Below are 144,179 nucleotides of genomic sequence, written 5' to 3'. Positions count from 1 at the left end.
GCTAAATAGACAGTCATATTCTGTAATTGCTTCGGCCTGCTCGCTGTCCATAACTGAATTAATTGTTTCAGAACTCTCTCTTTTTTCTCTTGTAACCCCCTCTTCCATATTCTTCTTATGTCTCTCTAAGTCTCTCTTTCTGTCTGAGAGTAAGATGATGCAATGATATCGATGACTCCCTGACTACAGAGCATTCATAGGCTGATGATGCACTTTTCCCTCCGATCTAATCCAACTAATGATCCAGGGATTTCATATTTATTAGGCATCACACAATCATCTATCATTTCCCAGCGTCCTACATAAATAGTCATATTGGCTTTGAGTAAATGAGGAGCAAGCAAAGGCAGAAACTAACTGTCTGGAACTCAGTGGAATAATGCCCTCATATACTTTAACTGGCACAAAGCAGGTATTTGTCTCGCTGAATGATTATTGGAGTCTCTACACTAAAAGAAATGTGAGTTCACCCAAACCTGCATGTTCACCAAGACCCAGATGAATATACCATGAATGGCTGTTTTCTCATATTCTCGCTCATGACTGAGTGCAGGGTGTTGTTGCATCACTGCATGTGGTCCCATTAGAAAGGTTAAGTGCAGGCACGTTCATTTGAAAAGGCACTAGACTTATTTTAAGAAGTATGATTTTCTTGTCAAAGTGAACCTATTATATTCCCAGAGTCTTGAGGACTTGAGACTTTTGTTCTTGATGAAGCCATGGTAGTGGTGTATTCAGAGTTTGCTTTACTTTTCTGTATTTATTAGGTAGGCAAAATACTAAAAATGCTGTATATTGAATACTGTAGATCTCAGATTGATTTTGGAAGTAATTCACGTCTCTTAATTACAAATAGAGGGTTTGTGTTAAATTGTCAGTTGTATCGGGGCCTTGGTCTGTTGATTTTGCCTGTTTTCCAGGTCCCTGAGCACTTTCAGCTCCTTATGTGCTAATGCTAATGCTAATCCAAATGCCCATGTCAGGTGTTGTTTGCATAAATAAAATTTAAAGACCAAATTAGCCTATGTTGATAATGAAGTGAGTTAACCTTTACCCTTTAACTTGATCAGCATTTGTCAGTAGTCCCTGGGTCACCGTAAAGGGGGGGTAAACATGACAAATTCACGGGGCCCAGCATTTCTAGGGGGCCCAGTGGATATAGGTTATAAATTGTGACAATTTTGCGTAAGCTCCCCACAATGTTTACCTTTCATTGGGTCCACAATTGGTAGGGGCATCCAAGAGTCCTATTATCTAAAAAAAAATATCTATTGATAAATGATAAATGCAAATAAGTGAAATGAAAGCATGATTGTTATGAATGGTAACATGTGGAGCATTAAGGAAACTGCAAAGTTCAGTGAATTAATACAAGAATCAAACAAAATGTCTGTTAAAGAGAAACAGCAAAGACACACCACCACACTTGAAGCACACATGTTACATCAAGGCTTGAGCAAACCATGGAAGAGTTTTAAAGCATTCCAAACTCAGCCTCTGCACATGGACTGGAAGATATCAGCCTTTACCATACAGGGCCTGATCCATTCTTATTGGAATCCAGTCAATTGAAGCTTGTGCTCTAATGGAGTTTTAAAGGGGTGATATTGCAGCTCTGTAAGTGTCCTAATTTTGTGGAAGTATAGCACTGCAATGGTAAACCCCTTTAACACTTTGGGCTTGTTTTTCCTCTGTCAGCTGGATTTTGTTTAATAACCAAAAGGATAGAGCTCTCAAAATGATTAAAGATATGCACACGTCTCTCTGGCTGTTTAATTTAATAATCTCAGTTTAATACTTTTGAGAAGCTGCCATTCATTCATTTTTTAAATATTTTTCATGTTCACATGCTCAGACTGGTCATGTCTCAGTGAAGTGAAACAACACTCTCCAGCTCCTTTTGCAGTACATACTGTATGCTGAACCTTAAAGTATTCACACACGCCTCTACAAACACATCGCACTAGGGAAATAGTGGATTACAGATGGATTTGATATAGTGTTTGCTTTCAGTCCGCCCCTATGTTAATTGATCCCATTGATTCTGTCAGGCTGATCCAAAGCCTGCAGCCTTGGTCATGCCCTGCCCCCTCAACTCACCTCACCCACCAAACTCACTCATATTCTTTAGCCAACACACATACTTTCCCCAATGCAGCATATAAATACGTATTACACAGTTCATGGAGCTCATATTTACTCCTGTCCAGTAATGGCCCAACTGTTCTGAAATGAATATAATGGGAATTCCTGTTGTCTCAGCAATAATGCATTGCTCCATGCATTCATACATTCATATGGCCGAACCACTGTAATGCAATGCTGGCCAGGAAATATGTCATACAGAGACCTAATGCCACAACTACTGGGATTAGTCTGACAGAGGCAGCAGAAAAGAGTAATGACAGTGCTTACTGTCATAGCCAACAATGTAAGGATTAATACTTGTATGCCCTAATAAGGATTGGTCATTTATAAGGTCAATCCCTGGTTTAGAAATTTGCATCTGAATGACACTGAAGGACAGTGTCATGACTGATTATTACCTCCACCTAAGAGGTTATGCGATCACTTCATCCGTCTTCCTGTCTGTCCATACTGCACTGATTTTCAAGAAACTTCTTGCAAGGGTAAGGACACAAAAATAGTCAGTGAGCAGATGTGGCATTCACCTGGATTATAAGACTGGGCTGTAAACACATTCAAATAAATGGGATATCAAGCATCATACCATTTGCATTTAGTTATTTTTTATATTGAAGAGTTAATAATTTATGTTGGATAAAAAGTAGAGCTAGAGACGTTTTTATTTCAGTAAGCTGAATATAGAGAAATCTAAACTTTAGAGCTTTTTATCAAGAAACATGTCCTTCCTCATTTACTGTATATGTTTATAACAGACTGAAGTAACTATGTATGTACGTATATACACACCTTGACAAGGACTTGTCTAAGGCTACGTTCAGACTGCAGGCAAATGTGGCCCAAATCTGATTTTTTTGCCCATATGTGACCTGTATCTGATCAGTTAAAGGCAGTTTGAACAGCACAAATCAGATTTTTTCAAATCTGACCCAGGACACTTTCATTTGTGGTCCTAAATCCCATACATATCTGATATTTTGCAATGAGACTTCAGTCTGAACAGCCAGGTCGCATTTATTCGACCTTTACATCATTGAAATGTGACAAATGTCACAATGCACAGGAAGAGCGGCAAGAAAAATATATTTACTTCCGTAAACACAGTGCATGCCTGCGTGGTCACGTATTATGTCAGGACCTCTTTTGCACATATGGGTCACTGAAGGGTCGCACTCAGTTCAAACTCAAAACTGATAGAAGTCGCATTTAATGTGTAATATGTACCACCACACAAAAAAAACAAAAAAAACAAAACAGATTTCACCAAAAAATCCAAAATGTGCATTAAGACCTGCTGTCTGAACGTAGCCTAGGACTTTCATTTCCCAATGATTTGAAATATTAGCATGATATAAATATTCATGTCAGTAATTGTCAATACTTATCATGATAATTTTTTTTTTTTTTTTTTTTTGAACTGAGTTCTCTTCTGGAGTTTTTGGTTTAAAATGATTATAAATGTTCATAAAGTGACAAATATTTCAGAATTTTTAGAGGCAGAACATTTAAAGCCATTATAATGATCTGAAAAATGTCAAATAGAAAATTTAGTAAAATTGAAAAAAAATTTACTTTCGTCCATATACTGACAAATCTCTTAAATTCTGATCCAAAAAATAAGAAAATAAAAAAAAAATGGACAGAGTTTGGTTCTGTTTTTCACATTTTTAACAGTGGACTCATGGCTGACATAGAACTTTGCAGTCAAATAAAAAAATAATAATAAATTAATAAACATCTATAACCAAAGAATATAGAAGCAAAGGGGTGAAACTGATGCATTTTGATGCTAGCTTCATTTCTCAATTTCGTTTGATGTACTCTGTGCTGTCAAATGACAATAAAGGCTATTCTGATTCTGGTTTAACATGGATACAGACTGATGTTGCCATGAAACAAACAATTAGATTTCACTTCTTAATATAATTTCTTAATAAAAGTTCTTCAACAAAAGCAAAGAGTTTGAACTCAGAGATTAGAAGGAAGAGAGGAAACTGTGACTGTGGTGCTTTTCTAAAGCAGCTTTTGGTCCAAAAGAGCAGAAAATTTGTTTTGTTGCATTTCCATTCTGTTGTAATGGAACAATATATTAGCTTTCAGTTCTTGTCAATGTAAGTACTTTACTATAAATACTGACTAATTAAAACTAAGCCTATTGTTGAGTTGATAACAGTCTCTTACTCTATCCAGTGGGACAATAAGCAGGAAATGAGAGGTTTGTGGTTTAATAATGTTGTGGAATGAGAAAAGGAGTGCAGTGATAGCATAATGCATTCACGTACAAATCTGTAATGTGTGACGATGGCGGGATGCAAAATATTCTCCGTATATGCTAAGTGATTCCTTTTTGCAGCTGTGACAGGGGATTGTAGTAGTAAGTGAGTGCAGGGGGTAAACTGTACCATGGGAGCTGAAATTTGATGTTGCCAAGAGTCTATTTTTGTTTCCCTTTTTCCTCTGACATCTTTCAGGTACTGTGATGGTTTGCAGGTTCCCCCCAACCTTTTCCTCTCTGCCTCAATTTGGCTCTCAGCTCTAAGCTGGTGCACATATTAAAGTGCAAGGAAATGAGGAAATGAAATCTTTCAGATGCAGCCTGCTGTGATATTGCAAAACTACTGCTGTCCTCGCTCCTACTCACACCCAGCCTTTTACCTTTACAATATTTATTACACACCTGCACACATTCGACACTTATGTGCACTGATGGATGCCGGTGTGGTCGGGGGCTCTTCTCCTTTCCCTTTGCCAGTCATTGTGATGGGCAGAGCTACCCCTGCTCGGCACCATTTTTAATTAAATAAAAAAAAACATCCAGGCAGCATTTCACTGTAGATTTCCCATTGCAGTTGTGATGAGATTCACAGTGTAAGCAGGAGAGGAACACCGTGCTTCTCCATCTTTTTGTCACCTGTTATCATTTTTACTGCTGATAAATAGGGGTCATAACTACCCAAAGCAGAACTAAGCCAGATATGCAAGATGTTTGGCTCACACCCTAGAGGACAGATGGAAGAAGACAGAAAGGACAGAGGGAGGAAAGACAAGAGGCAAAGAAAGACTAAAGAAAAGAAGCAGAAAGTGACAGACAGACATGTGGCTATGGGATTTAGATGCACTGGAAATGGACCTGACCGTGCTTCACATTTAAATCAGACAGATCAGATTTACTCCCCAACAATTTAATCTAGACAGTGAACCCTGGATTTGATGTATTGTGTCATGGCCGGGCAGAGAAGAACCATGTTCTAAGATTGTCTCTAATGAGCTCACCAATGTTGAAGTGCAAAGTAGGGTGACATAAATTCTTAATGGGAGCATTAAAAGCTTAGTTAATGGAGAATAGTGAGCTTTTGTGATTAACTGGGCAAATTAATAGCAAGTGTCACATTAAGACTGCTGTACTCAGTCTGCCTTTCTTTCTGCAACATATGACTTTCCAGCAGTGGTTAAATGAAATAAGCACATTTACTCATATACAGTGAAATTCTGACATATTTTATTCATCTTTATATTTCTACTCCATTATATTGTAAGTATCTCCACAGTGTTTATTTGACACTAAAAAGTTTGAACAGTTAAAAAACACATATTATATTTGTGTGATTTAATACTATACAACTATCCAGTAGTTTACAGAGTATCTCACGCAAGTAGTAGAATTTAACACAATAACATGCTTTTACGTCAGTGATAAAGTGGACTAATATTCTATAATATGCAATATTTTGAAAGAAGCCATTCTGCACAATATCTGCTTTACTTTTGATAGTTTAACTCATAAAGACCCAGTGCTACTTTTGTGGCACTTCACAAATTAATTTTTCTCCATATGCAACCTTTCTTGAGTGATTTATCACCATTCATTGTACTATTATCCTCTGTATTTTGTGTTTTTTTTATGTGAAAATCATGTATTTTCCTATATTTAATTTACTGATCATGTAGATGTTCATAAAAAGCTCAGTTTAAAGTTGAAGTTTATTATATCAAAAACACAGAAGATTGATGAAAAAGTTACTTTTTCAGCAAAAATATTAATAACTGAATGTAAATACAAGTGTCTCCATCCACTGTCATTGATCCATCTCCATGGGTTTTACTAGTGAATATATGCTGTAGAAGATGACGGTGTTTCCACGTTCACTACGGAGCCTTTGAACGCCCAAATGGGTTGTATCTGATGATCATGAAAAGATGATAAACTGCATTTTGCACCAATTATTTACATGTATTGATAGGATTAATAGATCAGAAGTTATTAAACATTTTTGATCAGTAAATGATTTTGGTTGCCGGTGGATATTTGGGTCTTTATGGGTTAAAAAGAACCTTTTGCAGAGCATTTACTTGGTTAACAGACTGCATTCATGCCTTTCACTGGTAGAGTAAAAGAGTAGATTTGAGTATTTTGCAGTATACATGCTATTATTTCAGCTGTCACTCAGGATATTCCTCCACTTCTGTTTTTTTTTTTTTTTTTTGTAGATGTAATCAAATGTGACTTTTGGTATAAATTGAGACACAACCACAAATATCAGGTCAGAGATTTTTTGTGGAAAATGTAGTAGAGCAATATAGTTTATGTTTTTTTGTCAGATAGGTCCAACGCTGAGATTTAACAAGCATCAGACTTCAGCTACACAGCCAACATTTGTCAAAAGGATCCGTCTAAACTAGTTTGTTCCTCTTGTCATGAGATGTGCAAAATAAAATATCCAAATCCATCCAATAAAAGCTTTTATACCCGTGTAATCAGAATGAAAATCCGTTTACTGAATGTCCTCAGAGCAAAGATTGAATCATGTATATGCCTCTTTATCAAATGCAAATGTTTTTTCTTGAGCAGATTCATTTTTTTTATGTCTTTAAAAGGTTAAAACTGGTCTTTTCTTGAGGTTTTGTAATGCACTACACTGAAGTGCTGCATCATTACATGTGCATCAGTGCCACTTAGAATGCGCTGTTTGCTTTAATTGTACAACTACCTTATATGTTGTTCAATGACACAGTCCATTTAAGAGATTGTTTCCTTTCTGTGCTCAACATTTTTCATCCAATGTTGCACCAGAAGAGACGTGCTGACCTTAACTTCAGAGAATTTCGAAGCTGTAGATCGCGCGAAGATGCCACATCATTTGAGACAATGCAGGCTTTACTTTTCATGCTAATATCACCATCAGGGGAAGGCCAAGCATGCCATCAGACGGTTAATTAAAGAGCCTTTTGTATAATTCACAGTTTCTGCATTAAAATGACCTTCAGTTGCTTAGGTCTGTATGTTAACATATTCCTCTTCTTTGGAGGACAGAAATGATTTATGCCCCTTCCTCTCTCTCTCTCCTCTTTCTCTCTCTTTTTTGTCCCAGTGCTTCTTGCATACTAATTAGTATAGCACAAAATCTTCTATTTCGTTTTAGACATTCAATAGCATAATTGATGTGACACGCTGACATGCATATAGAAATTATGTAGTTGTGTAGAAATGCTCTTTATGGATCTATATTGTTGTTCTGTCAGAGCAGTTTAATATAAGCAGTCGAATGGTCCCATAAGAACGCTATCACACATGAATTACTAATGCCGTGCAGGGTGTGTGCTTGTGCGCGCATTTGTAGTGCGTCTTTCCGTTGTGTGTTTTACGTGTCTTCCCTGGTAAAATGGTGCGTTAATGCATTTGACAGAAACTCTCCAGAGTCCACATGTCCGATAGCAGACTCACTTATTTTTTAAAGGATAATGTGTGAACCATTCACAGATACACATAGTTGGTTGAACCCTGTCAGCTCTGTAACTGACTCCGGTTGCACCAGTCGGTCAGACTACTACAGCCCAGGACAGAGGTCAAGGTCAAATACTGTACCACAGTTTTCAAGTATCTGAACTCTCCTTGCGTACTTATTTTTCTGGCAGCTTCTTTCCTTTTATTTCCTACATTTTACACAAATATCTGGACTCTATATGCATTACATTTTCATAACAGTCTCCTTATATTTAAATAACTAAAATTATATATTATTAGAATTATTAGAATTAAAATAAAACTGAGTAGAAAAATTGATTACTTCTATTATGCACTTTACCAACCTCAAAACCAATGGATGAGACTAAACGGATGAGACGATTGAAAAAAAAATGGTCCATTTAAGCTGTATTTTTTATTGTCATTGGGAAAAAAATTCTATATTTAGTTTTCAAAGTATTGTAATTTAATTCAGTTGAGATCATTTAGGACTGCATCTACTCTTTACCTATATTTAGCTGTAGGAAATGCCTCAGTTTTGTGAGATGTGGCATTGAGGTGACTTTACTGTTTTAGTTCCTGTGACAGAAACTTAGACGTGTCTTAATTTGGAATATTTTTGATTTGGACATAGAAGAGAGAACTGCAGAAGGAGGCTGATTTTAGCTTCTGCTTCTTCAAATATTATCTATTTGTGAATACCAAGCACAGCTAATTTCAACAGCCACAAAAAAGATGCAGGATGACATGATGAAAAGCTTCATAATGTTTTGGATATAGGAGTAATGATAATGCCTTAGTTAGCTTTATACTGAAAATACTGCCAGAAATGTTCTTCAAAGGACTACACATTTATGATGCACTTTAGTACCTTTAAGAGCCTTTATTTCAGTGTAACAATCTTTTTTTTACACAGGTATCTGTCCTTGAGTGAAAAGTGGACTAAATTGGTAAAGTAACATTCATTGGATACTGTTTAAACTAAATTCCTGGCTCTGTCTTTTAAAATAGTGATGAAGAATTCAGTTTAGACACATAGGGCTACTGGAGAGCAAGTGCTCAGTCAGACAATCCACCTTTTAGCCGCCTTCACTCCATGGGACACTCTCTATTCCTCTCCCCGATCTCCTGTTAGACTAAAAATCAATCCCCCTGTGGAGCAGCAGCCCATTTGTCCTTGGCTCTGACAGAGGCTTGGGTCAATAAAGGCACTGCATCGCTACTCCCTCGTCGGGCCTCCCAGCAAAGCCTCTGCTTGGCACAGCAATACTGGACTCAATGATAGATGGCTCAGGCATGTAAAGGGAATCACTGGAGCAAGGCAGGGCTACTGGGCGGTACTTCTGTTTTATCTCAGAGTGGAGCAGAAGATGACAAAATGACATCAACTTTAACCCTGTCTTGGGCAAAAAAATGTGCCTGTTCACTGAAAGTGTGTTCAAACTGACAATACACAGATCAAATATGTGGAGGCCTTGTTCTATTACAAGTAATAATTAGTGAAATAAGTTAAAACAAAATATTGGCTAAAGAGAGAGATTATACTTCACATTACAAATGACTGGAGGCTCTCTGAGGTCCCCCCCATGGTTCCTTTAATGGTTTAGTTCAGTGTTTTTCAGCCTTGGGGTCGGAACCCCACGTGGGGTCTCCTGGAATTCAAGTGGGGTCACCTGAAATTTCTAGTAATTGATAAAAATAAAAACTTATTAATAAATAATATATGGTGAGTTGACAGAGACAGTCACAATACATAAAACACATGACAAACTCTGAAGCAGAAACTGAAGCACTGTGGTACTGTTTATCTGTCAAATGTTCATTGTGGTCGGTTTCAGATGCTGCAGCTCTTTCAATGATTTGTAGTTTGAGTTATTGTTTTTTCAGTATTAATTGTCAGCCTTGTAAACACAAGCTGGCCTGACTGTACATATCCTGACCAGGGAAAATAAAATTCTCACTTTGTGCAGTAATCTACACCTGGCTTTTCTGCCTCCGTCCATAATAATATGCATTTTATAAACTAAATGTCATCTAAAATTAACATTATAGACAACTATTACATGATCAAAAACAAATTAATTTTCGCAAAAAAAAGTGTCTCCGTTTTAAATGTCTGGAGTTGCCAGAAATATGTGATGTTAAAATGGGGTCACAAACCGAAAAAGGTTGAGAATCACTGGTTTAGTTTCTCCTGTACTTTACTGGTAAGTCAACATGACATGTTCAGTATCAGCAGATTTGTAGAAAACTCAAGATTCATACGACACCACTGATTTCTCTAGCTTAAAGTTTGAGCCCATAAAGTCTCCAAAACACGGTAATGTTAGAGCCCCATAACTAACCACCATATTCTGAGCCTTAAACTAAGCTCGGTAAACCAAAAACCGAGAAGGAGAGCAATTTATATTTTGAGACTGCTGTTATTCATGTGTACAGTTGTTGGCTCAATTTGTAAAACATTTTCTAAAGATGCATGAAAGAAATGGATGAACTGAGGAAGAGTGCCCACAGAAACTGATTATGTATGGGGGAGTTTTGTTGAATAGCCCAGAGAGTGAAAAGGAATGCAAGAAGCTTTTTCCTCAATATAAATGTTTTACACTTGAATAGCCAGCTCAGTCTTTGTTCATCCACTACCTTAAAAACATAGAAAGGAAGAAAAAAAACATATGTTCATCTTAGTGTACTAAAAAAGTGTTGAGTGGTTGCCAGTAAAGGGCATCCTTATTCCGACCAGTTTCACTGATAATGCGGCTGCAGATTTAATCTCTCAACTCAAAGTAGAAAAGATCCTTATCCACTGTAAAGCAGTACATTTTCCTCAGCGCCTCTATACACTGAAGCTCTTATCTTTGTCACGCACTACCTACTTCTCAAATTCAATAAGTACATAAATACCTTCAGATATGTTGGACTGAATTGGTCAAGGCAAATGTTTAGCAAACAAGTGTGAAAAATGAATGTTGTAGTGTTAAAAACGGGGGGACGCTTCCAAAGGACAAAAGACGAGTTAATCAGACTAGAAAGAACATGATTAACAAACATTCTTTAATTTGCTTTATTGGATGAACATGTGATTTACTAATTAACCTGTTTACAGCCCCCTTCACTCTAGTAATGAGAAGACTGGTGGGTGCAGCTAGCCTGACCCTGTTGTCATGAATAAATATATGCATCTGCATAAAAATCAATTACATGTCCTTCAATATAAGTAGAAATTATGCAAAGTGCCTACTGTCTTCCCAGAAGCTCATTCACCAGTTGTTCTTCTTTTAACCCTCAAAATCCTAAACAGCCTAAAAAGACAAAAGCATTTTCTGATCTGAAATGTTTAATGACTTTTGAACCATTAAATCTATCAGTACTGTTAAATAATTGAGGAAAAATGCAGTTTCTCAGCTTTTCACACTGCAAAAATCTAAATCTTACCAAGTGTATTTTTCTCATTTCTAGTCGAAATATCTCATCACACTTAAAACAGGACATAATCACCTAAAGAGTATCTTTTCAGTGAAATATAAAGAACTTATTTTTAGACAATAGATCTTGAAAATCTTATTTCAAGAAATCTTACCAAGATCATTTTCACTTGTTCCATTGGCAGATTTTTTTTTTTTTTTTTTTTTTTGCTTAATTCAATTTTTTTTTTTTGCTTAAATCAAGCAAAAAAATCTCCCAATGGAACAAGTAAAAATGATCTTGGTAAGATTTCTTGAAATAAGATTTTCAAGATCTATTGTCTAAAAATAAGTTCTTATGTCTCACTGAAAAGTTACTCTTGAGGTGATTATGTCTTATTTTAAGTGTGATGAGATATTTTGACTAGAAATGAGAAAAATACACTTGGTAAAATTTTGAATTTTTCCAGTGCAGCACCATCAGAAGTGTTTTGACCTCTGACCCATTTGGACATACAGATGCTCTGTAGTAAACATAGAAATACCATCATGATCTGCAACATTGAACCACCAATAAATCCTATGTATGCTGTTGCCCATAAATCTGATTACTGTTGTGTATAATTTAAAGAGGAATGTGTCTGAAAACAAATGTATTCCAACAGTGGAGTCTGACAAATGAAAGTGGTAGAAGGCATATTTTTACGTCTAGTCAATGATGTATTTTGTTGAAAAAGTTTTTTGGTTTTTTTTCCCCATTTTCTCAGCTTTGATATAATAATCCAAATTAACTCTGTATTTAATTAACATTTAAAGGGTCAGGGAAATTATAATCTTATAAAAAACATTGTGACAAATCTCTTGCACAAGGTCAAATGCAGATAATAATTTATTTCAAAGGTTTCGGTCTTTAAGGGGTAAAGAGGACAACAGCTTGGGCTTTAACCACACACACACACACACACACATATTGACTGGTGTTCCCCAAAATCTCCAAGTGATGTCAAAGTAATACACCTCAACTGAGACATTTTGAAAACTGTACAATCACGCTTTATGAGTTGTAATAATTTTCATTGTCTGCAGAGGGACAGGCCCTCTGTAGGTTTTAACTTGAGTCTATTAGTGTCATTTCCTATTCTCTGAACTTTGCATCATGTGGCTCTCGGTCTCAGCTACTTCCTCTTTTGCTACGTATTAACACTGACGACTCTATTTACTTTCCACAACATGCTTAGAGACGGATTTATGAGGAGAAACTTTACTTGTGTATAAAGGCGGCACTTGAACTTGATGTAGTTGAAGTTACTTTACGAAGATCTGAGGATTTGATCAGTCATGGAGGGAGATGTGCTGTCTTTGTCGTCTTCCTCATCACTATCATCATCACCAACAGGAGCAACAGGAACACAGATGGATTCTTCACCTAAAAGTGACACCAGCGTCTGTCAGAGTGACTCAAATCAACATAAACCACCAGAAGAATTATGGTAAGTATGTGTTTCACTTTTATACACAGGTGTGTACACTGAAACAAGAATCTTAGATTACACTGTCAACGACTAAAACCTCAAATAATACAGTAAAAGAAAACACTAATGTCTCACACAGTCACCAAATGCTGTACATAATGAAGTAATTAATATGGAAGAACTAAATGTAAAGCTTCTATATTGTAATATAATTGTGTATTAGCTTTTGTATCAGCGTTACTGACATACTTATAGTCGAATCAAGTCACAGAGATTAAAAAAAAATAAAAAAAAAAAAATGTAGAAGTAAAGAATTATTATAAAGAAGTTGAGGTTGGTGAGAGAAGGAATTGAACATATCTGTGGACTTCCCCATGAGGTCACACTAAGAAGAATCAGCTGTGTTCAGCTTCTCATTTGATTTTGTGATATAGTGATGAAATATTATTTTAATTTGGATGGTTAAATTCTTGGGTTTAATCACGTTAGTCAGTATTGGTCAGAATTCTTTTGTGTCACTAGATTTTCTTTGTTTCACTGGTCAGTTGTAAATTTCTTAGGATCAGCTTGTTTAGATAGGAACCATCTGACTAAACAGGAGTTGATTAGGTTCTGTTCTTCTTCTGGATACACATCTGAACAAACACATTCACACACATAGTGTTGTCAAATATAGGTGATAAGGGTAAACTGATTGTTAGCATAAGTTTACTTAGAGTTAAGGCCCTACATCTGTTTGATCTTTTTAGATAACGCTAAGTTTAAGACCAACCCACAAGGGGTTGAGCCCATAGTTTGAAGATCAGTTTACAAGGATTATAAAAGTGATGTGCATTGGAATGTTCTGGGTCCATTTCCCCCCTTGGGGTGTGGATCCTCAGCCGAGTTATATTTTGTTTGTGATCAGATCAAGCCAATAATAAATTTATAAAAATGAGACTGAAAAGAATCCGGACTTAGTCTTGGAGCTTCCAACAAAAGTACACGCTTACAGTGAAGAAACACGCAATCTCAAATATCTACTGTTCAAGTCCCTAATCGTCATAGACGTCATAGTCATTTGATAAACACTTGCTATACTACCTACACAAGTGATGCGTCTGGGTTAAAATAACAGTGTTGAAATAGTGAAACTTCCCACTTCTCTCCTGTGTGAGGGGGCCCACTGTGCCGATAGACCAGGTTAAACAGTGTGGTGAGATTCTCAGCATGGCCACGAGCTAAAGCGAATGATATTATCTTCTTCTTATCATATGCCATGACTGAATTACCATTTTGCTGGGGGAAGCAGTGGCATTTTGGTGTTCTTCCAAGACAGCATACAATTGAGAACTTTGTTTAAAGTGGGTCACACAGTGAATTTATCTGTCGGAAAAGGCGGCGGATGTGGAAGCATACTGTGATCCCAACGGGACAACTGAATACACAGCTCTGACCTGCCAGGATAGGGTGTGGATGTGGGTACGTTACTATTTTGTGCTCATGTTGGGCTGTAAAGTGAGGATGCATTTCATTTCATTTAGATTTATTTCATCCTACACTTTCAACAACAGCAGAAGCATTAGGTCTGTGTGTGTGACTCACTCATTAGTGGCCATAAACAGACTTCACCGAAGCCCCTTTCCTGCCTCCGTGAACCTATAGGGATAACAGATGGCACAGCACGTAGATCTAGACAAATATTTTGACTCTGTACAAAGTTTTCTTTCATGTAACAGCCCTTGAAGGCAAAAGGTCACGCATAGTCATCAGTTAGTGTAGCAAAGATTACAAAGGACGAACAGGCAAATGGCACATAAGCAGAAATACAAACAAAACAGCTTTGTCTGTTCTGACATTGGCTTCTGTTTTGCATAACTGTAAATGGAAACACAGTAAACTTCTGTATGTTTAAAAAATATCGTAACTATTCCCATAATGCTGTATAAATTACTATAATTTACTGTTTTTGGGGTGGCTTTACTGTAGATTTTGTGGAGTTTCACTGTAAAACTACCCCCAAAAACACAGCAAAATAGTGTAAGCAAAAATCTGGCACAATAAAAAAGTCATAATGAGTGGAAACAAAGATGGATGCTAAGTTGGAGTGCAAGCAATTAAACACACAAAGGCCTGGTGGGCTGATAGAGAACCACAGTCCCCTCCAAACTAAACCCATGGAACTTTATCTAGTAATAGTCTAGGGTAGTCTTTCTCAAATGGGGGTACGCATACCCTCAGGGGTAGAAAGCCCAGGGGTGCTTGAAATTGTTGGGGAAAAATACATTGAATAAGTCGTCATGTACTGAATACCAAATAAATAACAAGAACTAATGCTGAAATGCAAAACACAATAAATACATTCATATAATAAAACTGACACTCCTAGTTTATTGTCAGTCATCTTGTTTAAGCTTTGGTAACATTTTAAGAACCCTCTACTTTATATTATTCAAGATGAGTTATTTGAGTAATTAAGTGATTATTTTGGTTAGTGAAAGGTTCATTTATTCATTAATGACCAGTTTTATTATTTTTCATATCAATGAAAGAGGGCACTTTTCAGTTATATTTTACACACAAAATTTACTTATAAAAATGTGTTATTTTAAATATATTACTGTTAAGTATATGTTGTTTGTTTACAAAGGTTGTGATAATAAAAAACAGACACCTTTGGCACAGGAACAAATTTTGCCTGATTTTTTGAATCAATAATGCTGAAGTGAGAATTAGGGTACTTGACTAAAGAAGTATATTTCAGGAGGTACTCCACTGTAAAACGTTTGAGAACCACTGGTCTAGGGTAATAATCGCATTAACTCAGTAGCTGCTTGAATTATGCCCTCATTTATAATAATTGGTGTTTGTCAACTTAAAAGATAATTTTTTACAAATCAGAAAAGTCAGTTTGCTGTAAAGATTGTAGAGTAACATCTTGTCTTCTGTGAAACAGTTCAGTGGACTGAATCACTAGTCTCACAGAAATGGTCATTACTGCAACATACTTCACTCTAGTCTTAGGCATAAATATATTAAAAAGGGTGAAATCATTGCATGTCTGGTCATATTGAAGCTACAGAGACATCTTCAGTGACTCAGATTAAGGATTGATGTCATCTCTCTGACTTTCAGGTGTGTAGTTTTTCTGTTTATGTAATTTTACAGTCTGATTTGTATCTTCTAAACTGAAAAATGTGTAAATGGTGGTATAATTCAAAAGGGATCAAAAGATTACTCCACTCTTCCCACATACTGTTATTTTTTTATTAAATAAGGTTTCATTGGGCACAGAACCTCTGCTCTCACTGGGAAAATGAAAGTAAACAAAGGGAGGGAAATTTGGCCACACCAAGCTTTCACAATAAAACAGGAACAACACTATGAGTCTGAGTGGGATGTCAAAACCCCCCTCCTCTTTTGTCGTATATATCCTCAAGTCCTCTCCTCACGTCGCAGTCCCACCCACAAGAGGATGCAAGAGGAGGGGGTGAAGAGGAGGCATTTGACAAAAGAAAAACCTGCTCAGAGCCATAATTTTAACTAAATGTCAGTGGAACATGATGTGTGTCACAACTACATCATCTCCCCATTATTCTGTGACAGTTTACTTCTTTACTCAAGAACAGATGTTGAACATGACATGTTGGAAACGGGAGCAAAATATGGCACAAACACTCACTTCACTAGAATTAAATCATTAGATTTTGTGGGTCAAAGGTCATGGCTGTTGCCCCACTCACCCCTTTTGGCCATAACTGACATTAATTGAAGAACAGCTTGAAAATGGATGCATCTGTTCCAATGTACAGTTCTAGTTTTGTTTAGTTTGTTTTTTCATTCACAGGTTTCAGCGCACATTTGATCATATTAAATAACTAAAACAACTTCTGAATAATAATAATAATAATAATAATAATAATAATAATACTAATAACAATAATAATAATAATAATAATAATAATAATAATAATAACAATAATAATAAAAGTCACACTCCTGTTGTCACATTTGCAAATTTCCCAAAAGAAAGGATATCCTCTCTCATAGTTCCTCCAACAAGTCTCCACTTCCCTCAAAATGCATTTTAGCAGGTGAGACAACATTCAAGATGCCACACTGAGATCAGTTACCAGGCCACAAGCAGGGGGATGTAAAAAGACGAAACAAGATCCAAATATCTTTTCTTTTCTTTTTTTCTTTTTTTTTTTTTTTTTAGAGAATAGCACTGTATTCTGTGAAGAAAACTATGCCACAGAATTTCCTGCCAAAACAAATAAAACACATTTTACAAATATCCTCCCATTCATCAAGAAACAGTGGGATATGCAAACATGAAAAATGATCAACAAAGTAATGTACAGTATTTTATTTAGCAAATACAAAATGTACTTAAAATATGAAGATAGGCCTACACCATATTTGTAATATACATAGTTCTTCAAAAGACAACTACTGCCATGTTGCACATAGCAAATATATGTATATACATATACATATATATATATATATATATATATATATATATATATATAATATATAGATAGAGCGAGGAGAGACGGAGAGAGAGAGAGGAGAGAGAGAGAGAGGAGAGAGAGAGAGAGAGAGGATAGATAGATGGATAGATGGATAAAATGATTTTATTCACAATCTTTCCGACAGGTTTGTACTGGTTTTCTGTCTTTGTCTTGTAGAACATATGTTTCTGGACTTGAAAAACACATCATAGTTTATTACCCCCGCCCCCCCCCAAAGGGGACGCAAGGGTATGGTTTTTGGTTCGGTTTGTTTGTTTGTTTGTTTGTTAACACTCTAGCAGCAAAACTATTGGTTGAATTAATGCCATATTTGGTTTATAGATACCAGTGACCCAGAATAGATGTGATTACATTTGGGAACAGTACAGTTGGTCAAAGTAGGTCAAACTTTCAATTTTCTATGAATTTTTTTTTACATTTTTTTCCCTCTTTTAATTATAATGGGTGAAATTTCACATGTCTGTAGCAGTAAAACTATTAGTTGAATTCATACCACATTGAGTTTATAAATTGCCAGTGACCCAGAATAGATGTTATTACATTTTGGGAACAGTAGGTCAAAGTTCAAATTTTTTCTGAATTTTTTACATCTTTTTTTTTTTCTCCCATTTACATATAATGGGCGAAACTTCAAATGTCTATAAAAACATTAATTTTGTTTCAATTTACTTCAAACTTGGCACATATATAGAGGCAATTGATATGCTAGCATCAGCGCATGCACAGACATGATGACATCAGCTGGATCAATGCCAAAATCAGCCACAATGCTTGCAAGGGGTGGGGTTTGTGTGCATGGCACCACTTGTTACTCAATATATTGGGTATTGTTTGATAGGCGTATTTTAAAGACCTTTATTTTGTAAACCAGACTGTGTTGCGAGGTATTGTAAACATTGCATCGCTCATTTAGCTCCATAATTAGTATCATGCTGTGATATTAAAATCTGAGAATTACATTTTCTCTATATTTATGTTTGTCACTTTTGTGCTAAAAAACCCCTGCATCCTCCTCTTCTTTCTGATTGCACCTGAGAATACACCATATTAAAACAGTGTAACACCATTTTCTACAGAGCAGGAAGCTGTATACAAGTAGATGAGAGCGTGTGTTTGTGGGGGAGTTTAGCCTTAAGAAAGATGAGAGGTTATTGTACATTGTGATTCTCTGCAGTACTTTCTGAGGTACTACAGTCCTTCAGTATGTTGTGCAAAGAAGCCTCAGGGGATACATCCAGAGTTTCATCTTCCTGTGTTCTTCCATGAGCAGATTCCCCTGGGGCATTGAACCTCCGCTGCCTCCTGTCAGCTATTCCATTAGACGAGACCTCACAACAGGGCCAGTGGGAAGAAAGCTGGTTTGACTAATTAATCTCTGTAAATATTTCTCCTTTGGCATCATCCAAGTGGCTCCAGCTTTTCAGGCATTACATCCCCATTGTTTCCAGAGGATATCAACATGCAAATATTCTAATAGCAAACAAAGATTTGATTGGGCATGAGGACAGATGCAGGAAAGTAATAATGTGTGTGTGAGTCGGTGCACCTATATTTTTTTGTGCTATGGTGACGTCATGTTAACACAGTCCCCTTTGTGCGTTCACAGTGAGGAACATAAATCAGGTCCCTGCATTATAAATCAATACACATTTGAGAAATAGGCTAGGTTAAGGTTAAGTTTAGGTTAAGTTGTCAAAAAATCTAAATAAGTCAATATAAAATCTCAAAGTTTTACATGTTAAATAATCTAAATACAGTGCGGAGTGAGGCCTAAATTATGTAATTTCTGCGTTTGTTGTAGTTATATTGTATAAATATTTCTAGTGATGTTTATATTTGAACAAATCTGTAAGTTGTCACCTCATACCGCCACCATTTTAAAGTTTAAAGTTACTTGTTAACACTAATTGAATAGCATGAAAATACTGTATATCATTAAATGCCAAGTCAGTGAAAATGGAAGATAATTATAAGTTATATTAAAAAGCTCACAGTGTCAAAGTTTAGTCATCCAGCATATGTGTTTAGGGTCTTAATTGTGAAATGTAATTGCAGAGGTGCTGCACCTTGCAACTGACAATGGTTGCATTCCCATAAATATATGTGTTTGATGTGGATTTTGATATTTCACAACCAGGAAAATGTTATGACAACAGCAAAAATTTAAAAAAAAAAAAAAAATTCACAAATATTATTGTATTGCGAATTTTTGTAAAAGTTCTGATGTAGGGAACATTTGGGTGATAAAATCAGCTGACTGCTCAGCACTTTGTTGCGTTGTCTCTGATAATCTGATATTGTGGAGGAAACCACTTTTTTTGCTTTTTAATCACAGCCATTTTAGATGGTAAATTACAACACAACTAGCACATCTAGATCCTCTGATACAGTTCATTCCTTTACTTTCTTGGTAAATTCCACTGGCATTTTCAGTTGAATAACCTCTCAGCCGGCATGTCTGTTTCTTTACATGAAATTTGACACCATGGAAACGTGGCCCTATTGTTTATCTGTTGCTAGGTAACCCACTTCAATGATGATTCTATGATTCTGGGCATAGGAACATGATTGGCCTTTGGGAGGCCATTGTACTCCAGAATTACTGATATCTCCCAAAATACTGGTCCTATCAACTTGTTGTTTTTGCTAGTCTCTTCCTTGACCAAAAATAAGTATGCCAAACTGCAGCAGTCAGCTCTTTCCGGATTTTGTGTAATGCCTTAGACACACACCTAAGTCCACTTCCCTTTTATGATACAGGATACTTTACTTCCACTTTGTCATTAGAATTATGGGTAATATAGCCTACAGCAGCCTATTTTTGTTTTGGGTTTTTTTGCAACGTCTCAAATGTTCACTTCAAGGTCTCTTGACATTTATGGACACCCAGCTGCTGTCTGCTATTGTTTTGATTAAAGATCATTTGGTGGCATAAAACACATAGAGTTCATTTAAATGTATGAAAACCTAATGCGTGTGTGTTTGTTTGTTGCCTCCATTTAGGGATGAATGTTAAGTGTCATTAGTTTAAGTTAAAAGATGTTTTAAAGTTATAGACGGACTTATGTTCAGATGTATATATGTATGTTGTTGTTTGGGTATGTCTCCAGGAAATGAATGCATGTCATTGAAACATCCCTCTATGCAAACACAATGTGCATGTGTGTGTGTGTGTGTGTGTGTGTGTGTGTGTGTGTGTGTGTGTGTGTGTGTGTGTGGTAGGTGTGTGTGTGTGTGTGTGTGTGTGTGAGTATCTTAAGTGCATAAAGTGACTTTTCATGCATGTGGATATGTGGGTGTGAATAATAGCTCCTGTTCGATTCTCTCTAAGTGCACTCTATGTGTGTGGGTGTTCAAAAGTGCCCTGACCGTCATTTGTGGTTGCTTATTAATGGAAATCCTCTGCTAATGTTCTTCTTCATCATGACTTTATTTATGGCACATATTTTGTGTGTGTGCAGGACAGAGGATGTGACTCCTGCAGGTGGCAGGTTGCTGTCTGTGGAGGAGCAGGTCACACTGATCACTGAAAGTATGACAGTCACCTCCACTGACCAGGAAAAAGTGCTGCTGCTCAACAAGAACACGGAGCTCCGTCGAGTCAACAAAGAGGTACGCCACCTTAACCTAGTGCAGATCCTGTGCAGTGCCGGGCTCGCATTGCTGATGTTGGCAATTACATTTACAGTAGCTCTTCTGAAAACCAGAAGAGGACTGTGGGTGGTGTGTGAAAACTGCTGCTAAGCTGTGAAAAATTATGAAAATGACATTTTTTACAATTATACAACCTTTGCTTTCCTGGTATGAATAAGCTACTGGTTAAAAAAAGACAACTAGGGGAAATTATTATCTCAATTGGAGTAAAGTGTAATATATTTAGAGAAAATGTGCATCCACAGAGGAGTGAAGAGCTTCACCTCGCTGACCTGAATTCACTTCCTGATGCACATAACATGAGACAGACTGAGAATAATGATGAGGATGATGCATTAAACAATGCTGATGAATTACAGATGCAGCTATGGCGCTGATTATTATATAATTATACTAATACTAAAACTAATACTACTACTAACGCTGCTACTACTACTACTACTACTACTACTACTAACAACTAACAAACTAAATAAATAAATAAACGATAACAACAGTGGTGGTGGTGGTGGTGGTGGTGGTGGTGTGTTGCAGCTGATGAAGCTCAATGAGGACTGGGACCAGGTGTACCGCAGTGCCACGCTGGGTCTACAGCACAGACTAGAGGTTTTGGAACTAGAGAACTCAGCCATCAAACAGCTCTAACAGCAGACTGCTGCTCAAAGTAGAGCACCATCAGGTAAAAACACACCAAATTCTGTACACAAACATCAAGTCCAGTGTGTTGTTGTACACCGAGGAAAGCATAGAGGTGAACCCTCTTCACTGTTGATTATGAATGTGGCTTGTATTGTACAGATAGTGACAGATAAAAGATGTGGTTTATGTACTGTTTACTGTTGCACCGCAGAGTGCAAAGGAGTACTATGAGCAAGCGCTGATGCAGGAGCTGAAGAAAAACCAAGAGCTGCAAGAATATGTCAGGCTTCTAGAGAACAGGATGCACACCCAGACAGAGACTGTACACCTGCCAAACAGGTACTCTACCCGCTGCCTGACCTTTAACCTGTCTGCCACATTTATGTGTGTTTTATACACAGTTTCTCATCTGTGGTGATGCTTTGTTTGTGTGTTTTTTTGACCTCAAGGGCAGTTTGGTGCTGTGATGCGTGTACCGTCATCATGTCCAAACAGTAATCCTGCTGAAGGTCCAAACCTTTCCTCAAGTCACGTGTCTGGATACAACTCCACATCATTTTTCCCACCTCTTCCAGCCTAGAGGCAGAGCTGGAAGGTAAAAGCCAATGCAGCGGTACAGCACTGGGAGACTCACAGCAGGAGGTGCTGGATCTAAAAGAGCAACTGGAGGCTCTGAGATGTCAGTGGGCTGTTCTTTACAACACATCCTCAAAAAATTACTCTGATTTGTGATAAAAGAGAAATTGATGTCAACTCACTGTTGCCAGGGAGAGATTTGCTGAATGCTTAGATGTACAGTTGAATAATACAGTGAATTGCACCACCAAGTGGCAGCTCTGCTCTGTCCTGAGATTTGCTTGCAGCACAACAGGAACTATCAAGAGATCAGAAGATATGACTTGGCTGACTGCCATATTGATGTCTTGTGTCAGCAGACCCAGATTTATGAAGCAGAATATCAAACGGAGCATAACGACCATAAACACACTCTGCAGGAGAACCGCAGGCTGAGGAGGAAGAGGGACGAGATGCGCCAACAGGTGGCACTACTACAGGAGCAGGTGGATTTTCCTTTCCATGTCTGTTACTGATTTGTGCTCTTACAATGACACCAATCACACGTGTTTACACATATATAGGACATATAACATTAAAACAGACATTTAATCCAATTGTGAAGTTAACCTAGTAAGTAAAGCATTCATGTAATTAGAAAACTGAAAAATATGCAGCCGTTTACTGTATACTTAATAGGAAGTGGAATCTTTCATGATTTGGTAGAAACTGTGTATTACTTTGATAGATTCATGTAAGTACAGGCTGTACAGACTGTGAGGTGACGGTTAAACATAATGCAGTCAGGATAAAGTATGTTCTCACCAAGCCTACATGAGACACAGTAAATGACCTTGTTGAGATATTTCACAGCTTCTGCTGGGATTTTAATAATCTGTAATGAAAAATGGAGGAATTAATCCTTGAATTCCCTTCTGCTTTCCACAAAGAATCTCATCTGTTTTTACTTACTATGTATGTGGTTGTGACATTTCTACAGCTAAAGGTTTATGAGGATGACTTTCGACGGGAGCGGTCTGACAAACAGATGCTGCAGCGGCTGTTGTTGAAGAAGACACCTCATAACCAGGACCCTGTGCTTATCCACCGCTGTAATAACGAACAGCAGCCACTAGAAGGAGACAAGAGGACACAGAGTGAGGAGAGGCATCATCCAGAGCGAAAACAGCACCACCCACTCTGCCCAAAGCACCCGGACAGGGACAAACAGTCCCACTGAGTCAGATGGAGAACATTATGAGCACACAAGTGTCTATGTTAGCATTTGATAAATAAAGTACAGTTGTTTGTTTCAGTTAATTAACTCCATTTGTAAAACCAGCAGATTTCATTACAGAGACCTCAGTCAGTAGATGCCACAAGTTAAATTGACCCCAATTTTAGCACTCTCATTTGTTGTGCAGCTTCCATCTGATTATTTGTAATAAAAAATACAGCGCCAGTTTAGAAACATAGCTTTCTGTCAGCAAATATAGGCTAAAAGGTTATGGTTTTTCTTTGGTTCTGCTTACGCTGGTCTACATTTTTTTTAGAATGATCTGCATCAGATATTACATGTGTCTAGTCTGACCTACTTAATAAGATGAAGTGGAAAAACAAATGACAAAAGTGCAGGTTATCTGATGTTTCCAATGTATATGACAAAGTGTTCATACAATACATAGATTTATAAATTTCCACTAGAAAGAACCTGAAAAGTGAATGTATTGTAATGTGCAGGACAGTGCTTAGAAGTAGATATGGTAGATCTGAGACAAACTTTCCTTCAACTAAAATTTATTCTTTCATTAATTTCAGAATTTCACATCTTGACCTAAGACTTTATTTTTTAGTAAATGAGTAAATATTAAAAGTTAAATCATCAAATTCAGTTTACATTAGTTTTCATGTTAAACAGAAACAGTGAGCTGTGATACCTATATCTATTAAAATACTATACATGTATTAAAATATGTATTTGTAAGTCACCACCTCTTCAATGATATTTTATGTTATGTATTTAAAACATGGAACAATAATTTAAAAAATAAGAAGTGGTATCAGTAGTGTGGTTTATTACTAGTGTCAGCAAACAGAAGACTATGAGGCATTCAGGTAATTTTGTTTGTTTCCATGATGTCATAGCAATAAGTGTGGACGTAAAACTGATTAAATATAGTTCAAATACATCAGTATTCACGGTTCATCAACAATGGAAGTTTTGCACAAAGCACCTGCCCCGTGACAATGTCAGCCAGTCAAAGACATTCCACTCTCCTTATTGTTTGCTTTGTTGCTGAAGTAAATTGAGAGGTTTACTACTGCCGTTTCAGGTCACCAGTTACTATATCCAGGGTTTTATCCATTGATGTGATCCATCCTCTGAGAGTTCCCCAAAGAACTGTCCTCCAGTAAGGACTTCACTGGGATTTTTTTTTTCTAGTTCCTCGTATCGTCATACATCTATTAATTCTTACATGTCACAATCGGTGACATGTGACATTATCACGTTTGTAGTTTCTAGGGAAGTTGTAGTCATTTCTCGATACTGTCAAGAAGTTCCTTATCTACTAACTTAATGATTCACAAGTTTAGTTAAATATCATTAAAGGAGATGTACTGGACAATTACTTTGACCTGACTCAAGGAAACTCTACTTAATTTGACAATTCTTTAAAAAGTTGTCATAATAATAAGTAGAATTATTGACTAATTTCTTGTGTGAATTAATTTAATCAAATTTCATGTGTGCTAAATGAGTTTCCAAAGGGCATCAATGAAGAATAATCTCATTATCTGTTTTATTCTCTTCCAAAACACTTATTCATTCCAGTATATATCTGGAGAGATAGCAGAACAGTTTTAGAGAATGGAAAAACTGATTTGTACAAAACCAGTGAACAGTTTTTTTATAAAAAAAATTATCATGAGGCTGAAATAATGTCACCACATGAGTTTTCCTTTGTATAAAGTGTAGTTGTGCTGTGATTTTTTTTTCTGTCATTTCTTCATTCAATTCCTGACAAGGAACAATAAATATAAGGTTGTGATGGCTGGGAAGTTGATGCGTCAGAATAATGAGTAAACCATGAAGTTAGACCCTTTTCACCAGGTTAAAATAGCTCATAGTACTTTTTTTTTCCTGGGGGTAAATTGCATTGGGTCATTGTTCGAGATTATTTACAAAGGCCCTGAAAAGAAAAGTTTTGGGTTAACAATTCGCTTTAAGTGGGAAACACAGAAAAAGTAGTCTGTGTCATGGAATGTGGTTTTTCCACCTACAGATTGTTTCTAAAGGAAAGATCATGTGTGATGCTGCTTTGTACAAATAATGTTTTCAAACACTGATAAGCAGGGTGGAGTTTCTAGGGGTTCCTTGTTGGGCTATAAATTCTCTGCTGTATTGGAGTTTAGAAGGACGAGAGCCAAACTCACAAACAGAGCAGCTGACAGGTAAGATGTAGATCTTTATGTGCTGATTTCTTTTTTTTTTTTAATTTATTTCACCTAATTTTATCTAATTTACTTCTGCCATTGCATTTTGTTGTCTTGGCAACTATTAAGAATGTCAGGCTTTTTTATAAGTATTGCATGAAGAAATATTTGATGTGATCGCATAGTTGTAGACACAGACAACAGACCTGTTTCAGACCCTTACTGTGTTGTTAAGGTCTTTTAGAGTGTAAAAAAACCCTTTTCAGTATTACCCACCTTAATGTGGATGCATGTTTTTTTTCCCCCATTAGTCACAGCATGATTGTGTGTCTCATTTATTATAATTTAGCTTATGTTGCAAACCAGTAAATGAATAGAATGGAATAGAATAGAATAGAATAGAATAGAATAGAATAGAATAGAATAGAATAGAATAGAATAGAATAGAATAGAATAGAATAGAATAGCCTTTATTGTCATTGTGTGTACAATGAATTAGGTGTGCTACTCCAGTCAGTGCAACAATATTAACAAAGACCAGTTCTACAGAATAAGGAAAAGGGCAAATATAAAATTATAAAAACTAAAAATGAGATAAGAAAATATAATAAAAATTTACAGTTTACAAAGTACCATAAGAATAGAGCTTAGTACAATAAAAAATAAATAAAACTGGATAAATTATGAATAGACACAATTTACAATATTAATACTATCTACTTCCACTTGTTTTCTCCTTCTGTTCACTTCTATATAGCTCACCACAAACAGACTGTGTCTTGTAAATTTGTAAGTGGAAAGCCTGCAGCAGAAGATGATGACTACATCCTCCAGGAAACTTCAGGAGACCTACAACCAGCAGGGCTACCTCTCAGCTCTGCCTGTACTGAATGAAAACGAGCTGGGAGAAGCTAGACGTGCCTTTTCTGAACTGGAGATGGAACTTGGTAAGCAACACCAGAAGATAGAGGGATATAACAAGTGGAGGGAAACAGAAAACCTGCACTGTTTTTCAATAAGTACGTACATTATATTTTCATATGTATCTGCAGGTACAGAGTACACCCAGTACAGCCTCCACAACGTTCATCAACAGTATCCTTGGGTGCTGGATTTGACCAAACATCCTCGTGTTTTGCACGTGGTCAAAGCCGTCCTGGGACCTGACGTGATCCTGCTGGACTCCCGTTTCATCTGTAAATACCCAGCGCTTAAACCTGAGGAAAAAGATGGAGAGGCCAAACCTGATGTGGGGGATGGGCTGCCGTACGTGGCCTGGCATCAGGATATGAGGTGCACACACACTGGAGAAAAACATACAGAGATTTTTAGTTCTAAGAAGGTGTTGTGTTATGCTCTGTTGGATTAAAACTGTTGTGTTTGCAGGTATTGGGGAATTGCTGGTGGCCCTGTTCTCTCTGTGTGGCTGGCTTTAGATGATTCAGTGGAGGAAAACGGCGCCCTTCAGGTTATCCCAGGTACCTCAGAGCCTCTGTATTATTCATCGTGGAAGTTTTTGCCTCAAGCCACTAGTCCTGGATACACTGTAGTTTAGTAAATGCTGACATTTCTCTATAAAAAGCCTTTTCTAACTTAGCCTCACACCATAAAAAGAACTTACTTAGTCCTGTGTGGAAGCGTTCTGCAAACACTATGCGCTCTCTGAAATAAAGCTTTACTGTGCTTATTTAGGGAGCCACCATTCAGGCATGTTGCCCCATCGCCAAGCCTCCCGCCCTGGAAACATGCTGTCAGTCAACCAGGAGATCCCAGAGGAGCTGGTGCAGGTGGAGGAAGCTGTGCTTTGTCCACTGTTAGCTGGACAGATGTCTGTGAGTTAATTTCTTAATAACAGGGTTATGAATAGGTTTATGTAGAGTACAAGGCAAAATAAACAGAAATGTTTTTGCATTAGGTTCATGACGGACTCCTCATTCATGCCAGTGATGCAAACATATCACAGAGGAGGCGTTGTGGATTTGTGATCCGCTACGTTCCCACCTGCGCCTACCCTGTACAGGTACAATGATCATCTGCTTTGTTTTGATTAAATTGGTGCAGTCTCACACCTGCACTGTGTATTGATCCAGACTCTTTCTCTTCCTGTTAGGATCCTGACCGTCCCAGAAAATTCCACGCAACAATGTTGGCCTGTGGTACGGACCAGTTTAACCACTTCTCCAGCAAGAGCACATGAATGTTTACTGAATTTAATATGCATTTATAAAGTTGTAGCTGATGAAGCTGAATGAGGACTGGGTCTAAAGTCTAATGTTGGTTTAAACAAATATGTACTGCACATTAATCAACACTATATTCAAATTATTTATATTTATATAACCTATACTGCAATAAAAGACAATGAAAAACAGCACTGAATCTCAGTTTGTCTGTTACTCCAGTTGATTAAATGTCAACAACTGTCAGTAATGAAACGTGATTGTGGAAAAAAAGATTTAAGAAATGTAGGTAGATGCTGTGGAGATATATTTTTCACTTTCACAGTGACTGAACAGCACAACCCCCCCCCCCCCCACACACACACACACACACACACACACACACACCCCATGAGAGAAGTAAACAGTTTGCAAATGCATAAATGAACACATGTGGCTTAGTGTGTAAAATAACTACCCACAAAATCCCTTGAATGTGAAATACACACACTGTTCAGTTAATGATACTATACTATTAATACTGATGGTGGTTCCTAGAGCCAGAACAGAGTTGGGTAAGACTGCGTTTCAATATGTTGCCCCCTCTGCATGGAATGTCCTGCAAAACAATCTAAATCTATCTGAACTTGTCACTATAGGTGAATTTAAAGCTATTTTAAAGGAGCGTGAAATCAATCAGCTTGGTCAATGTAACTGTTTTTAAACATGCACAAATGATTGTTCTGTCACCATCAATTGCAAGCTTGGTATTATGTGTTGATTATGTCTTGTCTTGTCAGAAACTGTGTGTTATGCTGCTTTTCTTGGCCAGGTCGCTCTCAAAAAAGAGATTTGTAATCTCAATGAGGCCTTTTTACCTAAAGGATATATAAAATGAAACTGAACTTCATCAGCTGAACTTCGCAAACTTCTCATTGTTCCTAGTATATTTGTCTTTTGGCCGTATTAAAGCACAGAGGGTGAAGAAAGGTAAATTAATTACTTATTTTTTTAAAAAGGCAAAGATTTTCTCTTTCTCAATTTTTTTATTGATCCTCAGGAGAAAATCTTGTTTCAGTGAGGGGTTTCAGATTGATGTTTTAGTCTTCAAGCTGCCACATAACACAACCTTACAGAGAATGAAGAGGAACAAAAGCAAAGCAAGAAAATAACACATGGGCAAACAATGTAATTTAATCTGAATTAGAACCTCTGAAGTCTCTTTTTTGCCCAATCCATGAAAAAGTAATAGAGCATTTTAGCAAAATTTGCAGCTTTTGTGATTTGCTTTGTTTTATTGAAAGAAAGAAAAATGACTTTGACTGTTAAAGATGAAGCACACTTTTATTGAACACTCCAAAACACACTGACAGATAAGGGATGGAATATGTGATTATAAATTGATTTTAAATACAGTGCATGTAAATAAGAGCACAGACAATGGTTTTAAAGTAAATCATTTCAAGTAATCCAAATGCTGTTTATTCTTAAGCCAGTTTAAGTGTCTCTTTAACCATGACACCGATTCCATCAAAAATGTCATGCATAGGAGCATTGCACATAAAGGCACAGGTGGTGACCAGCTTATTTTTAGCATCAACATGAGCCTCCTTCACATCCTTATTCATATGTTTGCAGCCCATCTCCTTCAGAGCACCAACTGTCTTCGCATACGGCCACCTGCCGAGGATACATTTAAGACAGGCAGTTTGTAGTTTGCAAAGTTCAATGCACATAGACGACAGATGATAAGAAACAGAAACACATGCACTCACTTTTCACACTCTTTGTCCTGGCCCACAGTGAGCTCACAGCCAGGCAGGAGCTTGGCAGCAAGGATGGGGGAGATGCAGCACATGCCCAACGGCTTTCCAGCTTTGTGGAAATCCTTGATGAGCTTTTCTACTTGTGACTGGATAGTGAAGTCCTTATTCTTCACTGCCCAGTCACTTAGGTTTTTGGCCACACCAAATCCCCCTGAAAGGAAAAGACAGTAACATTCATGTAGTATGTTAAAAAAAAAAAAAAAAAAAAAAAAAAAAAAAAAGGAATGAATGAATGAATGAAAAAATCTTCTTCTCTGCAGAGACAGTCTCACCTGGGATGATGAGGGCATCAAATGCTGACACATCTAACTTGGTCAGATCAGTTACATCCCCTCTGGCGATACGTGCACTCTCCTGCAGGATGTTCCGTTTTTCTTCTGTGGGCTTCCCTTCACAGTGATTTACAACATGCATCTGATCTGCATTCAGAGCAAACATCTGCACCTGAAAGAAAACAGACATGTGAATATTTTCCAAACAAGGCTTTTTAATTTGAAAGGACTGCATTATCTAATTTCTCCAAAGTTAGGGCTCTTACTTTTGCTCCAGCACGGCTCAGGTGCACAAGGACAGCAGACGCCTCATGGATCTCTGTACCATCATAGACTCCACAGCCTGAGAGAATTACTGCAACACGCTTTGACATTTTTCCTATAAACACAAAATAAATGTGTAATGTAATTTACAGGTAGCAAGCATTCCCTGTTTTTTTTCCCTTTTTGTGTTCTGATTAAGTAATAACCATGATGACTAGGCTCTGTTCATGAGTCACCTGTTGGGTGTGTTTACATAAAAAATTTACAGAGCTAAGTGACAAAGGAGCGTCTGCAGTGTGGCTGCTGCCAAGTAACACTCCTGACAACAGGGAACCAAGCTTTGGAAGAGGTAAGAGTTTACAGAATAAGCTCTATGATGAATAAATGACTATGAGAAAGAATATACATGCACTTAAACATGAATATGTATCAGACTAATTATTAAAGCATACACAAAGTATAAGCAGAACATCCAATACATTTTCCAATTAACTACAAGATCATTAAAATTTGTCTACATTATCATGTCACTGATGAAATAGAAAGTTTTGCAGTTCAGAATAGCAGCTGGAAAAAAAACATTGTGAAAAAATGACCTCACCTTCAACAGGTGTATGAAGCAGACCTGGCTTTCTACTATGTGTGATCGAACTGTTCATTTGAGCTGTATGAACTGAACTCTTTATACTCACCTCTGCTGCCCCTCCCACTTGCTTCTCCACAAAAGGATTGCATCATTTCCCTGAAGGAAAGTGGAGACGACCCTGGATTTTCCCTGTTAATAAAAAGCTGAGTCATTACTGTCTTTCCTTGCTTTCAACAATAAATCGAAGAATGATTCCTAGTTTTTACATTAAAAGGTCTGTTTATTGTAGGTTAATTGTAATAAATTGTACTTTGATCTGGGATAAAATAATTTGATAGATACACACATCTACTGATAAGAGTATAAAAGTATAAGTAAAAAGGCAAATTATAAGATAATAATTCAGAGTGCAGTTTTATGAATAAAACAGTTAACAGCAAAGCAAACATGAACACCAAGCCTTTTAAATCAGTCATTCCATTCTTCAGTTTAACTAAACTGTAAATAAAGGAAAAGCATGACACAGTACGAGAGCAGTAAAAGCATATCTTAAAAATAAACATGTTAGACAAAAACACAAAAAAAGTGAATCTACCCAATAAGCTGCTATGTACACTTTTGTTTTGTTTGTTTCTTTGTTTGTTTGCTTGTTTGTTTGTTTGTTTGTTTTGTTTTGTTTGTTTGTTTAACGGTGAATGTGCCGCTTGTATGTTTCCCCCGTTAGGTGCACTTACGCTCTCAGGTTTCCTCTGCGTGGTGACGTCATGCCACTCCACGCTATAAAGCGCAGCCACACGTTGGCTATTTACGCTTCTGCAATGGCTTCACAGTCTCCGCTGCACGTCTCTGTCGGCTTATTGAGCATCTCCGGCGGTAAGTCTTTATTTTATTCATTTATTTTAAAGTACGTTTGGGCCGATTTTCTGTCATTATTAATTATGAAAAGTACTCAAAGTACTAGAACAGTGACATGAATATGCATTATTGATCGTATTTTCCAATGTCTTTAAAAGAGGTGTAAAAACTTTAAACGATTAAACCAAACACTAATGATCACACAATAATATATCTAATGTTGAATCATAAGACAATAAAACCTGAAAACGTTTTTTTCACTGACTTGCTCCTGGCGAGGAAACAATTGCATCTTCAAGTTATGTATGTATGTATGTATGTATGTATGTATTTTCTTTCTTTCTTTCTTTCTTTCTTTCTTTCTTTCTTTCTTTCTTTCTTTCTATTACATATTGAAAGTTTTTTTCCTCCCTTTGTTTTTACTTATCTATTACCAAAAGTGAACTTGTACAATATTTTATGCTTTTTTGTTTTATAGGTTCTTTACTGCTTTTGATAAACAACTACGCCAGCTCTCCTGAAAAAGACTTCATCGCCCATACTCCACTGGGGATACTGCTCCTCATCATCGCAGCCCTTCTAGCTTATGCAGGTTTGTAAATAACTTCTCAGTCAAGTTTGTTTGTTGCTTGTATTTTACATTTGTGCAGAATCGCAGTCTTACTTCCACTTCTTGTTCTGTTTTTCTCACAGGTGTTCGTTATTGTATGAGCCATGCCCAGTTGTTTTCCACTCTATGTCTGACTGTGTCTGCCCTGTGGTGTGGTTCAGGTCTAGTGTATATTCTTACAGGGCAGGGGGTCCTGCATCCCACAGAGCTCAGATCATATCTTGTCCCTGGCTTGGCTGCATTTACTTTAGCCCTACTCATCATAGGTGGTGTGGCGCTCATGGTAAAGAAAAGAGTTGTGTGTCTCATAGCTGTAGGCATTAGCTTTGCCTGTGCTCATCAAATTGCTGGTCTGTCAGCTACAGGTTTTGGCCAGTCTGCCACAGCTGCTAATTACCTCCTGGTCTGTGTGGTGGGTGTTTACTTCAGTTTTGGATGTTTGCTGTCCACCATCACTCATGGTAAAATGGAGCTTCCAGGAACGGGCCTGACAACAGAGCAGAATCACAGCTGCAGTGCTGCAGCACCAGTATGCTTGGTAATGAACTTGCTGTCTGCCTCTGTGTTAGCCTGTCCCCTCTTAGGTGTGGTCCCTGAACTTGCCACCGGCCACGTCTGTTGGCTGTGGACAGCTGGAGTTTTCCAACTTGGCATGGGTGTCCTCCTCTACAGAGCTATGGACACATTAGCTGCTACTTTCTACAATTTTACAGCTCTGCTTAAATTTGCAGAGGGTTACAGTGCTTTTCTGTCATTGCACTCAATTCTACCCTATTCTCCTGTTCCTCTACCTGCTGTTTTTTCTGTGCTCTTTGCAATTATGGCCCTGTTTAGCTGTCAGAAGAGCTTGTTGGAGGGGCTCTATCCATTATTCTTTGCAGCTTATTGCATCGCAATTGCAGCCCAGCCTCAGGGTTTCTTCCAAGAAGGCCCCCAAGGCGTACAGGTAGCTATATTTGTTGTCACTGCAGGTATGCTTTTAATTATCACATTCAATATGGTCTCCCCTACCATGATTCCTACGGGACAGGGTCATTTCAAGGCTTTAGTATCTAGGATGCGGGGTCTCACTCTTAGACCTCATGACAAAGAGCAACATGCACCTCACTTAGGTTACTCCAGATATGCAGATGCAGAGGTGTTAGGTCATGCCTGTAATGTACTAGCTGCTTTTGCTATTACAGCCACAGTGGATGACGGAGGTTTTCTGTCTGTGCTGATTCTGCCATGGGTGGTGATGGCCGGTGGTGCACTCCAGCTGATCTGTGGCTCAATAGCATTTGCTCGAGGTAAAACCTTTGAGAGCACAGTGTTTATTCTTTATGGGGTGATGTGGGCCCTGTGGGGTGTGGTAAGATACAGCGGCCTGACCTATGACACTAGAGGCTTTAATGTAGCTGTAGGAATCATTAGCTTCATGCTGTTTAACACTCTAGTGACAGCTGCAGCGCTGTTTGTAATGTCGCCTGGTTCGCCTATGCCCTCACCTTCCATCTCATTCTCATCAGCTTCCTGCTGGATGCAGTGGGAGCCTGCCTTATGGTTATGACATAGGATCACCATCATCTTTGGTCTTGTCAGCTTTTATTGTTTCAACGGCTAAAATTTTTCAGTAGCACCTTCCAGTCACCCCAGATCCCCTTAGGAAACCTTTAGTCAAACTGAGTGGGTTCAGGGGAGGCACAGACATCTGTCCACATGTCCCCGCCCGCAAAGCCACATCTGTCCAGCAGATTGCAGGTGAGCACTTACAGAAATCATCATGTTAAAGGTGTTAATTCACCTTTTACCATTATTTACATATTTGTTGTGATTTTATTATTTTATTTTTTTCCTGCAGAAATCATGAAAAATGGTGGTGTATGTGGAATGCCTACAGACACTGTTTACGTCCTGGTGGCGGCTTGTAACAGGCCTGACGCAGTTGTTAAAGCCTACAAGTGGGTCTGTTTTGTTATGCTACTTAATTTTTAGTAATTTATTGGCTCATTCTTGTTGACTGTAATTGCTCTTTTTGAATTCAGTGTGAAGAAACAGGCAGAGGACCGGCCCATGTCCATGTGGATCTCCTCCATCAAGCAGCTGGAGCCGGTCCGACACCTGCTGAACCCTCTGCTCCTGGACTTCATGAAGGCTGCGTGGCCCTCTTCCATCAGCATGGTTATACCCAGAGGTAGGTGTGTGTCTGTAGATGTTTACACATTTGGAGGTGCAACAGTGTGTTTGCATACCTTATATTTTCTCACTGTGTGTGTTGTTTGGAGAGTCATATTAGTTTCTTGTCTCACGTAGGCCCGTGGATGGACATCTTTGGTTTAGGAGATGCTGCCAAGCACATAGGGACTCCAAAAAGCATAGCTATCAGAAACCCAGACTGTTCTGTTGCCACACATCTCATTAATCTGGTAAAGGGTTTGAAACACTGCATGTCTGAATGGACGTGAAACTAGTCAGCATTACGTTCAGTGAATACATCGGCCCTTTTATGTTGCAGGTCGGACCCATTGCCGTAACTTCAGCCAACCCGACAGGAGAGGCAGACACAACTCACCACAACCAAGTTTACGCCAAGCTGGGTAATAAGGTGATTACAGTGTGAACTTAATTAATTCAAGACATTATGGTGTTTTTCTGTTGCTGTTTGCAGTGGTTTTTATGTGCATTTCCTTTGGTTAGGTGGATGGAGTGTTATGTGATGGACCGTCACCAGAGAATATTGCATCTACTGTGGTTGACTGCACCAAGATTGAAACGGGACATATTGGTTTCTTCAGAGTGGGTCTCATACCTAAATCCAAGGTAACTGCTATAAACCTGTTGTTGTACGTATTCTAAACATGTTTTTTTATTTTTTATTTTATGGTTATTCAATTCCCTGTTTGTGCGTTTGACAGGTTCTTCAAATCTTTGAGGAGGTTCAGAGGCGGCACAAACAGGGCCAGACAAACCATGCATTTGAGTATGATCTGCATCTGCCAAACACACAAACAGTCCCAGGTTTGGAAGAGGACAACACAACAGACTCAGGAAGAGAGGAAACTCTGACGTCTTAAGTCCAGTAACCAGGTTCAAGTGTCAGTGTGCTGCTTAAAATGCTGTAGCGTAAAGTTAGATTAAACTGGTGTATGTTAAAAAGATCCTACACTATTGCTCAAGGAGTCCAAGGGTATGTGGCCATGAAGACTCTCAGCAACTTCAGGGTTTTTAACGTGCTGATTGTCTGTTATACTGAATGTTTTCCACAGAATATATTTGTATTTAAATGAATCCTTCATTGTATGGACACAAAAACAAAAACGACACGGGATATATTACCAGTGTTATATAATATGATACCAACTTATGTTCTGTGTTGTATATTTTATATAATTATTTATTAGTTGTACTTTTGCATGGAAATGTTATGAAACTGTACATTTTTATGATTAAATTAAATTATTTTATGAATATAGCTGAGAGTTTGCAGTGATGCTTTATATAAATAAGTTATGTCAAACATAACTACTTCATTGCTAATACAGTTGGCATATTTTTGTTTTCAGACACTTTTCTTGTTTTATTCCTATTTATATACATCATACACCCTTGACTAGGTCCATTGATTACATACTGAGTCCCAGTTACACTTCATCTATGAAGAATAAATCACAGTCACAATCATTTCCTGAGAAGAAGAAAAAATATTTTATTCTAACGTTATGAACAACAGTGTATATGATGATTTTTTTAATCCAGTTTAAGACCTTCCTACAAAGAAATCCATACCCCACATTTAACACTCAGCATCATTATGCCTCAAAGCTTGTTAAACAGCTGTTGAAAGACAAGTTTAACAATTCCTCCATCCGTTATCCTCCCCTTATCTGGCTCTGGGTCTCGGAGTTCATGCCCAGGTCCCCCCCCTCCTCCTCCACAGACTCTTCTTTAACACAGGGTAAACAGACCTACAACCAAGTATTGAGACAGATATATGGGTGGTCACTGTTTTCAAGAGGTGTGTTATTATCAGATCAAAACAAGGTAGTGAACTGATTCATATCTTACTGTATTATTCATTCTGTGACATCCTGCCCACTGCTATAAATTATGATCGGTTTAATCCAGTGGTTCTCAACTGGACTCGCCTTTTGACCCACCTTTTCCCATGGTCACAACCCTACACATTCTATAGTATTTAAACCAATCAAATGAATTTTTCCAAAAACAAGTTGGTTGACACAAAATGTTCAAATCAAATATACACATATTTTCATCTCTGCCTTCAGACACATTAGTAGAAGATTCAACTGAGTGATGATCATAACTGTGTTTGACACTGAATAATAAAGCTTACAGATCTGCCTGTTTTCATTTATTACACATTGTCAGGTGAAAACAGTGGATGTTTCACTTCTAAATGACATTTGCATTTTGATATATAGCCCTAATGCATCAACACTTAGACTTTATATTGTTACTGTTTGTAAATCTATATCACACATGTTAAGCTTCATATGTTTAGAGCAATGTAATCTTAGCCACACAATAGCAGCCAGCCCACTGCGCATCTATCAAATGAAAAGTCATACATCAATAGCTTTCATAGTTATAAAAGGCAATAGTAAATGTTTCTTTTAAACACACACTTTTGGGTCAAAACCCACCAGCTGAAAAAGCCATGTTTAACTGACTTTAAAGACTCCTTGAATATACTAATGAGAAACAGATTACATTTCATTTGGCTTTCATTTTGTGTCAGTTTATCACATTTTCAATGTTACAGCAATTAAACAAATCATAGTAGAGTAACATTATAGTGTATTATTTGTAGTGTATTAAGCTGGGAAAACTGAAAATGTAAGCACTAAATTGAAAATAATAAACAGGAAAAAATGTTATTATTTCTGTATTTTCTTTTCTGTAATTATCATGTGGTAAACAGGCCAGACTGGAACTGTAGAGATACAGAAAGAGGAGGATGTCTGAATCAATATACAGATTTTTGTCACATGTTGAACAATTATAACTTTATCTCTCAAAGAGTCACGCATTAAACGTGGTGTGTTTGAGTTAAAGTGCATCAATGATTTTGTTAAATATGTTTGTGCATCATGAAAAACTGGTCATATTATGTGTATCAGTGTGCCAGTTCACCTGCTGGTGTTGTCCCTCATTTAGTTTTTGTTACTTATCTTTTCCATCATCATCCTCAGCCCACTGACATTTTAGCTGGCCGGAGTGGAAGTCAGGTGTGTCAGTTCTTTTTATTATCATCATCTTCATATTTTATGTAAAACTGGTCATGTTACAGTTAAGTGTGCCAGTTCCCAGTTCTATCCCTCGTGAAGAATAGGTCATTTACACATCAGGGAACACAGACCACATGCCTTTCTTTGCCTTTACAGCCCAATAAAACTGCAGGTACTATTCAAATGTCATTATACTGGTCCAGAGTTACTCTGAAATGTAACATTTCAATTGAAGAAACTACACTACAAGTAACAACTGGCTAAAATTTGAAATATGAAAACTAAACTGAAAATAAAGTGGAAAAATTTTTGTTTTTTCTGTATTTTCTGATGGTTTCATCAAAACCTTTTTTTCCCTCTTAAATTATCAAATGGTGAACAGGCCAGACTGGAGAAGTCGAGATACAGTAAGGAGGAGGGTGTCTGAATCAGTCCGACTGCTTTTTGCCACCTGATCACCAGTTTTTTATTTTATCTTTTGAAGACTCACATCACAAATGTGCTGGACTGCAGTTAAAGTACATCGATTCTTTTCATTCCAGTGTTTGTGCGTCATGAAAACTGGTCTTGTTATATTTGTGATTTTACCAGTTCACCTGCTGGTGTTATCCATCATAAGAACAGGGTCATTTACAATTCAAGAAGTACCTAATGCTCATTTTTCTCTGTGTTATCATTTTTATCATCTTTTACAGACCAGTGACACTGGTCCTGCTCTTGGCAGATTTACACAAGTGCCATATTTGTTCTTTCTTAATTTCTTAATGATGCTTTTAAATGAACTCCGGTGGATGTTCAGTGTCTTGGGAATTTATTTATCTTTTTATCCATCCAGTGGTTTTTACTTTTCATTCCCCTTTTCTCAGAGCTTCATGAAGTGTTGTTTTTTTTTTTTTTTTCTTAAATGTCATTCATCAAGGTCACTTTGACCTCATGAAACACATTTTTATTCATAACTGCAGGTAACTGAGAAAAAGATGTAAACAGTTAACATGATGTAAGGACAACAGATACATCTGATTGAACTATATCATGTTTTTGATTTATCAAACTCCTTTGCTTTACTCATTCTGTAACATCCTGCCCACCCTGTACCTAAGTTATGATCAGTTAAACTCACATATTAGATTGACTGATTTTAGTAATAAGAAATACATTTCAGTTCATTCAGCTTTTGTGTCATTTTATATATTTTTTAAAGTAGCATCAGTAGTGTATATCTGGTACATTAGGTGAGGAGGGCAGCTTTTAAAATTGAAGTGTTTAATGGAAAATGACAACTATTATACGTCATGACCTTGTTAAAACTGCATTGTGAAGGATCATGTGATCATGTGAAGGAGTCAGGCGTCTGTATCAATACGCTGTCATATGATGAACTTTTTTTTTTGTCTTTCAGAGTCATGTGGTGAATGTGGTGGGATCGAGTTGAAGTGCGTCAATAATTTTCATTATAATCTTCACGCGTCATAACTGGTCATGTAAAATGTGTGATTGTGCCAGTTCACCTGCTGATGTTATCCCTCATAAAAACTGGATCATTTACAATTCAGGAAATACTTGCTTATCACTTTAATCATTATTTAGTGTGAAAGATCATGTGAGATGTAGAGCTGCAAAAGGGAGGCAGGTGTCCCAAAATGAAAGGGCAGTTTATTGGTGTTTAATTTGTAACAGACTTTTAATTCTATCTCTTCAACAGTCATGTGGTATACATGATGACTGGAAAAAAAATGGGTTTTGAGTTTCACTTTCATCATCTTGGGGGTCATCAAAATCATAAAATACTAACTGCTCATTTTTGTTGGTGTTATCATCATATTCATCATAACTTACAGCCCAATGAACCTGTACTAGTTTTTTTACTGGAACACATTATGTAAAAGTTTATGTCCCTAACAGTCACAGAATGATATGGACTGAAAACAGAAATGCACCAAATTCCCCTCCTGCATAGATGACTACCACAATGACTAATCACCTGTGGAGAAAAAAAAATACCCTGTGGATGTAAAAGGGTGTCATACTAGCCCCTCTGAGAAGGGCTTTTTTTTTTACGTGTTCATGTGTTCATGTGTCTTCGTAGTTCCACATTTCCACATGGTTTATACGCCAAAACAATCCTCTATATGGATGTGTGTGTGAAAGTGCACCTTGTACCCATGAAGAATGAGTCTTTTAAAAATCAGGACTTTTTTTTTCTTTGTCTGTCATTTATAGTCAGTCATTCAGGGCTTACTCAAATGGAAACTGAAAGAATTTAAATGTTCTATTTCTCATGAATTGCTCTGAAGCTGTAAAAAGCAAAATTATATCTATAAAATACTTCTTGTTAATGAGTTACTTTTGTAGTAGTTGTTTGTTGCATTCTGTGTATATTTATTCGTCAAGCAAAAAAGAGAGACTTTGAAGGAAATAAAATAATCAGGAAAATAATCTGCTCTAACAAGATGGAAAATTCAATGACAGATCTTTAGTTTTACAGATATTTTGAGCACATTTAAAATAGTCACTTAAAGTAGCTAATTTTAAAATGTGCAACAGAAATATCAAAGACAGAAGGAATTCTGATGGAAAGTCATAGCGTATTTTGTCAATATTATGCAATTTATAAGATGATTTACATATATCTAAAAACTACAGTCATGACAAAAAATTATTAGACCACCCTTGTTTCCTTCAATTTCTTGTTCATTTTAATGCCTGGTACAACTAAAATTACATTTGATTGGACAAATATAATGATAACAACAAAAATAGCTCATAAGAGTTTAATTTAAGATCTGATATCTAGACATTTTCCATGTTTTCTTGATAATAACCAAAATCACTTAGGTTCTTACATCAATAGCTATGGCATTGTACTGACGAAAAACAGTGCTTTTAGGCATTTCATGTTTTCTTTTCTGTTTTAGCCACGTGATACACACAGGAATTAGTACTTGATTGCATATCCATTGTTTTTGATGACTTTTGATGGTCTATGAATCTTTTCCATGACTGTAAGTGCTCTTTCACACTGTTTATTTTTATTTTTTTTTAATATAGAATTTAACAAAAGTCTCTTTTCACTCAGCATGTTCTACATAAACACAGGGCAACAATATGCTTTTTAGAGTTTTATTTCCAGCAGTATTATCTTTCTTTTTTTTTTCTAACTTTAAAAGAAAGATATTGAGCCCCGTTGAGGTCATTTATTCTTTCTTTCCATTGCAGGAAGAAAGAATTTGAATAAATTCCAGTTAGTATTGTTGGAGAGTTTTGTTTTCTCACTGCCCACTGAAAGATAATAACCAAATCATGTGAAAGAAAAGAAAAGACAAGACGTGATGTAGTGTAATTTAATACCTGAGGCCACGCACAACACACATCACAGAAAACAAGCCTGAATGAACATTCTCAACAATTACTTGCTACTGAATCACCACACAATGATGAAATACAGTCACACGGAAGCACTTAGATGTGGGTTTCTGGTTGAACAAAGACTTCTAATCAAGATAGAAAGTTGAATAAAGATGAAATTATAACAACTGATTTGGGACCATTTCCATACTGTTTCATGGCTCAACATGTTGCACCTTCAGAGATGCTCTTCTATGTATTTCAGTTGTAACCGCCAGTTTTTTAACACATAAAGACCCAAACAGCCACCAGCAACAAAACTCATGTAGTGATGTAAAATGTTTAATACCTGCTGATCCACTAATCCTATCAATACATGTAAATAATTCAGGAAAAAAAAAAAGTTTGTTGTCTTTTCATGGCCAACATCAACATCATCAAAATGACCCATTTGGACATTCAGAGGTTAATGAATTTACTATAATCTAGTGCTACAATGTGTATGTAATTACTCTACATGATGTCATTATACCAACGTTTCTCAAACAAATCCACTGCCATGGTGATCTGTCACTTGACTAACAAACAGTGGAGGTTTGGAAAATGGACAAGTATTTTACTGAGGCGAAAAGAAAAACGTGCAACATTTCTGTTTTTGTACAGTTTGCACTTTATTTTTATGAGAATATGTGGAAAGTCATTGCAAACACTGATTCTGTTAAAATATTCATCCTTGCAACAGAGAAAATTGTCTGTTAACCAAAAAAAATCAAACTTTATTATTATAGTAATAGCAAGATAATTACACATTTCATATTATTATTTGGTAAAGTGGTCTGGTTGATTTTATTTGTATTGTTCAGGCAAAAACGTAAGTTATTTTTGATTTGCATAACAAATTATTCAAAGAAAACCAAAAAAAAAATAGTTATAATGTTGATGTTTCTTTCAACAAAAGTTATACTTAAACCACTGGTACAATTTTATTGGGGTTGAGGGAGGCAAAAAGTTTTGTTCTTCCCATGGTGGGCCTGATACAAAAAGCTTGAGAATCACTGCATTATACAAATGTGGCAATTCTGTAACCAGGAAATACTCTGGCTTTTTTCCAGTAATGTGTGCTGGGCTATGTCACGCTACACCACCTCTTGTGTCGTCTCTTTGAAAAATGGTATCCAGCAGTGGGAAGGAAGACAACAATAAACCTCAACAACAATACCAACTGGAATTTCCACACATCATACACTTACTCTGGAATACCTATCTCTGACTGTTAAAGTTACAGTATTATCATCAATGATAATAGAGTCAGAGGCCGTGGGGCAGAATAAGTGCGCCAAAGTTTGTACAAATATGTCACATATTAAGAATATGTTAATCTCCAGCCTATTCTGAATCACTTCCTTGGATTTTACTCAAAGAACAAATATATAATAAGATAATAAAGACCTTATTATCAGGAAGCATTCTTATTAATAGGTTAATATAAAACAGATGGGCCACAGATTAGAAAGATAACATTTATGTTTGTGTACACGAAGTATGGTCCCTCTTTGGTGACGTGTGAGAAAAAAATAAATAATATGTGGCCATGAGCTCCCCACCTGCTCTTTTGCCTCTATGCAATAGCCTCCAAACACACACTGGTAACTATTAGTGTGGTCAGCTCTGAGCCATAGAACTTTACAACTGAAACCGTCTATGTAGCTGTTAATGCCAGTCCCATATGGGCTCAATTTGTCACAAGAATCTACGTGCCATATGAAGTTTGGTCCATGAGAAAAGTATAGTCTCCTTTGGAGGCGACGCTGACAGCAATATTGGGAGCACTTAAGGTCGACTTCACATAGGATGGAACACACATCCTCTGTCCTGACACGCAAACCGTTATGTATATATTTCTTGTGCATCCAACAATACCCATGGAATCTCCTGGGGCCTTGGAGCTGGTCCAAAATGAAATCAGTGATGACACATAAATCATCATAATTACAACGGTAGAGACCATTTGCTCTGAGCTTTCTTTTTAACGTTGCTAGACCGTTCACTATCCCATGTTGAGTCACTAGAGTTGCCAGCATTTCTTTTTGCACCATGCCGAACCCATGGAAAACTCTTAGGAAATCCATGTTTAAAGGCCCATACATCTATGCTCTTATGTCTGATAAGGGATGCACAATAGCACCTGACTGAATATAACGTGTGCACCTTTTTTAAACCGTTCTCATGATTTTCTGGTATATCATATGCACAGTTTTCAATAATGTGCACACGTTATGTTAATTGTGATCACATTTAAGTAAATTGTGCCCACAATTTTCAATATCGTGGGCACAATTTCCAAAAATGTGCACATATTTTGTTAACCATGCCAACGCTTTGTAAATCGTATGCACGCTGTTGTAAATTGTGGCCATGCATTTTTTTTTTTTTTTCTCACGTCACCCAATGGGCTCCATAATGGAGTGTGTCTGTGTTTAAATACAATTCAATGTATCATTAGTAAACAATGATTGACTACTCAGTGAAATAAAATAATAAATTCCCTTCAAATAAAATAAGGAAGTGTTATTCAGATTATGATGTGGAGGTTTTCTTTATTCCTGATAGTTAAAAGTTACAGTGTGCAGAATATCTGGACTATGTAAGGAAATCCCTGTTGATGAGCTTTGTTTTCTCACCGCCCACTGTGGGACAAAAAAATGTGATATAGAGTAATTTAGTACTTGACGCAGCACACATTACCAGGAAAGAACAACCCTGACAATGAGCTGAAAAGTAATTGTATCTAGTTCCAGTATTAGATCACTTGTATAGTCACATCATGTAAGATAGAAGTGTATCACGTAGTAACACTTTAGGGCAGGTTTACAGTTGGAAAACAACAGCTCAAGATCACCCTACGTCAGTAGTTCCCAACCTTTTTTGGCTCATTACCCCATTTTAACATCCCAAAATTCTGGTGATCCCAGAAGACCCCAACAAAGACATTTTTTTGCTAAAATGAACTTGTTTTTGATCATATAATAGTTTGCTACTATGTTGCAAATAAACATTCCTTTTAGATGACACTTAGGCAATATAATGTATATTATAATGTATATTACTATGGACGGAGGCAGAAAAGCCAGGTGTAGATTAGTGCACAAAGTGAGAATTTGATTTTCCTTAGTCAGAATATGTACAGTCAGTAGAGCTTGGATTTACAAGGCTGACAATTAACACTGAACAAACAAGAACTCAAACTAAGAATTATGAAAGAGCTGCAGCATGTTACACTGGCTACAATGAACATTTGACAGATAAACAGTACAACAGTGCTTCAGCTTCAGCTTCAGAGTTTGTCATGTCTTTTATGTATTGTGATTGTCTCTCTCAACTCACTATATATTTTTTATAAGTAAGTCTTGTTTTTTTTTTATTTTTGTCAATTACTAGAAATTTCAGATGACCTCATTTGAATTCTAGGCGACCCCACATGGGGTCCTGACTCCAAGGCTGAAAAACACTGCCCTACACTGTAACAAATTACTGTTAAAAAACAGTAAATTTTGTACAGTATCATGCTGTTATTTGTAAATACAGTATAATGCTGTAAATAATGGGGTCTTTAAGGAGGAAATTTAAAACAGTAAGCTACTGTAAAATGTGACAGTATTCTCCAGTATTTTCTTCAGTTCCTCCACTGCTGTCCGCCCTGAACTGGAATGAACAAAGTCATCTGGCATCAAGTCCCACCAGCTCCTACAGGGTGGGGAAGCAAAATTTACAATATTTTGAGGCAGGGATTGAAAGACAGTGTATGACCAATTAGTTTATTGAAAGTCATGAGAATTTATTTGCCACAAGAAAATTTACATAATAGAAAATGTTATTATTCTATGTGTCCTCCTTCTTTCTCAATAACTGCCTTCACACACTTCCTGAAACTTGTGCAAGTGTTCCTCAAATATTTGGGTGACAACTTCTCCCATTCTTCTTTAATAGTATCTTCCAGACTTTCTCATAATAGTTTTGCTCATAGCAAGCCCGGATTAACCATATGGGCAACTGGGCAATTGCCCAGGGGCCCGCGACCTCTGAAGGGCCCTGGGTAGCTCGGGCATAACGAAAATATCTGGTTACCTTTTGCTTATAAATGAAACTGTCCGCTGCCCGGAGCCATTGCACTGCACAGAAACCCTGCTCCTGCTGTCTGTGACCGTGAGCTGAGACCCTCTCCTCATTGGTCACTCCAAAAAGCAAATCAGCGGTGACGCAAATCAACGTGCGTGCACTGAGCGGGATGTGAGATGTCAAGAACTATGCGACATACGTACGCAAATCAAAACGATGTTTACATTGCACATACTTTAACTCTCTTGTTGAATTCTGAGGTGACAAGGGGATTTCTGTTTAAAATTCATATCTGATTCTATCAGATTATGTTTGTGTTTTGTCTGTGGGCTTTTTCTGACGATTCAATACATTTGTGTTGGCAAAAAGTGTTCTTAAATAAATACTGGATACTTTGGAAATGGTTTCGTATTTATTTTTTGTGAAAATGGAGGACACTTCCCTCTCTTTCTAATGTAGTGGATCAATTTTAGATTGTACTGATGCTAATGTGTTTTGTTTTCATATCATCATGTGCAAGTGAGTGGCCTTGACAAGAGGCTATAGTGGTGCACTTGTAGTTCTACGAGCATTTACACATTTGTACATCAAAATGCATTTGATGATAGTTAGATATTGAAGTATGGGGTATATTTACATATATTCCTGGAACTTATTCTGTATTTTGCCAGATTATAGGGATCCTGGGGTTGTGATGATGGGGCCCTTGAATATTGTTGCCCAGGGTACAATGAAGTGTTAATCTGGCCCTGCTCATTGTCATTCTCTTCTTTACATAAACAGTCTTTATGGACACTCCAACTATTTTTGAAATCTCCTTTGGTGTGACGAGTGCATTCAGCAAATCACACACTCTTTGACGTTTGCTTTCCTGATTACTCATAAGGGCAAAAGTTTCTGAAAAGGTATGGATAATAGTGTTAGGTATGATTATGACATCAATATATGTTTGGTTTCAAAACAATTGACGAAGTGCCTGCGGAGAAAAAACAACTAAATGTTCATTGTGAATTTTGCTTCCCCACCCTGTATAGAAAAAGATTCAATCTAACGAATGTTAACTATAGACTTGCTGCATCAAAGGTTAAAAAAAAAATGCTGTATCAAAGGTTAAAAAAGGTTAAAATTTGATTGATTGAGTGATTTAATTGGTTTTCCCCTGTAAGTCGCTTTGGAAAAAAGCGTCTGCCAAATGCATAAACATAAACATAAACATAGTGGTTCTTATACGAAACAGAAGGAAAAAATAAATACAGAAAAAACGATTCTTTTCCCCCGGACCATCCAGCAGAGGAACAGAGGCCACCTGATGCTTTCATCCTTCTACCTACACTGCCATCGCTCCATCCTGCTCCAGCTGTTCATTTATCAGGTAAATGGGATTTTATCAGTGTAACTGTCACCATGCTGTGGCATTTTGGGTTCATTAAACATTAAATTACCTCCATAAACCGCGTTCACACCGGATGCAACTTACGCGGTGTACCAGGTTAATACTGCTTCATATTTGGGGGTGTTAGCCTTATGTAGCTAACATGCAGCTAATTTAAGTTGAAGTATACTAGCTAGCTGCGAAGTGGACACAGTTAAACTAAACAGCGTGTCAGTTTGTGTGGTTTTCGCTGCCCCAGGGTTACATTTGTAAGACTTTAAATCTGTAAAGTGGAATTTACTATCTTGGACATTCATATTAACTGATATAATTAACCACTGTTTAATAAAAGTAAGTGACCAAGGCTAATTTTTCCCTCTTTGTTGGGTAGTTTGTATAGGATGTGTAGCATTATTGAATGTCTGTATGCTTTACAGCTCTGTAAACACAGTGTCATTCATAACTGATACACCATTGTCCAAATGTCTTCCACTGCAGCTGATACTGAGCTCACCCTGACCCTCCAGCCAGTCCCAGACTAATACTGCTGGAAGTGTCTGTATGTATGTGTTTATGTGTGGATGTGTGTCAGTCTGTGTCTGTCTGTCATTCAGTCTGCTTATTAGCTGTCTGTCCGTATCCGTGTAATAAAATAACTGCTTTTGCCCTTCCATGACAGTGTCTACCACTGTAAGACAAGAACAGCTGTAAGTGGTAGCAGTATAACTTATAATACCAAATTTAAATAAAGTACGAAAAAAGTATAGAATAAACGTATCACTCAGAATTTAGGGTTCATCGTAACCAATTTTCATACCTTACAGTGACTACATAGGTTCTTGGTAAACAATATATCTGATACTGTTTTGGGACATTAACCTCAGTTCTTGTCTCCATCAGTTGCAGGTGATGAAGTCACATCTGGAAGTTGGATGATGAGCATTAAAAGCCATGTTGTCTGTGAAGGCCTCCAACCAAGCTTCATCACAATGCTTGCTGCTGTTACAGTGAATTTAATAAAAGCTCAATGTTACAAGGTCATCTCTTGTTTGAGCTTTTTCTAGCAATGCTCATGATTTTGTATTTTAAAATGTAATTTGAAATGTTAAAATCCTAGCTTTTTGCGGTGTTATACTGTAAATATTACATTAAATACGTTTTACAGTAATATATTGTTTCTTGGAATACGGTAGTTACTGTAAAATGCAGCAACTATGGCTAACAGTATTTTACTGTAAAAGGAAGATTATATACAGCCCAGTACCGTATTACTTTTTACAGTAAGAAACTGTAGTTGTAGATTACAGTAGAGATACTGTAGAATAACAGTAGCATGCTGGCAACTCTAGCTGCCAGTATTTTATTGTTATTTAATGGTAAAATTTGTTACAGTGTAGTTGAATGACCTGAAACAGTAATCCAGTAAAGTAATTATTTATATGTATTGATAGGATTAGTGGGTCCACAGGTATTAAACAGTTTGGATCAGTAGATGATTTTGGTCTGATCTTTATGGGTTAATTATATTCATGTAATAACATAAATGATTGGATATAAGGTTGAGGCATATTTCACCATCATTATGCAATGTTTCTGGTACTTTCTAAGGTATCTGAATCAACTGTAAAAAGGCCACAGTATGTTGTTCAGACATTTTAGATAACCGGCACCTGCAGCCTGTTGTATCCTGCTTCTTTGTCATTTAACACTTTACTCTTTAACAGATATTTTAGACAATTTCTTCCTGCTTACTGTAAAACACTTTTATCCAGTAAGAGAATTATTTACTTAATCTTTTTCCATGCAATTTGTCATACAATGGTGGACACTGCACATAAACGCTTACAAGAAATTGGAATGGGGAACAAGGAACTCAAAACCAGTGGAATGTTTTATCTGTAGGAAATGTTTAATTTTCTCTCTTGAAGAGTAACAGAGTAAACAGGCTGGACTGGGAAATAAAGTACGCCAACTCCCATTCTGCACAGTTTTTATCACAGTGACTGATAACCTGTGGAGAAATTGATAACCTGAACCTGAACAGGAAGAACTTTTGGTAGATTGTATATGGGTATTTTTGTGTTCCAGTCTAATTCTTCCTTATTCCACGTTTCCACAAAGTTTGTGTGTCTGTCCACAGACTCTATCCATCGCCCCACTACTTCCTGAACTTCAGGTGGGTCCTTTATTTCCTGTCTTTCATTACTGGACACACTGATTAATGCAAGTGTGTCTGCTACTTCTTGTTGTGACTACTGATTAATCAGGCACACCTGGGTTAATCAGTGTGTCCAATAAGGAAAGACAGAAAATAAAGGACCCACCTGAAGTTCAGGAAGTAGTGGAGCTGTGCATAGAGCCCACTGTCCCACCAGCCTCTAAAAAGGAAAAAAGTTCAAGACATAGCATTTGCATTGTTTTTAATCCTTTCAAAGGCAGTAACATCAATTAATTGCATACAAAATGTATAACATAAAATAAGTGAATGTTCACCCCCTGTGAGTCAGTATTAGATGTAACTTGGTGAGTGGATAGATTTTTGGCATTAATTTGTATAAGTTTGTTTTCTTTGTGACATTAAATATTTTTTATGAGCCTATATTCATTCTTAGAGCAAAAAAAAAAAACAGAATGCAATGTTCAGAATATGCTGATGACACTTTGAATGCGTCAAATCTGGAAAATGATCTGCTTCGATCACAAAATGGAATAATATGCTGATACTTATGTATCAGATATTTTAAGGGAACAAGATTACAAACATTGTGAAAGCAAATGCATGCATATTTTCTATTCGTTGTGAATTTCTCTATACCACTGAACAAAGCAGCGTTGCGTAGGCTGAGAAGGTCTAGTAATTATAGACAGATCCTATTGTATTACAAGATCAGTGTAACCTAAAGTTACTGATAACAGACTATTTTCTACAGGTTAGCAATATGTTCATTGTTGTAACTAACATTTGAACATTTAATATTATAGCCAGACAATACAGTGCAACAATAGGAGACAACAGTCAGTGCCTACAGCTATAGCATCTGCACAAGGAATATTTACAGTAATAAAAAGGAACCGAACACCATATTATGCAAGCTGCTATACTAAAAACATATGGTGCTTTCCACAGTCCTTGTGGGATATAAAACTCAGTTATAAAACCACAATCCTTAAAAGTGGAAACAGTCTTAAAACTAGAAGTAAACTATACATTTAGTTTCAGTTGGTGCTGAGTAAAATAATGGATGCATGAAGTAAAGAATCAAGGTTTATATTTGCTGAGAGTAATAGTTTGTGTTCCAAAAATCTAAAATATGCATTGAGTCTGTCAGGATTTTTTGTGCGTGTTAATAAAAGTTTTCCCATTGTGATAAGTGAAGGGATTCACAAGTAGTGGTGACTAACACTAGACTGACCTGAACTGTCAAGATGTCAAACTACAATGAAGGCACCAAATGACCGACAGCTAAAGTTTCTGAACAGTTCTTTGACACATACATTTATTATTAACCTGTTTAACCCTGACCATATTTTCAGGGGAAAAACGCCTAAAAAGACATACCCAAAGTAAATGAAGGATTACTTCACAATAATAAGGTTCATAGGGATGTTCTTGGTGTCTATGGACATTTAGAGACCTCACAGAATCTATTCCCATTGTCTAAAATATTGTATCTATTACTATGCCTGAGTAAACTGTAACAAACTAAAAGAGAAATTAGAATTTTTTATCCTCGCCTGTTTTTTTTTTCGGCTGGATTGACGATGATATGCATAAATTAATTGTTTGTGTCGGAGATTTTTAATAGCATATATTTCACCCCACAAAGATTAAAAATCACGTTTGAACATTAAAGTTTGCACTAAAATACACTTTTGATGTACTTTTATTAACATTAGGGTCTAAACTTTGAGCAAAAGTTGAAAAAAACATCCATTGTCCTGATTTATTATATTTTTATAGTAGATGAATATCAATATAATTTTTTAGGCCCGCAGGAGGGCCGATAGGGCTAAAGGGGTCAGATCATACACAGTGCCTTCAAGCAGCATGGTATCTTGTAAAATCATGGATGTACGTTTATGGTGGAGTCAAGATGTCTTCATAACAGCACAGTGTTATAACAAACATATGTCATGGCATATGTCAAACAGGTGTCTTTGCTCTTAAAAAGAGCTTACACCAGGTTAAGCCAATTTTTAACCAATATTTTTTTGGTTGTATTTAAAACTGCGCATGACTTTCATCACCAATTTTTCATCAAATCTGTTGAACCCGAGTCATAGCCTAAGCATCATGAATCCATTAGTCTTTCTGTAATTACGCAACTGAATCACTTCCCTCATGATGAACAACTTCAAAGTGTACTCCCATCACAACTAGTCTATCACTCGGGCCTTTTCAGAAATTTTGTTGCGAAGTGCACTGTGGGAATGGGAATTCCACGCAGCCGCAGTATGGCTGCAGCAGCAACAAACACGGAAACGGCTTCATTGCTTCTTGCTGCTGCAGCTATGTGGAATTCCAAAAAGGCCGGGGGGATAGGCTATCGCTTGGGTTTTACAGATTTAATGAAAAATTGGTGACGAAAGTCATACGCAGCTTTAATCTACCTCTGCTCACATCAGATTGAACAATATATTTAAGTTTTCATTGGTACAATCCAGGGTTCTTGTGACTTATAAAGATGATGCTACTATCACTATCAGACAGCATTCTGTGTTCGATCTTTACATAAGCCTCTGTTTTGCTTTTGTCATGTAGATGTGCTAAAATTGTTTTTCCTGTGATGCCACATGGAACTTGAAATTTTGGGAGGGAACTGGAGACAAGGGTGTAAAACTGACATCCATTTGGATGAGCGCTTTTTTAACCATTTTCTCTGCTGAGTTTTTTTAGTGGGTGCAAGCACATCTAGTATGTTCCCATTATATCCTGTATTTTGTTTGATGTGTGACATTTTGTAAGTTTTGAATCTTTTATCATATTGTATTTTATTTTTAATTCGTTATTTAAAACACTGTTTACTTTTGCACAACAAAATTAAGATTTCTGTGACTTTACTTGACAATGTAATACCTTTCTCCCTTCGAGACAACATTAGACAGTATTATTTAAATTCATTATTTTATTAAAACATTTACTCAGTATACAAATACATAATGGACTATAATACATACACCAATAGATAGGTTCTGTTACATTTACAGTTAGAACAATTGTAAAAATCAGATCAATGAAAAATAAGATGAACTTTAAATATATAAAATATATAATTTTTCAATTTAAAACAGTAAACCAACAAAGTTAAATATTTTCTTCATTTCTAAGGCTGAGAAACAGTGACTAGGGAACATTTGACCAGATATTCTGGCTTTCAGGTAACACATATAACTGTCAAACTTTTGTTCATCAAGTGTCCTAGGCTTTGTAAGTAGAAGTACTGAAGCTGAAGAGGAACCAAGAGTGTAGAGCAAAGGAGAAAAACACATGAGACAATCACACCGTTGTACTTTTCACTCTTTCAAAGATCTGGAGGACGTTAACTGCAGGGACGCAGCCTTCTCTCACAATGGTGATGATTCCTATAGAAAAATAAGATTGAGTGGAATGAATGAGCAAGTTCTTACTGAAACCAAAAACTATAATTTGTTAAATGTGACTTTGCCTTGTACCTTCATCAATCCTCAGGCAGTTGACGACAGTGGAAGCAACAACTTCATTAGACTCTCCGTCACACAGAACACCTTGGATCTTGTGTCCCAGTCGACTGCAGTGAAACAGAAATGTTTATGTGGTTTATTAGCAGCAGACACACTGGAGTGAGAGTTCTATGCAGCAGAGCCACGTGAAGAGGTTTTTACCTGATGACCATGCTGTGGTGGGTGCTGTCGGGCTCTCCACTGGGATTGGCTGAAGTAATGGCAAGGGGTCCAGTGATGTCACACAGGTGACTGGTCACAGTGTGGTCAGGAACACGGATCATGATGCTGTTGTTAGTACCAACGCGGTCATAGGCTGGTCCTACTCCTGTAGAGGGTGAATTCAAGAACAAAACTGAAAGGTACAGCAAAAGCCATTATATTGAAGATAACGCTGCGCATGATTGCCTCATGTAACTTTTAGAGCCAATTTACCCAGTTTAAACAGCCAGTCTCCTTTGCTGACAATGCAGCTGATGCCTCCAGGATACACATTCCTCATGAACTCCCAGAGCAGAGGACTGAAAGGAGGCTTGGCTGCCACCAGCTGCTCAACAGTAGAGATGCAAATACAGATGGGCTTCTCCGCTGGTCTGTCCTGTTACAGGTCAGAGATTCATGAGTTTTACAATAATATGCTGCAGTTTGAAACATGATTATGAGCATATTTCATTTAAAATCATAATGTTATTTTTCATTCTTACTTTAATGTTGTAGATTTTCTCTATAGCCTGAGGGTTTTTGCAGGACGCAGCCAGGGCATACACAGTGTCTGTGGGAATACCACACACTCCACCTTCTCCCAGAAGACCAGCAATCTTCAGGAGGCCACTGGTGTGTTGTGAGTCAGCCACAGGACAGGGAGGCTCTGAGGCAGTCTCCTGTTTAATTTCCTCCTGTAAAAGACCACGTACAATGAACACTACAGATGAACAATACAGATTATAGACCACAACAGAAGGGAAATACAGCAGTGTTTTGATGGGTTACCTTTAATAAAGCAGGGCCCAGAGGCAGCATCCTCTGTGAGAAGGTACAGTTGATCAGTGATGCCAGAGCTCCATAAATACAGATTACAGACAGAAGAGCAAGCATGGCCACTGTGGAGCAAATGCAACAAGGTTCAAGTGAATACTGTTGAATGTTTAATTTTTATTTGACCAACAGGAAAAGAAGTGTTTTCAAAATGAGGTTATTCATACTTACTTTCCAGTTCGTATGGTAGATGCTGCATAGTGGAAAGCAGGAAACAAACCAGTCCAACCTCCATGATGGTTGTTAAAAACAGCAAAACCAGGTTCCTGTAGGCAGCTGGAACAAATAATGTGTCTTATGAACATTAGCACAAAAACATGTTATTCTCTTTATGACTTATTTAGCAAACTTACCAATTAGTATCAGAGATGCATTAATAACCAGGAACGCTATGGCTCCTGCTGCAAAACCATAAGTTGCTTCAGTGGAAAACTGAAGCAGGTTACCTGGAATGAAATGATTTGTGATTAATATTTCATGCACTGTAATTGATGCATAAAACTACTAATTTTATCACCCATGGTTGACTTACCTCCAAACCTAAACCAGGTCCAGGTTGCCCACACTGCCGCATAGATGGATGAGGTGACTGAACCAAACTGACCATCTGTGAGCTGGAGTCGGCTGACATAGGTCTGGACAACAGCTCCAGAGATGAGAACCCAAGGAACAGTGAGATGGAGAAAGGTAGTATTTGTGCTGGCCACACTCGTATGGAGAGCTGAGAGACTTGAAACCCCATTTAAAAGGTAAAACAGGGCATCAGAGGCTTGCTCAGTTATCGGTGGCTCCTCATGGCCTTTGTTTTTAAACCTGTTGCATGTCAAAGATTTCTTTAGTTTCTCAGTGGAGATGGGCTGTGGACCTACAGGGATGAGAGACTTCTCTGCTATGGTGTTGATGAGTCGTGCAAAGGTGCCATAGAGTGAGGCTGCAGTAAAAAGGCAACAAGCTACACCAAAGAAAATGTGGTATCCCTGCAGAGGGATCTGGGGGATTGTAGAGAGGGTGACCAGGACAAAGAGCATGTTGTGGATCAGTTCTAGGACATCTGCGTTCACACTTCCCATGCAGAGCACCAATGCTGCCATCACAAAGAACCAGTTTCCCACCATTGTTTCTCTCCCTGTTGACACTTCAGTGTCATCTGCAATAAGAGCAGACGCCACAAACTCTTCCCAAGCTTTGATCAGCCAATATGTAGCATGCAAACCAAACTTTGTAGTGTGGTAACAATCTTGCCGCAGATAGGCATAGTAGCTAGACAGCAACAGAGCAACTGAGATAATTGAGACCCATGCAGCTCCTACACTGAAGGATTTCATGTACCCAAAGCTGTAGAATGTAAAGATAAAAGAACAAACAGTGTTGCAGAAGAAACCCAAGGCCATAGGCTCAGCATACTTTGTGTTTTTCTTTTTCTCCTGGCCAATGCTCTGGGCATTTGCAGAGTTGGCCGTCCCTAGCAGGAGAACATTAAAGAGAGGGGTCCCAAAGCCTTTTAGGACATGACGCTGAGTCAGGCCTTTGACAAGCAGTGCAGCTGAACCATAGATGGCAAAGATTAGAATGAGCAGCTCAAGGACCCCAGAGACGACAAGAGCCCAGGATCCTGCTACTAGACCAACTGCTTCAAAAATGAGGGTGGCAGTGATGGCCCCAAATACAAAAGGCATTATATAGTTAACTGTGGCTGAGCAAAATGCCAGGAGAAAGGACAGAAGGATATAAGGGATCAGGCCTGATATAGCAGACTCTGGGATCCCTGTGGTTGCATTCAGGGGCAGGTTTTTTATCACACTAGTGGATAGGGACATATTATTGTCTATCTGATAAGGAAAAAATGTTGTCACAGGGGTTTCAGTGATGGCTCCAAAGTAGATGCGAGTTGCACCATAACTACCCCAAAGAGCAGCATAACCAATGAAGGCAGTGCCGCTTAGATGATCATATTTTCTGAAGGACAGGAGACCAGCCACCAGCTGACAGATACAACCGATCAGGATCAGATGAACACCTGGAACAAGCATCATGAATCACTATGTAAAATACTGTATTACTTAGATATTAGTGTGTCCTGATTAGAATTACAGCAGAATTTTACCTGCAAGTATATTCTCCATTCCTGCTGGTGCAATCCCGGTGTATGCTGTGTTGAAGTTCTGCAGAAGGACTAGGAATGCACTGATCCCGTTAGATAACATGCCCAACACTCCTGGCTCACCATAGAAACTGGCTGGAAAACCGTCTGATGCTGACATAATGTTTCCTTTGTCAAACTGCACATTTGGTGTAACAACAGAAAGGACAACATTTTTAAAAATGACATGTACAGTATATGTGCTATTAGGGATACAAAACACATAAACATATATCAGTCTAAATGTTAAAAAAAAAAATACAGTTCTTACAATACAGCATGTAATCATTGCACCATGGCAAAGATGATCACTGATGTGTATAAATAAGAAAAATAAAACTGGAACATCTGAAAAAAAATTTTTTTCCAACTTCATGGGCAACAGTGTACAAGAGGCACATTGAGGAAAATAGGAACAAAGAAATTAAAAACTGATAGTGTCTTTAAGTAATTGTAAACACAGATTTGTCCTGTATAGTCTGCTCCCTCTTTGTGTTCCGTCTCTGAACACTTTCAGAAACCTGAGTCCACTGTATGTGGCCCTGCCCAGTCACAGGAGAGCTGAACAACCCCTGTTCTATCATAGTAGTAACAGCAGGACTTGGATATTCAGCTCAAATATGAGCAAAGAACAGGTACCTGTATAAGTAAGAATTTTATGCACAACTGATGAATTTATGTAAAAAAAAAAAAAAAAAAAAAGCAAGTCATGTGATCTGGTAATGTCTATGAGTCTTTTTAGGTCTAACATTATATGCTGATATAATACATAAACTTAAATAATCATTATGTAGGTAATCCAGAGCAATTTTTAAATAAAGGTACAAAAACTACCCATGATACATAGTAACCCACAGCATTTTAAAGCCTGGATCTAAAACACATGTGACTGTCAACATGCTAGTTAATATAAAGAAGGAAATTAAGTCTTACCTGGAGAAGATGCTTAAACAAGTGAAGTAGAAGTTGTTCTGATGGAGGGATGACAGTTACTTATAAATAAGGCCTCTCTACACGTAGGAGGAGTTCAAGAAAATTCCCTGATCACAACCTACAATAGACAACGTGAGCAGTGACATCACTGCCTCCACCCAAGACAGTAAAGTTACTTTCTTTCCTTTTCTTTTCCTGAGGTAGATAATGCTGATAGAGCCCACTCTGGAAATTCCTCCTTATTCTGATGAATGTTATGGATACACCTGCCCTTCCTGGTTCCTTCTGGGGCAGTCTGGGTGGCTTATATAAGTCATCAGCTATATAAGTAGGGAACCTCTATGACAGCATCAGCATCCTGCACAAACTCTTTACTCGACCAGAAGAACATAAAAAACCAGAAGACAGACCATCTAAAGGAAAGAAAAAAGAAGAGCAACACCAAACTGAAGCCATGATCTCCACACTACGGGTAAGTACGAAGGATATTTATATAGGTTTATTTCTGTGGGTTATTTTAATCATGGCAGTGAACTTGTTAATGAGTCCATGCATAAAGTCATTTTATAGAGCTTTGACTGCTACATATTTGGCTCTAATTTACAAGATTTTTTATGAAATGTTGAACAAATTACATGTACAGTACTACACCTGCAACAATACCACTACACAAGTACAACAGACAGACAAGTGGAGATATCATTAAAGTGATGCTAGAGTTCCATTTGTCTGAAAATGAAAGGGCAGGAAATCACTGCCAACAAAGGATTTGTGATGTAAAACTATATTTTTATTATAATTTAACCAGTGTTTCTCAGACTTTACAGTTGTCATTAAATATATTTTTTTATTTTCTGTTCTGCAGAAAACCATTAGACCGGTTTGGGCTGTCAGAGGAGTGCACATGTCTGCCGTGGAAGGTAAACTTTTAATGATAAGTATAATCTAACTAAAATATGAATTCTACTGATTTTTTTTTTCTCTATAGCAGCTGTAGAGTTATCACTTACTTCTGTCCTTTGTTTTTCTTCAGCTTTTGCCTTCTTTTCCTTCACCACTCTCTGTATTCTCCCTGCAGTCATGAAGCGTCCTGCCCCTGAGGACACAGTCACAGCCAGCTTCGGGAGGTTTATCAGTGAAGTAAAGCCACGGCACTTGTCCTCCGTAGTCCTCCAGCGCAGTAAAAGAATGCTACTGGACAGTATTGGAGTTGGTCTGATTGGAAGCACAACAGAAGTGTTTGAACTGGCCCTGCAGCACTGCCAGGTGAGGAAGAATAACTTTATTAAAGACGTTATCTGATATGAATCAGAGACAGACAGATAGAGTGTAAGCCAGTAGAAATGTTGTGTGTGGTAATTTAATTCAACCATCCTTCATAACCCTCCTCCGGTTATCTGTTTTGTTGTGTTATAAGATCTGACGAACTAATAAAAACTTTTACTCAGCCTTCACTAACTGTAGTTTTATGTGTGGGTATTTAAAACAAAGTTCAGCTCATTTGTTTGTCTGTGATGACTCAATGTGTACCTAAAATGTTGATTTACCCTTTGTTTTGACTGCATTTTGCCATTTCTTTCTCTTTCCAAAAGCACATGTATGCTCCTGATGACATCAGTTTCGTTTATGGACGTAAGGACACCAGACTCTCCCCGACACTGGCAGCCTTTGTCAATGGAGTAGCAGTGAGTATAAATAAACTTAACAGACGTAACCCCATTGTTCCCAGTGCACTAGGCTATTTAAGATGCACTAATCCTACAAACCCATTACCGCAACCAAACTACAGCTATTTTATTAGTTTGTGTACATAATTTACTATGATTTACATAAGACCCTGACTGAAACACCACAGGACACCACTGTGTTTTTCCTGAAAAACACAGCAGATGATGAAAATCCTGAGTCACTCTTTTATGGAATTTTCCAAAAAATATTGCCTGATGCTTGTCTGAAAAAACACCAACAGGGTGTCAGACCCATTTGCCAGTTCCACCAACTAAAGAGACACACATTTTCCTTTTGTGCATAATGTGGACACACATCGAGTATTAGATCACACAAATCTGTGCCTGTTCTTGCTGAACATAAAATTAATCAATGATCTAAATGCTTTCTAAAGTAAAGTGACTTTACATACTGCTCTGTACAGTCACTGATTTTCTAAATGCATCTTCTTATCATTTTTTGTCATAGACTCATTCCATGGACTTTGATGATACGTGGCATCCTGCCACTCATCCCTCAGGAGCAGTTCTTCCTGCTGTGTTCGCTCTCAGTGACATGATGCCAGCTAACAACAAACCTAGTGGCCTGGACTTCCTGCTGGCGTTCAATGTTGGCATCGAGATCCAAGGTCGACTGATGAGATTCTCTAATGAGGCCCAGAACATCCCCAAGAGGTGCATTTCAGACCATGAGTCTATTTAATATATTTCATCCACAAATGACTTTTTTTTGAGAATGTATACACGCATTCTACATCATTACGAATACATAAGACTGAAACGATCTCCTGTATGTCTGACTTTGCTGATCCATGCAGTGTGGTTTATAAGGAGACCTAATGTACAGTCTCTTAGTGGTGTCAATGGGCTGTGAAAGTTGTGTTATTAGGCTGTGTCCATCTATGGGATAGCAAAGGCTCTAAGGGTCGTGTTAACACAATTAGCCAGCTGGAGGGAAGTTCCAATGAGGTCTCTGTGGCAAGTGTTACACCCAGTCAAATGGCCCACAACAGTGTTTGCTTGTTTATCAAATGTGTAAATGACTAAAATGTCTCAGCACCACTGAAATAAGATGTTGGAATAAGAAACACCTTTATTCAAAGATTCTCTGCTGAATCCATAACGATGAGGGGCACCCATTTCCTACTTTTCCTTCAATTAAAACAGTAATCAGAAGCAAAAGATGACCAGTTTTTCTATAACTGTCTTTCTTTCTGTCTTTTATCACCAGGTTTCACCCCCCAAGTGTGGTGGGGACCATGGGCAGTGCAGCAGCATGTGCCAGACTCTTGTCCTTGAATGAATCCCAGTGTAGTCATGCACTGGCCATAGCTGCATCTCTCTCTGGAGCTCCAATGGCTAATGCTGCCACCCAATCCAAACCTCTCCACATTGCTAACGCTGCCCGTTTGGGGTTAGAGGCTGCTCTGCTGGCCTCCCGAGGATTAGAGGCAAGTCCTCTGGTCCTGGATGAAGTGGCAGGAGTGGCCGGCTTTAATGCTTTTTATGAAGACTACATCCCACGGCCTTTGGAATCACCCAGTGATGGTGGCTGTATGTTCCTGTTAGAGGAGCAGGACATGGCCTTCAAGCGCTTCCCAGCTCATCTGGGGATGCACTGGGTCGCAGATGCTGCAGCCTTGGTCCATAAGCTTCTTGTGGGCGTTGGCTCAGGTACTGTCTCCCCAGCTCACGTCCAGGAAATTCTGCTCAGAGTCCCCCACTCCAAATACATCAACAGGCCTTTCCCAGAGTCTGAGCATCAAGCGCGTCACTCCTTCCAGTTCAACGCCTGCTCTGCTCTCCTGGATGGTGAAGTGACCGTGCAGTCGTTTACCCCCAGCGCCATTAGGAGGCCTGACCTGCTGGAGATGCTGAGCCGTGTTCGTGTCGAGCATCCCCACGACAACCAAGCTAATTTCAACTGCATGTACGGCGAAGTACAGGTAACGCTTGTTGGAGGAGACATTCTAAAGGGACGCTGTGACACTTTCTATGGTCACTGGCGCAACCCACTGACCAATGAGAGCCTCAGAAAGAAGTTCAGGAACAACGCAGGGGCGGTGCTTCACTCAGACAATGTTGAACAGCTGATAGAGGTGGTGGAAGACCTTGACAGACTTGAAGACTGCACCCCCCTTCTCTCACAGCTTCAATAAAACACCAACAAAACAAATTAGTAAACATAAAATATAAGAACACTCTATGAAGAATATTAGTTTTCCAAACTGTGTACAGGCTTTACATAATGTTACATAATGTGACGTATTTCTGTTTCTGAAAAATTGTATACTTAAGGTCTGAAGGTGATCTTTTACTATGTATTTATCTACTGTACATTACACATTAATTTTATCAAGATATTGTCTTTACAGTCTTTTAAATGGTGAAAGCACAAAAATGTCAGCTTCATTTATAGATGAGGTGGTTGAAAAATATCATACTGTAATTTATGTTTGTTCTAAATAATGGATTGTTAAAACATCTATGTAAACTAAACTAAATGCTTGATGTTTTATTGGTAGTTGCTTTACCTTTATAATCTTTCATACATTATCTTCTTTAAACTTGATTCTCTTTCAATAAATAAAAAATAATCTCAATCAATTGTCACCTCCACAATTTCTTTTTTAAGGTGAAAAGTAAATTAAATAAAGAGGGAAATTAAAAAAAAAAAAAATCCTTTTAAAAATAACAGAAATGCTCATCTTTATTCTTTTCAGCAAGTGAACATGTAAAAGTGACCATAGCCAGTGTTAAAGAGAGGACAAGGATTTTACTTAATGACAATAAGGTCACACAATAAAGTATATTAATATGTCATTAGTTTAATATCTTACTCTAAAAACCTAGAATGTATCAGTATATAAGTTTTTATGAAGAGGACATTCATCTGGAAAAAAACACAAATGTATCTACTGGGCTCACAATGAATATAATTATGTAGAGGTGTTTTGTAATAGGAGTGTGCATTAGGAGGTATACAAACAAAAAATGAAAAACCAGGTTGAAACACTGTGCTTTGTATAAATCAGTTCTGGAAAAACACAGCTTGAGTTCATATGTTCCAGTAGGTCTGGGCTGGAGGAAACGTTGGCCTGTCCTGTCCTCATGATACAAAGAGCCGGTTCAATGTGTCAGTCCTGCATGAGGGGAAAACCCTTTGTTTACCCCTGTCTGGACACGTTTTCGCAGCACAAACAACAGTTCTTAGTCAAATATTCACGTTAACATTAATGATTAAGTTAACACCATACAACTGATTACTGAGGTCACATTTGAGTCTTTAAGAAACTATCTGAATATATCTAAACCTGATGAATATCATCCTGCAGTATAATACACTGTTTTGTAATACTGTTCAGCTACCTCAGCTATTTTTTTTTTTTTTTTTAATAATTCACAGGAAACTGTGCAGTCATATTTTATTTTGTGCCTGTTTTTCCAGACATTACTTTGCAATCCTGCCTGAAAGGTTTGTCTGGAAATGTCTCAAAGAAAAGTTCATTTGGATTCATAATTGTTAATGATTCATTTATAAAATAATCTACAGCTACAACGGGCATTATAAAACAACTGCATATTTAGAGTAAATATACTTACTCTCAATAGATAAGTGGAACTGGTACTCAGGTGATTACTGATGTGTAGAAATAGGAATTTAAAAAAGGACTGTGTCTGAAAACAAAACTATTCCAACTTTATGGGCAACAATGTAGAAAATAAATCTGTGTAAATGTTTCTTGTTCATCTAAGCAAAGCAAATCTTGTTACTTCATTGCACTTTAACTTAAATTGTTGATTTTTGGATTATACTAACGCTTCACATTGTAAATGTCCTGAATTAGAGATTGTCCTTGTTACCCTTGCTGCAGGGTATCGTCATTAGTCCGTCATCCGTCTGTCCATCCGTATGTGCAAACACTTTAGCGTGGACTGAAGGTGGAGGGTTTTCAAGTGTGGGCACGTTATGTTGGTATTTTTGTTTCTGGGACATGACGTGTCAGGGAGTTACAATAAACATTATACATTTAAATTCTGATATGGTGACAATAACACAAATTTAATCACATGAATTTTCTAGGAACAATAGGTTTATCATGGTCATTAAATACAGTATTTGTTCTTTTCCTTGCTAATCTATGATATCATTGATTATTATTTTTATTACGGTTTTTATATTGTTTTATTATTGATTATTATTGATTTTTATATGCATTGATTTTATTGGAAAGCACTTTGGTCACTTTAAGTGTTGTAAAAGGCTCTACAAATAAATAAAGATTGATTGATTGATTGATTGATTGACTGATTGATTGATTGATTATACTACACAAAGACATAAGAACACATATATTATTAGGATAGATAGATATTAAGTAGGCAACATTAACAAATTAACTGCACCAAAAAGGGGAAATAACAACAAAAAACACAAATATTTTGATATTTGACTTTATGTAAAATATATTGATCAGCACAACCACATAAAAACAATGCGTAGGCACAGATAACAGATTCATCTTATTACTACATCTAGTGTGTGTTCATGAGCCACAGTGATTCAAGTCTCCAAAGGTCGTCACTCAAACTTTAATTGTTTGTCGAACAGAAAGACTACAGGTGTATTGGTCGCATTTTCATATATTATAACTACTGAGGCAAAAGGAAATGTCAAGGCCCCTCTGATGCTGGTTGGTTATAGTTGGACACTTCGATCAGATTGTCATCTGGATCTCTGAAGTACAGAGAGGTGATGGGCCCCACAGCCCCACTCCTCTCAACTGGACCCTCCTCTATTTCCACTCCACACACCTGAATATGAGACGTAAACATAGAAAACAGCCTGTTTCACTAGCATTTGACACTGACGCAGATTCATTTTAAAATAATTACAGTTACAGTGTTGAGATTAGAGGTGACATTAGAAATAAAGCAGGGTGTGTGCAGTAGGTGTAGTACCTTCAGGTGTGCAGCCACTGAGGCCAGAGGGGTTTTTGTGATGAGGCACAGGTCTGCAGAGCCTGGTGTTGGACGTTTGGCTTTAGGCTCAAACTCCTGGCCCTGCTGGTGAAGGTTAAACTTCTGTCTCCCGAAGCTCAGTGCTTTTCTGTTTCCCTTGGTGATGCAAAGACAGAATACAATACAGGAATGTGAAAATGCAGTTCCTTTATGATGACAGAGCCCTGGGGGTTTCTACTGCTGACATGCAATCAAACACTGACATCTAGTGGAGGCTGTTGCAAACCAGAGGAGCACAGACTGGTTCACTTTTGTTGTGCACTATTTACAGATGTATTTAAAGGAATAGTGCTAATAATGACTTAGAATGCACAAAATAAATCAGAATTATTCATATTTTTTGTATTTAACCACTGCTTTCGGTTTTAATAAATGTAGCAACACTACTACTAATAATAATGACAGTAACTATAATAGTGTATCGATGACTGTGCATACCTTGAAAGTGATTACCTCCATGCCAAGAACAGAGGAATAAAACTGAGTAGTATGTTGCAGATTTTTCACGGTCAGCACCAAATGGTCCAGGTGGCTCACTTCAACAGGGCAGGACCCTTTGCACTGTGTCTGAATGAAGACCTGCTACAATAAACACCCAGCATACTGAAACTGCAATTACATTCAGCATCACATCATCTCTGGACGAGTTACTGGAGGCGAAATAATAATAATAATAATAATAATGAAATAATACATCATGGAGCCAACAGCGCCACTTCCTGGTTAAAATGAAACAGATCTGAAGTGTGACAGTGGGAAACGTGTCTGTGCAGATAAATAAGACGGATTATCTCAAATATGACATAATAATAAACTAGATATTATTAAGTACAGTTTATTAGGTAGATTATACCATGTGGGTTCATCTGTGTACTGTCTGTGACAGTTCTGTGGTAAGAAGTTGGATTACAGTCATACCCACAGTGGGGTGAGTGTGAACCTTCAGAGCAGTGTGGATTTCTATAGAACCAGGTTTTAAAGATATTCATGTGTTACCTTTATGCAGTGACGCTGGAAAAGCGACAAACGGCTGCAGACTGTCCTGGTCGCCATCGTTGCTCGGTCTGACTCGGTACTTCCGTGTTTTTCACCTCCGTGGACTCCGTGGACTGCAGACAGACTGCAGCTCCACTGTGGACACAACAGGAGACACGGCACCAGACCCCTTTCACAGTCCACTTACATACAATTTAACACAGTTTTAAGTCGTGTATGTGGCTGTTTGAATCAGCATTGTTTGGGACTGTGTTTCCCAAACGTAGGGTCGGGACCAAAAATGGTCCGAAATTGTTATTTTGGGTCGCCAACACTGGTGTACAAGTAAAAAAAAAAAAAAAAAAACAAATAAAAATAAATAAACAAATAAATAATAATAATAATAATAATAATAATAATAATAATAATAATAATAAAATTTAAACCTCCAGAATAAAAGTTGTAAAACTTTACCAGGTTTGAATCAATAACGACAAATATCAAAATGCAGGTTGGATAAAGTTTCCTACATACAGTCTTGGGTCAAAATGTGAAATTCTGAGAATTAATGTGAGAATAGTTTTTAATCAAATGGAATGTTTATCTCAGTTACCATATCTACTTCAGAACACTCAATACATTTACATGCAGTCATTTCTACATGAGTATAATGGATTTAAGGCTATTACATGCACTTAGTTCCATACTCCAATGACAGAATATGTAACAGCCTTTACGATTGTTACATACTTCACAAAACCACAGACATTTGTTCTGTCTCCCAGGACTAAAAGGACTGCAGAGTCCTCGGTTTGGAACTGCTCACAGGGTCCGATCAAACAAAAGTGAACATCAACATGAAAAAGTACATTTGCACACATCATTTATCAAGTGGGCTCATTTTTTAGCTAAAGATCTGTATTTTATGGAACTGTTATCCTTTTTAAAATACCAATTGTAGAAAAAAAAGTTACAACTGATTTTATTGATTGTACTTTTTAAACCATAGGTCAAATTTGAGACTAAAAATTATATCTAGAAAATGTATTCAATCTGTTGATTATATAGATGATTATTAAGTTTCAAAAATTAGATTTTCATTATTTTGTGAATATTATTGATATTTATGGGTTTGAACATTTGTGAGTTGCTTAAAAGGCCCTGTCCACGTATTTCCACAAAAACACCAATTTTTAATTTTCAAGTTACTTATAATTTAGATAGAGTGAAACTTTCAGAAAGTAATGGTCTTTTGATATATTTTGAGTGATGCATACGATGATAGAGTCATCCACGCATTACCACATTCTCATGTCAATAAAACAGAGACTTTTCAATATTTTACACCAAAAGCTTATTTTCAGCATAGTTGAACATATCTAAAAGGTTTTGGCCTATTTGATATTAATTAAAATAGTGATATATATTACAAACACCAATTTGCACTCTGTACATATTACATTGTAAATCCTTCGGGAGGGGAACGTCTCCCGAAGCTAAATCTGAGAGAACGCGCCAAACCAGCATCAAGCATACCAATGGCGCGTTCTCTCAGATTATCGTTAAGGCAAGGCATCGTGGTAATGCAGTAACTTTTGAATCTTACCATTTCTTTTTATAGCCCCCAGATAAACAAAGGGAATTGCCACTCCCATTTGTTGCTCCCACTACCATATCACTCAAAACGTACCGCACCTCCGATACTTTGTACACGTGCTCAACACCACTCGTGGTCGTGTTTGCCTGCAAACACACGCTCCAATGGTTACAACTCACTTATTTTAATGTGTATCTCAGTTGACAACTCAACAGGACAGCTGAACTCTTGCCTAAATTAACGACCAAAACTTGCGTTTCTTTTGTTGTTCAGTATATAATATATGCATATACGTTACTCTGCTTATATGACAGACTGTTGAACACTAAATGTGTCCATGTGTTACCGCTTGATCAGACCCCACAGCCTGTTTCTTCACACATCAAGACAGAATTTTTGTGGTCTCCTGTGTGTGTCCTCCTACTGTGGGATTGATCTTAAATTTTAAGTGGGTGTGGTTAATGTGGAAAACCAGAGGACTTTCCAGGACTTCTACACTTGAGTTTCTCATGCAGAATGAAATGTCCTAGCCGTAACAAACTTGGTTATTGTTCTCGCCAGCTTGAGAAAACGAACAAATTTGTCTGTTCTTGCAGTTTGTGTAATAACCTTCATGGTTGAAATCTTGTCGCCTCTGCTACAACAGGTGGTGATGTGCACTCTTTCTGTTAGCCTGTGCCAGAGGTGTCCAGTCCTGGTCTACTAGAGCTACTATCCGGCATGTTTTAGACGTTTCCCTCTTCCAGCACACCTGATGGTCGTTAGCAGGCTTCGGCAGTGCTTGATGACAGGCTTATCATTTGAATCAGGTGTGTTGGAAGAGGGATACATCTAAAATATGCAAAATAGTAGCTCTCGAGGACCAGGATTGGACACCCCTGGCCTATGCCGTCAGACCACAATAGTCAATAGCGAGTTAGCAAGTTAGCAGCCCAGAGGTAAACTGGCATGACAATGGACAACGCTGCTAATTTGTCCATAGCGTACATTTTCTCCACCCTGCTTTTTGTGCAGATGAGATGCATGATATTCAGCTTCCAGAGCTCAAGTGCATGTGCAGAACACCTGGTCCCATTCCACTCCAACTGGACAACTGATCAACTTTCAATCACGTTAGCTACATGTGTTAGTCCAACTATTAAAACTTCAATTTCAGTCGAGCTAACATGTTTAGATGAACTTTTAAAGTCCAGCTTTAGTTTGACTAATGCAATAATTTGTTTTTAAAGCGTCACTGACTGCACATTACAATACATTCACTTTTCAGGTTGGTTCTGGTGAAATGTTGTGACATATGCAACAAGATAAAAGTGACAAGATAGGCAATATATATCTAGCCAAACATGTTGTTAAAAGGAAAAAATATTTAACGATGGAAAAAGACTTCGTAAGATACAAGACTAAAAGACATATGCCAAAAACATGTTCTCAACTAGAAGCACTTGGAGAGCGCAGACCTCCGCCAAGGCTGATCAGTGGCCCCCCCGTGGGCCCCCACACCCCCGATCACCACCAAAATTTAATCATTTCTTCCTTATCCCACTTCCAACAAACCCTGAAAATTTCATCCAAATCTGTCCATAACTTTTTGAGTTATGTTGCACACTAACGATCAGTGCCCCCCCCCATGGGCCCCCCACCCCCGATCACCACCAAAATTTAATCATTTCTTCCTTATCCCATTTCCAACAAACCCTGAAAATTTCATCCAAATCTGTCCATAACTTTTTGAGTTATGTTGCACACTAACGGACAGACAAACAAACAGACAAACAAGCAAACCCTGGCAAAAACATAACCTCCTTGGCGGAGGTAATAATGAAAAAAAGCACCCCCCCCCCCCCCCCAAAAAAAAAAAAAACAGGCTTTTTACAAAGATTTGACAGTGGTAGACTCAGTAAAACTGTATATCCATGGGAACTCATATATTTTCAGAAGTTTGGAGACATCAAATTTCAATTTTTGATGACCAACCGAAGAAGTCTGGCAAACTGATTGAGGAAATAAATTCTAGTCCAAAAATGAATAAATAAATAAATAAATAAATTTCACACAACTAAAGATACCTCAACCCTTCAATTGTGACTAAATGAGTAACATTTTTACCTAATCATTCATTCATGCATTTATGGGTTAAATCATTAATGGAAAGTGGATCCAATCTCCTTATTTTGTTCATTATTTAACAGTAATCTGTAAGAACTGAAGGCTATGGAATGATCCATTGAAACACATGGATTTATGGAATTGTGTAACAGACTCACAGGTGATTTTTTTGCGGTGATAGTAACTGTGTGGTCATGAAGGTTGATTGTACTGGGTTTTGTTTGGGTTTCTTTGGTGACTTATTTTTGATAATTGGGAACTGATGTTTGCATTACATCATAAATGTGTCTTGTTTTCAGTCTTAACAGCTGGAGACCACGTTGGAAATAATTACTTGACATTAACATGTTATTCTTAGGATTTGTTTGTCTCATGATCCATAAATAAAATCAAATAACTATGTACTGATGAGAATATCAACAAATATATGACACAAACACTGTAAGAAGAAGTAATAACATAACTCAGGGTGCAAAGCAAAATGAAAAAAGCACAATGAAAATACAGAAAGCACGTCTACAGTGTTTCGTGTAGCATAACAACTTGTTTAATTGAGCAGTTAGTTTAATTTGACACCCAGTTAACATACTGCACCGGGTGGGTCACAGAACAAGGCCAGGACTATGAAAGCATGGCCTATCAGAGAACATATATTTAATTTACAAGTTCATGGTATTCAACAATGACAATAATGTCTTGCATTCAGACTTGGATGTCCCACAAAGGGAAGTAATCAATGTGGTGAAGACATAAAACTGTGCAACAAGAAACATGACAAGATGGCACAACAGCGATGCCCATTTCTTCCTTCTGCCATTGTTCTTGTTCATGAAGAGTGCTCTTAAAACCTATAGAACTTAAAATAATATTAACCTCAACACATTTTAAAAACATAATGTCTTCATTAAAGATTTTAGCCATTAACAACATTTTTAACAATAGCACATTTATTACATGGTTTAAATTTCCCTACTTTCACTTTTGCATGTATTGCACACTGATATGGAGCATCTGCTCATGAGGCAGGAGGAGGGCACAGTGGATGAACATCCTGACTTTAACAGCAGTCTCACTTTCTGGACAAAATTATGATGTTTTTTTTTCTTTTTTTGTCCAGACAGAGTCAATGAGCAGACATTTAGTTTAGTAATTAAAACTGTGTACATTAAGGAGGAAATTATGACCTGATTTAAGCAGAATGCTGCAGTTAGTTTTAGGAAAATTTCTGAGGAGTTCACTGAATACCATACCAGTTTAGAGAACTTAATTCGTCAGTCGACAGTTAAAGTACATTACATTACAAAATTAGAATGGTTGTTAATCGATGGCCATGAAGAATTAATATTCTTCACATGCTAAAAAGTAATTATCCTTTTATGTCGGTGGAAAAAGCAGAAGCGATCATCTTTACAGTCCGAAACTGACTACTGTTAGTATAGTACTTTCGAGGAGGGAAACTCCACACACCAACATCTTGATTTCAACCCAATATCTACTACCAATTCTCAGACATCTCTAATTTCTGGTATGTTTATTATGCAATCCTTTTTAATAATCAAACAAATAATAAATATAGGATTTCAAAATGAACTTTCATCTTACAAAATTAACCTCGTTGCATTCATCTTTTCTTATGCCTCCACAAAAAGTCAGCACTTACATCAGTTTCAAATTGTTATATAGTCGTTACTTTTAACTGAACAAAGAGGGGAGAGTACGAGATACAGTGTAAAATAGGAGGACAAAATAAGTCTTACATATCCTTTAGACAATACAATCTATAAATGAATCTGATGGGTAACACCTAATTTAAGGATGCTCTGACATAATAATTGAGGTAAATACAATCCATATCTTCATATGTGATACTAATCCAAAACCAATTCACCGATACAAATTATGACCCAAATTATTTTACAAGCTTATTTACAGCTAATACTTTTAATTGGTGTAATCAAAAACTGTACCAATACCCACCTTATTGTATATAAGGCGCCATTGAGGAGTTAATACAAAAGAGCAGATTTGAAGTGCCTAAACCAGCTGCAGCTGTGCAACATCTTTAGCTGTGGGATTCTCTATGAAATGCAGGTTTGCTTGTGCACATGACTTTATGCATTACAAAAAAACTGCTGTGTCACTACAGGTCGAGTCCAACTGCATGCATTGCTTATGTCTAACTTTGGGCTGCAGAAATGTCTCAGAGACTGAATGGCCTTTGCCATTGTATGTAGCACCCCAAATCAAAACTGTGATGGGATTATGCTAAAACCACTTATGGTATGATGGAAATTCATTTCAACAGTGAAGACATTTTCTCAAAACTTTAAGGATTTGGGATATTACATTGTACAAGATGAGACAAATAGCTCTGCTGTCTGTCATCGGCTACACCACACTTTCTCGATTGGCAGATACCAGGACAGCCCTGCGACATATGGGGCAAGTGGAGTTTTCAGAGAGCCAGCGATCAATGCAGTGAACATGGTACTCATGTGAGCAGGGCAGCTTACGTAGCTTGTTACCTTCTGCATATTCTGTTATGCAGACACTGCAAGTCTTCAATGCATCACTCTCACCGAAGTTGCGCATAGAAAGGTTGTCAATCTGCTCTTTGGTCAGCCCTTGGGGCTGGTCCTCATCATCATCATTTAAAAGGAAGAAGTGGGCGAGGCGGAGGAAAGGAAGAGAGCTGGGCTCCTCTAGACTAATGGGTGGTCTAGGTCGAGCCCTGCCACCAGAGGCAGGCGGAGCAGCAGCGAGGCTTTCATCCATCTCAGCGTCAAGTGTCCTTGCTCTGACTCCAGCAGCCATAGATGGTTCATCAATATCAGCTGCGGGAGCACCAGCAGTAGAAGTATCTGGGTTGTTGAGGACTTCAGCCAGATCTGCAGGTGTGTTGGCTCCACGGTTTGAATCTGATGAATCAGAGTCTGAATCCATGAGGTAGCCTAATTCACCAAAGCCTGTCATAATTTGTCGAATCATAGACTGGAGGGCCATTGATGTAGCCTCTCCTAAACCTGCATCGGAAATTCTCCTGATAGGTATACGAATAGTGCTAACATAGGTCCTCACCCCAGCACGCTCAGAGCGTGAGAAAGTCCTACGAAAGCCACCACGTTCACTCTCATAAAGAAATGTGTTGTTTGAGTTCTGTGAGCGTGAACGAGTACGACTCGCGATGCTGTCTCTTTGGCGATACTCGCCTGGACGCACACGCCGCACCTGGAGATCAAGCATGATCGTAGGGGGACGCCGGCCAGCTGCACCCCCTTCCCCTCCAGCAGCTTCTCCATCCTGAGATCGGCTATTGTGGGGCTCTGGGACTGATTCTGCTGTAGCCCTAGATGGTTGCACATCACTGTCAGCTGTGTTTTGCCTAGAGAGGACATGTTGTCGAGTCCGGGAGCTGCCCTCCACTTGAGGCACAGGGGAATTGTTGGTAACAGAGTTGGAGCCTTGAGAACTAGGGCCAGTACGGGGATTAGGAAGACCATCTAGCACCTCAAGGTTGAGAGGGGAACGGCTCCGAGCTGTACGGGGCCTAGTTCTGCGAGATTCTGGACTGCGGCTGCGGGCTCTTCTTTGTCCTCTTCGTGGAGGAGAAAGTGGTGGTTGCACCACAAAGCCAGCTGGTGGGCTGGGAGGCTCTCCAAGTATCTCTTGTGGAGCAACTTCTTCTGGTTCCGGCTCTGGTTCCGGCTCTGGTTCCACTATGACAGCCAACTCCTCCACCACTGGTTCTTCGACCACTTCTGTCTCCAAAGGTACTTGTGGTTCAGCATTAACAGCTACTGCTTGACCCTCTGGAGTTTCCTGCTCCCCTTCTACAGCACCTTGTTGTTCAGTTAGGTTGCGGTTCACACTGATCTCCAAACTAAAGCGAAAATCACCACTGTTTGGGTTTGTCTGGCTTACAGCTCGCCACGATTGATTCCCACGATGACCAGTTCTGGTTGTGTTGCCAGTGCGCCTTACTGTGTTCAGCCAGTCAAGGAGACTATCCCCACCTGCAGAATCCTCAGAGCCTTCTGGTTGTTCTAAAAATCAAAGGTCAAGACATGAGTAAGAAAATTTCACTTAGAGAGGAAAAAAAACAACAAGTAACTGAACTGCTATACTTACCAACTGCATCTTCTCCGTTTTCAGTGCTCTGGGTGTTATTCTGTTGTTCTGGACCATCTTTTATTTGCTGAAGTCTATTAAACAGCTCATCTTCTGTTACCTCTCCTGAAAGATACATAAAAAAACAACCACAATGCCTTACTAAAACAATGAACTTCTGGCAACCCACGAAATTCTTCTACTAAAGAAAATTCATTGTTAATTTCCCCTACTACTCTCTCTGACTGCCAAAATAAGTTGTAGAGAGATTTTTTTTTTTGTCATGCATAAAAATACACATTTTCTCATGTTAATCACAGTAACGGTGAATTATCAGATGGACATAATGTAATGGTTACACATCTGGCCACTAAACAACTACATTGAAAAATGTCTTTTACTACATTCTGCAAAAAATACTAGTGTAGTGACCAAAGGAAATTATTTCCAAAAAGAAAAGGAGCAATGTCTTTTGTGTTGTATTGGTCCATAGAGCTGCTAGGTCTTTGAACACAGCAACAGGACAATACTGAAAACCTCCAGACTTACCAGGGCATGCCACTGTCCACTCAATGCCCTCTCCTTGCAGGACGCTCCTCTAAAGGATGCTCCAAACTTACATTCCCTCTCCCACTGTCCTGGGACAGAAACGGATTGGGCGCTTCAGTAGTCCATTAACTGTTGCATTTTGCGCATATTTACAAATCCAACACAAAAGATGGCTACCTAAACCTAATTCTGAGTAAAGCCTTTTCAAGTAGGCAACGTGAAATGATGCAGGAGGATATGAGTGAGTAAAGTAATGTAAAAAACATCACAAAAGTTCTGTCAATTTAATTAGGGCTGGGTGATCTCACAATCTTAAATCATAAACATTGTCATATGATCTAGGATCGTACAGATCATGTAATTAAATTATAAACACTGCTGTCCAATCACACATTTAGCTAACTTTCATTTTGAATAAAAAGTGTATTAAGTAGCAAATTATATTTTTAGAGACTCATGGGGTGTTTGTAGCATTAATGTGGGTAGGCAACTTTATTTAACTCTGATAATAGTGGTTCTTTAGTGACTTTCCATATTAAAAGTATTCAGTCGCTCCTCTTGTGGGATTAGTATTTTGTGGCCACTGCTTCAGTTAAAATCACAGTTCCAGTAATTCCATGAGCTGTTGGTCAAGCTTCCGAAATTCCACATGAAGTAAGTCTGATTTACACGTTCTCTCCCAAAACTATTGACAAATACTGCAACAATGTTAGTCCAAAATCAGGCAAAACTACAGACCTTCTAGTCAGGTAACAAGAAAAACAGCAAAAAACATGTAGTATGGTTGTACCTGACCTACACTTTTTGAGACAAGAGGAAAATTGTGATTCTACGTCAAAATACCATCATGTCATCTTTTGGCTGAATCACCCAGCCCTAAACTGAATGATGAATCAGAAACAAAAAAAATCCTAAAATAAGCCTTTTAACTACGCTTCTTTACTGGACTTAGTACCACTTAAAAATTTGTAGCATTATGTCTAATGCAAAAAAAAAAAATAAATAAAGTGTACCAAATACAATTCATTGATGATGACTACTTAATAAGGCGAGTTGTGGGTGAGTTAAACAGATATCACACCTTAGTTAACTACTGATGTGATCCATTCTGGAAGTGCTTGATGCAAACAATCAAAGTATTGAAATAAATGCTAAGTAAGCCACAGGACAGAAATTTCCAACTATCTCAGTCTTTTGTTCACAGCTCGATACTTATTTAAACTAAACAACATGTACTAAATAAAATAAAACATTAAAACAATTAACAGCAGCTAAATAAAACTCAGAACATCAACTCATGTTCAAGATGATCCTGACAGGAACATATATGAGAGGTTATTTACTGGCACAATGGGATGCAACTTGTCAGTTCAACTCACTCTGGATACACTTAACCCAGCATTACAGATATTATAATAAAGCTGACCAACTTCAAGAGTTTTCCTTAATTTTCACAAATGCCAATGCGTAGGCTGAATTGACTCAAAGTTTAAGCATAATTACATTAACAACTTATTACCTGGAGTACCCAAAAGATTGTTGTCTCTCATGAGGCGATAGTCCTCATCACTGAGATTGTTGACAAACTGGTAGAATGCCTCTTCCCTGTCCAGACGGTCCAGTTGCCTCCGGCGCTGTGACTCTGGCTGGTCACTGCCACTTTGCTCTGTACTGTCAGACCCTTCCATTGATTCAGAAGGGAGAGAGAGCTCGAGGAATATTCTCCAATCTACAGTAAAATCCAGATGCTGCAGGAGACAACAAATGAAAGAACAAAACGTTAAGGAAAATGTGACGCTCCATAACACATACTTCAAAAAGTGGATGTAAGAAACACTTCATATTTTGAGAATTCCAAAACAAGGAATCCCATCTCACAGCACATATATTTGAACTATTCTCCATTTAAATATTGACAACAAAAACCATACTGACATCAACCAGGGAAACTGCCATCGTGGAAAAACGTTGGTTACAAACCAACATTAAATACACAACACTCAAAACACACAAAAAAGAGAACATCATACAACTCAAATGTTAACACTGGTTTGTGTTCACCGGTTACTACATGCTAATATAAAGCTACACTGGCTAGCAAACGAGTTCTGTGTGTTTATACTGCCGTTACATACACGTAACAAATTGACAAAACGACAAACGAGTTTATAACTGAAGAATAATTTGGTGACTTACTTATAAATCATAAGTGAACGCAAAATGTTGGTCAAAGTCGAGATAAAAACAAAATGGCATCATCTAGCATACATTGCGTCGGCCAGCTAAATATTAGCCGTGTACATTTGCTAATACTGATAATTTAAAAACACCGCAATCTTAAACTACGTAACGCTATCAATACGTATTGTGTAACAACATAAAAAACAAATGACCAAATACTATTGCATTGTAACAACGATAATATTTGATTCTTTGTCCAATAACAAACTTCGTACATGACCAAACAACCCGTCTTGTGTTGAGCTTTCAGTAATGCTTAAGCTAGCTAGCTTCCATTTTAACTTGTTAGCTAACAGGGACGGCTAGCTTACAGCTAGCTTAGCCTGAAACTTGAGGCTAGGTTAATTGCCGTCGAACACATCGCCTTAATACAACACTTATTGAGCGCTCAGGTTTACACACGTGATGTGAAAAGATCAACTTAACTGCTCTATTTCATTCGACTTTGGTGAGAAAGCACGGGCTTCATCAAAAATAGATTTGTCACTATTAGCATTACCGCAAGCTAACAAGACAAACGACGTCAACCAATGACGTTCACAACCGTACCGAACCAGAGCAAACAATCTAAAATTATCTGGCTTATGTAAATAAAGTGAATATAGTGTCTGACAACAAATCGCCAACACAGTACCTTTTCAGTGATGTTCGTAGCAATGTGATCGCAGTATCCAGATGTTGTTTTAATAGTCACTGAAAAACGCTTTACTGTTTGTCGCTAGGTGCGACTTTGGGATTCCATTTTCTTTCTTTTAGGAAGACTACAACAATCTTCCGGACATGGCAAAGCTACGGTTGTTTTCCCCCAGAGTTTAACCTCTCAGGAAGTCAGAGCTTTTGCTGAAAACGCACAGGCAAAATGGCCTGAGTTTACCGTCTGTTTGCAGATCGCCGCGATGGAGGCGGGGCGTTATGGAGTGGGTAGCCTGACAGACAACACACTGGGCACAGTTATTCTCCAATTTACACAGCATTGGGAAAAGGATGTTTGTTTTCACAGTGCACCGCTGTAGCGTCACGATGCGGTTATACATGCAAATACTTTAATTTACCTTTTGCAGATTCCAGTTGCATTGACGTAGTGGGTTGGATGTATCGGTTGTCTTTCCTGTGCATACAATGAGGCCTGGAATAAAATGATTCATTCCCTTAATCCAGCAAGCAATACAGATTTTATTATTAAGAAATAGACTAGTTTTTTTGTTTTATAACGATTTTAGATCTTTTTCTTATCCGAAGTCAGACCAGTGTCTAAAAGCAAAAGACAGAAAAGTCCCTTCGTTGTTTGCAAAAGCTTAATACTATTATATCACAATGGCCTATATCTGCATCAGTTGTTTGATTTTTTAAAATCTCTGTTACATACCCTAATCAATGAGTTTCTAATGAACTGTAAACATGCCACTTGGAATTACTAATATGTAATAAGCTTGTTTTGCTCATTGCTGTGCTACACGGTTCAACTTTATGCATCATAGGCTTTGAGGTCTCACATTTACAATCAGTAAAATGAGGCTACTTATTTTTACATGCACCATTCTGTATGGAACATCTCAAGTGGCACTGATTAACTGGTTCTTACCTCTCTTTAAAATAGATGTGTAAACTGCATTCATGGTTCCTTGCACCCATGGCTACTGCTAAGAACTGCACCCACCATTGCTGCTAGCAAATGAGGCCAAGGCATGTTCATTCATTCATTTTCTGAACCCGTTTTATCCTCACTAGGGTCACGGGGGTCACTTGGAGCCTATCCCAGCTACATAGGGGTGAAGGCGGGGTACACCCTGGACAAGTCGCCAGTTCATCGCAGGGCGCCAAGGCATGTGAATTACACAATTTATCCATAATAATAATAATAATAATAATAATAATAATAATAATAAGAAATATATAAACACAAATCATGCCGTCAACAAATGAGAAAATTATATATTTTAAAAAATAATTATATATATTTTTCCAAATCGTGAACAGTTTTTTTTTTTATGTAGTTATCTGAATAACATAATTGTCGCAATGTGAAAAAGGGTCCTATGACTTATAACTAAAGAGCATTTCTACACAATCAACATGATTGTAGTTACTCAGAAAGAGTATTGTGAAGAGTCAGTGTCAAGTAGATTATTGTATTTTTCTTTCCATCATATAGAAGTCACTTTGACAGAACAGAACTATGGATTTTTAAAGGAAGAAACACCATAGCATAATAAGAGGTCACAGTGTTCAGCGTGGGTGAAGAAGGGACAGTATTGCAGCAGCAGGCTGAAGTGAGCCACTGTTGGCCCTTCGGCATCAGTCAGTGGTATGTAAAGCAAACCCATGTGCAGAAAAATAACAAGAAATCTCAACTGCAGCAAGTTGGACATTTTGGGTTATTTGCAACTTTGACCTACAAGCTGAATAATTAAAACAAAGGGCCGCTATCACAAAGTGGCTCAAAGCTATGTCTACATGACAGGCTATTTGTCATATTGTGACTTCACTCACTTTAGACGTGATGATTTTTTTTTTTAAAGTGCTACTCTATGACCTTCTGTTTTAGAATAAAGAAATAGCAAAAATGATTCTGATCAAAAAGCTGACAGTATATGGTTGTCAATTGTGCAATGCGTGCGCCCATGACAACACATCTAGGATCTCATTTAATAACCACAGGTGTATCTGATCCGTTCCATTAGATATTCCATCTTATAATTTGCCTGCTCCCTTATCTGCTACGGGTGACTAAAGAACAAAAACAATGCTAATACCACCTGACAATTTTGGAGGCATACATCACAGGATCTGTTTATGGTCTGAGACAGTATATCTCCAGCTCCAATTAAGCATGCCAGAATGAGTTGCAGTGTGGACCACAGCAGCTCAGCTCAGAGTTATGGATGAGCAGTCACTCTAGCAATGCCTGACCCTGAGTGCTAATTAGATATGACATTAAAATAACATGAGCCAAAGCTAGACTTGTGCAGAAATTAAAATGGCTTTCGTCTAAGAATCTTTCAATATAACAAACAGGAACAGACTAATTGGAATGATTAAGATTCTGTTTACATTTACATTGAATTTAATACAGTATATTTTCCTTAGTAGAACTGTAGTGATACCACCAAAAGCGCACTATTTGGTTATCAAATATTTTTGCTTAAATCCTGATATCTCAATAAAATGCTTGAAATTTTTGTGTTTTCATAAAACAGCATGCTGCAAAATTTTCCATTAATTTGTTTGAGACTTGAACGTATGGAGTATTTGCTGTATTTTACTGTACATACTATACAGTCCATAACCATGCATCAGTGACCAGAAACACAACCCAACTCTGTTCAGAAAGCAGCATTCAAAATCTTATTTTAATTTGTATATTTACTCCATAAACATTATTACAAAACTCAGCAAGTTACCAATATTACATTATCACCATACAGGCTTGATCACAAATATTTAAAACCTTTGCAACAGTTACAACAAAACAAAAACAAAATAATACTCAAATAATTTACATGAAAATCTATAAAACAGCAAATTGTTCACAAATTATATTTTTTTCCAAGTTTTCATTTTTTTTTCTTTGCTTATTTGTGTTTTGCACAGTAACACAACACTCTCACAACAAGATCATGGTCTTATTACAAAACTCCCAACAAAATGTAAATATTTCTAGTTTTCTGTTGATACTTTCATATTTTGGTTTTTAAAACCAGAAACTTGTCATTGTATATCCTTTCCACTGCCCATAGAGGCGCATAAAAGGTTACTCACACACACAAATACTTCACAGCACTTTCTAAGAAAAATATACACTTACAAAATATGTTACAAATTGGCACACAAAAAATATACAAGATTTTGTAGTGTCAAGAGTTCATTACGATTCCTTCTGGTAACAACTCTAGACAGTATATATAAAGCTCGGTAATCTTTTAATGAAAAGAGCAAAAGTAATTCCAATCAATGTCAAAGAATCATGAAGTGAATACATCAAACATAACATTATAATATACATTCATAAAGAGGGTTAGGTACCTAATCTATTTTGCATTTCTTTTTTTTCTTTTTTCTTTTTTTGTCAACTCTGGGAAAATTAAAAAGAAAAGGAAAAAATAAACAAACAAACAAACAAACAAAAAAAAAAACACAAAGCAATTGTCAGCTTTCTTAGCACCATTAACATGAGGCAGCTCAACAGTGGCACATTTTTAAAATCAAAAGAAGAAAACAAGAAGAAAAAACAACCATGAACTCAGAGAAGTACATTCAATTTGACAATAGGCAGAAATTAGAGAAGGCAGACTAAATGGGCATGGGCCCATGTGGAGCTTCCCATCAGCAGCTTGTCTTGGTCCTAACCCTGATACACTGGAGAAACAAAACAAAGGATCATGGCAGAGAGGAGAGAAAAAGAGACAGAGAATGATTGATTATGATTCTTGCAATATGCAAGCAATCAATTACTAGAACCTGTGCATCTGAATTAGCATACCCAGTGTGACAAGGTGTTTTAAAGTGTTAAAATCAAGGATGTTTGTCCACACATCTCCATATTTCATGTTACAAAACAGAGAGAAAATATAGGCCTATTGTTTATATGTTTGTGAAGGACAGCTTACACCTGTTTTCAATTGAAGGGACTCTATTACTCCTCCGATTCCTTTATTTTACAAAATAAAATAAAAAAAATTAGGCTTTTCAACATTTTGGAACATGATTGTGTAGTCCATATTAAGGTGGATTTCCCATGTGTCATTTAAGGGCAGTAATGCAGTAAATGAGCATGTAATTAAGATACAGGGCCTGGGAAATCACCGGATCAGAGACTAACATATTTAATTTGTATTTACTGGCAATAATGTTATCTGCCAAAATGTTAAACCATTGAAAAAGAGATTTAAAAAGAATCATTTAAAAAGTACTTCCAAAAAAAGAGGATCTGGATTCAGACATTATGTGAAAAATTAATATTAAAGGTGACCAAGTACACCAGTGGTGCAACTTATATGTTAACAAATAAATGACATGAAAATGTCAAGAGAAATTACTGTTTAAATGACCATTTCCGGTAAACCAGGATAAGATTTCCATGTGAAACTAATGCGAAAACATGCTTTCCTTCATTTACAAGATTACTGATTCCATTACTGAAAACTTCTTTCACATTCACATTATATCTACTGCAAAAATGTAATGTCCTAAGTCCATTCACAACCAATACGTGCATCAGACTCTATTAGTGATAAACTGCCTTGAATTTCCAGTACAAAACAGCATTCCATTGAGGCACAGCCCCAACAGACAAATAATTTTCCTTGCTTACCCTCAAACATCTGCACTACACTCTCCTTGGTCCAGAGAAAACTCGTTTGAACACCTCTTTTTCCCTCTTCTTCCTCTACAGTAGCCTTCAGAGCTGATCTCCCCTTTGCCTCTCTGTTGATGCTTGTCAGTGCAGGCGATGTTGAGGTAAATTGAATTTGGCAAACAAAGTGGGGAAACAAGGAGAATTCAGAGTCTTTCCGATTTGGTTTAGTGAGTGGTGGTGTACCACTGCCAGCTGTTGGTGCCTTTCATCAGAGAAGAGTGAAAAGTCCCAAATAAAGAATTCCTGTATAGTGGCAAGTCTCTGTAAGGAGTCTCCAACCCAAGCAGCCAATATTCCAGTGGATAGAAAAGAGGAACAGCCAATATTCACACATATATAAGAGGTCATTTACACAGCATTGTTACTTTTGGCACATTGATTTTAAGATTATAATTATCTTTTTTTTTCTTTTTTTTTTTTTGCAAATATTGCATGTCCCTGTACAACAACATTGACAAAAATACTCTGAGGGTGGAGCTTTTATGAATTTGCAAGGCGTAAAAATGTAAATTTAGATAACCAGTTCCTCTAAACTCCAGAAGAAAAACCAACCCTTGATAAAAAGAAAATTAGGAATCATTCCAACTTTGAGGGAAAAAGAAGACTATGTCTGATATGTCATCAATACAAAATGGTCCCATCTTGTGATTTCAAGATGTCTTGGGCTTAAATACGGCTCATTAACTGTAGGTTTCCCTCTTGAAATGAGCCAGGCAGTGTATGAAGGACAGCAACAACAGGACATCCATATTCTGCATACAAAAACAGATGAGGAGGGGTGCGTAGATGTCACTCAATGCATTTGTGTATATAGCTACATCTTTAGGGAAAAGGGGAATAAATACATAATTCAGGGGAGCTAGTTTTGCTGAGAAAATACAAAAACAAAGTTCCTCAAAAAGGCGACAGAACTGCTTTCAAGGCTTATTCTTTTTTTTTTTTTTTCAGACAAAATTAAAACAAAAACGACTATAAGAACAAACAAAGCAGAAACAACAAAAGCAAGAAAAATGCAGCCATGGTCGTTTCAAATCTCAATCAGCTTGACACAATCACTCAATAGGTAGTTTGCAAAGTACAAGAAGTTTTTCATGCAGATATTAATTTCCTCTTCAGGGGGGGCAAAGGAAGTGGGTGTAGTCAAGGGGAACGTAGTACTCATGCAGCTCTGGCATAGCGTCAGTGTAGGTATGCTTGGGAGGGAGGGGCTGAGCAGGTTATTGGGGAAAAGTGAGAAGGGGGTGCAACAGCAGCTGATAACAAAATATTACCTCAGTTTCTCAAAAGAGGTCATCAGTGCTATGTCCTTATTTGGGTCTCTCTCAGCTCGCTTCCCCTTCAGCGTCTCAATGCGAGGAAACTTTGCACTGGTCTTGTGGCGGTACAGCTTTTTGTGTGCAGGTCCAGGGTTAATAAAGTTGGGTTTGTCAAACATGTTACAGCCGAGAGCTAGCTGAGGGAATAAAGGATGGGAAGGGTTGAATTTGGCCTGGTTTTTCCCTCCTTTTCCCTCCTGCCTTCCGCCTCTTCCAGCCCCCGTTAGCACAGCTCCTTTTTTCTTCAGGTCAGCCTCTGTGCCAGCCAAGATTTTGAGGGTCTTAAGGTTTAGGCTGTTGGCCTCAGAGGGCATGCAGGCCTCAGACATAGGATTCCACAGTGGCTCAATTGAGGCCATCATGAACCTCTGGACCTCGGCCATGCCAGAAACAATGTTTGACAGAATATTGGAGGGCTCCTCAAATTCTCTCTGGTCGTCCCCTACCAGACTGTTGCTCTCTGACCACCCAGTACCAGACCAGTCCCCAGTGCTGCTGCCGTCAGTCAGGCCTGTGCCACAACTGCCAGCCTGATTCTTTGCTGCTTTACCCTCTAGCATGGCCTTTATCTTTTTGGTGGAACGTGAGTTCTGTTTGGGGGTCTTAACTTTTTCTGATTTGGGAGCTCTGGGGGCCCGGACTTTCTTTGGACTTTGTCCTGCAGTCTGTTTGTAATTGCCTTTCCGCTTTGACTTTATAGTTTTGGCACCGGCCAACATGTCACCAGTCTGTTCGTCAAATTCAGTAACACCCAGTTCCTTTTTGTCTAAGTTTAAGACATCTTGACTGTTAAAGTTGTGCAGTGGAAACTGGCTGTCTTCCACTGTGAATGCATTTGTTGTGTGTTCTTGTTGCTGCATAACTTCACAGTTCCACTTTACATCCCTGTTACACTCCAGATTCATGTCATTGACATCCTGGTATTCTCCAACATTCCCCGCAATCTTCATCTCACGCCCCACGACCTGGGGGGATAAGTTGGGGTCTCAGGGGGGGAAGCTCTGACAGTGATGAGTGTCTAAACTTGTCAGGGGTGAAGTTTGAGATATCCAGCAGGTCTGAGGACTCCCTGAGTGGAGTAAGGGCGTCCACACTCTGCTGAATCACCACTTTAGGACTGCAATGAGCTAAGAAGCTGTCTCGGCCCTCCTCCTCACCCTCTCTCTCACAAGACTTCAGGCTTAGGGAGCTGTAATTGCTAGAGGAGGCTGACAGAGAGCCCACTGAGTCATAGCTGATGAGCCTGCCATTGTCTGTGCACAGAGACCCTCTCTGGTATTGCACCTGGCCCTCCACACAAGCAGACTGACACACTTGCAGATCTGCCCAGGCTGCAACCCAGCCTCAGTCAGGTAGCTCTTCTCATAACCAGCCTGTCAGCCTCAGGGCTCAGCTGGGTGTAGTTAGACACTGGCATGTTGTCATTCAGTGGCACAGCAGCTGGGAAGTTGTTCGGTAAGATTGGAGTCTCAGGGGTCTCGGGCCCAAAACTCTGGCTATGACTAGGGCAGAGCTGGGGGTGCCACATCTGGGGGAAAGCTGGGGCAGTTCTGGGGAGACTGCTGGAGCTCTGATTCTGAGGGAGGAGAGAGGACGCAACTCTGTGCGAGCTGCAGAGAAGAAAACTGCTTCTCCTCCAGGGACAGCCCAGAGGATACTGCTGCCTTGAGGGCTGCTGAGGGAAATAAGAGATGGCTGCTCCAGCAGAGGAGTCTGTAGCATCTAACAGGGTCTGCAGATAGCCCCCTGGGATGACAGGGACACCCGCCTCTACCCTCCTCTGAGGAGGGAGCTTTGTCAGAAGAGCAGGTGGACGAAACAAAGGGGAATTTCTCCTCGGATGTGTGAGCGGTGGTGGTATGTGTCAGAGAAATGGGGTTTGACTGTAGTTGAGCTGCCTGCCTCTTCTAACCCAGCAGTAGGGTGCTCAATCTGTGCCACAACGGCACAGGCATCCGTTTCATTTGTCACGCTCCTCCCCTCCTCTCCTTCTGCTCTTTCATTTTCTTGCTCCTCAGCCTGCTTCGCTTTGAATTTCCTTATCCTGACTGTTTTTATTTCCTCCCAATCTCCTTCCCTCCCTCTCCTCCCTCTTCCTGGGAGCGGCTCTTGGCTGTGACTGTGTGTGTGATAGAGTTTGTGTCTAATGTGACTGGGAGGTCCTGGGGCTGCTATTATTCCCCCAACTGTGGGGGTGGCCTCCTCTTTAGTGACACCTCCCTGGCCCTGATCAGAGAGAGAGGAGCCCTGTGCTGTTACTGATTGCTCCACAGCATGAATCCTCTGAACCTTAAGCCTGTTGCAATCTTGTATTTCCTTTTGGGATGACTAGAATTAAAAGGACGATGATGGCGTCCGTTTAGATGAAAACCACGTTGTTGTTTATCTCTGGCAGCCAGCTTAAGCTGTTCCTGTCTCTCCCTTTGCCTCTCCTGCCAGAAATCCTTCAGAGGAGCCAGTGTCTTATATTTGGTTACTGTGTCTGCATTTAAGCTCACAGTTGCATCCACAGGGTCCAGCTTTCCCAATTTTACTGACATGAGCCTCTCTCCCTTAAACCTGTTGATGATAATGTACTTGATGACCACAGGTGGCTCTTTACGACAGGATTTCCGTCGCTTTTTGGGGCACCAGTCTACATCCTCTTCCTCTTTCTGTCCAGCTGGAGCTTTCTCCTTTTTCTCTGCATTTTTCTCACTCTCAAGTGAGTCAACATCATATAAGTAATCATCACTGTACCTAACCTTTCTCTTGGAGCGCAAGCCATAATTAAGAGGGTTGGAAGGGCTGAGGAAACCCTTTGAGTGACCCTTCTTAAATTTGCCTTCCTGCAGTGTGTCTGAGGAGGAGCCAGTACAGGAGCTATCATCGCTGAATTCCCCTGACTCCTCAGTAGAATTGAAGTCCATTAGGTAGTTGACTTTGGGAGTTGACATGGGTGACCCTTGCGAGCCATCAAGAGGGCTCCTGCCACTACAGTCCCCAGCCTTTCCCTCTTGCCCTGTCTCTAGAATGAGCTCATCAGTTTTGGGCTGAAGCTCCTCAGTACTTCTTCTGAGCACTCCCCCTCCTTCCTCCTTCTTGGCACAGTTGGCCAGGACACTTGGGAAAAAGTTGAACTGGGTCTCCTCTTGGAGCACATTTGTTTTTTCCCTCATGTTGTCCTGGAAAGACTCATAACGAATCTTTAGTGAACAACGTCACTGCTTAAAGTAGAGTCATCGTCTTCATCATCAAACAGATTGTCAACGTCTTCCTCAGAGAAGAGGTTGACTGACAGTTCATTTTTAGAGCAAAGGTCCAACAATTCCATTTTACTCTCACTGATAAAAGACTCAAAGTAGCCCCAGTCCTGGCCTGCATTAGCCAGGAGAACTTCCTCTCCGCTCACCTTATCTAATAACAGTCCCTCGTACAAGTTCTTAGCTGTTGCATCATCTTCTGGGTCATCACAGTCCTCTGTTGTTTTGTTTCCATCCACTCTCTTGCCCTCACCTGGGGCTTTAGGCAGAGGAAAGCTAAGTAGCTGGTCAGAGAGGAGCTGTTCTCCATAGTGACTCACTGCCTCCCCCGCATGGCTCAGGCACTGGATGCTGATGTTGTTGATATCAGAGAAGTCCTCTCGGCTTACATCCCCTATCCTTACACTTAGCCCAGTCTCTGTGTCAGGATTTGTAGTGTGGTCATGGGTGGGTTCTGGAATGGAACTAGGGTCAGAAGCATCACGGGTCTCGATGAAACAGCCGAGGCAGGTGCGGGTAGGCTGCAGAAGACACTCTTCTGTGAGAGCAGACACAGTTGCAGGCTCCATCATTGTAGTCGACAGAGGGAGAGCAACAGGTAGTGGAAGGGGGGTCTTCTGGGGGTCCCCTGTTGAACCCCAGGAGCTTATAGCAGAAGCAGGAAGTGTAGTAGGAGTGCGTTGAAGGTGGGGGACTACAGGTGGGGCCTCTTGAGATGGAGGACAGGAAGGTGCTGTCAGGCCAAGGGACGAGTCAGTGCCGAGGGGCAGGGGTAGGGTTGGTGATGCAGGAGACCCCTGGTGCGTTTGGCAGGCCCGTTGTGAAGTCTGTGTGGCAGGTGGAGATGAGGATGGAGAGAGAGCAGCATCAACGAGTCCACACAGACTCAGATCACCACTCTGCTCACATACCCCTGCAGGAAAAAAAAGATAAGTTTTAGCATTTTCAACAGTTTCAATTGTATGCCAAAAGTTAAATTGCATTGTTTTTGTAGCACTGACATTTCTTCTATGCTGCTTAAATACAATTACTGTCAATTAACCCCCTAAAGCTCAAAATGTCATTTTCTGATGCCAGCCTTAAACATTAATAATTCAGTTTTAGTTCCAGTACGAGGTATTAGCAATGTCAAGTTGGGTAGTGACAGTTTTAGCCATTACGCATGATGTGCAATGAAAAGTCTAGACGAGGCAAGAACTGTAAAAAAAAAAAAAAAAAAAATACTCTGAACACAAAAATGTGAATCAAATGCAATCACCTGACAAATCACAGTAGACAACATGTTGGTGTAAATTAATAAAGAGCTATTGGATGTGCATTTAGCAACTGTTGAATTTTACAGAATAAGAGGACATGGGAGGACTTGTCAGAACCTGAAATTCTCTGTGCAGTAGATTCTGATGAAAAAAGGAGTGTCTTCTACAATTATGCAATATTTTTCTCGGAGCTTTATTTTATACACAATAACAGTACTAATGTAGTGCAAATCAATCAATCCATCAATCAATCCATCAATCAATCAATCAATCAGTCAAAGTTTATTTATATAGCCCTTTACACAACAAAAAAAGACCGAAGTGCTTTACATCTAAATCATGATAATTATAAGATAGCAACAGTTTAATCCAAATACTATTAATATGCATAAAACAATAAGGACACAACACACAGTGGTAAAAAAAAAAAAAAAAAGACCACAGATTTAAACCTAATGTTTCTTGGTGCTAAGGGTTAAAAGCCAATCTAAACAGGTGTGTCTTTAACCTGGATTTTGAAACAGGGACAGGTACGTGAAGACACGCAAGTCAAGAGGCAGCAAGTTCTACAGTTTTGAGCGCCAACAGCAAATGCACGATCACCCCACTGCTTATATCGGGCATTCAGAACCATCTGAGAGGACAATTGGAGGGCTCTGCTGGGATGGTGAACTGATAAAATCTCAGGTAAATAGGGAGGAACAAATGATGTACCAAAAATAATATTGGATATAAAAAAAATATGCATCAACAAAGCAGCAAATGAATGCAGTCATCCTGCTTTAAATCTCCCATCTTTTAGTGTTTTGTCCGTATAAATACACACCATGCTTTGCTCTTAAGGAACAAAATACCACAAAATTACAGAGCTTGGTAACAACAATAGCTGAAATGATAACATCAAAAGTAGGTTTTGGTGATTTTTCTACAGGTCAATTGCAACAATGTCTTAATCAGTTGAAGACATCTATCTGATAAATAACAATCAAAACCAACAGAAGCAGGCTTGTAGCAGCAGGCAGATAGCTTTGTTTGCTCTGCATAATTAGATGACAGCAGCAGAGGCAGGTACGTACACATGGGACACGACAGGCCCATATGTTGGAGACAGTATAACCAATATTATCTACACCTGCCTTCCTCTACAATTTCAAGCTGCTGCCTCACATAGTACATACCAGAAAAAAAATGTAAAACTGAGAAACATAACACAGCAATTAATGTGTTTGCAGAGGTTAACTAGCACTGCTCCCCATTTTAGAATGGATGCACCTAATCATTATTGGGGTAGTGATAAATGCTTGAGGAGAAGACTGTTAAACGGAAAGTATTCAACATGGCCATGATGGTAGCAAGTAAATCTTTGAATATGGATATGATTCGAGAGTGATTTAACAAGGTAATGAAATTTCTGAGAGCAGGTCTCTCTGGGTCTGCGGCCTGTAGACACATTGGAGCAACCAGAACGCCTACTAGAGGCATACAACTGTGCTACTGTCATCCTTAATGAAGAAATCCTCAAGAGAAATATATATCTTTTTTCTTCCCCTCAGTCAGTAAACTGTTATAGCAGCAACTTGTCAGAGGCTGCAGAAGCATCACAGCGAGGCGTTTGCCATCAGTTGCCTTCAATCTGTGAGCCAAAATGACCTCAGAGCAAAACCACGTTACTGACACATGTCCTCTGTGGAGAATCAGGACAGGCATCCTGGTCTCTACATTTAAGAGATAATTTCTGTTTTTGACTAATGTTCCTTTGTATGGTTGTTTTTGTGAAGCAGGGTACAATAAAATCTCTTCAAAACATGGACACAATTCATTTGGATTTATTTCTGCAGGTAAACAGTTCCACAACCTAACAACCATGAGTGGTGGAAAGTCATTTTCCAACACTCGTGAAGATAAATATAAATAAATTAGTACTTATCTTTTTCATTAGGTCTACAAAAACGCAAAGCCACAGAAAGAGGGAAATTATAAAAAGGGAGAAATTAACTTCCTTTGTCCCCCAGTGCTTGCATGAAACCTAAGCTGCCACCTAATATCGCCAAAAGATTGTTCAAAATTGCTGTGAAACATTAAACTCATATTGAGAAATGTGTTTCCTCAGGGTTTGTAATGGATTAACAATCTATCCTATCCGATGGTGTGTGAGCATGTGAATTTATGGTGTGTTTGTGTCTGTGTTGTGTCTGTGCACATGAGCATGTGTGTGTTAGGGACTTTGTGTGCATGCATGGTTGCATGTCTGTGTGCGTGGATGAGAGAGAGTGATAGAGTGTGAGTATTGGCTTGGGGGTATAGTGTTATCGAGAGGCCATCTGTCTCCAGCTGGACCATTAGCTCTTCAGCTGTTCAGAATGTGCCACAGATCAGTCAGTCAGACAGGTACACACTCACACACACACACACAGACACACACAGGGTCTTACAGCGATGACAAATCGAATTTGACATTAGAGGTCAAAGGGGGGTCGGCGGCCTCATATACACTGATACAGTACAACATAATGTTACTGCTGTATCTGAGCTGCCGAATGTAAACAGCATAAACATCCAAAATACTTTCAGCTGCCAGAATTCAATATCTGGCTTGTAGAAATAACAGCTCACATCCTAATAAACCACAAGATGTGTACTTCTGAGATCACTGTAACACTGTTGTAGTTTTGTAATTGTATTAGCAGGAAAAGAGCCCTTCGAATAGAAACTGAGGTTGGATGTGACACAGCTCCGACAAGCTGGCATGCACATTCACCACTGAGCATATGGAGGGACCCTGGCTGCTGGCAGGTGGTGGTGATCTTCTGATCCCCAGCCCTGCCAAGCCCAGCCATGCTAGACAGTCCGACCACCGCCAAACTAGACCAGACCAGACCAGACCAGTTAGCATTCAGAGCTCTCTGAGCCCCGTGTACGTATGAAATTCAGCGCTTCATCCACCTGAGGTAAGCCTGAGCCGCCCTGTGCCAGGCTGCACTGCAGGGAGACGAGCTCACACCGAGGGACATGGTCACAGACATGAGGGGAGACACAAGTTGGCGTCTGCAGCCGCATCTATTAGTGTGTCAGATGCCACACATGCACATGCACCCAGACATGCATGTAAACAACCTTGTTTATACACAGTCCAAAATATGTAGAAAGAGTTAAAGATCTGATGCTGATATTAAAAATAATACAATTCATACACTTATTCTAAAAGGCCAAAGGGGTAAAAATGGGCTCAAATATCATAATATGAAGAACAATGCAAATGAAAACAGCTGACATGGTCTTTTCCTCCTTTAATGGCTCTTTGAAATAATTCCCCTTTCCCATCCCCCTTGCCATTGCTTCTTCCTCCCTTTTTTGCTCACTTATCGCCTTTCCTTCCGACTGCCCTGCTCCTTATCCCTGTTATATAGAGGCTTTAACATCCATAAAATGCCGAGCTGGCTGCTCTGTAGCTCAGCCACCCGGGGCGTTCACTCTTCCAGCTGGTAGGCCAGCCACAGAGAGCGCTTGCTACCTATTGCTCCATCTTCACTATATGACATTTTGTGAATGGTGGGGGGAAATCAATCCAGCCAGTACAGGATGTTCATATAAGTGGTGAGTACTGCAGCATGATTCACAGCCATCCTCCTTAGAGAGCTGCCCTATTCCTGCTCAATGGAGCTGCTTTCACCCTTCATTCTACAGCTCTTTTCCTTCAATTCTCTATCCGTATTATTCTTATCCTCCTTTTCTCTCTCTCTCCCTCTGATTCTCACAGTGGGATCGGTCAGTACCTACTGAGCCTGACCAGAGTTAAAGTAAGATAACCTCATCTAAGGATCAGTAGTGCTCAGCAGAGATAAACTATAGGGGGCAGTAGGAAGGGCATAAGGCGTCTTGTAAACCTTGTGTCAGGTCAAAGAGAGGTACTGCACTGTAAGGCACTCTGCTGAATAAGTTTAATGACAAACTCTTATATCATACATCTGCCTTAATGATATAGTTTATGTTCTTGAGAATTCATCAAGGTAAAGTTACAAACACATAATAATAAATCATATATAATGCAAAAGCCAGATGGTAATAATTGTACATGTGTGTAGGAGAATTAAAAGCTGCCCTTTCTTCTCATTTGCACAATTTTATTAAAAAAGATGTCAGATTTCTGAGTGGTTGAAGCATCAAAAGAGAGGATTAACAATAGCTTTAAAAGCTTTATTTAATGTTTCTTTTCCACTTTTCACTTAAAAAAGACAGTGTGTTTCACGTCTCCCTGTATCTTGTCAAAGAGCTTAAAACTGAAGATAAAAAGCTAATTTGAAAAAAATAAAATAAAAAAGTTCCGCACTTCGGAGAAATTCTACTTTACAAGCTGCTGAAGTGAGAACAACTATTTTCATTAAGGTTCCATTAACATTTTCTATATATTTACCTATTTACCTCTACCAAGGATCATTCTCACTTTGTTTGTCCTTGTAAACCAAAACTAGTGTTTCAGGAAGCTTGGTGAAAGGGTGGGGCATGGGCCGAGGATGAAACCCTAAGATTTCGAAGCAGATTCATAAAAAGATGTCGAGGCCGGGACTGTTTTTCACATTCTTTCACATTGAAGGCTAAATTACAGTTTAGAATTGTAGCAGTAAATTGTCAAGCTTATACAGTATACATCTATGTAAACTGGACACAAGAAGAGTAACTTTACAATAACTAGAAATATGAAGTTACAGAAATCCTTCTAACCCATGAGTCCACAACACTCACAATAATAGTGGTGAGTGATACCGTGGGATCATTCATCCCAGTGATTTCTGCTGAATGATAAAACGACAGAATACATCTGTCACATTCAACTTGCCACATTAACACTGCATGTCGCTCAATATAACTTTTGTTTTTCTTACTCTTATTAATCTATATCATAATACCGGAAGGTCTCAGAGCGACTGTGTGTGTGTGTGTATCTGTACAGTTCTGAGAAATTGAGACGTTTTTAACGGGGCAATTTGGTACCTACACCTGAGGAATAGTCCCATCTCCACATTAAATATCTCGGCAAGTTAATAGGACCAATATTTTAGGTGATATTAGCCATTTTGGAATACAATTGCCTTACAGTCACGTTGCTCGGTCAACGTGCACAGTACCACGCTGCATGAGGCAAAATGAAGTTAAAAACAGGAACGATACATTTACTAACTTCAGTCCATGATGGTTGATCAGAAATGCCGTGCCACGCTGCAGACGGGAAGTGAAGTTAAAAACAGAAATGACGCATTTACTAATTTTGGTCCCTATATATCGGTATGACTATGACCCGTGGTTCTCCATGCACTGGTAATATGAATAATACTAATAAGAAAACTGCGGGGCCACACAGCTATGATGCCGAGGCGTTAACTTGAGGGCAGAAAAAAGTATCAGTTTTCCAACCCTGCTGTGGATTATATTGGATTTTCCTGGATGATTTGTTGTGGACCTTTAGGGACAAATTGCAGCACTTTGTGTTGAAATAATTTGTGTTACAAGTTTAATATTATAATAGGAAGACTGGAATCATAACCTCCTTTTTCAGTGTGATCTTTGTGGATAAAAGGTATGTATTGACTTAAACCAGTGGTTTCCAACCTTTTTAGTTTCGTGACCCCATTTTAACATCAAAAATTTCGTGCAACCCCAGACATTCAATACGGAGACATTTTTTTACTAAAATTAATTGTTTTGATCATGTAATAGTTTTCTAAGCTATGTTTCAAATAAAGATTAATTTTTAGAGGACATTTAGTCTATATAATGTATATTATTATGGACGGAGGCAGAAAAGCCAGGTGTAGATTCCTGCACAAAGGGAGAATTTTATTTTCCTTGGTCAGGATATGTACAGTCAGTCCAGCTTGGATTTACAAGGCTGACAATTAATACTGAACAAACAAGAACTCAAACTATGAATTATGAAAGAGCTACAGTATCTGAAACTGACCACAATGAACATTTGACAGATGAACAGTACCACAGTGCTTCAGTTTCAGACTCACAGTTAGTCTTTTATGGATTGGGATTGGCTCTGTCAACTCCCCATATATTTTTATTAGTAAGTTGTTGTTTTTTTTTGTCATCAGTTACTAGAAATTTCAGGTGACCCCATTTGAATTCCAGGTGACCCGACATGGGATTCTGACTCCAAGGTTGAAAAACCCTGACTTAAACTTTCTATCATAAAACAGGTGATCAATATCATTTTGGGGCTCAGACTTGGAGTGCAGGATGATCATATTGTTATCATTATAGGTCTACTTCTACGGTGTGGCCCTTTCTTGCCACAATTAGAGTCAATTACACATTACCAACATAAGGAGGAAAATAAAGACCATAATTTATGCTGCGTTTAAAAATATTTAACAAGAAGAGCATTACTACTAGTCTTGGTCTGCACACTCTGATTGCACTTCTAGTTTAGTGCAGTTCTTTCCTTCTAAGAGGGCAACATCTATTTTTGTCAAAATGCTTTGTTGTATTAACAAGCAATAAATACAAAAATCAGTAAGCCAAGAGCCTTTACCTGTATTCTCCACTGCATTTGCATTCTCTGGTTCTGAAGTCTTCACGATCAATGTGAGACTGCTGTCTGTTAACACATCCATCAATACGGCTCAACGTTGCACCTCCTACGCATCATTTTGACTGTCCCACCTGTTGAAAGACAGAGCCAGAGAGAAAGTGAAGTTAGTACGAATCAAGAGACTTGTCAAAGGGCGGCTGCCATGTGTCTAATGCCAGTGTTACACATCACGTACCTACACTAGGCACAGATAAACAAAAGTGGCAGTAATTGAAGAGATGCTTAAAATATGAGGAAGACATGAAAGAGACCCCTGGGCACCAAACAATCATTCATTTCTTCTCAGTATCACAGGTTTGTGTCTAATTTAAACTTTGCCAACCAAGAAAGTACACAAAGCATCACAGCTGAGATCACTATGGCAACTGTATGGCATACTGTCCTATTTTAAGCTTCATTACACATTTATAGCAGAGTTGTTAACCTATGCGAACCTTACATAGGTGGCTTTGAGCATATTTGTTTATTGTAATTAGCAGACTCCCTCCCTTCTGTGTGCTTTGGCAGCAAGAAAGTCAACCCAGCTCAAAGAGAAGAGCTTAAGGATACGTGACTGTGGCAGTGACAGCAAACTGTGAACACTGACAATAGTTTTTACTGGCATGAGGGATAATGAAAGTGGTGTGGGGATGATTGAGTGGGTGCCTATGTGTCGGAGGATGTAGTGCACTTTGTTTCATGGTGTAAAATGATACAACATGCTAAGGTAGAGACAGACAAGTTTTACAGCCCAGATAATTGCCTTTAAATTGGGTAGGATGGCTCAGAAAAATAAATAGCATATTAATCTAGAGTTGGTTGTAAATATGAAAAAAAAAATGACACAGATACGAGAAGGCTGGGCCAGTAAACGATGAACATTTGATGTTTTGGCCCCATGGCTGTTTACATTGTTTTCACTCCATCTCTTTTCCTTTTTTTCAGTCCTTCTCAGGAGGAGCAGTGCTGCAGGATGACAAATGAGCCAGGGGACAGGATCTAATAACATGATCTCCTTGTGGTGTGAAAAGGGTGGCTGGGAGATTAAGACAGACGGCAGACAATAAGACAAAGGTAGTGTGCGGCTGACTGCAAACAACAGCCGTCTCTTTCATCCTATTTCTTCTAAATGTCATTAGCTGTTCAGTGACCTGAGCAGGAGAGCTACCTGAAGGGAACCCCTGCCTCAGTTTACAGTTGCAGACACACTGACTCAATGGGTAATTACCTTATGAGCCATCACATCTGCTCATGTGTGCAGCAGGTACAAGGACCCTGTAGTTAGAACCTGATTTCGCTTCATAGGGAAGCAGTGCTACTCATTGCATTGCATTTACAGGGGAAGGTTTTGAGGTCATCTTCTATCAATTTGTCACACTAAGAAATTGAAATTCTACATCGAGCAATAATCACAGTCCTTTCAACAAAGCATGAATTGAAATCGAAATCCCCTCCTGAACCAAGTGACCCAGATGAGCTAAGCACGGCCTTATCAATGCAACATTCCAGAGGACTCATAAAAAGTCACCGCAGCACCCTATTAAAAATAGGCTGGTGCCACTGAGCAGTGTGTCTCCAGAGTGGCAGTGACACTCTACACAGCTGGGATGCTGGTCAGGCTACAGAGGTCCTGCCAGTGCTGAGAGCCCAGAGCTGAGTGAGTGTGTGTGTGTGTGCATGTTTATGCCCAACTGCATGTGTGAGAGACAAAGCCCCAAGGCTGAGGATCCACAGCATCAGCATCCACTGGCAGAAGCTGTACATACAAACACATGAGAGAGATGGAGGGAATGAAAACTGGGCATTTCACAACACTCTTAACACCCCTCCTGCCAGCCAGCTCCGATACCTCAAATGTGTTTATTTTCCACATTATTCATGACTCTCCTGTATGCTCCCCCGTCTCCCCACGACTCTCCCTCCTTTTACCATCTCCACCACTCTGTCAAGACCTGACGAGAGGCCATTTCAATAATGAAGATGGACTAACTGCAATAGAGAGTGCACATAAATTGGAGCTACAGCCAACAAGCATGTCCAATTTACCAAGCGGTTAAGCCTGATGTCTGGGTGCAGCTTTAAGAGAGCGCCGTGGCTGCCGTCAACAGGTTTGTGCCGACCTGATTCATCCATCCACATCATTAATACTTCACAGAGGGCACTACCATTTTACTCTGCTGCAGGAAACCACTCTTTAAACGCTACACATTAGGGCACGTAATCACTGTGCACTCATTTCTTGAGCCTTCGGCAGGTGTAGGAAAATGACTGGTACTTCTGACCCCTCCATTGTTCTTGCGAGTGCGCCAGGGTTTGTTGCACGATGAGAAACAGAAATAGAGACAAAGAGCAAAGAGAGGGAAAAGCCAAACAGAATGATTAGGATTTGATTTATCCTTTTAAACCCTCCTCCACCTCCTCCACACACCATGTGTTAATGTGCAAGCTGGATAACAAGATAAGAACATGTTTACTCGCTCTATATGGAACTTATCAGCACCACAATCTAATTCCTGCAAGCCTCTTCCTAGGTCCCTGTTTCACTGCAATTCTCTGCGATTCGATTGCATTTCTCGCCAATGAAGCAGCACCAAGAGGGATGGCTGGAGTGGGATCATGTATAATTGCTGAAAATACGAAGCAAGGTCCCACAGCAGTAGTATATGTACTTACAAAGGGTCCATTGTGCCAACAGAGAGAGAGAGAGTCAGGGGCCAAGGAATAGATCCCCAACAGAGGAGCTCTCAAAGAGGGCATAGCGCCACAGGGAACACTGATCCAAACAGACAGCGCTGAAATGGCGACTCCTCTTTTCAGCACAGGTATACAGTTTCAGAACAGGTTCACTGGCTGGCTGCAGACGGGCTGGGTAACCTGCCTCACACGCAACTCATGGTAATACTCTCGAGCTTGTGAGCTTGCAGCACTGCTCAGTCGAAATGCAGAAAGACACATATCCAATACGGATGCTCAAAAATATATGGAATACATTCAGAAAAGAACATATTGTACATTTTGCAGGCATAGCAGGTAGGACAAATGTATCATACAGTCCTTGCCAGAATTTCTTCATCTAACATGAAAAACTAAGAGCTACAAGGGCATAGTTGTGAGGAACTAGGGCCGGTTTTGTGACGTCATTTTACCTGTCTTCATACTTTCTACATTTAGGATTTAACCTCTAAGTTTAACTATGGTAAAGAGGAAAGAATATCAGCAAAGCACAGCATTTTATGAAATATGAATCCTTACATGCCACACAACCATGCAACCTGTGTAAGTCACACAACTAGGCCTGAAAAATACCACATCATGTGTTTCTCTACTGGCTGTATATCTGACTGAATTTTGATTCAATAGGTACCAAACCCACTCAGTTTATGATTTAATCAGACAGGGAAATTTCACTTTAAACACTATTTTTGTTTGAATGTGAAAGTTTTTTATGATCAACAAGTGCTATTAATTTGCTTTCATAGATGTAGTGATTTATGGGCGATGCTTAAGTTTTACTCCTTCACAGAAAAAAAAAAAAAAAATTAAAAATCCATCTGTGCCCCTTTTTAAACCCAGACTTCTAGTTTTTCTGCTGTCATGAAACAGTAAATGAAAGGATGTAGTAAACTGATAGGTGTCCTGTAGAGGTCTCCTCATAGTCCTGCTCTTCTATGCGCAGTATGTTTCTGTTCCTGCAGGTTGCACAAGAAGCAATGACTCCCCCCCCGCCCTTCTGTTTCTCTCTCACAAACATGAGCATTGTTCTGTTGAAGGTCAACAGGCTTCCTCACAACTGATATGTCAGAGCTCTCTTGCGTTGAGGGCCCTGACACACCGTGCCCACCTCAAAGAAGCAGCATAGTAAAGGGCCAGCAGATCAAACACTTTATGACCTCTTGTAGTTCCACAACTTTTGATAAATATTCAGTATCTGACCACATTGTAAAGCCAACAACTTGCTGACTGACAGCTTGTATCTGCACAAGTCTAAACAACATTTCAATCTCCCAGGTTCAGAGTTCACAGATAGGGCTGAATGATACAGCTGAAATCAATAACAATATTTATTTTGAAATCAGTATAACATAGACAATAAGACAAGTACTGAGCACTATTTCAGTGATAAAAAGCAGACAAAATCAACCACATGAAAATAACATGTTCTTAATTTAACCATGAACTAGATCAGGATAGTCTAAAGTTTAGGCTAGAACTAAAATGAGGAATAGAGTTACTGAGTAACAATGGTAGCCATTGTTTAAAGGCAAAGTATGTAACATTTCAAGCTGGGAAACAGAAAATAGAATGTTTTTTCCTAATTCTGTCACAGCAATTGTATTGCAGGAATGATTTAGACATAATTCGCTGTGTGTGTCACTGGCAGGTCTGTTGGAAGTGACAGGTTGAAAGGAGAAATGTGTGTGTGTGTGTGTGTGTGTGTGTGTGTGTGTGTGTGTGTGTGTGTCTGTGTGTGTGTGTGAGCTTTGCCCAGAGTTTTGTCTCTCAGACAGAACTGTACAGTAAGAGCACAAAAAGGACAGAGCTGTATAATTGGAGTAGCTTTGTCTTTATATTGTTCTGCCCACACATGCTGTACAATGCTGCTGCTGGTTGGAGGTCAACACCTAGAAACATCCCAAACACAGCCAAACAAAAGGAAAATAGAAAATACAGGCAGGGAGTAGGGTCTGTATATGTTAATATACCATGATACACTGACAGAGGGTCAGAAGTGATGATTCAGAGAGATTATAACTGTAAGAATCCACAGTATAGCGTTTTTGTTTGTTTTTTTAGAAATATGTTACATACTATTGGCTTTGAGCCAAACAGCCAAGCCTTCCCAGACGATGTCAAATGTGTGCAATTGATGGTTTTCTCTGCCTTATACATGATATAAACCGAATATCTAGGGTTTCTAGTTGGATAAAAAATAGCATACATACTGGACTTCAGGAAAGTTGCATTACATGCACTGTTCTGATTTTATACATTTTATACACCGATACATGATTAGTTCACAAAATAATCAGTGCATTAACTCATCCTAAAAATTCTCATAAGTGGCAGGCTTTGTGTGTTCTTAAGGGCTGCAACTAAGAACATACTTCACTTTAAAGGTGAACAGTGATATTTTCAATGCAAAACAAATTTAGAAAAAAGTGTCAGATGTTTAATGATGGCTGAGCTGCATCTGTGTTATGTTACTGATTACTTAGTATGTGCCATGGCAGATCTACAGAATATATTGTAGGTGTTTTCATTGTAACCACCTCTTTATACTGTTCTTCAGATGAATCTGCCATGAACATGGTGTTTGAGTTAATATCTGCGCTGCAGCTGAAGACAAATCTCAATGATTTTGTCTCTGACACAGGCTGGGAGGAAAAATCGCTTTCTTATCTGTACATCTTAATTCAATGCTGCTTCTACTTGTGCTTCTTCCACTACACACATTCTCTGTCAGCTGTTTGGTGCTGTATTTGATCAAACATCCTCACCTAAAATCCCTGACATGGCCACGGTGATGGCAGAGATATGGTATCCGCTTGAGATAATCATTGTCAATCACAGGCTGCTTAAGAGCCCAGGAAGCATCTGATAGGTAGAGATTCACTCAGAATCAGGATTATAGAGCTGGATTTTTATCCGAACAGCTCAACCTGCAGAGTTTGGGCTGGACAATTGTTACCTCAAAGACCTCAGCAGGCCTTCGAACGGTAAGCCCCTGAATGGGAGTTAGAAGGGCACTAAATTTTGTTCATAATTTGGATTCTGATCAACCTTATTAAAGCCAAGGGGAAACTCAAGTCCTTCAGATCAAAATAGAGGAGACAGAAAAGATTAAATGTAAGTGGGGTAACTCGACCACTGCACCTGCTTCTTTGTTAGGCCAAAATGTAGAGAAAACAGTGAAGAATTGTCCATGATTGTAGCACCACTATATACACTTATATTTTCAATCTGATATTTAATGTTTGCTTTCACCCTTATTGACCAAGACCAGCATCTACAGCAAAAAACATCTATTATTGTAAAATATTCAGTCACTTTGAAATCACTAATCCTATCCATATGCTTTAAAAAAGTCAAGCAGATTTCCCATGGTACTATGTATGTATCTGATTTTGTGAAGACTACTTGCACTATTTGAATCTTTGTTGCAGACTTGTATTTTGTATTGCATTGTATTGTACACTGAAATAAGCCGCTTTTGCTTGAATGTCAACTGTTATGATATAATAGTTTATCTACTGGAAAATAAAACTCATAAGAATGGTTGGAAGTACAGCTTTCTCATTTGTTTTTCTTTTTATACTTGTGCATTTATTCATTCTCAGACAAACCACACCAGACGGACACTTAAAGTTCACCCTATAGAATTAATTGCAACACTTGAAGCTTAGTGAGTAGAATAGGTTGTAAAACCAATACAGGTGAGGCAGATATCCCCAAAAACTGCTTTCTGTATTTAAAGGTTAAGGATTTTTGCACTTCAGGAGTCCAATTTCTCTCTCAGTGCCCAAATATCATTGCATTATACTGTAACTTCATCGTGCGATATCTAAATTTTCATTTCCAAAAATTCTCTTGAGCAAGTTTCTTTACAAAAATCATCAAAATTCAAAATTCTATAGAACAAAACTATCTCCATGACAACTGAGCTACTCCATCCATTCAGGAAGGACACTGAATGTGGAAACAAGTTAGACCTTGTGCTGAGACTTTCTTTTTTTTTTTTAATCAAACTGCTGTTTCTAAGGACAAGAAGAAACCTTCAAGCTACAGCTCATATGGCACTGAGAGCAGTGCCTCTAAGTATTGTGTATGAGGCTCGTTTTAGATTGTGAGGAAACAGAAATCCAGCACTGGTTGCTTTGAGGCTTTTAGTGAGACACAAACTGAAATGCTTTGTACTATAGGAACTGTATGTTCGAAATGATAGAGGGCGGATGCTTTGCTAATAACTTTCACTTGCATGTTGTGCATGACTGTTAGTCCTGGAACCACAAGATAAAGACTAAATAGAAAAGATCAAATGTAAGAAAGACAGCAGAAACCATCCGACTGAGAGCAGCAGTGTTCCCAAACAATAAATTGTCTTTTAAATTGTTTTAAAGATAACATGCTTTGCTACAACGTTATATTTGATTACAATGAGTTGACATGAAGAATAACTATGAAGTATAACAAATGCAAAACATTATCCAACTTATTTATTTTCACTTTTTTCCCGAGGCTGTCATGTGTTTAAATTACAAATTACAGTTTGGTGCTTGTTGGATTAATGCACCTTGAACACAAATACATTAGCATTAACACCTTGCATTATATTGCAAGTTGCTTATTTCCACAAGGCAATGTTTATGACGTAACTATTTAATTTTTCTGCAGCAGTTCATCCCTGAGGTCTGTTTGACATGATTTCATGTCATTGTGTCAACTGCTGTAATGTTGCTGTAAATCCACAAGCACTTTATGTTAACCTCTACTAAAAAAAAAAACATCCTCATTTTTATTGCCTTTGAGAAGTCATTAAAATTTGGACATATTGTGCATTAAGGCGCACCATTTGATAAATGATATCATTTACTTTGGAAACAAGTAAGTGCTATATATGACTTACAATTGATATTGGCTGCATTTATGTCACTGCTTATATTAGAAGAAGCAAAGAATACATTAATGGAAAGTCAAGAGCAAGGAGAAAGACAGTAGATCATAATGCACTACTGTACACTTACTGAGACTGCTGCTGTATGTTTTCAGAGACTCCCTCATTCATACATGTGTAGATGACTGGACAAAACAAGACTCCTGTCTAGAACAAAAAGGTGATGGAATCTAAAATGGAGATCAGCCTGTGTTGGTGAATGGCAGAGGGACGAATGGCAATAAGGCAGGCAGTAGGCGAGGTGTTAAAAGTTGATTAGGTTGTTAAAGGTCACATAGTCAGTCCTCATCAGCTGTCCCAATGGAGCACAAGACGCTGCTCCGGGCCTCAGCACTGCTGCTAATGAGACAGAAGTGATGGCATCCTTGGTAACATATGGATATATCCTGCTACCATGTACAGCATTCTTTTTATTGCACATGAGCATGCACATTATAATCTAGCTAATGTGATGACATTAACAAAAAAAATACAATTCAACTGTAGCCTGAGGTTGCTGTAAAAAGCAATACACAAAGAAAGCACAGTACAAGAAGCTAGGCACCATGTACGACTAAATTACATGATCACAGAAAGTGAGGATGTACGATAAGTTGTAACATGCTTACATGCACATAAGCACACGATAACATCATAAACTTTCACATTACAGATTCATTTGCTCATTTGTGCAAAACTGTGTTTGGTCCACCCACTGCTCTTGAAGGGTCAATCTTATGAAACGATTGCGTATTTAATGAGGCTCTGCATACAAGCAGCTCTGTGCACAAGCACACACACACGTACACACAGACACACGCATTCCATACACAGTCATTACATACACAGTGCTCCCACTCAGTAGAGTTAAAAAGATGCTGATGTATGAGTAACTGCTGATAAATACAGAAGAAGCATCCACCCCCAAGAAACACAGAGCCAAAACTACCAATCATGACCAACCCTTCGAACTCCTGACACGCACAAAGCTACACACCCTTGCACAGCATGCATCAAATAATCTTTACAGCGACAGAAAAAGGTCAGCCATCAGAGATACAATTATCATATTTTCAACAGGTGCATTTATTAGCAGTATGCTTCGTTTGCTTTGCAGAATCTAAATGAGGCAAGGGGAAGAGTGGGGGCCATTACGCCGCAGTGATCAGTGCTAATACAGTGACATAATGTCCTGCAGGTTTACATGCCTGCAAAGGTACTCTGTCAATGCCTGTTTCTGCTACAACAAAGCCTGTCAGACACATTATTGGGTGAAGTGATCAATATTTTTTATTACCACTACTTGTTCTACCTCTCCCGCATAAGCTCCAGAATAATTGACATTTATGCAATTTTCAGGGCCACTGCCTTTCTTTTATTTTCTTCTCAAGTGAGAAAACGTGTGAGTGTGTGTGTATCACTCACTAGAAATGTGGCAACGTCTAACACTGCTTATTACATTTAAGGAGGCAGTTATGTTTCTTACTGTGCATCAGTGCATTTGTGTCTTTTGTGTGTGTGTGTTTTGGTCATTGAGTGTATAAAGTATGGGAGTGTGCGCGCTGTGCATTTCTGTGCACGTAAGAACTTAAACTTAGAGCTCCCTATAATGAGAAGCCCTTAAAGGTGACACAGGATCACTGTGAAAGGGCATCAGACCAAGAAGTGATGATGGTCGCTATGGTGCTGGCCTCCACAGAAGCCAATCACAGCTGAGCAAAAATAAAAAATAGCACATGTGACACAAGGTTGTACTGTAACCATTTTTTTTATTCACTGCAATGCAACCTTGGCAAGAACAAGTCTTCTTTACAAAAGTGGACAGTGGATATGGAAGGAGAAAAAAAGCAAAATCACACTCAGAATCACTGTTGGCTACAACTGCCATCAATGGCTAATCAATAGAGCAGTGCACCTATGGGAGACATGTTCCATTAAGTCTGTGGGTCAATGTGTTTGCCAACAGATAGCCCTGTTTTATTTTCCCTGACACTTGTCCCCAGCCCTATACCCCACATGCTTGATTAGCTGCCCCGCTTGGCTCCATTGATGTGCATCAGTGGTCACCCCCCGAGTCCTATCAGTCAGCAACTCGCAGAAGGCACAGTGTGAACACATGACCTTTGACCTCCACATTGTGATCCCACATGACCCTCAGTTAATTAGGTGTGTGTGTTTACCAAACATCTGCTCTTGTACCATTTCTCTTGCTTTCAAAAACAGATTCATAGATGTGCATATTGTTAGTACATTAGATAATGCTATGGTATTTATTAAGTATTACGTGAGATTAAGAATTCATATTTATTTAATTATTCATTGCATGACTGGGCTCTTATGCAGATGTGTGCCTTTCTCTACTGCCAAAACAACATATGAAGTAAAAACATTTAATTTCATTATGAGGGAAGGCTTTGACTAACATCACTTTTTCTTTGTCCTAGAGAATAACACAAAACCAGAGGTAGTCTGGATACGTGAAACAGTTGCAGAATGTTAACAATATTTATTGTCCAAACTGCAACCTAGTAAAAGCTGAACCTGGACTAACATATCAATACATATGCCAATAATTTTAACACTGGTTCCTTTTCAAAAAACTAAAATATAACTTACATTATTCTGTACACTATAGAGTTATTATCCCTTCAAGGAAGGATACTCCATGAAGAGAGGCTTCTCTCAATACACAGCAGCAATGAATATTATAGAACTATTTACCTATTAAAGTGTTAATAAATGTTGTTTTATTTATGCTATGGTATGGTGGTAAGACAAAAATTCACAATTCACCTTACATGTAAGATCACAAGTTCATCTGATATACACCTAGCACTAACACAGAGCTGCTCTATATCAATGAATTAGATAAATAAAAAAAACCTGCAATCAAAATTGTACTAGACTACACAAAACGTTGCAGGTTGGTTAAAAGCAGCTTTTAAAAATAGATCAATTCTTTGGCTCCAGTGGTCTTTTGTCCCTAGGTTGATTCCTTATTTCTCAGTGCCAAGTTCATTTGTCAGCACACACATCTCTATACAGACTAACAAACAGAATGTGAGAAAACACATGTAACACAAAAGCTAGTAATTAATGAAATGACCTCTGAATGCTGCACCCACAGCAGCCTCTTCTCATCACAGCTCAGCACACACACGCACACACACACACACACACACACACACACACACACACACACACACACACACACACACACACAGAAAGATGCATGTGTGTACACACATACTAGAATAGAACGGCTGTCTGTAGCTGCTGGAACCTGCCAATTATTCTGTACTTTACTGGACTGTCGCTGCATCCGAGGTGTGATTGGAATAACAACCATTCTCCGAACCACACAATTCTCCATTCCCTGTAGGGCAGCATTGTACCAGGAGGGGAAAAAGCTGGGTAGCGTGATGAGATGGTTGTGACGATGAGGAAGAGGATGTGTACAAGACAGAGGAAGAGGAGAAAGAGAAAAAAACAAGGATTACATGATAAAAAAGAGAAAGGGGAGGAGAAGGAAGGAGTCAAAGCAGGGGCTCCCTGGCAACATGCAGAGGTAGTGTAAGAGTGAGTGCTGTCTGAGTGACACTCACTCTCATATCCCTCCCTCTGGGGAAATAACCCCCTTAATCCAGCATGCTCTTTCAGATAGACAAGATCCCCCTTCTTCTCCCAGCAAGGATATGAAACGCTTCCCCTTGTGATTCAAATACCAAGGATGAGGGCTGGAAATCGAAGAGACAACAATGTGACGTGGCGCAGCTAGAGAAAGACATCACTGTCCCCGTCTCCTCTTTGGCAGCTTACTCGCTGTCACAGAAGGAGGCAAAAAGTCATTGGTTAACACTGAAGGAAGTGGCCTGTAATTGGCTGGTTTGTTGGAAGGTGGTGTCACATTGGTTGTAGAGGCATAATATCAATTGCAGGCAGGTAGGCAAGACTGACATACATTAAAACCACCAGAAACACGGCTTATTTTTGTTCTATATGTATGGAGTTTTATAGTTTGATTTTTTTTTTTCTTTAAGAAATTACTGTAGCCTTTTTCCCTAGGGTTGAGAAATGCACCTACTATATGATTCCCGCTGTTTTAATGCCTAGCTCTCTTGGTAATATCCTTCTCCATAAGCACATAGAATGTGACAAACACTTGGAGACTAAGTTAATTAACATCACACAGCACTGGACGGACCGCGGAATCAATAAAGTCAAGGCAGGCCCAGTCGCAGCAGGCCTAGCGGCAGGACCCGCCAACCACGCAGCCTTTTCAGTGTGAACCGAGGGAGGTCTTTTTCTCTCCATACTGGTAAATCACTCCACAGCCAGGCTGCTTGGTACACAGAGCGAACTGCAGAGCTAGGCCGACACAGTGTGATATTATATTAGCATTACAAAGGCTTTCCCACCATCTGTGACACACAGTGGAAAAAAAAAATCACTTTTCTGTTTCCAAGCCCCGAGTGCTGATGTTTCCATAGGTTGTGAGGAGGACTGATGGGAGTGTGGCTGGAGATGGCAAATGGAACATGCATTTATTACAGCTTTTCTGACATGTGTGATTCAGCTCTGCTACAGCACACACAGTACATTTAACATGCTCAAAGCCTCACGGTTATTCTAAGCCTTTTAACTTCAGCTGAAGATTAACAAATATGGTTATGGTTATTCACAGCCATTTAAACCTATTAATGTTACCACACTGCACTCTGTGGCATTCTACCCTGATTCCAAAAGATAGACTGGGTTTAAGTCATTGCTTAGCATATGATAAAAAAATCCATAAAGCGCTATGTTTTCCTCGGTGAGAGCAGATAGAGTTCTGTGCTTCACTCAGCGGCCTAGGGGAATGAATAGACTTGGCTCGTTCACACAGCTCTCCTTGCTTTCCACTGTAGCCTGTTGTCACTAGCCCCTGGTCGTACGCCAGTCGCCTACTTGGCAGGGAGAGGTGCTGTACAAAGCAACTGGCAGGTCTGGTAAATAATGCTGATGGAGTGTGATAGAGGGAGAAGCATCTCCTTTATTCAACACAGCTACTCTATCTGTTTCAGCGGGGAGAGAGGAGAGACAAATGCTGCCTTCTCTTTTCCAATCTATTCGACTGGAGAACCAAGAAAAAAAACAACCTACCTAGCTCTTCTTTGTGTTATCTTTCATGATATTTGCCAGCTTAAGAAAAACCAATAGCCCTCAGCCAATGGCTTAGCAGAATACCCAGCACTGCAGGAGCAGACAACCTGCCAACAGCTGGGATTTACAGACGAAACTTCATGCATACAATTACACACATGAAGGAGGGACAAGTGGACAATAGCTATGCAGTGTTGAGGGGAAACACTCAACCAGGCAATCATGCAAAGCCCTCTACTTAGTCAGTGAAACAGGAAAACAGAGAAAGCGAGAGACGGAAAGAGAGACATCATTATCACACACTGTATGACTGGCTTCGTAGTTCAAGCTTCAGCATTAGCAGAGAAACCTGATCACCCTCCTGTGTGCTGCTTGATTCCTCGGCATCGCTTTGTGAATCAAGCAAACAACAATATAAAGCAACTTGAAGTTCAGTCACCACATACAACATCTTCTCACAACATTTTGTTGTTGTTGCAGTACATTCAGGGTTATACGAGTGGCTTTATCCACGCTGAGGTATTTGGTTTTGTGATGTAACAAACTGTAAGAAAACAACATTAACAGTTGTCATAGTGTTTGACTAAAAAACTGTATTAATACATTACAAAACTTTTAGACTCACAGCAAATGAAGGTATTTGATTTTTACCTTAATTTACTAAATTAACTCAATCTGCTCTCTTTGAGGAAACATATCTCATTATGGAAATCTTTATCATCCGCTTAGTGACACATGACTTAAACCACATCTATCTTTTGAGTAAAAGGGTAAAATGTCATAGAATGTAGTGTGATAACATTAATATGTTTGAATGACTGTCAGGCACCTAGAATATAAAAACATTTTAATTCTATCATGCACACAATGAAGGCGTTGACTAATATTGTCTTTGCCTGGCTTCACCAAATAACACAATATATGAAAGAATCAGTATGTATGAAACTGTTGTTATTGTGTGAAACTGCAATATCGTAGAAAGATCACAAGCTGAAATACTCAGGAAGTGATGTATTAAATCCAGTGTTTTAATTATTGCCCTGAATCTGCCTTTCTTTTCCTCTTGTATCATTGCAAAGAGTGTACATGATAGGTAATACATTTTTGTTATAAAGTTATAACTGTTAGTAACACTCTCAACACAGCCTGCACAGTGCTCTGCACTAATTCTAGCAGCAAGTTGGAGCATCACATCAGTTTTAGCTGGACTATTGTTTGATAGTATAAGAAAAGACTCTTAATTTACAGGAAATTAAAACCAGTATACTGGTTCATCCTGGATATAGCCCAGTACTAATTAGTCACTATCTCTGCAGCGTGCAATAAAATATATTGCAATGAAGATATGTTTCAGTGTAAATAAACAAACTAACCTCAGAAACCTCCAAAATGAGCTGATGGCTAGTAGTGGCTTTATCAGAATGCCTCCAGGGCTCTGTCTGATAAGGCAAATGTTCATATACTGAGTGTGAATGTATGGTGCTTACAAATGCAATATTTTTTCATATTCATTATAATTCAGGTGATGTTTTGCAAAGTGCTCACCCATGAGCATATTGCATGAATGATAAAAATACTACTTTCTACTCACAAAATGTATTCTACCGTCATATGAGGGCATGAAGGAGCTATGCAGCTGACTATGGGATATATCAAATAGGTGCAAGCACTGCATCCTGTATGTGCTCCCATTTGGAAGCTTTAGGCAAAGCAAGCATGAATAGTTATCAGCAGTAGGAAGCCTCCAGTAAATGACAGCACATGATCCCATATAGAAGCTTTGTGCCAACCTGTAATCCATATATTTGGATGAATACACTTCACATGTGACTCCTGTCGTCTGATGTGGATATTAACAGGGAGTATTACTGCATATAAGGGGCATATATGCCTCAGTGGCAGCATATAAAGCCATGCTTATCCCTGTGGGACTGCAAAGGGTCAATGAGGTACCCAGCCTGATGTACTATTCCTGTCACTGAGACTCATTCTGAAAACACCTGTAGATGCAACAGGCATTCTCTCTTTCAGTATGTGTAATTGGCATTAGCATACGCCCCACAATATCCAGGCTGGTGAGCAAGTCAAGAAGACAGCCTGGTGAGAGCGAAGGTAGCAGGGTTAGCTCTCTTGTCAAAACCAATATCTACCTCTTAAAGACTAGACTTGGGAGAGGCAGCCAAAATCATCTGCATAAAGGAGAGGCACTAAAATCACCTCTCATAAAATACGACAGGGGAGCCAGCTCACACTGGTTAAAGCATGATGAAAGGAATGGAATCCAGCACAGCTCCCTGTCTGTGGATAATCAAACAACCCTGGCGCTAAAAGCATGGCATTCAAATTCAATTGTGAAAGCTGCTGCTGTCTGAGAAAAGAAAAAGACGCAAGTGAAAAATACATTCCTGTTGTTTTGAACTCTGTGGGAGCTTAAAAGATGTGTTTTATAATGCCTCCCATTAGAAATAAACACACAAACTAGAGGAATAGTTGACAATAGACTTGGTATACGGTGAAATAAAGACATAACAAATGCAACGGCAATTGTGTCAAATTATGACTGATTAGTAATGCAATGGAAACAATAAAGATTTATTAAACTGCAGGCAGCAGAGTGATCTCAAGATCTCTTCAACCTCAAGCATGACAGCCACATCTAATCCCCAAGGAAACAGCAGAACATATTAACCAGCAGATGATGACAATATATCACGTGGATTATCACAACATGTCAATGCACAAGATATCCTTGTTCCTACAAAGCGATCACCTATTCAGTTGGAGAAGCTGAGGAAAGACAATAAGCTAAAAGGGGAAAAAAAGGTCTGAAATAGGCTTTAAAAATAAGCAATAAACTCTCAAAATACATGGGGGTTAACACATATATATCCAGGGTAAAATAACATCAGTGCACATCAAAGAGCTGCATGCGTTCACTGACACAACAGCAAGCTTTTACACTTGGACTGCAATGTAGTGGTGCGGCAAAACAGCCAAGGCAACAGAGAGAGAGAGTATGAATGCCTTATTACAGTGTGTGAAGTGGAGCTGGGAGCAGGCAGAGGGAGAGGGGAATGTCTCAGTGACTGAGGCAGAAGCTGATGAAAGCTCTGCACAGAGCAGTCGAAAGCATCAACACATGACACAGCTCATAACTGCTCACCATCCAGGACAGGATCACATTCATGTAGCCCTCTCCTTCATGTATATTTAAACACTCACAGCTCCAGTTCAGTTCCCACTAAAAACATTTGCTTTTTCAACACACACGTACAAATGCATATAAAACCTCAAGACACTGCAGTTAGCTGAAAAGACAAAAGCCACAGCTGACCCTAAAATAGTGAGATTTGTCTTCACGTCATTGTCGCATCGCAATTAATAGAAAAACTGAACAGGCTGTAGTGACTGTGACACATTAAGCCTGTGTGATCTTCACACATGGGTGTATCTTCAAGGCCCTTGGTGTGTTTGTGTATGTGAGAAAGAGCGTGGGCGTATTTGCTTGACTATATCTTTGTGTAAGAGAAAAAGAAAGTGACGCGATGATGAGTGGGACTGAGCGAGAAAGACAGAAACAGTATGGACATGAGGACTGAGAGGAAGGAGGACTGACAGGGGGAGCATGGTGGTGGTGGAGGGGAGGGGGGGTTCTCTCTCTGTGAGCCCAGGGGGTAGGTAAGGTTACAGATGTACACACAATGTTCTGGAGCACAGGCCAAGGGCTGAATAACAGAATGTTGCTGTTTCTCCAGAGCTGCTTGCTGCAGCTCACTCTGTGCCTTGTTCTGCTCAATGCCCAGGGCAGCCATTCAGAGAGGCTCCCCTAGTAGCAGCACAGATAGACTCTCATATCCCAAATAACAGAGTTCCTCCAACAGAACAGTGCTGTTGTTGATGAGGCCTTAAAAAACAACCAGGGTAGAGAAATCCAAGGAGAAAGCTCACATTTTCTGCACTGCGACTTTATTTGTCATCAGCAGTCAGTCTGTCTGTGTGCATTTCCAGCTGGCGCTTCTTTTTGTAACATATTATGTTAGATTCCATGCCTTTTGACAATTATTTTTAATGTTTAAGAGAAGGGCGGTATGTAATTCCTCCTGCTTAGGCTCCCTCTTTGGTCATTAAAACCAGATTAAGGCGATACAGCGTTTATTACAACTGTCATGTAAACATCCAGGCTCATGTTAGCTAAATTAAGGTAGAAATAACCTGATTAACCTGGATTACTTGTCAATCTTGTGAATTACTGTGGCATGTATAGAGCTTAGTTCTGTCAATGTTCAGAATCTGCACACATTGGTAGAAAGTGTCTTCCTACACGCCAATATTGGCATGGTGATTGATTGGACAGAGAGCATTTTCTGGAGAGATTCATGAATTCATCAAGCAAAAAAGAAAAACAGTAAACAATAACACGCTTCAATTTTTCTTCTTTGTGGACTACAGACAAAAAACAGTATAATCTCTGGTTACTGGGGAAGATAACTATTAATTAAGTGAACACTTTACTCAAACAATGGCTTTGAACTTGTTTTAGCACATTAATTGGGTTATAACGTTCATGTAAACAGAGATTGTCTTGTTTTTGTTTTTTTTTTGTTTTTTTTATTCTGAATATATTCAACAATTAAAAACACAACAGCATCATAAATACTAATATGCTGTACAACTCTCAATATTGTTTTCTCACAGTTTATTGGAATAAAATAACTGTAATGGGAAGCAGAATTGGTAGCATCAAAATATCCCATGTATAATACACTTGTAGTAACGGTACTGTTGGCAGGTTTGTTTGCACTAAAAAGATGTCGGTTAAGAGTTTAGCACAGGTTGCTGCATCCCCTGAAACATAATTCTTTGTTGATTCTTGACATTATGTAATCGAGTTAACACTCTAATTCTACAACATGCCTTTACAATCAAAAAAGAAAAATGAAAAGTCAAATGAGCATGTTAGAAGCAGGTGTGTCATGCTGGGTGTGTTGGTAACTGCCAAAGAAATTCTGATGCAAAGGCAAAACTGAATAAAAACTACTCTCACATGGAAAAAATGAAATAAATAAAAATCACATTCAGAAGCTTTCAGATAGTCAGAGCGTGCCAGCTCTTTCCATCAGCCTCACTACTGACTGATAACATCACAGGTCTGTGCCAACTAGAAAACAGCCAGTCAGCAGGTAGAGACGTAAACTATTAGCATCACCTGCAAAGCCTTATCATTTATGCAAAGGAGCACTGAATGGCCTTTGTGCACCACTGGTCCTCATCCTCCAATGCCAGTCCACTTGTATTTCTGCACACTCAAAACATGGATCATTATCACAAGACTAAACAGCAATTTTCAGGGTATTTGTTAGAGGAGTTGCACATACAGAACACTCCAAAAACACATATTTTATTCATGCTGACTTCAACTTATACAGTAAATCTTTAATTTATATGCTTATCAAAATAGTATGTTAAGGTTATTACTGGGGAGTGTGGTGAAGTTACAGTATTCATAATGAACCAGTCATGTTACAGACAACTTCCAGTAGGGTGTATGAAGGCTAGGGCTGGGATATATGAAAAAAAAAAAAAAATCATTTCAGATGATATCAATATGTATCACGATATGAATCAAATCAGTATTTTTGTGAAGTTTAAATTTTCCGTTACTCATAAATTAGTTGTGAAGACATCAGAAGGTTATTTTGGATTTAAAAATGATTTATTTTCTGTCAGAGGTTGAACATGACAGATGTCCTGAAGAACATTATACAACTGTTTCAGACAAATAAAACAGGTACATATATTTAAAACTAAATTAAACGTCTGACCAGCAGGAAAAAGCTTTCAAGTTTTAAAAGAGAACACAAACAAAACAGACCATCTTCACCAAACAATATCAGGGGTATACACATGGGGGTGTGTTCCTTAACTGCCCTAACTGGCGCAAAATCGAAAGTGAAACTTAAGGAAAGGTGAGTGTTGGCGTTCTTCACATAGGCTACACGTATTCGTTCGGTACACCTCTGTACTGTGTTGAAGCCCCCGAACTGAAATGGGTTGCACCCTACTTTTCAGTAATCCAGTCACCTGAGTTCTCGATCACATTTCTCCTGAGGGAACACTCAATATCTCCCGCTCCAGCCCAAACATTAGTGTGTGCTGCGGCTGCTCTTTTGCCTGTGCTGTGTGCATTAACCTAACTTGACGTGGCTCTAGCGTGATTGGTTTGGTGCAGCGGTACTTAATTATGATTGGCTGTTCTTATGTCGGTCAAAACATGGATGAATGAATTCTATCGAAATTGTATCGAGCATGTCTCATATTTTTATTGAGGAAAAGTTATTTCGTGATATATATATATTGTTATATTGTTTTATCGCCCAGCCCTAATGAAGTCCTTTTCCTTTTCCTTGACTGCTGCAATCTCCTGGTCATCTGCAGTTTCTTATTACTGGGTTGCACATTTCCAAGACATTGTGCATTACTATACACACCATGGACACTGAGCTCTGTGGACACAGACAAACTTGTGCACTTTTCCTTCAAGCACATGTTGTTGAGAGTATTGGTGGCATCCTAATCTTTACAAAGTATGTCAGAACATTCATCTCTTGAATCCAAAGTAATATTTCCTGTCAGTAAAATGGAATTATTACAGGAACTGTAGCAACTCAGTCACATACACTGCAAAATATAAGTAACTGCTTTTAAATGGCATTACCATTTGTAAATATGTACTTTATTTATCAATGTTCACTGCAATATTGAGGTCCATCTCTTTGGAATAATCCACCCCCTTTAATTTCAATCAACATATACATTATCCTTATCTAAAAACATCTGAAAAGGACCAATTAATGAAAATGTATAGTGTCGCATATATTTTCCTTGTATTGTATCTCAACTTATAAGTATGAGATCTTATCTATATAAGCTGTGTTGTTGTTTTTTCTTGTGTTATATTGGTTCCTGTATTTGTATTTTAAAAAAATTCAAAAATCATCTTCTTGTGTGTGGAATCCAAATAAACTAAACCAAATTAAAATATATGAGCCTGTTGTATCCTAATATGATACCCTAATAACTGATTGCCAACTGCAGGAAACTACTGCTAGCCGATGAGAAGGAGGGGTTTTCACTATAAACTGTATCCAAAACTGCATCCACCTATTTAAATAAATAAATAAATAAATAGTCCTGTATTCCTCTAATTCTTTCCCAACTTTGCAGCATGACACAGTCTCACAATCACAACACAAATGAAAAAGTGTTAAGGGTAAACTCACACATATGTGGAGTTTGTATTGGTATGTGTTCATGTTTCCAGCCCGTTTTATGAAAATAGAGCTGCACAAATGGAAATCTGGCAAATTAAAATGAAAAAGAACACACAGCTGAATCTGTCTGTATTTGCTTGAAACCAATACAGATTTTTTTTTAATGCTTTTAGTAATTTATATCAAGCTCCTGAGTATGTAAAATGTATATATATGAATATTTATAATTGATAGTTGTCGTGGTGATCTGTTAGAATAACCTCACACTGACCTGTAATCCTGCCTCGTGATCATTAATATTTATGACAAGAATATGAACAGAAAAAAGTCCCCCTTAAAACTATCCAAAGACCTTGAAAATATTTCAATTTACCGTTGTAAAGTCAGACACCTTGACCCAAATCATCTCAGGTCAAATCATTAATGTTAATGTCATTGTGTATATAAAGTCACCTTTGGCTTAAAAATATGAGCTTGATAAAACAGCAATAAATGATTCATTACTCAGTACATATATATATATATATATATATATATATATATATATATATATATATATATGCACTTACATGGCTCCACTGGATGTATATGGATGTAAAGTGCAGTTTATTATTGTTGAAAGCATGTGTTCACTTTACTGGGATGCACTGACCGGGGAGAAACCCGATGCCATCAGAGTCAACCTTTCCCAATTATGACCTGATATCGGTCTGTGGCTTTTAGTTGAAATGGTGAAAATGTGTTTTATATATTATAGATTTTTATATCAATGGAACTACTATAGATTTATCCCCACTTATAACATATGATCTTGTCAATCTCATTTATTGATTCCTTACTATAATATTTTCTGTATTTACAGGCTTTTTTTTTCCTTTTACTTTTAGATGGTTTCAGCTTGGTTTAATTTTTTTTATTTTAACTTTTTTTTATTTGTCAGGCCATGATTTATAGAACCTGAAAAAATGAGATTAAAAAAATGCATGAAATGTGACTGTTTGGTATCAAATGTCCATTATCCATTACTGCATTATATTCATTCTTTATCCTTTTTATTATTACGAGGTGCTTTGTCAAGTCTGATTTTTTTTTTAATTTTATTGAATTATTTATTGTAGTTTTTATTTAGTTTTGGAGTTTTTGTTGTTCAGCTTTATTCTCATTCCTTTTCATGAACATATTTAATGCCAGCAATGGTTTTAGTATCCCAATATTTTGTTACTGCTGTATATTAACTAATACATAATTTGGCATTTAAACTTTACTGTGAAGTTTTCCAAAGATGTTTTTAAAAGGTCTGCATTACAACTGTATTAGGATTAGAATAATAATCACATTTACAAGTCATGTTTATGAACAATCTGTAAACAGCTTTGATCAGGGACATCAGAAATACAAAGAAGTGAAGTGAGTGTTCATTATTCTCTGACCAACATGGTCTTCAGTGTGAAACTCATACAAAAGAAAAGGAGAATGTCAAACAAAACCACAGAGTTAAACTGCTGTTTGTTTAGTCAGACGTTTGCGTCTTCAACCTCTTGGTTACAACTTCCTTCATTCATACATACACAGGTTGTAGTTTTGGTGTAAATTTTCAGAACACAGTGAATATTCGTCAAAGAACTATAACTTCTTTTCTTATTATCCCAGTACAAGTTAATATCAACCAACCAAGAGATGAGAGATTATTAAGTGCATTTCCTGATCCGAACCAAGGCTACAGTATGTATTTGTCACTAGAACAGTGCATCAGCTTCACCACAACACCTCTCTGACCTTGTTAGAAGGTGTTTTTTCTTTTCTTTTTTTCCCTGACAATTACAGTCCAGTATTAAGCTTTTGTCCTGTGCCATGCTGTGTTGGCCTTGCTGCCTCAATCCAGCTTCTCCTGTGTGAATGACAGCTGATAAAAGCCCTGGGCTTTTGCTTGCGTCACCGCCACTATGTAATTCCACTGCAGGGGAGTGTGCTTTTAGCTATGAAGCCCACTGCCATAAGAGCACTAAAGACACAGGCACAAACCCTCGCCAAATTGCCCTTAAGCTCCAGAGACATTTCATCTGACATTTTATTGACAGAGACAATTGTTACTATTCTAACCATGTGTTATTTATTGTATTGCATCAGTAGCCGGCATGTACTAACGCTGAGGCACAAAAGCAAAAGATAAGGCTGCTGGTGCATCAAGAAGAGCCATCCTAATTATGAGGGTCCGCATTAAAATTTCATAACAAAAAACAAGATGACAATAAAGCCTCTCAAGTCAATAATGCACCAAGGCAGCACAATACAAAATTATTTTCAACAGCCCAGAAACCACAAGTAAAAATCCAAACCCAGCTTATTTATGCTTGCAAAATTGAGTGTGTGTGTGTGTGTGTGTGTGTGTGTATGTGTGAGAGAGAGAGAGAGCTTGTGCATGTGTGTGTGTTTGTAAGGGAGAGAAATAGAGAGACTGAGTGCAATGGGAGGAGTAGATGCTGCAGCATTCAGGGAGGGAAAGCAAAGCTAACTGAGTCAGACTCTCTCTCTCTCTCTCTCTCTCTCTCTCTCTCTCTCTCTCTCTCTCTCTCTCTCTTCGGCCCTTACCTCCCTCCTTCCAATTCCACTCTCCCCTCTCCTCCCTCTCTCAGCACTTAAGCAGCTGCCTCCACTTATGCAGGGCACATTTCAGATGACAGGAGGGAGGGATGAGTGGTGAAAAAGGGGAGGAAGGGAGTGATAGAGGTTGGTGGTGGGGTGCAGGAGGAGCACTGGGGGGAGGGAAACAAAAGGTTGCACAATGATTGCACAACGATTCAAAAGCTGCTAAAGGGGAGGAGGAGGGGGGCATTCCAGTCTAGGTGAGGATGCTTTGCCCTCCTCCTCCTCCTCCTCCTCTTTCAGCTCTAAAAACCAATGCTGCTATACATCAAAGAGGAGAAGGTTAACCGCTAGACACAGTAACCTCTGTAATAGAACTGTTTTCTAATGACCATCAAAGTGTGTTTACTACCTCTGGGTGTGTGATTAATGACTGTATGCACAGGCGACCTCGTATTTCAGGTCCTCTCCCCATGTCTTGGTGAAAGAGATGTGGACAAAATGACAGCTGGGATGGAAGACTATAAGTCCAACCTTTAAGGAAGTGAGTTTGATATCCTCAACATTGTCGTGACAAACTGACATCTAATATCACAACACAACAAAAACTGATATAATGAATAAAAATACCAGCATGCAGAAGAAAATAACCCGCTGAAATCTTCATTAAATGTCCTAATTACTGCAGTGCGGCGGACCGGTGTGTGCACAGAATGTGAGACACTAAAGCAATTACTTTTGTCATTTAATATTTCCACTGAAATTAGAACAGAAACATTAGAATAAAAAAAACAAGATTTTTTTTTTACATTATAATCACACCAACCTTAAGTACTCAATATACATTCTTATTTTAAACAATGACAGTCTTTATTCAAGTTTCATAAACAGACGTAATATCAAATATCAAATTTGCCATTGTCAGAAGATGAAATTATTTATATGCTGTGTTTTTCCAACAATGTGTTGTGGGCATTGTAGGATACACGCATGAGTGCGTCATAAAAAGAGTTCAAGAGTCTTTAAAAACCTGAACTGCATGTTTGCATTGATGTTTGCCCACAAGTCATATCATCACAGCATTTGTTATTGGAAGCAGGGAAGTACACAGCATTCGCATAGGCCTGTCATAATTATTACATCAATGTTATTTTGAAATTATTTAAGACAATCATTCCTGTATCACTTGTAAGAAAAGTTAGCTGAGACTAACAGAAATAACATATTTTATCATTATTTGCACATTGTTTTCAACTCTTTGACCATGTCTGCTGCTATGAGTTGAATGCAGAACTAGCACCATTTATTTTGTTTTTGTACCTCAGTCCAATATCTCAGTAATCTCCTCTGTAAATTTACATCACGTCATGTCTGTCATGTTCATTTTATGTCACCAAAAGGCAACAAATACATAATTAAGTGTATTAGTTCTAAAATTCTCTGCCAATAAATGTCTCTTATCCTTTTTCTTCCAAAGGTGCATGTGCATAATTAAACTATTATTACACTTATACTGCAGCATGGGCATAAAGATAATAGAATAATAGGGCTGCAACTAACGATAATGTTAATAATCGATTAATTTCTGGATTATTTTAGTAACTAATCGATTCAGCGGATAAACACAAAAGACTCAATTCTCAAAGATCGGTATTTAGCCTAATGCAATATAGGCTGAATACAAGTCACTGATGATTATATCCCCACAATGGCTGTAGGCATAGTTAGTGAGCGCTAGCCCGCTACCTAGACCTGTTTTGTCTAGAGACTAGCGAGCTATAGTCTTCAACCAGCTCCGGTTATAGGCTTTCAAACTAGTATTGTATCTAATAATTCCAGTCAACGATAGGTAACCTCAGTCTGGTGGCCTGATAAACGGAGATGGATGAAAACATTATAATTAGCTAGCGGGCTAAAATACCATGTAGGCTATCTTAAATTAGGTTTACATTATGTTCGCGGTGGCCATGGCAGCCCCGTTTGCCTTTTTTTTCTCCATATTCAAGTTTTGTTACATAAACGGTGCACTACATTTGGGGCAAACGGGGCTGCCGTGGCCACCGGGAACATAATGTAAACCTAGCTTTAAAAATGTGGCCCTGCATCCAAAACCTCAGCCATGTTGCTCTGTGCTTTCCTCTGGTACATTACACAGTGTAATGTACCAGAGGAACAGCCTCAATACTAACGTGCTCAAAACCCACTGCCAAATTCATTGCCAGCTCTTTTAAGAATTGATTTGGATCAATTTAAACAATTCATTGTTGCAGCACTACAGAATAATGTTATTTATTGCAGTTATTTGGATTATTATTATTATTACTATTATTATTAATACAATTAATCCTCATCTCTAATGTAGTATCATGACAGCTCTACCCTCATATCCTTGTAAATGTGCACAACACCATAGAGGTCCATAACATCACTGCAGTTCAAAATCAGCATAGTACTTTTAATGTGCTTGTCTGATCTCTATAAACACCATTAAAGTGTCACTGCTAAACAAAATCAAACTTCATGCAAAGGTATAAAGCGGGGGAAGACTTGTTTACCTGTAATCATGTCACTGCAGAGTACGGCTTTCCGATATGATAATATACATTGTGTGATGATGGAGAAATGAATGCTGTTTAATAATATCCTCTATCGTTTATACCACTGTGTTGCAAATCACACTCTTTACAGCAATATTTTGGAGCTTTGCGTTAGTTCTCATGGCATAGATGCAGGCGGGAAATTTGCATAAAGGTAACACAAACACATAGAGGAGAGTGAACATGCCAAAGGGTAATGCTGAACAGGAACAGTTTATACAGGAGTTTGTAAGAAAAAGACAAAATAATCAGATGAAGTATGGTATGATTATTTACAGAATGGTTACTATATCATGGTATATTCCCCTAATGTGATGTACAACTATATAAAAAAATTCTATATTACTAAGTCCTTTCTTATTGACGAAACAGTAACATCACAACACAGTTTCCACTGATAGCATTGATGCACAGAATTAAATAAAGTATTTAACAGCTGTCAGAGAAGATGCTGGGGTCATTTCCCATATCAACTTTGTACAAACGATGTAAAGGTGAAGGGGAGACAGTGATGCAGGTAAAAGACGTCTGCTCAAAGCCACTCCTGATTGGTCAGTCTCCCTCCTCTCTGTGACCTGATGTTTACGAGCCTTGTTGGTGGTCACATTCATTTGTTTCCAGTTCATACTGAAATATTTCCTGCAAAGACAAATCTAGGGACATTTTGCTCCTTCAAAAAAGTCCATTCTGCAGAATTTGCAGGTGCAGAGGACAGACACAGAAATCAGAAAGCATTTCCATAGTTTATTTTTAGAGGACGAGTCACCTAAAAATGTTTTTGTTTTTATCATCTCCCAGGAAATGACAAATTCTAAAACATTTGAAAGGACACCAAAAGTTAGGGCTAGGAGAAAGGTCAAATGATGCCAATTTCTTGAGGTAAAATTATGATCCACAATCTGAATCACAATTTTCTGACCCCATACAGTGTAGCTGAGTTAAAACCAAACTAGTAATTTTCCTATATTTTACTGATTTCTGGATGCTTACTGTGTATGTGATACTTCTTGTTGTTTCTGAATACAAACTCTGCATTTTTTGCTTCATTTTGGACCAAAATTATTACAATATTTTGACAATATCTAGATGAAGTAAGAACTTGTTCATATTTTGTGTACATACAGCTGCAGCATTTCCAATAATTACCTAGATTGTGGCGGCCTAATTTGTCCCGCCGGAGTTTTCTAATGAATCTAAAACGTTTTCATACTGACATAATACTGAAGCACTGGAGTAAATCAGACTCACTACACATCAGAATTCAGAAGCTGGATCAGCAGCTGATGGATGGTAATTCTTTGACATTATTTCTTCAGCAGCAGCAAAACAACATGTTACATAACTTATGCAACTTAATGTAGACTAAAGCGGAACATGTCAGTGCAGCCAAATGCTTAACTATCACTATAGATGGACTAAAATAAACTCACAACCCTAGTAACCTGTGTTAGGATACTATTGGTAAAAACACATAGGTTTAAATACCATAACTACAGTGATAAACAGACCATTTAAAACAAACTGAGGAGTTTTGTTCTAATAATACAATCTGTGCAATCCCTCTGAAAAGTAGGTCATTTGACAAATAAAGATTGATAACAGTTTAAGATCATAAAATCACCCAGCTCTACTTAAAGTATGTTCAAATCAGTAGTAAGTGATGACATTTTTTTTTTTCTGCTTTTGAGGGTCCTCTTACTTACAAAACTTAACAGTTCACTTTTGGTGTTGAAAACTGGATAAGACAATTCCAGAAGGTTATTTGCCTGGTGCTCAGAAAAAAAAACTGCCTACATTAAAATACCAACTCTTTTCTGTAGTTTCTCTTTTGTCTCTTCACAGAAAAAGAAATGAGTCATTACTACTACTTTTGTAGCAACAAGAATAAGCTATAAAATTAAAGGTGTCATTAGATCCTAAAAAAGAATAACATGCATGAAATACTACTTCATTTTCTTTGGAAGTAACTGCATGTATTACTTTCTAAATAATCTTTTTGATTAAATGATGTGCTTTAACTTACAGAAGTGTCACTAATGGGTTCATTTCTTCAAATAAGTACAATTCTATTGAAAAAAGAACAAAAAACCAAATGATGTCCTAATATTCAAGAGAAAACAAAACCTCACTCATCTAACACCGTTCAATAAAAGAAAATAACTTCATAGAATAAGGAGCCATAATAAATCTACAGTTTGAGCATTAAAAATATCTGTTGGAGACACACAGAGAGACCAACTGTCTTAGAATTCCCAGATCCTTTTTTTCAAGCTCAATAAATGTCCCGCTAATATGTCCACAGTCTCTTGAGCCAAGACAAAAGCAGCTCATTGATAATAGCTCAATAAGAGAGGATGGAGGACTGTCCATGGCTTTGAGGAATTTCCAGTCAATACATGACTATAATGGGTTGCACATGGCACTTTTTAAAACTGTGTTTAGCCCTGAAAATGCTGTAGCTGCACTTTGAGCCCAGAATCAAAAGCATCAGGTGAATACTCAGTTTTCTGATTTAATATATTTCTGTTTTTCCTTAAATCTAATAATCATGATCCTGAGATAAAGGTATGTTATGCATCACATATTACTTCCTTAGCCTATTTCTCTTTAAATCATGATCTTTTGTCAGTGTTTTGTTCCCCAAAAAGATACAGTTTCATCCACATTATAAAAATCCATTCCATTACTCTGCCTGTAAAGATTTCTCTTTGTTCTCAGAGCCACAAATTATTTCCCCGTAGCTTCAGAAGGCGACTCCTTTACTTGGCTTCAAAACCAAAGGACAGGGCCAGGCGGCGTGAAAGGGGAGAGGGTGGGGGTCTCGAGGACAGAAGGAGAAGAAAGGGGATACACAGAGAAAAAAAGGGAGGAAGTGAGGATGGAAAAGGGAGGGCAAGGGATGGGGGAAAAGCGTGAGAGAGAAAAGACACAAGTATGCAGTGAAGGGTGTTAGTCAAAGCTAAAGTGTGTACAATGACGGTTTTTTGTTTTTTTTGTTTTTTTTTTTTGGGTGGGGGGGCACAGGATGCAACAAAAGCCCTGCCCTTCAAATGGTCGACAAGCACAAATCTCAATATTCCAACTCAATCATTGGCTATTAATACACAGGCCTTTCTTTGATATTTATTTTCCCTTTTAAAGTCATTGATGTTATTAGTTTCTGAAACCCGGCTTAGAGGCTTATTGATAGACTCTGCAGAAGGAAATACAAATGGCCTCAGAATCTCTGATGAGAGAGAACAATAATTCTTGTCTCTTGCTTGAGTGAAGTTGCAGCACATCTACAACACACAATCCTCACTAGGAGGGAGTTTTTTTGTTTTGTTTGTTTTTTTTTGGGGGGGGGGGGGGGGGTCCTCCACTGCATCAAGACACTTGTGCAGAGCAGTTAAGCCACTGTGTTTCCAGGTGCCTTTACCACTAATAAACGAAAACCCAGCATTCCTGTGAAACACTTAATCAGGCAGTATGGAATCAGTGAGAGCAGTAAAAGGAGCACACTGTCACGGCTTTAATGTGTGTCTCTGTGTTCTGGAGGGGGGTTAGCCTCTCTGATGTGCCACAGCTGAAATTGGCAGGCTATCAGTCACAACCCTGTAACACAATGTACAGCATTTCTAAACAGTATAAAGAGATATGACAGCCAAGAAGGCAGAGAGAGACAGATTGAGGGAGAGAGAGAGAGAAAAAAGATGGAGACCGAGTGCAAAAGAGAGAGTGAGAGTGAGAGAAATGCCATTTTTAGAATCCTGATGTGTAATTCTAAACGTTTTCTTTACAACTGGGTCAGAACAGCACATTATTGTAGACTCACAGTTTAAGCACTTGTCATCTGACTCCATCAGATCCAACTCTAGGTGCAGCAGGTCAGATTTCTCATCAGCATAACAGAAACATCAGTGTAATGGCTTTTAAGTGATTCAATATTGTGTCTAAAAGGAGAAGCATGCAGTACAGTAAGTTGACCAGATGTTTTTAAGGGAGTCCATCTTTTCTGTGGACAAATGAGAACAAAGCCAGGTCTGCCTCCCTGTTTGTAATCAGGCCTATTGATTAGAAGCTCCGTGGATCTGTGAGAGGCTGCAGAAGCCAGGGAGCCAGTGGCTGTGTGCATATGCACAGGGGTATTAACAGCTCTTATTCTCTGGGCCTGTGGGACAATGCAGCCTCTGAGCGAGGTGATTAAAAGGCCCGAGCTATTGAGCTCCTCCAATCAATGCACTCCTGTGCAACTGGACAGAGCCGGAGGCCACTTCCTAAACAACAGACCCACACACATGCATATATACTTCTGCTTCCCCAACCTTTTCCCTAGCCCTCATCTTAAGCCGCAGCCACCGTCATTAAGTGTCAGTGCCATAAACAAGACCAAATACCCATTGCCCTGCTGAAAAAGGCTTGCTTTGGCTACAACAAACTGCAAAGGGATCTGCCATTTTCATCATGTGCAATGGCCAATTAAGTAAATCTAATAGTGAAGAAGGGGTGTAGGATAAAAGTAGGAGCTTTTCATTTAAATGGATAAGGTTAATGAGTTATTTGTATGGTTGACGTATTCAGATGGTTTAAAAGGTTAGGCACATCTACACAGCTGCCCTTTGGAGTGATCTCCTTGGTTTCACGCTCCCTCAAGCAGTGGTAATGAGAGGTCACCATGCACCATGAGAGCCCTGGGAGCCAGCAGCCCCAGCCAGGCAACCACAGCCACCATCATATTACTATTTCCTCAAAAATAAACAGGCCTTGAAGAGAGGAACAGGTCATTTCAGCCCTTTCTCTTAACCTGCCTCTCTCGTTTTCTCTCTCTCTCTCTCTTTCAATATCCTGACAAGTGGTCTGCTCTCAGCTCACTGTGACCAGAGAACACTCCTCCCTCTTGTTTTTGGAACATCCACTTTCATATTTTCAATAACTGCAGAATCCTATTTTTGTTTCCTAATGGAGCCTCTCTTTTTTCCTTGTCCCTAAATTCCTTTTCAGAGAACTGGCTTGTCTTCTTTACATCCACCACCATCACCAGACCTGCTATTTTTTGTCCCTGCATTTCTCATCAACACCTATGTGAATCTAGTCAAAAATATCACATATTGCTGACACATAATCAGTCATGGAAACATAACGCAATCACATCACAATTATACAATTACGTATAGGCATGGGAATTTCTATACCTGCCCCTGTTTGGAGCTTGTCCACTTGTCACTGAGAATATGACAAAGAAATTCTTTGCTTAATAGAGAGCTATTGATTAGGTAATTATTTCATAAGTGGGTATGCTCAAATACTCTCAGGCATAGAAAAGCCCGTATCACAGGCGACCAGGCAACCTGGGGTGTGTTGCTGTCAGGTTTGCCAGTGTGAGCGGACAGAGGCGGTGGGCTCTGCTTAAGACAGAATATTGGACAAACACAAACAAACGAGGCAGCGGCCACTGTGACTCAGTGCTCTAATGAACCAGCGTATTGACTTGCTGGCTTTCTCTTTCTCTGCCTCCATGTCTCTCTTCCACTCTCTCTCACACACGTATTCTGCCTCTCTCTCTCTCTCTCTCTCTCTCTCTGTCTGCTGTGTTTGTATGGATCCCAGCTGCTACTCAGAATACCAATTACTATAGGTCCAGGAGTGGGGGAAGGAAAGAGAGAGATAGGGGGAAAGGGAAAATGAGGGTAAGGGGGATATAAGGAAGGAATGAGGGACAAGAAGAAGAGGAGCTGCAGAGAGAAATGGAGGAAGTGAAATGATTGGCTGACTGGATGGCAGACAGTCCAGGAGGTTTGGCCTCACTTGGTGGCCAGTAGAAGCAGCTCACAGTCATGGGTGATGGGGAAGAGGAGGTGGGGGTAGGGGGTAGGGAGTGGTGGGAGTCTTCAGATGCAGTGGCACCTTGTGAGGAGGAAAAAATCAAACACATCCCTGTTGGTGTGACACTCCTGCCACTGACACAGGAGGGAATATCAAAGGGGACCTTTTTGTGGTCTGCTACAAATAGGTGCAGCCACAGTGAAGGGAGTGACGTAGGTGTCAAGTGTTTTACAAGCAGAAGTAACATCTTTTCTGTAAATTCCTGGGACAAAGTTGGGCACTACATCTCCCATTACAAGATATTTGTATTTGATAAAGGGATTTGGACCGTGGAGAGATTTTGGTTCCAGAGACACTCCTTCTCTCCCTCTCCTTTTCTCTTCTCCTCTCCAACCACCGCAACAATTCTCATGACAACCATAATGAGCATGCTCACATTCTGCACGATACCACTAATTTGAGAAATTTCCAGCACAAAGACATAATTAGACAAACTAATTAGACGAAGACTTCGCTGCACAGAGATCCTCCGCAGTTCAACTCATCCGCCTACCTGCCGATGACTAAAATAGGAAGCAGCCGTCAAGCCCATCCATGCTTATTCCCCTCAGTTAGTGCAGTGAGATGTTTGTGAGATGGCGCACAAGGGAGAATAACATGATCTCTCCCAAGGGCTGTAGCTGCTCCTCAGCAGCAGTACAGCAGCATCTTTGTTGTGGCTTCAGTGTCACGCAGGGCTAACAGGTCTTACCCAGCCACAGATTGCCTTCCTATTTATATCTGAGGCAGCGACATTGTCTGGATGCTGCGAAAAAGCTGGTTGAGAACAATCTGCACAGGCCTACAGTTATACGGCACAGTGTAAGACATATTAATAAATCAGAGAGAGGTACTCTAATGTGGCATGAACACTTAAAAAAATTCAGAGTTCTGGTTGAGGTGTTCACAACGAGCTATAGGTGAAGTGGTGGGTTTTCTAATGAAGAATATGAGGAGAGTACTTAGAGAGAGTTGGAGAGGCGAGGGAGGCAGAAAGGTAATTGATTTTAAAAGTGATGGGAAAACCCACAGGTCTCAGGAGGGAGCAGCAAACTGTCTCAATGGATACAGAAGCCCCAGCTGCCTCCAAGAATAATAGAATTAATTCTTAGCCTGGTTTAAATACATTTTATAATGGGAACTTAAATTAACATTTCCCAAAGCCCCCAGAGATGGAGTCAAAGTGTAAATTGTTACAAAATTTCTTACTTTTCCTTTGACAATGGAGCCTTTGTCCTCCGAATGTGTGTTCCTTGTAGGCGCTCAGTGCTATCCAAATAACAGTGTTCTCTCATTATCATTTTTGTAGAGTGTAAAATAAAATGAAAAAAAAAAAACAAAAAAAAAACATAAATGATATTTTGTACAAGAATACGGGTTGACTCATGCATACACAAAAACAAACTTTATGCCCACATAAAAGCTCAAGGGTCCAAATAAGCATGTGCACATGCTGACGTACACATTTGTATTTCCAAACGTTTGGCAGGCTGTCATTGCATTCACTGTGGAGTCTTAACAGTTGTAGGCAGATTTGTGAGAAAGGGTACAAGAGAGACAGACTGGTGTTTGTTGTTCATTTTCTTTTCAGGTCACTACATCGAGGTGGACCTCAGGATTAACAGACAGTACACAGGGGCTGCCAAAGCACTGTCTGCCTGCAAAACAGATCATTCATATGCACCAAGTGACACAAACACTCATATACTGTACTGTTAAATACCCCCCCCCACCCCTCCCTCAGAGACTTGGCTGTAGCCAAAACACTGCAGCGGCATACATCTTTGATAGTGAGTTTAAACCTATTAGATCATATGACTATAAAGTATGCATGCAGACTGTACGTGAGTCCTCCCCTGACAAAGACTTTCTCTCAATGGAATTACCTGCATAAATAAACCATAAGCAAATCCCAAATAGTGCACACAATAGGCAAAAAGCCACTCTCATATTCAAGCATATACACACACACAGCACAGAGACAGCTCTCAAAGGAGCAGGTTATACACAACGTCATTTCAATATAAAAGGGAAATATCTAGCACTGTGATGCTCCCAAAATATTTAGCCCACTGTAACTGAAACATCACTGCAGCAACAGAAATGGCAACAAAATCAAGTCATATTACTGGACACTATCGGTGACATATGTGCCCGTGGTAACTAGTATTGTGAATGTGCACATCATATACTGAAGTGCTAATTAATTATATCTTACATTAACAAGTTTCTTATTAACTTTTCTTAATGACTTTCACAAGTATCAGTTTATATAGACTATTTTTCTATAAGAACACATATGATCAGATTATTATTATTAAGAATCTTAATTTGTCAGTAGCGTTCACAGATGTAGATACGTACCCCACACTGAAATTGGTCTTCTGCATTTAACCCATCACTAGATCATGCATGCATCACATACTGCATACTAGGAGCAGCTCATCATATCAGGCGCCCGGGGAGTAAATGGGGAATTTTCGTGCCTTGCTCAAGAGCACATCAGCCAAGAACTCTCCGCCGATCTGGGGAATCAAACTGAAGCCAACTCAATAGCCAACTCTATAGTCATCTAGGCCACGACTGCTTATTATAATCAGTTTTAGAAACACTTAGGGTCAGATTAATTTGATTAGTCAAAGCTTTGCCTTCATAGAATTGTAAAAAAAACAAAACAATGCTTAAATTGCAAAATCTAGATTATTCCTCTGTAGATCTCAGTAGAACAAACCTTGAACTGTTTGCTTGCAATATACGCTGTTCATAAAGTTGGAATAAAATATTTTTAACTCTATTCATGAAATGATGGTGACAATGTGATTTATTCTTGATTGATAAAATATAACTCTAACTTTAAAAATTGTCAAACATTTCTGTTACTACTAAATTATTGTCTGTACTAATTTATTGTTCTTACCTGTCTTTAAAACATATATTCTTTCATACCATGTGCTGCTGACCTCTTGGCCAGGTCGCCCTTGTAAAAGACATCCTCAATGGGACTCTATCTGGTTAAAAAAAAAAGTTTAATACATTAAAAAATATATATAGTAAGTGTGACACAGTTTGTAATCACTGCGCCAGGTCAAAGGTGATTACTGATGTGTATAAATAGGAATAATAAGAGGAATGTGTCTGAAAACAAACTTATTCCAACTTTCTGGTTAACCGTGTATTAATTGTGAATGTGTCTCTGATATATATGTCAGTACATAAAGTGCATTTTTGAATCATGTTTTTTCCTCACAATTGATTAATAAATTAGAAATTATCCATAACATTGAAAATAGATGTTTTTGCATTGACAGAAGTTGGTACTCATAGTCAGAAAGGTAATATTAGGTTTTCAACAGGAAATACTGAGTTAAAGAGAAAACCACACCTGAAAAAAAAAAAGAAGAATAAAGAAGTAAAATAAAAAATAAAAATCACTTTGACCTGGAACTTCTTGGGTTTGGTTCATTGATAAAGTAGTTTGAATGTGACTTTGTCCAGTAATTCTGATTGATTTACGGATTTAGGTATTTCTACGTTGACATTCAGTTCAACCGTTTTCAATAAAGTCAATATTAATTCTTTCAGACATGCCTACTGCATTTTCAACATCAAAGGTGTTTAAGAGGATGTTTAGTGCATAATGTCCAATTGATGTTGCTGTTTTTTCTTGCCTCAAATTTCACTGCAGAGACAAAATTATTGGGACACATTGATTTCAGGTGTTTCATTGTTAATAGGTGGTTTTTACTTAAAATAATAATGACAAATGCCATTACATTATTTCATTATGTGATAAATATCATTTAAAAGTTAATTTTACTCAACATTGACATTTTTATGAGTATAACTGTTTTAAATATGTCGCCTCTAGATTTCTGAATAATTTGCCATGTTCTAAACATAAATAATCATTTTAAACCACAAGTAACTGTATGGTTTCTTTAAGTCAGGTAGATAAGTCAGTCTTTAAGCTTAAAACAAATACTGACTCAACATTTATCATGGGGAATGATGCGAACATTTTTATCATGGTAACATTCCTACACAGTCCAACAAGCTGTAGGTGTTATGTGCCCCAATACTTTTGTCTATATATATATAGTGTATCATTATTATAGCGCGCTTTAAGAATCCACTATGGGTTGACCTTTACTTTTAATCTTCAAAACAGAGTACTGGTACAGCTGTTATGTACTCATGTCCATACCAACCATTTGTTAGTGCTAAGATTAAGATTTGTAAGGTTTTCCCCCTCAAAGGAGAACAACAAACTTATTTTTTTTAATTTGAAAGAAAATTAGCCAGACCTCACAAAGTTTAAAACCAAAACAAAGCAAATATGAGAACTTATCTTCATTTAACAGTCTAAAAGCAGCAAAATAGCTAACAGAAATATTTCATATAAAAATTATGTATGTTTTAGAATGTGAACAATGATTTTTTTTTTTTTCCCCTTTGAAAATTACACATAGTATTGAAATTTTAGAATTATCATTATCAGTCAACAAATAATCAGAAAAATGTTAAATGAAAAATTATGGATTGCACTTTCTTGGGTGGAGTTGAAGTTTTATGATGAGAATTTTATTCTAAAAGTTGACCCCCAGATTTCAGTTTTTACTGAAAATGTTTATCATTCTCAAATATTAGTTACAGGTCTCTTTGATTACTAACAACAGGCATTGTTATTACCCCTGAAAAAATCATGCGCATGTGATCCAAGAGAGTGTAAAAGGTCAGAGTCGTTCATTCATGGTAATACTATCTGGCATATTTACAGTGTTATAATGCTGAACAATAATACATTTGTGATGGTGAAGTACTATCATCATATCTTTGGATTTGCAAAGTCAATGAATAAAATCTAACTACACACAAATGAGCTCAAACGGTACATGAGTTACTTCATTCAACAAACAAAACTGACCAACGCTAGCATTACACAAAAGCCTGTAAATTATTCAACAAATCCAAATCTTGTACAGTCCAACAACACAAAAAATATCACAACAAAAATCGGAGGCTTTGTGACTAAATGATGTATTAGCTCTTTTATCAGCAGCAGCGACACTGAGGTGCATATTTGACTCCTTCTATGGAGCATTTTACCGGCTGCACTGTGATGTATGTGTGTGCTGCATTCTGACAGTGTCACTGAATGATGACTTGGGGAAATGGGTTAGAAGAGCACTGAGAGATAGTAGGTTGAAAAATGTGTATTTGTGCATGACAGAGCATCAGTACGTCACTGAATGTCACTGTCAGGGGGCGAGACCAAAATAAATACACCGCATGGCATCCTGGTCCTTAATGTGTCTATATGCTACAATTAGCCACTTGTGTATGACAGCAAAGAGTGGGTCACTGTCATGATGTAAAATGAATGTGTACATGCCCTGTGAGGACTGACAGGAGAGGAAAGTGATGGAAAGAAAGGAACTCTGGCTCTAGCTATATAACACACACAGGGGAAAAGGCGAGTATACACACAGCTGTACATCCTAGAAGTCAAAGCACCACAGTAAGCTCTTCACACACTCTTCTGTGATGCATCTGAAATGAGAAGTCCTAATTATTATTTCCATTGTGCCCCACTCCTGTGACAAGGACCACTAGCTGTGAATGATTATAATTATTACCCGTAGTAGAATAGCAGTCATGCTGTTGTATCATCAGCAACATCATCCAACAGATCAGGGTCAAATCCAACTTGAAATTCATGTATGCAATTCAATTCACATTCTGTGTGTTAAGATATTCAAAAACATTTCTCATTTGACTTCTGCTTAGATGTGTCGCGCATGGATTATGTTTTGCCTCTGGCATGCTACAGTAAATGGAAAGTAAAGCACTATTCGTCAGCTGACTATATCTGACAGGAGGACTATTGCGTCTGCTCAACAGGCTTTGTCACTCCGCTCTCTATTTCATCTGCAATGTATGATAAAACAGCTATTCAATTCAATTATCACTAATGTTTGATTAGGGCACAAATAACTTAGTCTCCACAAACAGGCACACAATTAAACTGAAATGAATTACGACAAATCTTTGACCAAACGCTGTAACACCATAAATTTTAAGCACTCAACTTGTATGCCGTGAAAAGATTTATAGCAAAATATAGCCTGTCTCCTATTTGTACATAAATTCACAACATCGTTTAGAGTAACAAACAAGCCCGTCTTGAATGGCTGGTAATTATGTACAGCAGCAAATAAAGCGTGGTTCCTTTCTGAGGCACTGGTGGCTTGTTAAGTGGTGAACAGACAAAACAGCATTTAGAAAATGAAAGGTGCAGGGAAACATCCAGGGCACAGCAAGCTTTTCTCCCATTAGAAATAACACTGTCTGTCTCATGGCCGTTTGTTTGTTCCAACTGGCTGTGCTGGGAGGACGCACCCCGAACCCCCACCACCAACAGTAACTATGTCTCTGCCTTTATTTCTGTCCACTTGTCTCTGTACTCTCCCTCTGTCTGTCCCTTCCTCTAATCTTCCCACCATGTCCATCCCCTCTTTCCTCTGCAGCTCCTCTGTTTTTTCCTGTCTCACAGTAGCTCCTACCCTCTGTTTTGTTCCCTTTCTCATCATGAACCTCTTTTTTCATCTTTACCCCATCCCCCCCTTTTCCAGCCAACAAATCAAAGATAAAGCTAATGAAGGTGGCTTATTATTCCAGTTTTCAGGACCCTGACAGTATAGACTTCCATCGTATCATCCTCTGGCTCTGACATGAGGAATAAAAAAAAACATGTTCAAATTAGACAAGGGGCGATGAATCTATTAGTGATATTATATAACAAAAACCAGAGTAGTTATTGCCACGGTGTGTGCCATTACAAAGGGAACAATGTATGGGAGAACACTGTGTGAAACCAATTAAAATCCAGCCCTGTCATATAGCTTCCTCCCTTCCGAGTCATGTTGTGAATATGCTGCTTTCACACCATTCATGCCAGTGCACCTGTGTCCGCTGCATTAAATCCCTACCTCTTTTTGCTCCTTCACAAATTTCCACCATCAGATCTCACTATCAGTTTCAAGAATCCCCTGAGTTGAAATACAAGGGGGGCCTGGAGAATATGAGCAGAACAGGGGAAATTTCACATTATCTATCCATCTGCAATATAAGGGTCTGATGTGGAAGCAGGAAATGAGCTATGAACGTCAAGCCTGCGTGCTCATGGTCCCAGTGGCCACCAGCCTACACGTCTAGATCAAGTAGGCAATGTGGAAAGTGGTTTAATAGACCCCAGTTTAATTGGACTTTTATTTGTTAATGGCAGAAATCCTGATGCATTACTTTAATTATCCTGGCAGAACTAATTCATGAACACGGTGTGAAAACGTGGTTGGACTTGGATAGAAATATCACCCAACTGCTGGGCTCTGTCTGTTTTTTTTTTTTTTGTTTTGTTTTGTTTTTTTGTTGTTGTTTTTTTTAGACCTCACCTCAAAGTACTCATGAATCCTCTGCTCCTGCTTTCCAGAGGAATGTCTTTGATAGGACTTGTAAGGCAAGCAACGGTTCAGACCCTTAGTGTTCTTATACCTGCCAGCTGTCATGAATGAATCCACAGAAAGTCGAGGAGCAGACCACTGAGGCCATTTTCCCCTCAAAGCCCCAGGGCCCACCCAGATCCTATATGTGAGCATGTCCATGTTTGCCAGACCCTCAGCAGCCCCTGTCGATTTGGCCGGTGCTGCAGAGGGGCGTGCAGACCTGCAGAGCACAACACATCCACATCTCTTACAACTCTGCAATAGTGCCAGACAATACAACCAAAAACCTGTATTACAATATTTTTTTCTGACAATTTCATAGTACATCTGTTTTTGCATATCTGGGCTTTAACCATTGACGAAGGCTTTGACTGATATGGGGTTTGCTTTGTCTGTCAAAATGATCAAGTAATCAGCATCCATAAGACAAAATGTACACAATTTTTATCCTGCAAACTGTGATGATGATATGAATGATACAGCAAGAATTTTAGCCCTGCATCCTTTTTAAAATCAAAATTTGGCCTCTCTATCATGGGACCGTATCAATGCAGCACGGTGGTGTAACAAAAGCATGTCATTAATACAAAAATAAACCTAAAAACAGTATATTTAACAACTATAACTGGCTTTCTATTAGGGGTGTAACGGTGCACTTGTTTGTACCGAACCAGCCTTCAATACAAAACGGAGGTGTACCAAACGAATGCATGTAGCCTATGTGAAGAACACAAACACGCCTTAAGTTTCCACAAGAACCTTGAAGCAGAATGTACACAGCATGAGCAGGGTGGCGACAAAGGAACCCATGTGCCATATTTGATATCCTAGACGGACATCTAAGCAGTACACCATCCACATGCTGGACGTGAACCAGCATGGCAGCTCAGAGCAGTGTCACAGGTACAAAGCCAAGTTGGAAGACCCTCTGTCTTCTCTAAGGTCTCCAATTTAGGGGCTTTTTGGATTCCCTGTCAGTTACGTCAATGGAGAGAGACAAGAGGACAAAACAAGAGTGGTGTGACAGCATGGTTTCATGACGATCGGTTATATTTAAAGTTTTTTGTAATAAAATTGGTTTCCCTCACTGAATCGAAAATGTAACAAACCGAAATTTTCTGTTTTGTTACACCCCAACTTTTTATGCATGATCTCACCTATTACACATTTAAGTACTAAATAATTTACAAACTTTGCCCATAAATATTAATGTAAACATTATCTGATTAATTTGAAAAGAATTGTTTGTTTCTGCTAAATGAAATACTTTCATTACTGGGTTGGATCTGTGTGTATCATAACCACAGCTTATTATAAAGGAATAATAAATTACCTAATGCCACCGGTGACAGATCAGAATCACACTGTGTAATAAAGACTTTTTACTCTTAGTAAGATGGATAGGCACAGTTAACATATACTCTAGTACAGGGAAGTCAAACTCATTTTAGTTCAGGGGCCACATTCAGCCCAATATGATCTCAAGCGGACAAGGCCAGTAAAAATAATAACATAATAATATATAATAATCCAAGTTTTTCCTCTTTGTATTAGTGTAAAAAAAAAAAAAGGAAAATTGCATCATGAACATGTCAATAACCTGAACAACCTGAAATTTCTGTAGAAAAATAAGTGCAATTTTAACAATATTATCTCTCATCGTATTATTACACAATTTACAGATCACTGTGGATCTACAAATGCACATAATATTTAGTAACAGCCATTATATCTTTAATTTTTCTTATGACATTTCAGGTTGTTCATATTTGTTCAGGATATTCACATTTTATTGTAAAAGGACAGTTTGTTAAGGTAAATATTTTCATAATGTAATTTTACATTAAACCAAGGAGAAAATTTGGACTTGTCAGTAATTATAGGTTATTATGCTATTATTTCACTTGAGATCACATTGGTTTGTATGTGGCTCCTGAACTAAAACCAGTTCAACACCCTTGATCATTCATATCTTCAGTGTAATTTTGGCACTTTGCAAATTCATCCCACGGGCCAGATTGAACCCTTTTATTGGGCCGGTTTTGGCCCACAGACCATATGTTTGACACCCCTGCTCTAGTATTATTATTGCTATTATATCATTTTCTGCCTACTGAGGCATTACAGTTGTTGTATGAACAATGTTACAGTATGACCATATCTGAAAATATTACAAGATATAGCAAATTAAAACTGGTATACCCATTAGAACACAACAAAAATGTTTACTATAGAATTTTTAGGAATCAAGGAACATGTTAACCAACATTTATGCATTTAATTCATGTAAACTTCTAAAATAACTCCAACACAAGAGACTCAACATCAATGAAATACCTTTAAGCAAACTGTCAAATAAAATGGAGCACAACTCAACATTATTTTTGTCAGTTTTTACATCATAAAATAAAAACCACAAATAAATAAATGAACGCGCTTGTCTTATTTTAGCGTTGACAGGTTATTAACCAGTCAGATAGTGCTGTGGGCGGGACACTATGCAAGACCACAGATTTTAATGGATCCTGGTTAGAAAAAGATAAAATACTGAATGCAGATAACAGACCATCAGTCTGTCCCTATTTCCAGTTGAGTCAGTATAGTGTCCAGCATTACTTCACATCAACTGCCTTGTCAATGGCATCCAGCAGCCAGCTGAGAAAGAGCTTCTTAATGCCTTTCTGATTGCAGTGTTTTTAATTCATTACATGACTGAGCTGTAACAGTTTTGCCTCAGTGCCTCACGCCTCGTACTGACACATATTTTCTAAAAACGGGGCATTCTTTAAAGTAGATTAGCACAGTTTGCCTGTCAGCTACAGATGTAATTTTTGCTTCTCTCAGCTTCTGTGTGTGTGTGTGTGTGTGTGTGTGTGCACCGGCATGTGTTTGAGTATGTTTATGTCTGTGCACATGAGTATGCCAGTAGCATGTGAGTACAAATGTGTGTGTCTTCCTGGAACAGCTCCCGTCTGGGGGGCATAGCAGGCAGCAAAGAGCTCAGCAGCGCCTCAGTCCCTTAGGACACGCTGCAGCTCTTTCCTTGTGGCCATGAAAAGCAATCAGAGCCTAGCCTTCTCCCCTGGACTTACCTCTGCCTTTAATTACAGAACTCAGAAGCAGCAGCACAGAGAAAGACTGCCTCCGCTGGGCCGAAGCCAGCACGTCACAGCCCAAATGCGGGGCTGAGGTCGACGCAGCAGGCCTCTGCATACAGTGGCCTGACATAAACACCGTGTGCTTACACATACAGTCGACCCTGATAGGCTGAGCGTGTTTCTACGTGGATGGGAGAGAGCCAAGGTGCTTACACACTGAAGCGATACAATGCAAAGGGAAAACAGCAGTGCTCTGGACAGAAAACACAGCAGGGACTCCAAACAGACAAGAAAAACCCTTTCTAGAAGCTTAACAAGATGTTCTCACCTGTATTCTGCCATCTGTAAAAGTCAGAACAGGCAACATAAACCAGCAGCCAGCACATGAAAAACATCCATTAACTTGTTGGAAAGCAGGTGTATCCTGGTTGCTGATTCTTTTCTAACAGCATGTAAAATATTGATCATAAACGTGATTATCATATATAAAGAACATGGCCGTTGTTTGTCAAAAAGGTGACTGATGACGATCGGGTCATTTGGTGTAATTGAGACTCTTTCCCATAAGACTGACATGGTAGCAGTGGCCCAACACATGCGCCTAAGGCTGAAGCAGAGGAGTAGCCACAGAGCACACATGGCCAGGGGAAGATAAGAGACTATGTACACAAGCCGCTGGTTTTATTGCTGCAACATAACACTCAGATTGCATTTTAAACCCATTTTCAGTAAAAAACCTGCCAGCAGTGTCCTTGCTAGTGTGGATCAGAGCCAGGGTGTTGTTGGTGAAATGTGTCATTGGGCTCAATTTCTCACCCAATTTATACTGAATGGAGAGTGACACTTAGTGAAAGCAATGAGACTGACCAGGAGGAGACGTGAATGACAAATGCAGTAAACACAGACCTACATTGTTGGATCTATTGTACATGACAGAAGGAAGACACAGTCTGACGTGATAGCCCCAGTTAGTTTCAGTATCTATGATCTTCAAACCCAGACCGGACCAGACCCCAGAGGCCCTCTCCCCTCTACAGGCAGCCCAAAAGCCAAACACTCTGCCGTCACACATGATAATAGCACCTCTATCAACATGTCAACTCAATTCAGCTCTGTTATAGGCTCTCTTTGACTCAATCAATGCATGGTTTTCCATCTGGTTTCTACTGCTGTCTTCACTTCAGAGGGGGACAACCCAGAGAGGACATGATCAGGCATACTAACATCCAGTCAGCATAAAAAGCAAACAAAAAACACTGCCATACAGACTAATGAAAACTCCAAAACATGCATCAATCCAAGTCATCTCAGGTCAATAACTGTAAGCTGTGCAGATCGTTAGTTGTGGCGATAAAATTCAGCAGTGCTTACTTGGAAATCCCATCTTACGAAGCATTCCAATACACATCAGCCAGGCAAATTTCTAGCTCGTTAAAATTTAATCCAATTAAAATCCTATTTAAAACAAAGTTGAAACTAATTCTAACACCTCCACAAATCTGAGCACAGAGGCTGTTATTATAGGCTGCAGCTCATTATTTTCTAGCATGGCTTGTCTGGCTTGCAGTGTGGCTGACTGGGACATCCAGTAAACATCTGTCATGAGGCATCCTTAAAGGGAGCAGAGACACAGTAAGCTACTGATCCAGTGACCCCACAGTGCAGGCATTCACACACGCCTTGGTGCACCTGTGTGTCCTCTGTTATCAGGATGTTTAGGCCAGTTTTAAGAATTTGTGCTTACAAACCGGTTATGAATCATTTATTCGCCTTATCACAGTGGAGGGGCCTAGCTGTAAGATGATGTGTTATCCCATTGGGTTTCAATAGCCCATTCATGAATCATGCATTAGTTTAGACTATAGATTATCCCCCCTTTTCCATTTCTTATTCATTTTTGGGCAGCAGTACTCGGTATGCATAACGTTGATTCAAAATGACGTCCACAGGCCAGTGTTTGTCTCCAAAACATAACATTGAAGGTAATAGAGCCTCAACTGGCTTCAATATAAACGATCACACGTGGCATCTGTATTTGTGTTGTATTTCTCAGCCTAAAGCGAATTGGTCAGAGCCTGTACTTTAAATAAGTGGGGGTATTTTTCGCAGGGAATGGGTAATCGATTGAGCAGAGACGAATGAATGTAGGCTACGACAGCTGTCCCAAGGAGGTAGGGCTGCTACTACACCGCATGCTTGGTGTGTTCTCCCTTTGAATAAAATGTCCGATCAGATCAAATCAGTGAAAACAGACATATGAATCAGTGTGTGTATAAATCAAGCTGTCATGAGCATACCTAATAGAGCTCGCTCCCTATTCAAATACATACGGCACGCTGAATAGCAGCATAATAACGTTTCACTGCCTACCTCCGGAGCGTATGCGCCCAAACTGCGTTTTTTCCCCCGTCGCAATGGGATCCTTCTCAGCCGCTTTGGACAGTATCAGAGATGCGTCTTTCCCCCGAAATGCAAACACTTCCCCTGCATGTTTCCCCCCACCCTCCCCGCCACCACCAGCAGAAGCAGCCCGGGCCTCCAGTAATAGCAGGTGGACGCGCCTCTCAATGATGGAGACAGCGCGACGCTCCTCTCCCCCGCCGCTCCATTTTCAATTACGGAAGAATTCGTATTCCAGGAAACGCGCTATAGGACAGCCAGCATGTCCTAAAAAAATCGCCGCTTTTCTCCGGACGAGCAGGGACCGTCGCCTGTGAAACTCCCGATCCGCGGCGCCTCCTCTCCTCCTATCTACCTTTCATGAGATGCTTCATGTTGCCATTGTCACGGTGTATTTTTCTTTTTTTTTTCCTTTTTTTTTTCTTTTTTTTTTTTTTTTTTTTTTTTTTTTTTTTTTTTTGCAGCTGGACCTCTCCCCCTCCTTGCGGCGCGCAGTCTCGTATGCGCGCGCTTCCCTTGCTCCCCCTCCGATTCTTCTCGGTTCGACCTATGAGCGCGCGCACAGCCAGCCGACGCAGGGCCACGCATTGCCTGACGGACGCGCTGAGCAAATCAGGTAGCCCTCTCCGAATAGGACTGGTATCATAACAGGGCAGCTGCAATGACATGAATAATGAATAGACTACTCATGTATGCCTATGCTGGATGATAGGCCCACTCATAACACTTAACCGGACTGCAAGCAATATTTGGGTAGACTCGAGGGTCTCTCTCTCTCTCTCTCTCTCCATCAATGAAAACAATCAATGAAAAACCAAAAAGACTTGGATATTTCCACGGAAGTGTATCACTAAATAATTTATCATGTTATATTTTCTACAGCTTACTGTTGAAAGGTCCCAGTCCTATTCCAGCAGTATGTGTGGAAATATCTCCTAGTTTTCTGTCATTGTGCATTCACAGTTGGCCTTTTTATTGAAATTTTTGCACATTTCCATCCACATATACACAAACATGTACATCAGTGATGTCCAACATATGACCCGTGTGCCAAAATCGGCCTGTCACCGGGTTCAATCTGGCCCTTGGGATGCATTTGTGAAATACAAAAATTACACTGAAGACATTAACAATCGAGGGTGTCAAAATCATCTTAGTTCAGGGGGCACATGCAGACCAATTTGATCTCAGGTTGGTCAGACCAGTAAAATGTTATCATAATAACCTATAAATTATGAAAATTCCATAATTTCTTTGTTTTAGTGTGAAAAGTAGAATTATTCAAAACTATCCTTTCACAAAAAATATGAATAACATGAACAATCACATACAAGTGAGGAAAAATAAGTGCAATTTTAACAATATTATGCTTGTTACTAATTGTTTTATGCATTTGTAGATCCACTGTGATCTGTAATGTACAGGTATCATTGATAAGTTGAGGTGTAATATTGTTAAAATTGCACCTATTTTTCTGAAGAAATTTCAGGTTGTTCATGGTTATTCAAGTTATTCACATTTTTTGTGAAAGTAAACAAATGTTTTCATAATTCAGTTTTACTTTTATGCACAAAAGCAAGCAGAAAATATTGGAGTTGTTATTCGTAATAAGTTATTATGCTATTATTTTACAGGTTTGGCCCACTTGACATATTAGGCTGCATGTGGCCCCTGAGCTAAAATGAGTTTGACACCTCAGATATCAATGCATGGACATGGGTATAACAAAAACTTTAACTAAGCTGGAAAAAAAGAACCTTAAAGAAACCTGAAAAAACACCTTCCCAGTCATTGCCATCAATCTGATTAATGTTGAATGCATCTAAAAGAATGTTTTAAAATTTCCTGGTTAGATAGTGGGTGTAAGGGGTGGTATCAAGCTGCACTTAGGACCCCAAATTTTCTGGAACATTCTATTCGACTGTTGAAGCGTCTGCTTTTCTCCAGTTTTAGGCAGGACATAACGTCTGTTAACCATTGTGCATGAGTGGGTGGGACAGCATCTTTCCACTTGAACAAAACAGCACGCCTAGCCAAGAGAGAGACAAAAGCCAGGGTATGATGCTTTTCATAAGTTAATGTACCTCCTCCTCAGTAATGCCAAACAACGCAGTCGGAGGGTTTGGTTTCAGCCTGACTTTTAGAATCAAAGATAGAGTACTGAAAACCTCTGACCAGTACTTCATGAACTGGGACGGGACCAGTACATATGGAGGAGGGTGGCCTTGGAAATCTTACATTTTTCCCATTAAGGACATCTTTTGGTTTTAAGACTCCCTCAGACAAGTTGACCTGTTTTAAGGTCACATAACTACTTACTTTTTATTACACTGCTATTTACTCTGTGAGATGGTGGTGAGAATATCATTTCATTTCAGCCTAAATAGAGTGAAAAATAACAGTAAAGAAATCTTGATATGGATCCTGAAAACCAAATAAATTCTCCAAAAATGAAGACAACTGAGTCAGAATCTAACATAAAACAGGGCTGGTTAGAGTTGCATGTACATAACACTTAAAAAAATGGCCCTGTATTGACTTAATCAGACCCACACAATAAAAACATGTCATAAAGGATAAAATGTAAAAAATTATATATATATATATATATATATATATATATATATATATATATATATATATATATATATATATATATATATATGCACAGTGGAAAATCAAAATTACAATATACTTGATTTAACTACCATGTATATATATCCACAGACAGACAGACAGACAGACAGACAGACAGATAGACAGATAGATAGATAGATAGATAGATAGATAGATAGATAGATAGATAGATAGATAGATAGATAGATAGATAGATAGATAGATAGATAGATAGATAGAGTTGTTAGCACTTCCTTATATATTTGTCCTACACAGTCACCTATAATTATACCAATGTCTTCAATCTCATCAGATGTGACAACATGTTTAAAGTGGGCTATATGTGTAGTCAAGCCAAGCTACTAAGGTATAAACAATTTATTTTAACCAAGCACTTTATTTCTCGTTGTGTACAATAATTGCATTCTAATGGACTCCAATAAAAGAAAGATAAGTTCTGTCACACTCATCATTAACGTGAAAGACAAACAGACTTGTCCTGTTATTATTCAGTCTTCACATGGACACAAACATGCAAAATGTGTGGTGTAAATCTGCTCTATCTACATGTGCAGTGTTACTCTAAAATACACATGTTAAAGACGCTTCAAAGTATCTGAACAGCATTTACTCCATTAGGTTCTTGTTTTCTCTTTTCACATGGAGTACAAGCCTCGTGCTAATGATCTCAGTAACTCCATAATAACAGAATTTATATCCACGTTCTTTAAAATACTTTTCCAACTGCAGTCATCATTACAGATGTTGTTAAGGAACAGACAAATTGCCTCCGAGCTTCACTCGCACTGCAAGTTGATCACAAAACTCAAAGCTGACAAGAGTGGAAAATATTCACAGTGGTTTAATTACAGAGTTTCTTCTCGTCTTTACCGTAAACAGAAGTAATCACTACTGCAGTGAATATATGAAGTAATATGTTACAAATAAGCATGGAAGCTTGTATCTGCGTACATAATAATAATAATAATAATAATAATAATAATAATAATAATAATAATAATAATAATGATAATAGTAATAATAATAATAATAATAATAATACCTTTTATTTATAGGTGCCTTTCAGGACACTCAAGATCACCGTACAAAGTTGTTAAAAATAAATAAAACTTAAAACTAAAATAAAAATTACACATACAGGGTGGGGAAGCAAAATTTACAATGAACATTTAGTTGTTTTTTCTCAGCAGGCACTACGTCAATTGTTTTGAAACCAAACATATATTGATGTCATAATCATACCTAACACTATTATTCATACCTTTTCAGAAACTTTTGCCCATATGAGTAATCAGGAAAGCAAACGTCAAAGAGTGTGTGATTTGCTGAATGCACTCGTCACACCAAAGGAGATTTCAAAAATAGTTGGAGTGTCCATAAAGACTGTTTATAATGTAAAGAAGAGAATGACTATGAGCAAAACTATTACGAGAAAGTCTGGAAGTGGAGGAAGCAACAAAAAACGTACCAAAGCTTTTATTAAAGCTCTCAAATCCAAAATCCTAAAGGATCCAACCAAATCCATGATAAAAATGGCAATTGAACTTGAGGTAGACAACAAGACCGTTAGAAATGCAGTAAAATATGATTTGAAGTTAAACTCTTACACAAGAACACCAAAACACTTGTTGACAACAGCAACAAATTCAACTTTAGCAATTTTTGGGAATCATGTTTATGGCCGCCTTCTAGCCCAGATCTAAACCCTCTGGATTCTGCTATTTGGGGCATTTTAGAACATGCTACCAATAGAACATCACACAGCAATGTTGACTTTCTTAAAGATACTATTAAAGAAGAATGGGAGAAGTTGTCACCCGAATATCTGAGGAACACTTGCGCAAGTTTCAGGAAGTGTATGAAGGCAGTTATTGAGAAAGGAGGACACATAGAATAAAAACATTTTCTATTATGTAAATTTTCTTGTGGCAAATAAATTCTCATGACTTTCAATAAACTAGTTGGTAATACACTGTCTTTCAATCCCTGCCTCAAAATATTGTACATTTTGCTTCCCCACCCTGTATACATATATAAAAACATATAGGTACATAAAATGGCAGTGGATAAAAGTGAAATTATGGAGTTGAGTAGGCCTGTCTGAATAGTCTTAAGCTGGGATTTGAAGGTGGTAATAGAGTCAGAGTTTTTTTATGTGTTCCGGGAGGGCATTCCAGAGGTGGGGGGCTGAGCGGCTGAAAGCTCTGGACCCCATGGTAGTCAAGCGGGCAGGTGGGAGGGTGAGTTGGACAGATGAAGATGACCTGAGACTGCGGGTGGGAATGTTTATGTGGAGGAGGTTACTGAGGTACTGAGGGGCAAGGTGGTTTAGGGCCTTGAAGGTGAGAAGTAGAATTTTATATGATGTGAAATTTACCAGGAAGCCAGTGGAGTTGTTGCAGGACAGGTGTTATGTGACTCATGGAAGAGGTTCTGGTAATGATGCATGCAGCAGAGTTTTGAACCAGTTGCAGTTTATGAAGAGATTTGTCTGGTAAACCAAATAAAAGGGAGTTGCAGTAGTCTAGGCGGGATGTGACTAGGCTATGGACCAGAATTGCAGTATTGTTGAGTGAGTGGGATGGACAGAGATGGGAGATATTGCGCAGGTGGAAATAGGCTAAATGGGTGATATTATTAATATGAGATTGAAATGAGAGAGTGTAATAATAATAGATTATTTTTTTTAGTCTTTGCGTTGATGTCATTGTCTCATGTTGAAAGTAATTAATATTTTTAATGAACAGGAAGTGATTAAAGTGAGTTTCATCTCCATGTATAATGTTGTAGCTGTAACCCATTGGAAACAGAGCATTTTTAGTATTTATGGTATGGCTAATTGCAAAGTCTACTAACTTTACTTCCACTCTTGGTTCTCTTGTTAGTTTTACACCACTTGGATGATTTTCTTTTTTGTTTTGGGTTTTGTCTTGTGTAATTTAAGCTGCTGTAATAGATGCTTGACTGAATTGAATGTGAGAGATGTGCAGTCTCTCAGTAACGCAGGTTAACTACTATTTAAACAAATCTACAGGAGGTGACTGTGGCATTCAAGCACATGTAAAATTAAAGGCTGTGAGGAGTGGAGACTAGAATGTAAATGATTCAGTCTTTGGTGCTCACCAGGTTTGACAGTCACTATGAAATGTCCAATAAGATTATGGCAGCTCTAACCTGCATGTGTTCATCTTTGCATTAGCCCCACAGCGTCTGCCCAAACAGTGCCCAAAAAAAAAAGCCATTTGGTCTGACCTGTCAGCTCTGTAAGACCGAGCTTGATTCAGACAATGATCCTCAAATGTACATGCAGGTTCACTACTGAGGATCCATCTGGAAATAAAGACCACAGAATGGCAGGCCACGACCAGAACAAGCACAATATCTCCTCACAGAGGCCTTGCCCTCAGGCGTTCGCTCTACTTCGATAGCTTCTCTTTCCAAATCCAGTGGTACAGCACTGGGCTTTTCAAGGCACCACATTTACACACATCTGGTCTGGGCTTTGGAGAGTCATTTTTCTCATTGTATTGTCATCTCTTTACCTGTCTCTAACCCAGTGGTTCCCAACCTGTTTTGGCTCGCGACCCCATTTTAACATCACAAATTTCTGACGACCCCAGACATTCAAAACTAAGACATTTTTTTTTGCTAAAATTAATTTGTTTTTGATCATGTAATAGTTTGCTATTCTATGCCATACTATGTTTCAAATATTATTGTGGCTGGAGGCAGAAAAGCCAGGTGTAGATTACTGCACAAAGAGAGAATTTTATTTTCCTTGGTCAGCATATGTACAGTCAGCCCAGCTTGGATTTACAAGACTGACAATTAATACTGAACAAACATTAACTCAAACTATGAATTATGAAAGAGCTGCAGCATCTGAAACTGACCACAATGAACATTTGAAAGATAAACAGAACCAGAGTGCTTCAGTTTCAGCTTCAGTTTGTCATGTCTTATGTATTGGGATTGTCTCTCTCAACTCACCATATATTTTTACTAATAAGTTGTTAGTTTTTTTTTTTTTTTTTTTTTTTTATCAAGTACTAGAAATTTCAGATGACCCCATTTGAATTCCAGGTGAACCCACATGGGGTCCCGACCCCAAGGTTGAAAAACACTGGTCTAACCATTTCTGTCAACGCTCACATTTTCTTTAGTGGCATATCTGGGTCCTTATTCACATATCTGGAATACTGGAAATTATTTGTACATATTATAGCCACCCCTTTAAGTTGACATTTTTCATATACATACATACATATACATATACATATACATATACATATATATATATATATATATATATATATATATATATATATATATATATATATATATATATATATATATATATATATATATATATATATACACACACACACACACATATGTATTATCTTGCGTGCTGCATGTGGAATGTGCAGGTACACAAATATAGTTCACTGTGCATTGTTCTTTGTATAACTGAACTTGTTACTTTAGGTGAATTTAAAGCTATTTTAAGAGTGTGAAATCAATGAGCTTGGTCAATGTAACTGTTTTTAAACTTGCACAAATGATTGTTTTGTAATTACTGATTGTAAGTTTTTTGTATTATGTGTTGATTATGTCTTATCTTGTCAGAAACTGTGTTATGCAACTTTTCTTGGCCAGGTCACTCTTGGAAAAAAGATTTGTAATCTCAATGAGTTAGTTTTTTTTTTTTTTTTAACCTGGCTAAATAAAGGATATACATGTAACTGTGCATGTGACAAATAAAACCTCTTATCCTAAGTCTTATCTTTTATCATATACACTATAAAAGTAAAAGACTGGGTTGAATAAATACTTGTTCAATAAATATGCATATTTTAGTCATTTATTGTTTCAACTTCTAATCAACTGCAGTTTAAAAAAACAACATTCTAACAATAAACTTGAAAAATGATGCTTTAATGATTAAAAAGTTGTTTCAGTAAAAATGTAAATCTAAACTGAGAAAGATGTTAATGAGGAGAAGTAGTGAAGAGAACAAAACTGTGGCATAAAAGTGGCACCTGATGTAATTGAATATATTTTACTTTCTTGAAAAACAAATGCATTGTACTGAAATTATTTAAGTAAATTGAACTATATTTTACATAGAGCTTTAGTAGATATAAAATATACATTTCCAGATACTAATTTAAAGTAGTTTTTTGTGAAACACGGTGTGAATTTAATTAAATTTGAATGAACTTATTTATTTATTTGTTTTAAATATTCAGGTTACATTGCAAGTACATGAGATTCATTGTTTAATACATTTGAATCTACTTTAAATGCACTTTATGTTTGTCCATCATTTTGTAAAGCAATGGATGGTGATAAACTCTATGTATCTGTTAATACGTTGTATTCTG

The 144,179-nt window shown here is 38.5% G+C and overlaps 8 protein-coding genes across 10 annotated transcripts; 3 read left to right on the top strand and 5 right to left on the bottom strand.

The window, feature by feature from the left end:
• Positions 1–25,459: 25,459 nt before the first annotated feature.
• On the top strand, positions 25,460–27,801 carry LOC115426586 (L-proline trans-4-hydroxylase). The gene is made up of 7 exons (XM_030144685.1): positions 25,460–25,579; positions 26,319–26,508; positions 26,614–26,854; positions 26,948–27,039; positions 27,254–27,393; positions 27,477–27,581; positions 27,672–27,801. Exons 2-7 carry the CDS (start codon positions 26,376–26,378, stop codon positions 27,756–27,758), a joined length of 798 nt encoding a protein of 265 aa, XP_030000545.1. The 5' UTR covers positions 25,460–25,579; positions 26,319–26,375; the 3' UTR covers positions 27,759–27,801.
• Positions 27,802–29,048: 1,247 nt separating this feature from the next.
• LOC115427279 (glutamine amidotransferase-like class 1 domain-containing protein 3A, mitochondrial) lies at positions 29,049–30,755 on the bottom strand. Its single transcript, XM_030145782.1, has 5 exons — positions 30,684–30,755; positions 30,085–30,197; positions 29,819–29,990; positions 29,496–29,697; positions 29,049–29,400 (listed from the first exon to the last, which is right to left on the bottom strand). The coding sequence occupies exons 1-5, from the start codon at positions 30,739–30,741 to the stop codon at positions 29,208–29,210; spliced, it is 738 nt and encodes a 245-aa protein (XP_030001642.1). The 5' UTR covers positions 30,742–30,755; the 3' UTR covers positions 29,049–29,207.
• A 430-nt stretch (positions 30,756–31,185) lies between these two features.
• LOC115426839 (uncharacterized) lies at positions 31,186–35,530 on the top strand. Its single transcript, XM_075353493.1, is given in 15 exon segments — positions 31,186–31,193; positions 31,393–31,541; positions 32,002–32,115; positions 32,217–33,593; positions 33,596–33,661; positions 33,664–33,687; positions 33,690–33,727; positions 33,730–33,778; positions 33,781–33,873; positions 33,974–34,073; positions 34,158–34,306; positions 34,426–34,538; positions 34,628–34,717; positions 34,810–34,932; positions 35,028–35,530. Coding segments are annotated over 15 exon segments (2,652 nt in total). The 3' UTR covers positions 35,187–35,530.
• A 15,929-nt stretch (positions 35,531–51,459) lies between these two features.
• LOC115427453 (uncharacterized) lies at positions 51,460–54,013 on the bottom strand. The gene is made up of 9 exons (XM_030146010.1): positions 53,462–54,013; positions 53,283–53,375; positions 53,101–53,205; positions 52,885–52,994; positions 52,599–52,790; positions 52,330–52,492; positions 52,057–52,222; positions 51,868–51,962; positions 51,460–51,777 (listed from the first exon to the last, which is right to left on the bottom strand). The coding sequence occupies exons 1-9, from the start codon at positions 53,997–53,999 to the stop codon at positions 51,692–51,694; spliced, it is 1,548 nt and encodes a 515-aa protein (XP_030001870.1). The 5' UTR covers positions 54,000–54,013; the 3' UTR covers positions 51,460–51,691.
• A 2,316-nt stretch (positions 54,014–56,329) lies between these two features.
• irg1l (immunoresponsive gene 1, like) lies at positions 56,330–60,082 on the top strand. The gene is made up of 6 exons (XM_030144699.1): positions 56,330–56,474; positions 56,868–56,922; positions 57,081–57,268; positions 57,595–57,687; positions 58,199–58,404; positions 58,961–60,082. The coding sequence occupies exons 1-6, from the start codon at positions 56,457–56,459 to the stop codon at positions 59,886–59,888; spliced, it is 1,488 nt and encodes a 495-aa protein (XP_030000559.1). The 5' UTR covers positions 56,330–56,456; the 3' UTR covers positions 59,889–60,082.
• A 2,226-nt stretch (positions 60,083–62,308) lies between these two features.
• Positions 62,309–63,914, bottom strand: glod5 (glyoxalase domain containing 5). 2 transcript variants are annotated; one of them, XM_030144701.1, is made up of 4 exons: positions 63,748–63,914; positions 63,190–63,330; positions 62,692–62,847; positions 62,309–62,544 (listed from the first exon to the last, which is right to left on the bottom strand). In XM_030144701.1, the coding sequence occupies exons 1-4, from the start codon at positions 63,802–63,804 to the stop codon at positions 62,404–62,406; spliced, it is 495 nt and encodes a 164-aa protein (XP_030000561.1). In that variant the 5' UTR covers positions 63,805–63,914; the 3' UTR covers positions 62,309–62,403. The 2 variants fall into 2 exon arrangements, with proteins under 2 accessions (XP_030000561.1, XP_030000560.1); XM_030144700.1 differs by having other exon boundaries at positions 63,190–63,333; positions 63,748–63,912.
• A 4,043-nt stretch (positions 63,915–67,957) lies between these two features.
• Positions 67,958–75,218, bottom strand: rlim (ring finger protein, LIM domain interacting). 2 transcript variants are annotated; one of them, XM_030145256.1, is made up of 4 exons: positions 74,961–75,218; positions 73,605–73,833; positions 71,558–71,662; positions 67,958–71,472 (listed from the first exon to the last, which is right to left on the bottom strand). In XM_030145256.1, exons 2-4 carry the CDS (start codon positions 73,771–73,773, stop codon positions 69,818–69,820), a joined length of 1,929 nt encoding a protein of 642 aa, XP_030001116.1. In that variant the 5' UTR covers positions 73,774–73,833; positions 74,961–75,218; the 3' UTR covers positions 67,958–69,817. The 2 variants fall into 2 exon arrangements, with proteins under 2 accessions (XP_030001116.1, XP_030001117.1); XM_030145257.1 differs by lacking the exon at positions 74,961–75,218 and adding an exon at positions 74,282–74,577.
• A 3,346-nt stretch (positions 75,219–78,564) lies between these two features.
• Positions 78,565–136,233, bottom strand: nexmifb (neurite extension and migration factor b). The gene is given in 14 exon segments (XM_030145702.1): positions 78,565–81,994; positions 81,996–82,326; positions 82,329–82,367; positions 82,370–82,535; positions 82,537–82,646; positions 82,649–82,775; positions 82,777–82,869; positions 82,871–83,056; positions 83,059–83,148; positions 83,150–83,301; positions 83,304–84,197; positions 84,200–85,153; positions 92,032–92,162; positions 136,126–136,233. Coding segments are annotated over 13 exon segments (4,269 nt in total). The 5' UTR covers positions 92,114–92,162; positions 136,126–136,233; the 3' UTR covers positions 78,565–80,949.
• Between the last annotated feature and the right edge of the window lie 7,946 nt (positions 136,234–144,179).

This window comes from Sphaeramia orbicularis, chromosome 10, assembly GCF_902148855.1.
Source record: "Sphaeramia orbicularis chromosome 10, fSphaOr1.1, whole genome shotgun sequence".
NCBI lineage: Eukaryota > Metazoa > Chordata > Actinopteri > Kurtiformes > Apogonidae > Sphaeramia > Sphaeramia orbicularis.
This window is presented reverse-complemented; position numbering and strand designations above follow the sequence as displayed.

Coding starts and splice junctions, on each gene's coding strand:
- LOC115426586 (XM_030144685.1), top strand. CDS start 26,376: ATGATGACTACATCCTCCAGGAAACTTCAGGAGACCTACAACCAGCAG. Junction 26,509..26,613: donor TGAACTGGAGATGGAACTTG/GTAAGCAACACC, acceptor ATGTATCTGCAG/GTACAGAGTACACCCAGTAC. Junction 27,582..27,671: donor CCTGCGCCTACCCTGTACAG/GTACAATGATCA, acceptor TCTTCCTGTTAG/GATCCTGACCGTCCCAGAAA.
- LOC115427279 (XM_030145782.1), bottom strand. CDS start 30,741: ATGAACAGTTCGATCACACATAGTAGAAAGCCAGGTCTGCTTCATACA. Junction 29,991..30,084: donor TGAGCCGTGCTGGAGCAAAA/GTAAGAGCCCTA, acceptor GTTTTCTTTCAG/GTGCAGATGTTTGCTCTGAA. Junction 29,401..29,495: donor CAGGACAAAGAGTGTGAAAA/GTGAGTGCATGT, acceptor TATCCTCGGCAG/GTGGCCGTATGCGAAGACAG.
- LOC115427453 (XM_030146010.1), bottom strand. CDS start 53,999: ATGGGAAGTGTGAACGCAGATGTCCTAGAACTGATCCACAACATGCTC. Junction 52,791..52,884: donor TGGGCCCTGCTTTATTAAAG/GTAACCCATCAA, acceptor GGTCTTTTACAG/GAGGAAATTAAACAGGAGAC. Junction 52,223..52,329: donor AGACTGGCTGTTTAAACTGG/GTAAATTGGCTC, acceptor CACCCTCTACAG/GAGTAGGACCAGCCTATGAC.
- irg1l (XM_030144699.1), top strand. Junction 56,923..57,080: donor GCACATGTCTGCCGTGGAAG/GTAAACTTTTAA, acceptor TTCTCCCTGCAG/TCATGAAGCGTCCTGCCCCT. Junction 57,269..57,594: donor TGGCCCTGCAGCACTGCCAG/GTGAGGAAGAAT, acceptor TCTTTCCAAAAG/CACATGTATGCTCCTGATGA.
- glod5 (XM_030144700.1), bottom strand. CDS start 63,804: ATGGCGACCAGGACAGTCTGCAGCCGTTTGTCGCTTTTCCAGCGTCAC. Junction 63,334..63,747: donor TCCAGCGTCACTGCATAAAG/GTAACACATGAA, acceptor TGTTTATTGTAG/CAGGTCTTCATTCAGACACA. Junction 62,545..62,691: donor CAGTGGCTGCACACCTGAAG/GTACTACACCTA, acceptor TCTCATATTCAG/GTGTGTGGAGTGGAAATAGA.
- rlim (XM_030145256.1), bottom strand. CDS start 73,773: ATGGAAGGGTCTGACAGTACAGAGCAAAGTGGCAGTGACCAGCCAGAG. Junction 71,663..73,604: donor CAATCTTTTGGGTACTCCAG/GTAATAAGTTGT, acceptor TGTATCTTTCAG/GAGAGGTAACAGAAGATGAG. Junction 71,473..71,557: donor AAACGGAGAAGATGCAGTTG/GTAAGTATAGCA, acceptor TTTGATTTTTAG/AACAACCAGAAGGCTCTGAG.